Consider the following 144,179-nt stretch of genomic DNA (forward strand, 5'->3'; position numbering starts at 1 on the left):
ATAGGACCAGAAAAGTATATAAGTAGACAATGCTCTTGCTATCAAGATAACAGAAAATCGGGCAACCATTACTTTGCCTTTTTCCACATTTTGAAGTAAATTATTCTTTAGCACATAAACAAGAAGGAAATGCCATGAAGCTGCAGCTCGATTGCATTTGCAGAAGATTCCTTGGGACTTCCTTTTAGAGAGAATGAAAGCTCAGGAAGCTTTCAATCCAGTTTGTAGATCTCAGAAAGGATTCTAGAAATTTTGTATTTCAGTTGATGAATTGTAGAGTGAAATCTGGTTCTTAAATTTGTGGCTGCTTGTATATGCCAGGTTTGGAGAAAAGCTTGGAAAATATGAAGGTGAACTTCCTAAATCTATCATTTATAAGTAAGATCCATTCTGCTGCTGGGTCCACAGTTATAGAGAAGGGAACGGTCTCAATGGTTTTTATGGTCATTTTTTGAATGTGTATTATAAAAGTGATGTAAGGTCACTATAAAACAATTTAAAAGATCAAAATTGTGTAAAATAAAAATTATAAGAATCCTTTCAATCTTTAGGGCTTCCCTTGTGCCTCAGCTGTAAAGAATCTGCCTGCAATGCGGGAGACTTGGGTTCTATCCCTGGGTTGGGAAGATCCCTTGGAGAAGGGAAAGGCTACTCATTCTGGTATGCTGGCCTGGAGAATTCCATGGACTGTGGTCACTGTGGTCACAAAGTGTCAGAGATGACAGAGTGACTTTCACTTTCTTCTTTTCACTCTTTAATTTTATTCCCCACTATTAGCCTCCGCTAGTATTTTAGTATGCAACCTTCCATGCCTTACACCACACAAACACACACACACACACACACACACACACACACACACACTTTAAACAAAGATGAGATCACTCTTTTTGAGATGTTCTACTTCTTTCCTCACTTACCTGTGTCTCCTTGACATCTATCCATATTGCTGGATATAGACCTTTTCTGTTTAATGCTACATGGTATTAAACATTATATGAATATATCATAATTTAACCAGTGATGAACATGGAGTGATTTCTAGTTTTCCCTGAGAGAGAGCTAATGTAGTTCTTGAGAGCCCAGACTCTGGCAACAGACTGCATAGGCTCATAAACCCAGTTTCTCCACTTACTAACTTATGTAAATTATTCAACCTTCTTAATTCTCAGTTATTTCATTTGTAAATGGGTTAAGACTAGCATTTAATCTGGGAACTTGTTGTGAAGAATTAATAAATATGAAATGCTTAAATAGTGCCTTTCTCATAGTAAATACTGTATGAAGGTTCACTGTGATATTTTGTTACTAGGGACAATACTGCAATCCATTGTTTTCATATATATATCTATGTATATATATACATATATATATATCTGAATTTTAGCTCGAACAGATCATATACTTTTATTCATTTATTTACATTTTATTTTTGGCTGTACTGGGTCTTCATTGCTTTGCATGGGCTTTCTCTAGTTGTGGTGAGTGGGGGAGTACTCTCTAGTTGCAGCATGCAAGCTTTTCATTGCATAGCTTCTCTTGTTGCAGAGCACAGGCTCTAGGCTGGGGGACTCAGTAGTTGTGGTCCTTGGGCTTAGTTGCTCTGTGGCATGAGGAATCTTCACAGGCCAGCAATTGACCCTGCATGCCCTGTATTGGCATGTAGTTCTTGACAAGTTCAGATTCTTATCCATTGTGCCCACAGAAGTCTAATCATGTTTTTGAGGACACAGAATTAGACTGGTGGTGAAAACAGTCAATGGACTCTTAGTCTTCATTTTTCATTTAGCAGAAGTAGTATGGAGAGAAAAGGCAACGCACTGCTGTGATCATGCACTATCAGAGCTAGAGACTGTAAATAAAGACATTTATTTTCCAAATTTCTCCAGTTTATCCGTTTCCAATATCCTAGTTCAGTTTGTCATCTTCCCTTACCCAGGCTGTTAACATCTTCATCTGCCGCTTCTGAGTCCCCCATCCCTTCCAACCACCCTTTACCACTGCTTCCATAAGAATATTTGAATGTTCCTTGATTTTTCCGGATTAATGCTTAAACTCTTTAACCTCGATGGCAAGGCCCTTTGTGAGCTGGTCTGTGCCTATCCCACCAAACTCCCTTTAATAGCTCTGGCTTTCTGCCACACTCTAGCCACACTGGCTTTACTGACATACCTCTGGATGTACCACACTATTTTCTCCTCTGGAAATTGCACGCACAGTTCTCCTTCTCTGAATTTTGTTCCCTTTCATCAACCTTTTGAAGCCTTCTTTTCTTTTAAGACCGAGATCTTGTATGTCAATGTCTTTGAACTATAGCTTCTGAATGATTTCTGATGACCCTTACTTTATATTACCATTTTATACCCTAGTTAAGGTGCTTTTCATACTGCAATTATATGTTTATGAAAATGCCAAATATTCCAGGTCACAAATGTGAAGAAAAGAGCTCTGACTCTTTCATTTTTATTGGAGCCTAGCTGAATATAATGTCCAATACATTGTGTGAATATTTTCTGAATGAAGGAATGAACAATCTAAAACTGAAGTTCAGCTTATTTTATCACAAGGCTGTTTCCTTTGCTGTGGAAGTATGGTAAGACTGGGGAAATGTATATACTTTCAGGGATATGCTGACATCTCTCAATCCCCTTGGCACTTTAAAACAGTGTATAATTATCATGTTTTACAAGTGTTGAATAAACACCAAATCGGAATAGGAAAACTTGGGTTCTGGTCATGGTTTCACCACTCTCTGGTCATATGATCCTGAGACAGGTACTTATCTTGTGTTCATAAATTTAAAAATGAGGGAGCTGAAAGGAACGACAGCTAATGTATTTTAAAGGTTGTTTTCTAGCAACTTTAAAAACTGAATGTAGTGCCTAAGAGACAATTTGACCTGCTCAAGTTTATTATAGTTCATTTGTTTACAGAAAAAGGTGTTTTCAGATCATCAGTGGCACAATGAGCAATGATCCTAAGTGTCAAAATTCATTAAATGACTATTATAATAAAATAGGTGATCAAATTTGACATCTCTTTTGAAAAATGAATTTTTCAATATTACCTCATGTTCTAAAATAAATGTGTGAAATGTGCCTATCTACAAAACAGAAAAGGACTCTAGACATAGAGAATTGACTTACCCTTTTCAAAGGGGGAAGACAGGGAATGGACTGGGAGTTTGGGGGTTGGTAGATAGATGCAAGCTATACATTTAGAATGGATAAACAACAAGGTCCTAATGTATATTCAATATCCTGTGATAAACCCTAATGGAAAAGAATATTTAAAAAAGAATGCAAAATAAAATAAAATAAATCTGTGAAAGGGTATCCTCAGGGCTTCTAAACAGCACAATTTATTTATTTTATTTATTTTATTTTTTTTAGTCAACAAAAAATTTTTAATGGAAATCAGAGATTATGGTATTACAAAATTGACACTTTTTGCAAGGTTAAAATTTGATTAACCATTTTTTTAGACATTCTCTTTGGAGATACCCATTCATTTTATTTTTTTGGATGGGGAGGGAGGTGGGAGGGGGGTTCAGGATGGGGAACACATGTAAATCCATGGCTGATTCATATCAATGTATGGTAAAAACCACTACAATATTGTAAAGCAAATAGCCTCCAACTAATAAAAATAAATGAAAAAAAATAAAAATAAAAAATAAACAGCACAATTTAAATTGCATTCTATTTTACCAGCATTGTAACTTAATTAAGATTTATGCATAAGTGTAAATGATTACTGTTTACAAAGTCAGCTCTGTGACGTGCAGATTTCTGTTGGTAGTATAATTAAGGCATCCAGATATTTGTAAACATGTTTGATATCAAAATGCCAAGTTATCTCATTCTAACTTAATAAAAAATGTATCTAATATAATTGTCAAGAAAGACATTATCTTTCTTTACTCCAGTTCATAAATTATGGTTGGAAAAACTCTAAACTGAAAGATTTGGTACGTTTAAAATTTTTATTTTATCAAATATTATCAGTTTAATATGTATGTGACATGCTGTTGATTTGATTGAGCAGAAATCAGAGATTAAACTGTTTTACAATAAATTTTCTCTGTGCCTAAGAATGTTATGTTGAGAGGGCATCCTTCACACAGTGGATGAGAGACATGTTGAACATCTGCTATGTATCAGGCTGAGTACTTTACAAATACTATTTTATCATCATTGAGTTCTTAAAACAGCATTATAAGGACATACTATAATTATTGACAGTATGAATGAGAGCCTAAGTAACACCATGCCACCGTAACCAAACAATGTAGCTAAGAGAGCAGCATTTGGGGTGTGTATCTGGAGAGAACTGAAGTGAAGGGTGATATAAGCAGAGTACCATGGAAGTCACAAGGTGATGGAAATCGTGTCCTAGTGCAACACTTCTCAAATTTAAACAAGTAGACTAATAACTTGAAGATGTTGTTCATTGAAGAGTATCATTCAAGAGGTTTGGGTTGGGGCTGAGATCCTACTGTTGTAACAACTCCTCGGTGATGACAGTGTTGCCCAACCTCCAACCACACTTTGAGTAGCCAGGTGCTAATGCCCCTTGACTGTTTCAGTACCATGGACAGTGGACCCGGTGTGCCACCGGGCCACCTCTGCCACTTCCCTCAAATCTCTAATATCTTCTGTGGGTAGATTCTTGTAACAAAACGCACAGACAGACTATTAAAAAAAAAAACAAAAAAAACTGCTTCTTGGATTGTAGCAGCGATCGGGTGATCCTTCCCGTTATATAGGTATGTACAAATCTATCCAGAGGAAAAAACTGGGGCTTTAGAAAGGAGAGAGGGTGCCTCCTTCTGCAATTTAAAAATGGATGCTGCTACTGCTCCTCAGGTAGAAAGAATCTAATCAGGACAAATAGGGAATTCATAGAATATTTAAACAATAGTATTAGCTTCAATATTGTAAAGTATCTATTTGAGATATCTAACTTGCACATTTGATGAACAGAAGTTAGCAGCATCTTTCTGCCACTAAATCTACTCAACTATTAGCCAATACATAATGAGAGAGGAAAATTTAAAATACAGCAAAATGCTACTCAAAAGAAGAGTGAAATTGAAATGATTTTAAATGTTTACTTTTAAATATATTTCTGCTATCTTTTACTTTCTTCTGGATTCTTTCCACCTAATCCCATATTTTAAGGATAAATTCAAATAGACAATTTTCTTTGACTTTGTCCTTCTTTACCGCTTACTTTGCTGGCAACTCTGGGTGACAGCAAAGCTTCCTCAGGGGCTTTACCACTATCAATCTATTTCACAGCTGGAGCAGATTAATTCAGATAAGAATCTGGCAAACAATTCCATTTGTTTGCCATTAAAGATATTTTTATTTTCTGGTTGAGGGATTTTTTGGCTCAGATCTAGAGATGTTATGGGCTACAATTACAGCAAAAGCGAATGAGTACCATCCCACATAAACTTCACCAGTCTTCCCTTAGCCTTGTTACAAGATCTACTTAAGAATACTTGTTCTTTTCCATTCCAATGTGTGTTTTCAAAATCAATTCACTCAAAATGTGTTGCCATCCATCGGGCTTACATTTGTAGTGTACCAAGAACGAAAATGTTGATTCACATATTTCAACATTTTTCTCAAGCTAATTCTCAATTCCAGAGGAAGCATCTTACTCTATTAATAGCATTAAGACAAGCTTGGGGGGTGTGTGTGTGTGTGTGTGTGTGTGTGTGTGTAACCAAAACTGTGATGAGGATCTGTGTCATAGGTTAAAAGAGTCTTACATGTATTATTTCATTTAATTTGCAAAAAATTCTTTGGAAATAAAATACTTTGAAATATAAAATGCTTTGAAATAGTTTTTTTCCTACTTAAGGATTAGGAGAAATGCGGGGTCATTTCCCTCCATTAGTATTTAGTTGAATTTGAATTACAGTGAATGTTTTGCTCCCACTACGCACTCTTGTAAGATGGGCTTATTCTAGTGGAAATTGATGCATCTCAGAAGGACACTGCAAAAAATATTATGTGTGAAGTGCAGTGCAGCTTGATGGTGAGAGGTGTCATCCATTACCTCAAAGGAGGATATGGAGTTAAATTCAAAACCCATTACAGGCATGGTATTTTTACTGCTCTTTTTCCACATGCAGAGATACTGCCCTTTAGCGGAGATTAAATAATTTACCTGAGTTTGTCTTGAGCACTCAATGCCAAGGAAGAATTTATGAGAATGCCAAGCATTTATCTTGGAAGTTGCTTGGTATACTGAATTACAAATTAATTACTGTTTGTAATTGAATCCTTGTTTTTTCTGGTACTAATAGTAATTCTTTTAAATGGAAATATAAATAATTCTCCTTTGGTGATCTTATGTAGTTTATTTTAAGTTGAATCACTGAAATCTAAGTTCAAAAATGAATCATCAGTATTTATGACCAAAAGAATCTGCTTATGCCTCTTCCAAGGCCTTCATCTTTGAGGCAGGCTCAGTCTTTCAGAGTGTAAAATAGTTAGATGGCCATTTTAAATGTGCCACTGCTTGTCTTAGGATATCATGTTTGATGATCTTGATCACTTGTGCCCATTCTTCATTTCCTAGGAAGCCACTAGGAAACATAATTAGGAAATATCTCTCAGGAGTGCTACAGAAAAATGTGGTTTAAAGATACTTTGTTATGAAATGAAGAGGTTACAACTAAAAGGAAGGTCCCTTGGAATCACAGCCCTTTAATGGGATGCCTGCACAAATGTGTGAGCACACCTAAGCAAGTTGAGTAGGTGGCTGTGGAATAAAGAGTGTAGAGACAGGTGGGGCAAAAATAAAACTTACAGATGGTTTACAGGGGTGACTCATTTCTCTACCCCTTCCAACTTCCAACCCCTTTAGTGTTTAGTTTTGGTTTTAACATTTTGATTGTGAAATTTTTACTAAAAGTGTCAAATCTCCCAATTCTTCTAGTCAAGACAGGAAGAGTGTACCAAAGAAACCCATTTCTACAGCAGTCTCTTCTCATTGCCAAATTTGATATCCAAGATTCTTTTTTAATGTTAGAGTTTTGCGTGGAATTCTCTTCTCTTTCTCGTACATTTCCCACATCCAGAAACAAATCTTTGTTGAAAATGAAATCAGCAGACTGCACATTGAAAGACACAAATTCACTGCACTAGAATGCCATACTTGCCTTCCAGTCATCAGCTTAAATATATTCAGGAGACACACAGGTACACCCGACACTCAGCGCTGCGGGATTGTAAGCTCTGTACATGGCAGGGTCGTGGGTGGACTATCTGGTAATTCCGAGTTTTACATAAAACTTTATTTACTGAATTGACCTGCATATATACAATCACCAGTTCGGTCTCTGCCAAATAGGAGGTACCTAGCATAACCTTTAGCAGCTTCCCAGGTGGCAGAGTGGTAAAAAGAATCCTCCTGCCAATGCAGGCGACACGGAGACCGAGGTTTGATCCCTGGATCAGAAAGATCCTCTGGAGGAGGAAATGGCAACCCAAGTCAGTATTCTTGCCTGGAAAATTCCACCGAGGCTGGTGGGCTACAGTCCATGGGGGTCACAAAGAGTTGGACGACTGAGCGCGCGCGTACACACACACACACACACGTCAGATAACCTTCTTCTCTGTGAATAGGGGACAGTCCCCACTTACTGGATGTTTGAGGGTAACGAGGATTAACCCATACTCCTCCTTGGCTGTGACGTTTAGAGTTGAACCTAAGCACTGCTCACCGAAGCTCTCAAAGATCCGGTTCGCCCTCGTCCGCCCTGCCCATGACCATGATAGGGCTATTCGCGTGGACCTTTTTTGCCGAGCTAGATCGGGTGGGCGCTCCAGCGCCGCGTTGATAGTAGATCCCGGGTCTGGTTCCGCTCGCGCAGCGCCGGCGCAGCCCGCCAGGGGGACCCCGACCAGCCCCGGCAGCGTCAGATAAGAGAGAGTCCGAGGGGCGTGGAGCGAGAGTCCTCCAGCGTCGGCTCCAGGAAAACCCGGAATCAGCCAGGGCTTCCCCACTGGTCCAGGGGCTGGTGGGACCCTGGCTCCGAATCCTGGGGTTCCAGTGAGAGGCGCGCCCGGCTGGTGGGTGTGTCCTTTTCCACCGTCTGGGCTTCCAGCCGGGAGGAGAGCCCCAGAAAGCGGGTATTTTGTTCCCAACGATAGGTTTTTGTCTGCGATGATCCCTGCACTGCAAGTGCAACTTTGAGGCCGGGGTACGCCTCCTGGGGGCTGGGAGTCCGGGGGCGGGGGTTGGATTTTGTCTGCATCCTCAAGGAGGAGGCTGGCGGCGAGAGTGGGGGCGGCAGGGCCGGGGGAGTTCCTACCGGTCGTGGGCAGCGGGAGACTCGCGGGCACCCAGGTCGCGATCGCGTGGCCACGCTCCTGGAAGCCCGCCCGGCACCCTACGCGCCGCCCCCAGACGCCTCTTCCTGCGACTGGATCGTGAGGTTCGGCGGGGATCTCTTCAGTGGGGATCTGAGCACTGCTGAAAACTTTTCTCCTCTCAGCCTCCGTGAGTCTTTTGTCTTGTGCGGCTGCGAGTCCCTGTCCGCTGCCCGGCGCCCCGCGCCCGGTGACCACCGAGGGCAGGAGCGCTCGGACGCCGTGCGCCCTATGGCTGCGGCCGGCGGCCCGGCGACCCGCGGCGGGCACGGCCAGCGGCGCGCCCCCAGCCCCGAGGCCGCCGCCCCCACCCACTTCGGCCCTCCGGCAGCCCCCGCCGCCCGCCCCCTCGCCTGACTCATCCGCCCGCGGTGGCCGCGCCGAGTCCGCTGCCCGAGCCCCGCCGGGATGGGGAGGGAGACCGCGGCTGCCCAAGGCTGCGGAGGTTTCTGCTGACGCCCCCAACCCCGCTGCCTCCTGCGCTCCGCTCCGGAGGCGCCCGACGTCCCACCCGCTCCGGGAGTGAGAGCCGTGAGAGGCGACTGGACCCCCGAGGCCCCGCGCTCCGGACAGGTAAGGGGGGAAGAGAAGGATGCTGCCGGGGATGGGAAGGTGGGTGGGCAATCGGTGCAGTTGAAACGCGGCGCTGCTTCACCACCCTCTCCCTCCCCGCCCCTCCTCGGCTCCCAGAGTTAGGATAAACACTGTCTCCTGAAGTTTCGGGAATAAACCAAACCCGCGGTCAACTCTGGACTCCCCAGTCCCCGCAGCGCAAGAGGAGCGGTGGAGGGCAGCCTCCCAGGACCCCGGAGCCTTGGAGCGCCTGGCTGCGTTTCTCCAAGCTACAACCTCCTTTGTCTCCGTTCCAGAGTCGGCATTCTCTGTAAAGATGTCCACAGTCTTAATTTATAGTAGTCCTTGGCAAGAGCAAAGTGTGGTCAGGGTTTCCTAAAGCAGGATCTGTATGTGGTAGGATCTTCATAGACAAAATGGAGAGGCGAAGCAATTATTTGCCAAATTCAGCGCTATTCTTCTGCCTATATAATCTGTCCTTTAGAGAAAGGGCTGAGCGTTTGCAAGATTTGCTCCATTAATCATTCTTTTGCTTTAATTAATTGCCCAAGCCAGCATTTCACATTTTGTAGGTACAGGCTGTGGGTATTTATTGCCACTAGTTTTCCACTGAGAAGTATGTGTGTGTGTGTGAATGGTATATATAATAAAAACAATTCATTATTCAGTACCAGGCATAGGCAATGCCAAAAAGTCAGATGCTTCCCATATACGTAATTTTATTACATACGTAATCTCTCTGAAGTCAGATCAAGTACACCTTAGCCTGGTATTGGACTATGTGTGTGGACCGAAGTGTTTATTACCTTTTTTTTCCCCCTAAAGACCTTCAAAAGTACTTGTGGACAACAAGAAAGCATTTCAAGAATCGACAACTGTTCTTATTTGTCAGTAAGAATATTGAACTCTTTAGGTTTTGCTGTCAAACCAAGTTCTAAGGTATACTTTTTGTAGCTCTTTATGAAGAACTACAAAATTATGAACAAATATTAACAGTTCTGTGAAAGCTATTAACTTTGCTGGCTTGTCATGTCTTGGTTTACAGAAACATATAAAATGACCTTCAGTTTGTTATTTGGCCACCAATACTGGAATATATCACCATTTTGTGAAAAGTAGGCTGAACTTCAAACTTCTCAAACCTTACTTTATTTTTCCACTACTTTTCCCCTATACAGAAGCATCCACCTTAGTTTCATGCTTCTCAGACAGCTTAAGTGAAGGAGTTGTTCTTAACAGAAAATAATGTTTCTCTTAAGTAAATTAATGTTTGAGATTTTTTTTTTACTATTAAAATATATCTTCTGAAGTGCTAGGAATGTTTTTCTCTAATGAAGTCTTACTATAGAGCTCATTATTGTGAGGTGATTTAACTATAATTTGTAACCTTGGTTATAATTAGCTTTGTATCCTAGGCTGGGGAAGGTTTTAGTGAAAGAGAGTTGTGTGGGGAGCATCCGTATGCGGTCTGCAGGCAGCTGGCACAGAGAGATTTAACCTGTTGCTTCTGAGTCAGGTTCAGGGAAATACATGTAATATCCAAAGGCTTTCTGGAAGGGATTCTTCAGGAAAGGTCACTGTAAAGTGTGATGGCTGCACTTTTTATTCCAATTTAGAGGAATTACTAGTAAGCTTTCGAACATTCCAAGAGTTAGATTACTATACTTGAACTTTTGTAGCTTCAGCATTTTGACAACAGTTCTTTGGACCAAGATAGCTACTAGCATGTAGGGGGAGAGGATTCAAATCGTTTATTTAAATTCTCTTATTCCCATAATAAATCTCAGAGTAAAGGAACAGAAATTTAAGAAAATAGATAAGAACAAAGATAAGAACAGATGTCACTTTTTTATGTTTCTTCAACAACATCAGTAGACAATAAAATTAAGTCTTCATGTTAATACCTATTACTTATATAGAATGTAGAGTCTAAAAGAGGAGGCAATTTTAAAATAAATTTCATTTAGTGTTACTTTTGCTAAATGAGGGACAGCATGAGGAGTTCAGTCAAGCAAAGCACATTTGGGAAAAGAACTTGTGTAGAGATGAAAAAAATGTGTCTGCAGTAAGATGGACCCTTCATTTTATTAAGGGATATATGATTTGCAGTTTTGTCAAGGGTATTTGTTTCAGGATTTAAGATCTGCTTTGTCTGCTAAGATCTGATATGTGTCCAACCATTCAGAAAACATGCGTGAACCCTTGTCATGGTGCCAGGTTTGCTGATTGGTGGCAAACTAGCCTCTCCTCTGGGAGTTTGCAGGCTGGCAGGGAGGGGACTGGGAAATGTGTCAGATCACTGAGCATCTGCAATGGTCCTTGAGCATCAGGGGTCTGGTCCACACTGGATTTCCAAGGGCATTGGATGGGGAGCTGGAAAACCCAAGTTGTTATCCTGGCTGAGACACTGGTTATGTGGCCTTGGATACCTTTCTAGGCTTTTCAGAGTCTCTGCTCTGGTTGGCAGACCAAGGACTTTGGACTGTGATCTTTTCATCCTCTTTGTAGAAAGCTGCATGATGAAGAGAAATCAGGATGTGGTGGGGGTGGTGTGGTGAGCAGAGGTTGGGTTGGGGGAAGACAGGCTGGAGACTTCACTGGACACTGAGAAAGAGTAATGACCATGATAGTAGGAGGTCAAGGAGACTGGACATCTGGCCCATCACTGATTCGCCGAGTTCAAAATACATAACACAATAATGAGTTAGCAACATTCACTTAGTCCTTGATGGTTTTCGATGAATTTTCACAAATAATGGCAGTTGATTTTCTTTACAGCTCCAAGAGGTTATTCAAGTAGAAAGGTGATGAAACCAGGACTAATTTTGCAGAGCATGTTTGTGCCAGTATGCTCCGTTGCTTTTTTGCAGGATCTGTAGAGACAAGAGAAGCTAGAACACACTTTGGAAACCTGGTGTACATAGGAGACAGAGATAAGGGTGGCATCAGATTTTAGTGGAGTTTCGAATGTCTGAGGAAAAGTTTAGGTTATATTCTGGAAGATGTATGCGTGCTAAGTTGCTTCAGTTGTGTCTGACTCTTTGTGATCCCATGAACTGTAGCCCGCCAGGCTCCTCTGGCCATGGGATTCTCCAGGCAAGAATACTGGAGTAGTTTGCTCCAGGGGATTTGCCCCGCCTAGGGATTGAATCCACATCTCCTGCATCTCCTGCCCATATCTCCTGCATCTTCTGCATTGCAAGCAGATTCTTTACTGTTGAGCCACTGGGGAAGCCCATACTGGAAGCTAAGAATCTCCAATTGTGATATTAAGACCTGAAACATCTGAAATTCTGATTGTTAATCTTTAGTTTGATTAGTCCTGTTCTGGGCTTCCTCCTCATCTCACTCCCCTCCCCATCCCCAGCAGAAATTCTGGTGATTTGAGTATTACAGTCATGGATAAGACTCTTCCAAAAGCTTTGCGTGCAATTGGAAAAAGAAAATTCTCATATAAAGATGGGCATTCTTGGGCCATTGTACTATAAATCAACGGAATATGTTCCAGTAGCAAGTTATTCTTTGGAAATTTTGTCACCGAAGGTGAAACTGCACAAAATTCATGGGAGTGTGAACCAAGTGTGAAGATGTGGACGTGTAAGTTCCTTTCTGCACTGTCCCTATCACTCTGCTCCAGACATTAAGTCCACTGATGGGGTCGAGTCCCCTCCCCTTTACCCGGTGTTTCTGCAGAAGAGAGTTAGCAGGATTCATCTGGTTATGCACCTGAGGAACCTACATTTAACTGTGTTAAGCAAAAAAAAAAAAAAAAAGTATATTTATTGGCTCATGTGACTAGAAAGTCCAAAGGTGGACTTTGCTTTAGTCATGGCTGGAACACAGAGTCTCTTTCACCCTCTTTCTCTCTCCATTTCTCAGTTTCTCTTCCTTCTGAATCAGCTTCATTCTGAGGCCCCTTTCCATGTGTTTCATGTGCTGAGAAAGGTGAGCATTGGTAGTTCCAAACCTGCACTCCTGAGCTTTTGATCCATAAGAAGAGAAGACTTGTCTCTTCCAGGTCCCGTTTATGGAAGTCTTCCAAAAGGTCTCTGGCTGGCTGTGCTTGGTGGTCATTGACTCAGTCTCCGTGTCCAACCAAGAGTGCTGCTATAATAGTCTTGGACTGGATGGCGTGCCCAGCCCTGTTCGTATGTGGTGCTGGTGGTGGGTTGGGGCGAAGGGCTGGGAGGGGCACCACAATGGACAGCTCTGTCAAGGTCATATAGATCCCCCAGACTTATGAGGCTGCCAATCAAAAACAACATGTCTATTACTGGGGAGAATTGCTCCCTCTTGGGGGATAGCCTCCTGGACAGTGATGTGAAGTTTGTGTGTAGAGGCAACTCAGATGCCCAAGGCCATGCAAATTCCAGAAATGGGACCTTCCTCCCAGCCAACGCAAAGTCAGGAAATGAAATAATTCCCTCCATGTCTAGACTTTGGTAATAAGATCCAGAAGATTATGGAGTGAGGAAGCCACCATTTATCCATGTCCATGTGCTTTTAGGAAACACCCTTGTGCCCTATTTTCAGCCTAGGGATTTTATCTTCAAAAGCCGTGGTCATCCTGGGATCATGAGATTGGAGACCCCCTGTTCTGGGCATTACAGATCTAGTCACACAGTGACAGTTTGAACATGGAAGTAAAGTGATGAACATAGAATTATTGTTTAAACAGGTTTGTTGAGATTGTAGGAACTAGGCAGAGAGGAGGCAGTGGGCAGAGATTAGGGTTATCACTTAGGAGGCCTAAGATGATTGGTCCCAAGCTAAAATATTGGCTTGTGTGAGCAACTTTATGAAGGTCTGATGAGGACTAAGGAGCCTTTGTGTTGACAGAAGCATTGGAAGGGTAAAACAAATCAGGAGGGACAAGACCAGGGGGTCGACTGGCTCAGTGGGTGAGGTGGCTGTGTGTTGTACGTTTCTTCATAGCAAATGGGCTGTATTGAGAGGCATTCTGTAGCCACCATACATCCTGGGGGCAAAACCTCTCTATGTGTAGCACTGACATTTATCAAAGACTTACCTAGTGTGCCGGGTCCCATGTTACATACTTTACATCCGTTACTCATAAAAGCCCTCTAAGGTGAGAAAACAGAAAGTAAGGGAGGTAAAATGACTTGCTCAGGGTTATATGGTCATTAAGTGGATTCAAATCCTGGCAATCTGAAACAAAGCCTGTGCTTAAACTACGCAACACTATCTCTCAAAGTCAAGATAAGAATCCAGTACATCAGGCCAAACTGAAGGATGAGTGCCAAACTGGACCATCCAATGGGCAACCAGACTGCCGGGAATACAGGTCAGACAGAAGGGATGGAATGGAGGCTATTGGGGTGAAGAGGTTGAGCATCAGGGTTCAGTAGCAAACTTAGTACCTCAGTAAGAAAGGCACAAGCGTAGATTCTTAGCTTGGGGTTCGGGTGCAGCAAGGGACGTGGGTAGGAACAACGCAGGAAGTTGACCAGGTGGGCAGATCAATAGAACAATTAGAGCTTGATTGTTGAGCTGAGGCCAGAAACTCTGCCATCTGCCTCGTTTTAAATATCCTTCGTGATATAAGTCAATGCAAATACGGCATGGGCAGCTCCGTAGAGGGAGACGGAGTTCTATTGGTTGTCAGGCACTATTGGGGAAAAAAGAGCTAACATTTGTAGAGCATCTGCCATGTGCCTTCTATACATAATCTCACCAAATCTTCATTAGAGTCCTGGGAAATGTATTGTGGCTTTTTTTTTTTTTTTTGGTTGTTGAGCCAGGAAATGAAGGCTTAGGGAGGTTAAATTACTTGCCTGAGCTCCTGGAGCCAGACTGGAAGTTGGAGGAGCTGTCATGGAAACCGAAATCTATCTGAATCTCAGCCTCATCTTGGGTCTTCAGGGAGTCATCCTGGTTCCGGCAGGGCAAGGTCAATTTCAAGTCTGGGCCAAAGACTTGGGGAAGTCAGCAGAGGCATATGATTGGAGAGGGAGATTGTGAGTCGAACGTTTAGACGTTTGAATGGGAGCTGAGAGCAGGTCATCTGAACAGAGCTGTCCAGCAGGACTGTATCTGGCTTTGGCAGAAAACTCAATAACCTAGTCGATTTTCTCCTCAGTGCAGGATCTCTATCATTACGCACGATAGATACGTCAGCAAGTCAGATGTTTGGAGGGCTTAATTTTAGTCACTGATTTCAGTTGAAGAGAAGGAACCTCTGCCAGCTGCCATGGCCTGAATTTACCTTTATACATGCAGGTACTTTTCCCAGAAGTATGATAAATAAGAAATAGATACATAGAGGAAGAGCATTAGCACATACTCAGTGCAGCAAAAATGTAGAACACACTCCCCTGTAGACATCCATACTTGAAGATGCTCTAAATGATGAAGTATTTAGAGTTATTTACTGATGAAATATGAGTGATATATCATTTCCCAACAAATGCAAGGTCAAATTGGTCTCTGTGTAAATTTATGACTGGATGTAGGTGTTTGCTGTGTGCAGTGAACTGTGTATACATATGGTAAGAAGAAGGGGAATGAGAAGGTACATGAGAAGAAATATTTGGAGAGGTAAGACAATCATGTTTAAAATGTTAAAGCAGCGCAATAAAATAGTATGATTTTAGAGTTGATAGGATCTTTCAGACAGTGATCAAGATCACGGGGCTAGCCAGTACTATGAAATACAAACTTATTAGGAGCTGTTGAACATAAATGTCATGGAAACTGAAAAGAATGGAACTGTCTGTGCCTGGGAGACAGATCAGGGGAGGCTTCCTAGAAGAGGCAAGTTCTGATGAAGTATGTATGGGCAGAGAGAAGACAGAAGGGGTTTCTAGGCAGCATGCCGCCGCTGTTTAGTCGCTAAGTCGTATCTGACCCTTTTGTGACCCCCATGGACTGTAGCCCACCAGGTTCCTCTGTCTATTTGATTCCCCAGGCAAGAATACTGGAGCGGGTTGTCATTTCCTTCTCCAGAGGATCTTTCTGACCCAGGGATTGAACGCATGTCTCCTGTTTGGCAGGTGAATTCTTTACCACTGAGCCACCTGGGAAGCCCAAGCTAGCATGATCAGGAAGTTATCAATATCCTGCAGCCAGAGACCACCAGGAAATGACTTGTAGTTGAACAGGTTGCGTTTGCTACTTGTTACAGTGAGGGAAAATGTACACTGCAGGAAAACATGGAGCGCTGCAGTAAATGTTAGAAATGACTGATTATAGGATTTCGTCTTGTAAGTGATTTGGAAGAGGGTTTAAAGAAATAGGACTTTGCTCTGCACTAAAGCAGAAATAATCTTAACGTGTTTGTATCTTAATAAGTCTTATCTAGAAGGAACAAGACTAGAGAGGCTAACACTATAATTGGCGAAGACGCAGCAAACACTCATTAGCCAGACTAGGAGACTACTGGTCATTTAGGGATTGGATAGTATTTGTGTTTTTGTGTTCAGGTAGGATTACACAGTGGTCTTGTTTTTGTCCTGATCCATCACGGTCACAGAGTGGCCTTATCTCGTGTTGATGCTCTGTGAAATCATTTCCATCCAACAGGAGAGCCCCAGGGCCAGCTCCCAGAAGTCTGGGCTACTTTTGTGCTCTTTCATAAACTGGAAATTACGTTCCACAGTGTAACTGATTTTATGCACTGACCAAGATTCCCATTTACAATAGGAGCATGTTAGTGAATGCTTCTTTTGGGAGTTATTGAGGTGATTTTCTTCCTATTCTGTAAAATTGTATTTAATATTAACAGCGTTTATTAAGTCCTCACTGTTTACTAGGTACCCTGTAAGATTCCAGGGATGTCAAGATAACAAGGATCTCAAGAATCTCATAATCTAATGAGAAAACCACATGTGAATCAGTGATTACGATGCATTGAAATAAAGTTGGTAGAGATATGAGAATAGGTAAAGACTAACAGGGGCTTTGGGGATGAAAGTGATGCTGAGAAGAAGCAGGTTCTTCTGCAGACAGTGAGCTAATCACAGAGGTACTGAATAGATTGGCAACTGCTGGGGCATGTTGGCAATTTTGAGAATCAGCATCTTGGGCTGAAATGCAGCATGAATTCAGAGGTCCTCCATCCTCTCTCTAAGCTGATCTTGGCATAGAGGAGGCACGCGTTTTTGGCTCACTTGGCAAACCAAGTATCAGATCAGCTCAGTACAAGAATGAGAACATACGTGTGCAAGTATTTGTGATACAGTAGGGTTACTTAGCATTTCTGAGGGCTGTTATTATTTCTAATCATAAAAGTATACATGCTTCCAATGAAAACTTTGGAAAATACATTATGTATTTAAAACAACTCAGGGAGAACGTTTGCCTGTAATCCCATGACCCAAAAGTACCCATAACATTTTGGCATTTTTCTTCCTCTTTATTTTTAATGAAGTTTTTCCATAGTTAAATGTGCTCTGTTTGCTTAACCTTATGTCCTAAATATTTTCCGGCTTCTCGGAAAGCTGTATTCATGTTGTATAATATTTGATTGCATGATTTACCATAATTTATTAACTATTCCCTTAAAATTGGACCTTTAGGCTGTTTCCAAATATCTGGTATTATAACTGGCATTTTGATGAAATCTTTGTTCATAGTTCAAATTACTTCTTTAAGGAAGATTCATGGAAGGGTAATTCCGGGGTCAAAGAGTAAGAATACTTTAAGACCTTTGGTACTTACTGCCAAACCAATTTGCAGAGTAGGTGAACTTGTGGTTGCTAGTGCACAGAAATCCCCTCTCACCTGTTTGCATGAGGAGTTATTTGTTTTTTTACTTAAGTGAATAGCAGTTATGCCAACTGCTGATTTTGTTCCTTTGTTACCAAGACCTCCCTTTTAGAATGGTGATTGGTCAGATGTTGCGATGAATCACTCCATTAAAAAAAATTATTCACAGAGTGGTCCTGAATATCCAGATAGGGGCCCATGACAGATAGAACATTAGTTTGTGAATTTCTTAAAGCCAGTGACATGCAGGCACATCTTGTAAGGGCTCTCTTCAGACCTTCATGTTGAGTACCTCCTAGTGAAGGTGATGCTGGACAAAGGCCCCACTTTTTGGGCCAAAATCCTCTGGCAACTCTGTCTCTGTAGTTTGGCAGTTGGGTGCTTGGACTCCTGGAACATTTGGGATCATTGTGCTTGTGGTCCCTGCACTATTGGAAGGGGCTGTCACCCAGGGAGCATGGGTCTGTGTCTGTTTTGTTCATGCTGTTCTCTGAGCAGGCGACCCAGGAGCAGGTTGTGCTGGTGGGTACAATGTGAGGTCAGCTGTGCCCAAATGTAGGATGTGGACACCTGAGAGATACTCCCTCCCCAAAGCCTTCTGCCCTCTTAGTCACTGATCCCCTCCAAACAAGTCAAGCAAAGATCCTGAATTTTGAACCTTCTAGGTTTACTTCCTTTCCCAAAGACTAGCCAACCATAGCAAAGTGTCTCGTTTTCAGATTGATAAACCTTGCCTTATTCCACAAGAAGGAGGAACTTGGAGCTTACTCAAACCTCCATGGGGTATTTTGTTGCCCAAAACATTGCTTCAGACTACAAGGGAACTATTGAACTTACCACCGCAGTCAATTTGAGGTGGTTTTTGAGTTTCGATTTCAGTTTTTTCCACAACTGCTATTTTGCTGCAGAAATAATTTACAACTACAATAAAAATACTTCTGGTTTTCTCCTAAAAGTGGAGGAGAAAATTATTATAGTGTTATGATTCCATTTTCTTTTGTGGATCTCAGTCAATAATTTTGAGCAAAATTGTTTTCATTCATTTGTTTACCAAATCATTTAGTGAGATTCATTTCGTAGTTGCTGTTGAATCATATTTATGACCCATTTTGTCAAATGTGAGGTGCATCTTATACATGGTAATGTAGAAAAACAGGGAGGAAGTCGTGACCTAAACATTTATTGGTTGCTTTCTGATGAGACATATAAAAGTTCTCATAGCTTGCATAAGGTAGTAACCAAAGTACCCAAGCTCTGTAGGAAGTTCATTAATTAATAATTGACTCAATAAATGCTGCATGCTGGTAACTGGGGATATGATGGGCATCAAAGCACAGGTTGTGGTGGCATGTACATCTAAGTGGGAAAGACAGCTCTGCTTCAGAGAGGAGAAAGTGCTTGTGAGGAAAGTAAGGGATCTAATGAATAGAGCACCTGGGTTTTTGTAGATCGAAGGGTAGGAAAGACCTTGCTGTGTTTGAGACGTTTGAACTAAGACCAGTCTTGCATCCCGGGGAGGGTGTGTGCATGCATGCTAAGTCACTTCAGTCATGTTCAGTTGTGTCCAACTTATGGACTGCAGCCCACCGGGCTCCTCTGTCCACGGGATTCTCCAGGCAAGAATCCTGGAGTGGGCTGCCACGCCCTTCTCTAGGAGATCTTCCCAGCTCAGGGATTGAACCCACGTCTCTTGCAGCTCCTGCATTTCAGGCGGATTCTTTACCACTGAGCCACCGAGGAAGCCCATTGGGGAGGGGAAGTAGGCTTTATCCTCAGGGCACTGGGAAACCATTAGGAAGTTTTTCTTTTGGAGCATGATGTTTGAGGTTATTTATTAAAAATAGGGTTGAAGGAGTTTCCTGGCTCAGTGGTTAAGACTTTGTCTTTCAATGCAGGGGATGCATATTTGATCCCTCGTTGGGGGTCTAAGGTACCGCACACCACAGGGTGCAGCCAAAAATGAAAACCATAATCACAGGGGTTGAGATTAAGAATGTTAAGCAGTACCTCACTGTGACGATGGCATTGGAAGCGGCAACAAAAGTGGCGTTCGCACTTAGAAACTTCTTGGGTTGTTCTCTTCAAGGTGTGCCCTGTATCATTAAAGTGGCTGAAAACATTCCATAAACAGTATGCTTATGTGTGTGTGCATGCTAAGTCACTTGAGTAGAGTCTGACTGTGACCCTATGGACTATATATAGCCCGCCAGGCTCCTCTGTTCATGGGATTCTCCAGGCAAGAATATTGGGGTAGACTGCCGTGCCCTCCTCCAGGGGATCTTCCAGTCCCAGGGATTGAACCCATGTCTCTTATGTCCCCTCATTGGCAGGCGGGTTCTTTATCACTAGCACCACCTCCGTAAACACCTCCGTAAATCCACCTTTAACAGTATGTCACCCTCCATAAACAGTATATCCACCTTCAAAAAGTCTTTAATATAAATACAAATATTTATTTACCCATAGAATATAAATAACTTAATGAGTCTACCATGAAGTTCTTATGTAAAGCTTTTTTAAAAAAACTGTTCCTAGCATAATGGGGCTTCCCTGGTAGCTCAGCTGGTAAAGAAGTCACCTGCAAAAAAAAAAAAAAAAGAAAAAAGAAGTCACCTGCAATGCAGGAGACCCTGGTTCCATTCCTGGGTCAGGAAGATCCCCTGGAGAAGGGATAGGTTACCCACTCCAGTCTAGGGCTTCCCTCGTGGCTCAGATGGTAAAGAATCCACCTGCAATGAGGGGGACCTGGGTTCGATCCCTGGGTTGGGAAGATCCCCTGGAAGAGGGCATGGCAACCCACTCCAGTATTCTTGCCTGGAGAATCCCATGGACAGAGGAGCCTGGTGGGCTACAATCCATGGGGTCACAAAGAGTCGGACACGACTGAGCGACTAAGCCCAGCGTAGCATAGTGACTTGTGTACGCTATGCATTCAGTAAATGTTTGCTGAATCAGTCATATTGAACCTTCTTTACTGTCAGTAAAATATCGTTCTAGGATATAGAATGACACTGAAGTCACAGTATTTTTATGAAAAGACCAAACCATATCTTTGGGAAAAAATTAGATAAAATGCTAACTGTCCTATGAATATTAATGATTTTCAATTAGACTCAAAATTAACAGTTGAAATATTGAAAATAATTATCTAATACACAGCTATAATTATCTTCTTAAAATACTTCTCACCAGACAGTATAGGTGGAAATCTCTGCAAAGTCCACGCGTTAGATAAAGGTTTCGCTAGTATCAGTTGGTTTTTTCATACTCTATTTAGCACATGTGAAAATTCCTTATTTATTTTATGAATCTCCCAATTGTTGAACCAACCTCTGTTCAGAACTCTTCTGCCAACACCCACAGAGTAGAATATAGATGGTGATAGCATATAATTAGTGATGTTTGTTAATGAATGTTTAACTCAGTGTCTTCCAGGAGATTGAGTTCAAAATATACTCTGAGTCATCAGACATTCATGGAGAGCGTGCCAAGTGCCGTCCATTGTGTCTGTTCTGGGAGTTAACAGGCTTCTTACAAGGAGCTCACAGTCCAGAGGGCAGTCTGGTCAGCACTTAAGCAAAGAGGAGAGTTTTGAAAGATGATCTCTGGGCGGTGTCCCTGAGTCTAAGCTTGGGGAGAGGAGAGAGTAGTGAGTGAGGCTGTGCGTTATTTCACAGAAGCCTTCCATGTGGAATCGGGGTAAGTGTTTTTTTAAAGACAGATTACGAAAAGCAGACAAAGATGAAAAAGGCAGCATGTGCCTTCCATCTTTAGGTGACAAGGCCGCCTGTGTCCTGATTCTCATTTCTGTTGATATTACCCTGGGGATCCCCCGGCTGTCAGTGACTCAGTGATCCTTTGGCTCTGACTGGCAACATCCTCCTCGCTGCAACACCAGGCCCTGGAAACCCGCCCCCTCGGCTCACAAGCCTTGGGATCACCTCATGGCTTCCACTCCTCCTGCCCCTCACACACTCCTGCAGCTTTATTTTATTTTGGTTTTTTGACTGCACTGTGCAGCACATGGCATCTTAGTTCCCTGACCAGGGATTGAACCGTATCCCTGCCTTGGAAATACAGAGTCTTACGCACTGGACCACCAGGGAAAGTCCCCACATATTCCTGCAGCTTTAGATAGGCAGATTCTTGATTCTGCTGCCTTCTTGGTTGCTAGCAGAGCCATCCCTTATTCATTGCTTTATTCATTCATTCACTCATTCATTCTTTCAGTAACTATTTTTCTGAGTATCTACTCATTTAAACACTGGCTGTATAATGGAAAACAAAGCCAAGTTCCTGTCCTTTTGATCCCTACATTCCAGCTGGAGGAGACAGCCAATGTGTGTGTAGTTGTAATGACAAATATTAAGAAGAATGAAGCCCAGCTCAGGAACTGAAAGTGCTGGGATGGGGTGGGGGGTGGGGTGGGGGTAGTATAGCCTAGACACAGAAAGCCTCAGGGATCAGGTCTGAAATTTGAGCAAAGACCTGATTGAAAGGGAGGGAAGGAGTCATTAGAATGTCTGGGTGGGAGGAGAGCTCCAGGCTGAGGGCCGGAAGTGCAAAGGCCAGAGGAGGCAGCAGGAGAGGTGGGAGAGGTTTGGAATGTTTGCATAGCAAAGAGGCTGCTGTGATGAAAATGGAGCCAGGGCTTATAGAGGGCCTTGGGCCCTTGAGGGAACTTTGGACTTTACTCTGAGAAGCGTAGGAAGCACCTGCCAGGATCCTAACCTCCATTCGAGGCTTTGCTAGGCCCAGTCCTCATAGAATTAACTAGTATCAGAAAGGAATATGCAGTGAGTGGAGGTCTATTCATCTCCCGTCGTTGGCCCTCCTGATGGGCCTCAACTCCAACTCAGGATTCTCGAAAGTGATGTGATCAAATGAGAGTAACATTGACAAAGACTTTGAAGCAAGGATAATCCAGAAAATTTCAGAGGGGATGTTTTACTTTGGGTTTGAGCAAAATTTTGTTGTGGATAGAAAACAGTATGCATTCACAGATTCACAGCCCTGAGGATACTTTTCATACAGTAAGAAATCTGAAGGCTGGAGAACCCATCCACTTTTGCTAAAATAAAGTTCACTTACTAAGTATTAGATGCAGTTACAAGATTAAAATCCAGGCCTTTCTCCTCTTGATCTTGACTCTTGAGGAATGGGGTGACGCACGTGGGTTAAGGAAGAGAAACAATGTGAAATTTGCCCTGAGATTAGCTACCTAATAAGAACCAGAACTGTCAGGGTTAGTGACTTGGAGCATGCCCAGAAAGTTTCCTTAAACATCAGCATTCGTTTGGTTAACAGATGCCTGTGGAACAACTGTTGTGTTCTCGGTATGACTGTGTGTGATGCTGGGGGAACAGGGAGCTGTGTTCACAGGGTGAACAGGAAGCTTGTACTGTAGTAATGGAGGCAAATAATAATAATAAGTCATAAGTAGTAAGTGTGGTTCGTAACATGAAGATGCACAGGCTGCTAGGAGAGAGGGTCATGAGTCAGAGGGGAAATGAAGGTTCCCTGAGAAATGTCATGTTAAGATAGGACCAGAGACCAGAGGAGCTTGTCTGGAGAAGATCCTTGCCCGAGAGAAAAACCCAGGCAGGAAGGTTGAGAAAGGAAGGAGTTGGGTTGTTTTTGAGCAACAGGGAGCAAGTTGTGTTATTGGATCAAAGTGAGCCTAGGAGAGAGAGTGGAAGGAAAAATTGTAAGCTGGGCCAGTGCCATCATGTAGTGTCCTGAGGGAAATGGAAATCCAAAGAGCCAGCTCTGAGAAAAAGAGGGATGACGAGAATCGCATTTGGATATCATTCCAGGAGTTTCCTGGTGAAGGGGCTGGAGGAAGCAAGAATGCATAAAGGAGACCACGGGGCCTTGGGTTGGGTGGTGGCAGAGATGAGAGAAGTGGAGAGAGAAAAGGGAGGTTTTGAAGGCAAAACCAGTGGAGCTTGGTAACTGATAGCACATGGGAAATTGTGGTCCAGGATGCTCCAAGATTTTAGCAGGGGTGGTGGTAACATTCACATAGGTGAGGAAGACTTTTCCCAAGTTCTGTTCATGAGTTCAGTTTTGGACACATAACATTTGAGTTATAGGTGAGATATCTCAGAGGAAAGGGCAAGTAGGCGTTTGGACAGATGGGTGTGGAGCTTAGATGATAAATTTAGAAAGGGCACATAAATTTGAGAGTCTTTAGTCTGTAGTTGGTAATAAAGTCATGCAGAGAATAGAGACTGAACAAAGAAGGCGACTGAGGAGCTTGCTTCGGGATTTCTACCTTAAAGGGTGGTCAGAGAAACATACAGAGAAATATTAACAGCCGCCCTGGGAGTAGGAGAAAAGCCAGGGGTGTGATGTCATTGATGAGAGTCACATGCTGTTAGTGAAAAAGTTTGTTTGCACATGCTCCTTACTGAGCCCTTTCTGAAGATTTAGGTTCAGTCTCTTTCTCCAATTTAACCTATCAGTGCAACCATAATTTAGCCTGTAAGCTTTTGGGTAAGATGAAATTAGAAGTTACAGAAAATCTTTTCTTTTTTTTTTATTCCATGGGCATAGTTGTTGATACTAAATTAGAATAGAATAAATGCTCAAATCATACCTTCACAATAAAATGATGATAGAATAGCGTATCTGAAGGTCAGTTTCATCATTATCATGTTCATTACTCACCTATTTCTGCTATGAATTCCATGGCTGCCTTCCAATTTAGTAGGTCTTTGAACTTTGTAAAGTATTTGCATATACTTTTAACAAATTGAAATATAATTGATGTGTAGTACATTGGTTTTGGGTATACAACGCAGTGATTTAATATGTATGTATTGTGAGATGCTTACCCCAATAAGTCTTACTAAATTAACATCTATCACAACACACAGTTACAACTTTTTTTTCTTGAGATGAGAATTTTTAAGAACTACTTTCAGCAACTTTCAAATATGCAATACAATGTCATTAACTCTAAGTCACCATGCTGTACATTACATTCCCTAGGACATTTATTTTATAACTTTATTTTAAACCATTACTGCATCATATTTAATATATTATCTATGTGATAGGCATTTTTAAAACCACAAATAGAAGTTCAAGCTATTTTCTTTTCCAGGACAATATAAGGAAAATATATCATGTAAAAGCAAGTTGCTTAGATAACCTAGCAAAAGACTCAGAGGATTACCCTGGCTCTTATTATTAAAATGCATTTTAGCTCATTAAAACTGAAGAGAAAAGACACCTGTTAATTGAGGTTGCCTTTCGCCTCTCCCCTTGGGAGCTTAGCCCATCCTGTGTGTGACAGTGGACCCTGAGGGAGCATCATATCTTTGTTCCTCTATTTTCCTACGGGAAAAGACATCGTAGAAAGTCACTAGTAGGACGTGAAACTAATGTACAAAAATGTGTGTGCATTTTCAGATTAGAAGGGATTAACTGCATTTACATTTTCTCTAATCTTCTAATGTAGTCTTTTCATTTTTTAAATATGTTTCATCATATTTAAAGACTGTTTAAGATTCAGGAACAACCTTATTTATAAGAGGAGGTTATAAAAGCACTTAGTGTTTATTATGTCCGTTGTTAAGTCGTGTCCAACTCTTTTGCAACCCCATGAACTATAGCCCACCAGGCTCTTCTGTCCATGGGATTTCCAGGCAAGAATACTACCACGGGTTGCCAGTTCCTTCTCCAGGGGATCCTTTAGACCGAGGGGGATTGGACTCATGTCTCCTGCATTGGCAGGCGGATTCTTTACTACTGAGCTGCCAGGGAAGCCCATATTATGTCCATAGTACTTTCTTAAGCTATGATTGAAAAATATATAATAAAAAACTCCCCTGGACTTTGAGTGTTTGGGGAGTCTGCTCAGGATCCCCTGGATCAGTGAGAATCCTCCAGACCTCGTCAGGCACCTTTCTCTTCTTACCTGAATGCTTCGAAGGGGAGCCCACCAAGGGTTTTAGGTGTCTTGGCATAAATGTCTGTCACTTATATGAGACCTTCACAGCAGTGTGTCCTGAGAAGTAGTGCTAGGCACTTCCTGGCTACATTTGATGATCCATCTGCTTGCTTGCTCTTAACCAAAAAAAAAAAGACTTTCCCCCCAAATCTGTGCCTTTGGGTGAACCATTGCTGAAGATAATCTTTGAGGAGGGAAGTGGGGCTGCTTTCAGCTTCAGAGAGGACTTCTGTAAGTATTTGTGGAAATTGACTCCCCTTGGATAACTATGTCTGGTGCAGAAGTTGAGTGAAAAATAACTCTCAGCCCGTGGGTTACTGTGCTGGGGACTCCAGTAGCTTTCCTGCAAGTGCAGTGCTTTTAGAATGTCAGCCACTTTTTTCTGTATGACTGCAGTAAATTGAGTAACAGTCCCTAAGCTGTCTTGTGCTATGTTAGACACACATTACAGCATATTATTCCTGAAAAGTGGGAGACAGGCTTTTTTTTTTTCTGTTGAGGTACACATCTAAAAAGCAGTTTGTGGAAAGAGAGTGCCATTTAAAAATTTAAGCGTAAGTACAGAAAGGTTTATTTGGTTCTTATCTTTTACTTCCGGGCTTCCCAGATGGTACTAGTGGTAAAGAACCTGCCTCCCAATGCAGGAGACATAAGAGACTCGCGTTTGATCCCTGGGTGGGGAAGATCCCCTGGAGGAGGGCATGGCAACCCACTCCAGTATTCTTGCCTGGAGAGTCCCATGGGCCGAGGAGCCTGGTAGGCTATGGTCCATAGGTTCGCAAAGAGTCTGGCATAACTGAAGCAACTTAGCCCACACATATTCATCCTTTGCCAACAAAGGTCCGTCTAGTGAAAGCTATGGTTTTTCCAGTGGTCATGTATGGATGTGAGAGTTGGACTATAAAGAAAGCTGAGCACTGAATAATTGATGCTTTTGAACTGTGGTATTGGAGAAGACTCTTGAGAGTCCCTTGGACAGCAAGGAGATCCAACCAGTCCATCCTAAAGGAAATCAGTCTTGAATATTCACTGGAAGGACTGATGTTGAAGCTGAAACTCCAATACTTTGGCTACCTAATGTGAAGAACTGACTCTTTCGAAAAGACCCTGATGCTAGGAAAGACTGAGGGCAGGAGGAGAAGGGGATGACTGAGGATGAGGTGGTTAGATGGCATCACTGACTCAGTGGATATGAGTCTGAGTAAGCTCCTCGAGTTGGTGACGAACAGGGAAGCCTGGCGTGCTGCAGTCCATGAGGTCGCAGAGAGTCGGACACGACTGAGGGACTGAACTGAACTGAACTGAACACATCCTTTGTTTTTATAGCTTAGCCAATGAGATTTGAGGAATGGCTAATTAAAGGTTAACCTTTGATAGTCTGGTTCCCGGATCTGAGTGGGATCCCCTCTCTTATCTGCACTCTCTCTTCCATTCATTCCAGAGTCCCTACCAGCTGGCTATCTAGCTGAGGTGGCTCCCCTTCAAGTTCGGTTCAGTTCAAAGATATTTTTAAATATATATTCAACCTTTGATTATCTGGGCTGTTGATGTAAATGAGATTTTGTTTGAAAAAGAGTCCCATTGCCAGGGATAATTTGATAGTCACTGGAGAATTTGAACTTTGCCCCCAAGAGCCATGTGATTTTGTTCAGGTTACTTAACCTTGCTGAATCTTAGTTCACTCTGCTTCACATGGGACAGTGTGACCTCCTTATAAAGGTAGTTGGGTCATAAATGGTGATGTAGGTAAAGGGTCTGGCGCAGGGTGAAGCACGAAGTGGAAAAGGTATGAGGTAGCAACTCTGGGCATCCTAGCATTCCAGAATGAGTCCAGAGGGGGAGTGCTGTCTCATCAACTCATGCTCAGCTGTATCCGACCCTCTGTGACCTGATGGACTGTATCCCACCAGGCTCCTTTGTGCATCGGATTCTCCAGGGAAGAATACTAGAGTGGTTTACCATTTCCTACTCCAGGGGGTCTTCCCAACCCAGGGATCAAACCCATGTCCCTTGCATCTCCTGCATCGGCAGGCAGATTCTTCCCCACTGGGCCACCTGGGAAGCCCGTAAGAGGGGGAGTATTCAATGACAGTAGGTGATCCAGTCCTTCACTTGTCCTTTTTCCCCCACTGGCTCCCACCACCATGGCCTGGTTTTGCACATATGCTCTGTGTGAAACACCTACTTTCTCTGCCTGCTACTTAAGCTGAAATTCTTTCTTGGGGTGGGGTCAGCACTTTTCATTCTAGACCCACTTTGACTGCACCTCTTTTGTAGAGTCTTCCCCTGCCTTTCCAGGGGGAGTAGTTGTACTTTGCAGCACCTTTGAGATGCTTTGCTCACGCCAGCAGTTAAAACCGATACGCAAAGACTGACTTCTCTACTGTCCCTCATGCAGACCTAAGAGCATAAGTAGTAACAGTGGACCCAATATCTCCCTCCGGACAACAAATATAGTTGAATGGAAAGTGAAAGGGGAATTATTTTCTTCCACTGGTGGTATTATCACCAGCAATGTTACCGTAAAAAAAAAAAAAAAAAAAAAGGAACCACTTCAGCTCTAAGGATGCTGTTTTGAGCACTTGCATTTTGGAGACCAGTGGACAGTGTTCTCAAGAAGCGATGCAGCCCTGAAATAAGTCGGGGTATGTGATGAAAAGATACAAACGAACTACTGTGTATAACATAGAATAGCCACGAGGATATATCGTATAGCACAGGGAATTATAGCCATTATCTTGTAATAAATTACAATGGAGTATAATCTATAAAAATACTATTTTACTGTGTTGTACGCCTGAAATTCTGAAACTAAAGCAGCATTGTAAATCAGCTGTTGTGTTTAGTTGCTAAATTGTGTCTGACTCTTTGTGACCCAGTGGACTACGGCATGCCAAACTTCCCTGTCCTTCACTATTTCCTGGAATTTGCTCAAGTTCAATTGATGATGAATTGGTTGATTTGAGTTGCTCAAGTTGAATGGTGATGCTCTCCAACCATCTCATCCTCTGCCACCCTCTTCTCCTTTTGCCTTCAATCCCTCCCAGCATCAGGGTCTTTTTCAATGAGTTGGCTCTTCGCATTAGGTGGCCAAAGTACTGGAGCTTCAGCTTCAGCAGCAGTTCTTCCAATGAATATTCAGGGTTAAGTTCCTTTAGGAAAGTCAACTATACTTCAGAAAAAAAAAAAAAAGGCAGTAGAAGTACCTCCTTCCCATCCTCAAGAAGCTTCTCTCTCTCTCTTCTGGGGGCAGAGGCAAAGTAGATGCACTGGGTAGGGAAGTTTCTCTCCTTTTTGCTAAGGTCCTGCTATTAAGTTTCTCTTGTGGCCAGGCTCCCAGCACCTGCTCTGGCCCCGTACAGACTCCAGACTGGAAGTGCACCCTCTCACTTGATGAATGGTGTGAGCTCCTTAAGGCTAGGTGTGGTATTCTATCTATTGTGTTTAAGACTCCTCTCTAGTTTCTGGATGGTATAATTCAGTTGATTTAAGACAGAAGCTCTGAGGGGTTCAAAGGTGCCCGTAGCATCAGGCGGGATAATGTCACCTTGATTGATGGGCAGGTCTTATCAAGTCAAAGGTATTAACTAGTTCAGAGGAAGAGCTACCCTAGACTTAGAGGTCATCTTCTTCCTGATGCTGAGAAGTCAGCAGTGGCATCCTGAGTTGAATGAAACAGTATGAGGCAGCAAGTCTGGGCGTCCTGGCGTTCCAACTCATAGCCAGATGGAGAATATTAAATGATAATAGATAACCAGTCCTTTTCTTGGCCTTTTTCATTTTGATGTTTTAAAATATCCATGAAGCTATCTTAGTAAAATTGAAAGTTGAACACTTGAAATGCCTGGTGGTGACAGATAATCTGCTTCCCAAACATAGTTCATAACTCAGTTTTAATTTTTAGTGTTTCAGTAAATCACATTTTGTTGGCATAGAGATAAAAATGAATATCCAAAAGTGTGAATACTGTCTTCATTATAAGTACAAAGGATTATTAGTGTATTTAAAAATTTTTCTGAATAATTCTGACAAATATTAAAATTTTGAGGGCCAATGGACTCAAAGAATTTGATAGGAATAATTTATTCAAAATGTGAAAAAAGTAGAAATCATTTCTTAATTACTTTCTCAACATTATAAGTTGTTTTTATGAGTACATATATAAAATAAGTTTATTATTTATGAAAAATTTTAGTTTATTATAAATGTCTGTCTTGTTACTTAAGTTTTGATAAATATACCTTTCTAAAGACCACATGATGGTCTGTTACCAGCATTTCTAAATTGCAGTTTTTAATTAATTAAAAAGGAAATACTGATTCTTTTGATGTTTAAAATTTTGCTTTACAATTTCTTTGCAGTCTTGGGAAAGAAAAGCATGTTTTTCAGCTGTATCATTGGACACTTTGGTATATTTCAAATGAAGCTTAACCTTTAAAGTGATGATCAGATCGTGCTTGTTAACTTGTCAGAGGACAGACAAGTGTTCTGATGGAATTTTTTTCTCTTCTTAGAAGCTTCACCGTGTCAGACATCTTGACATTATTTTTGCTTTTCTTTTAATATTACAACAGTTAACATTTGAAGTACACTTATTATCTTTTTTGTAAAAGGATGTATCTTTCTTACCATCTCATCCAGTGGTAGAGAGAAACACACAAAGACTATCAGTCAGGTTTCATACAATCTTTTGAATATAAATATGGAAGAAAAATGTCTTTATCTAGAAATGGGATTTTCTTCGTTAACATTATGCTCCATGCATGCATTCTGAGAGAGACCACATGATAAAACTTTTAATTTCCATTAGCCTTAAGGCACTGCAAGGTTGGATGGGGACCAGGGTTCCCTGCTGGGACCATGTGCTTGGAGGTGAGTGAGCGACAGTGTGGGCTGTTGTCACCCTGAAGGTGGCTTTTTATGAATATTTTTATAACCTGTTTATTCTTCCAAGGATCTAAGAGAGTTCCTTTAAATTCCTAACAGTTTATTGTCAAGGATTTGGGAGGCCATTTCTTTTGTTAACCTTATTATATAAAACAGTTGTCTTATTTTGCCAAATCAAAGTTTCTCCAATAAATACTTTTAACACACAATAAAGATAGACCACTACTCTGGAAAAATGCTCACCCTATAAACGAGTTTACAGATTGTTTTGTTGAGGAGGCTTTTTTAGCAGGATTGCTCCTCATTCCTCCCAAAAAGAAAATGCCCTTAATTAGAAGCTCCCTGTTGAAAGGAAAAATTTAATTTCTTTGCACTTCCATAATTTTAAAATTGCATTATATTCTGCTTGAGATTAAAGGAGGTTTATAACCTTGCAACCACTGATCTTGCCTGTCCTTTTCCTTTTGAAAACCTTTTAAAAGTTTGAGCATCAACTAACTCATAACACTATGTAATCTCACATTATTATAAATAAACTGCAAGAAGAATTTTCAGATGAGTTTTTAAAGGTGACCTTTTGCCCTTTGGTCATGCTTTGAAATGCAAGATAAACAGTTGAGAAAATTATCCTTCAGTTGAGGAAGAAATTCCGCTTTTTCTGAAATCCTATTGCTATTCTAAGGAGAACTGTTAATATATTTGTGAGCAGAGGGCTTTTAAATTCACATTATCTAGAATTCTCCTATCTTTTTTTATTTTACTCGTGTTTGTATCTGGATTTATACAGTGACTGTATAGTCATTGGGGGAAAATATAAATTATGGAAAAGTATTTCAGTATCTGATGTATTAAAAGAGGTTTGGGGGCTTCTGAGGGGTTTGTTTCCCATCCCTGAAGTGATCTCTAATAAAGTAAAACAGGAGTTCCACCCTGTCTTGTTCACCAAAGCTCAGAGGAAACGTATGTGACATCCACGGTACTTGGGCATTTTGAAACCTTCTGTGCTGAAAGGGTAGTGGCTAAGTTTTGGCAGAGCTGAAAGTTGCACTTACCCAGATTCTGTGTGTCAGAGCAAGCGATGATGGCCCTAATAGTGTACATTTGCAGTCTGCTTTTTACTGCCACTGAAGGAAATCTTGTATTGTTCGCCATAAACCCTGGCATGTGGGAATCGATGATCTTTTCGGACCAGTAGAGAGAATCTGGGAAAGTGATTAGAAAAGCCTTCTAACCTCATCAAGCTTCCCTGGTAGCTCAGCTGGTAAAGAATTCACCTGCAATGTGGGAGATCTGGGTTTGATCCCTGGGATGGGAAGATCCCCTGGAGAAGGAAAGGGCTACCCACCCCAGTATTCTGGCCTGGAGAATTCCAGTTCTACTGCCCCCATGACAGATGTAACAGTGCCCAATCTTTGTCCCTTCTGAACACCAACATTTTAGGGCAGAAAGGAAACCACAGGTCTTTAAAAGCTACTCTAGGTCCTTGGCATTGAAATACTTTTTCACCGCCCCCTCCCCCATCCAAAAAAGAAAGAAAAAAGAAACTAGTAAAAATGTAATCTCAGCAGGTATGACCTTGGAACATATTATAATAAATTTGCTTTGCAAATTTTGCCTTGTTAATTTAAAACCATGCTCAAAAGTCAGCATTTCTATTTCTCCATCAGCAGCAGTTGAAAGCCAAGTCCTTTTATAGATTTCCCTGAAGGATTCCCAGGCACTCCCTTCTGGAGGACCTATTTCTAAACCGGAAACCTTTCCTTTCTGATAGAGGCAGTCACACAACACCGCTCATTCATCAATAATCCTTTAATGCTGTTAAAATGAGTGGGTAGAAGAGGGCCCTTTAATTATCGATTATAAGAAGATCTGACCTTTATGATCCTCTTCTATTATCTTGTGATAGTATATCTTCGGTGAAGTTGGTGGTGCAAGACTTTGAAATGTGTTATGCTAAATCTTGTCAGTCTTGTCCAACTCTTTGTGACCCAGTGGACTGTAACCCGCCAGGCTCCTCGTCCATGGGGATTCTCCAGGCATGAATACTGGAGTGGGTTGCTACTTCCTACTCCAGGGGATCTTCCCTACTCAGGGATCAAACCCACATCTCCTGCAATGGCAGGCAAGTTCTTTACTGCTAGTGCCATCTGGGAAGCCCTGGGAATATTCAGGTTTAAACTTTCTGACTAGAGCAGCTCAGAGCCCTGTCCAATTGCTGGGGGTTTTCTCTTTGGAAGTTTCAAAAATCCTGTTTGCCTTTGTGAAAGTGGGAAAGAGTACAGAGATGTGAGGAGTAGGTATGGCTGTGTCTTAGAGAACTGAAAATTTAGTTTCTGCTTCGCAGAACAGCTTTCTCTCACAGGTGGATGTTTTCACAGTGAGTAGTATGGGCGTGGAAGGGAGAAAGGCACGCTCTCCTCTGGAAAGAGGAGAGTGAAACTTTAAATGTCAGTAACTGCCTTCTACTGTACCCTCGTGGATGGCCCGCGGAGATTATTGTGTCCACTTCAGTGGTCTCCATATGAAGAGGGATGTGAGGGAAATCAAAGTTTAGGTGAACGATAAGGCCTGATTAAGATGTTGCAAAATGTAAAAGGAACTAGAGTTATTCTGGAGAAGAGAAGGTTTATATTAATAGCTTTCAAATATAAGGATCAGATATCTCCTCCTTAAGGAAAAAAAATTAAAAAGGAAATGCATTTAAATAATGGTATTAGGAAATTAGCTACCTGGATACTTCCTAAATTGATAATCCCCAGAATGCATTGTCAAGAGAGGTGTTATATTTGTACTCAGGGAAAATGGGACATGTCTTCAGAGTGTGACAACTCATTGCCTAGATAAGTTCAGAGTCTGCTGATGTGACGTGCATGTTTGATTATGTGTGTTTTCACGCCATGATTCAAGTTCATATAGTTTTTCTATTTTTCCTACTAATGAATTTTTTTGTGAGTGGCATGATTAGGTAATCATGCTTTCTCAATCTTGCTACCAGAAACAAAGACAATTAATTATTATGTTTGTAAACACATATTTGATTTTTAAAATAATTCCAGTACCTAAAAAACAGTTGCACCACTCAACTATAAACACTAAAATTACTGAGACTAAAAAAGGAAGCATTTCAGTTTCCTTACAGAAAGCATAGATTGCACATTCAGTTTGTGTGACTTACATCAGCTGTTAAAGGTATATATGCTTACAAAACCATATGACTCATGTCATTTGGCATATCACTGAATGGCAATAATTCTAATACTGATCACTATATTTAAGGAGAAGACAAAAATGCTTATTAGAAAAACTGCTCATCATTCATCTAATATTTTATATTGAATATAAAAATAAAATAAAACATGAAAATACTACTAGTTTTTACATATCAGAGAATGAAGAATTAGAATTAGGATCTGGTCATATAGCAAGATATTAGTGGAATATTAGTGAAAGCAGGAAGCGGATTGGGAAGTGGGGAAAGGGTATTTTGGTTCCCAGCCCAGGGCATGTTCTACTGAAGTGCACTGTCCAGAATGCTAAGTGTGGATTTTGAAAAGGGCAGTGAAGGCCTGCGCTGGGAATAAAGATGAGGGAAGTAGATATGTCAGTGTTTGTGTGAGCTCGCAGAACAGGATTAAGGAAAGCTAGGGGCAGGAACTGGGCTTCCCAGGTGGTGCTAGTGGTAAAGAACCTGCCTCCCAGTGCGGGAGACATAAGAAATGCGGGTTCGATTCCTGCGTTAGGAAGATCTCCTGGAAGAGGGTATGAAAACCCACTCCAGTATTCTTGCCTAGAGAATCCCATGGACAGAGGAGTCTGGTGGACTGTACAGCCCATAGGATCACAAAGAGTCGGACACAACTGAAGCGACTTAGGATGCACACTTGAAACAGGAACTGTATTTCACCAAGCCAGCTTCACTGTAATGACCCATGTGAAAGGTGGCCTTTCCAAATACAAAGGGCTGTATGAGGTAATTGTCCCTTTAGAACTTGAACTTCATCTTGCTTTGAAGGAAAATGTCTAACATTTGTTAGTATGTACTCTGTGTACCTTCATACCTTCTCCCTTGATTCTCACTGAACCATGTGAAGTAACAAATCTCCACCTAAGAATATTCTATTAAAGTGAAGGAACTTGTTCTTGGTTGTTCATCAAGTAATGCTATGAATGCTTTATCGGTTTCCAAAAAAGTGTAAAACATTAAATGTCCAACAGCCTTCAAACTATTTTTGACTATAATTTTCTTTGATTATAAGATTTCAGGCCTGATAGACATGATTATAAATAATATAATTTTATTTATATTATCTCAGTTGTTTGGATCTTGGAGAAATGAGATCTTATTATACCTCTCAGTTATCTAGTGTGTTCTTTTTTAAGATTATATTTTATTTTCATTAACGTATAGTTGATTTACATTAAAGTATAGTTGATTTAAGGGTTTCCCTGGTGGCTCAGCTGGTGAAGAATCTGCCTGCAATGTGGGAGACCTGGGTTTGATCCCTGAGTTGGGAAGATCCTCTGGAGAAGGGAAAGGCTACCCACTCCAGTATTCTGGCCTGGAGAATTCCATGGGGTTGAAAAGAATCAGACACAACTGAGTGACTTTCACTTTTGCTTTCTTTCAGAGTTGATTTACGATGTTGTTATAGTTTTAGGTGTACAGTAAAGTGATTCAATAACACATATATATATATATATATATATTTATTCTTTTTCAGATTCTTTTCATTATAGGTTATTACAAGGTGTTGAGTGTAATTCCCTGGGCCATACAGCAGGTCCTTGTTGTTTATCTATTTTATGTGTGAAAGTGAAAGTCGCTCAGTCATGTCTGACTCTTTGAGACCCCAAGGGGTATACAGTCCATGGAGTTCTCCAGGCCAGAATACTGGAGTGGGTAGCCTTTCCCTTCTCCAGGGGATCTTCCCAACCCAGGGATTGAACTCAGGTCTCCCACATTGCAGCTGGCTTCTTTACCAGCTGAGCCACAAGAGAAGCCCAGGAACACTGGAGTGGGTAGCCCTTCCCTTCTCCAGCAGATCTTCCCTGACCCAGGAATCAGACTGGGGTTTCCTGCATTGCAGGCAGATTCTTTACCAGCTGAGCTCCCAGGGAAGCCCATTTTATGTATAGTAGTATGTATTTGTTAATTCCAATCTCCTGACTTGGCCCTCCCCCTGCCCCCGCAGGCATCTGGCTTTAACCAGGAAGCACTCTGCAGTTCCTCACTGTGGCCATAGAGCAGGCTCTCTGTCCCATGTTGGTGGAATAACAGGTGTGTTCCGTCGCGTGAGGTGCGTGTGGCCCACACTCTGCAGGGAGCAGGAGGAGCCAGGGGAGCAGGAGGTGTCAGTGTCTGGAGTAGCACCAGCACTTTCTGTGTGGTCTGAAGTATGTCATTTAATCTCAGTGAGCCATTTCTGAATTTACAAAGTGCCGCAAGTACTACCTGCTTCACAGGAACTACTCTGAGATTTAAATAATGAGGGATGTGAAAAAGCTTCTTAAGAGTTAGTATTTTTTATACCCTTAAGGGTATGAACCCATCTTTCTTACGAACATTTCTCCTCCATATCATGGGGGGATTGCATTGCATATGTGTTAGTCTGTCAGTCGTTTCCCACTCTTTGCAACCCCATGGACTGTAGCTCACCAACCTCCTCTGTCCATGCATATAGTAAGTGCTTAATAAATGCTGATAATGGATTGGGACTGTAAAAAAAAAAATAGTGCTCAACGAGGAACGTGGGTGCACTAAGATCAGAGATCCACTCATTTCCTGGCAAATTTCTTCTCTTGGAATCTGCTCCAATGTTGAGGTTGCTCGATCCTCCAAGGCAGCCTTTAGCTTTCATCCCTCTGCCCTGGACTTTGTCTGCTCCCCCTCATTGCCGCAGGGTTTCTCAGCCTTCTCACTATTGATAGTTGAATCAGATAACCCTCTGTTGTGGCAGATTGTCCTGGCGTTGTAGGATGTTTAGTCACGTCTGCACTCTCCACTTCTCTTCTGTTCTGTGCTCAGTCATGCCTGACTCTTTGCAACCCCATGGACTGTAGCCCTCAAGGCTCCTCTTGTCCATAGGATTTTCCAGTCAAAAATACTGGAGTGGGTTACCATTTCCTTCCTCCAGGGGATCTTCCTGACCCAAAGATTGCACTCGCATCTTCTACATCTCCTTCTTAGCAGATGAGTCACCTCTTGCCAGTAACTTCAGCCTTAAGAGCAGACCAAGTTGAACAATAAAAAAATATCTCCAGACATTGCCTTTTGTCCTCTGAGGACAAAATTGCCCACAGTTGAAAATCACTGTATACAACAGTCATACAACAGCCCTGAACGTGTGAAAGTGAAAGTCACTCAGTCGTGTCTAACTCTTTGAAACCCCATGGACTATACAGTCCATGGAATTCTCCAGGCCCAAATACTGGAGTGGGTAGCCATTTCCTTCTCCAGGGGATCTTCCCAACCCAGGGATCGAAGCCAGATCTCCCGCATTGCAGGTGAATTCTTCATCAGCTGAACCACCAGGGAAGCCAGTGTGTATGTAATCATTATTAATAGCTTGCCTGTACCCTCTCCCCACCAGACTGCCAACCCCAAGGGGTCAGCACTGTGTCTTTCTCTGAACACAGGTCCCACGCCAGGCAGATGTACACTGAATGTGGAAAGAAAGGGAAAAGGCACTTAAAGGACTACTCAGTCATAGTAATTGTGTTGGTTCATTCTATGGATTTTTTGTTTTCTTCTGGACCAAAAGGACAAGGACTCACCAAAACCTCAAGTCTCGTTTCTGAAACCGTTAGTGCCACCCCCTGTTTCTCGAGCTTCCTTTTCCCACGCCCTGATTGCTGACAGAATTATTCAGTGTGTCCACTCAAAGTGGCATTGGAGACTTGAGACTTTAGGCTTCAAGGTCCAGGCAGAGATCAAAGGTGCCTCTTTCTCTCTTTCTCTCCATCTCTTTTTTAAAACTTCATAACACCTTCCACCCCCAGGTTCCAAATACCACCTATACCCTGAAGATTCCTAAATTCCTAGCTTAGAACCTCCCAGTGAATTCCAGAATCATGTATCCCAGCCCTACTAAGGTATCTTCTCTTACATATTTCACAAACTCCTGAAACAAAAACCCCGTGTGTGTACAGTTGAACTCATGATCTTACTTCCTTGTCCATTTTCAACTTCCTTCCGAATTCTTTATTCCGGGGACGGGAGCAGGGCTCTGGAGTCAGAGTCTTCCTTTGTCTCTTGCTAACTCAGTGACCTTGTACAGATGATTTCTCCTGTTGTTACACCATTGTCCTCATCTGTTAAATGGATACTTGTCTTACAGGGTTCTTGAGAAGATCACATTAGGTAATGCATGTAAATCACTTAGAAAATATTGCCTGAACTGCTTAATAAATGCTGTGTTGTTATTGTCCAAAAACATGCTTTCCATGTTTACTTATGTTTACAGTTCTCAACTGTAAGTGGTTATTAAATCCTATTATGTGCCAAGAGATGAGCTACTCAGTATAGAAACCAAAATGAATGAGAAATCAGAATGATTCTCATCTCTTACTCCTCCCCTCACCATTTCCCTGTTTCCACCCAGCAAATCCCTACAAATCCCTTTTGTTAATCCCACCTGTCATTTTATTCAGTATGCTCCATTCTTATCCATTTCAAGTGCAATGGCTTCCATGAAGGTTTTGATCCTTTCTTGCTTAGATTATTACAGGTGTCCTTAAAACCAGCCATTTTGCTTCCAGTTTCATATCCAGCTTGTCTGTTCACTGTCTTGCTTCCTAGTGTCTTTCATTGCCTTTATAATGAAGGTCAGCCCTCTCTAGCATGATGTAGATGGCCCTTGGCGACCTGCTTATCTTTTAGGCTCACCATGGGCAGTATCCCAACATGCTTTAGCACTCAAACTCCAACATGCCAGATTCACTCAGACTTTCACACCTTTCTGGCGACTGTTCCCTCCTTGTTTTCTCTTTTTCCTTTGTTAAGATAACATCTATTCATCTTTAAGTCAAAGCCCCATAACTCCCTAAATTGTGAATTTTTGACATTGTACTCACTTAGATTTCTCATTCATTTCGGTTTATATAGTGAATAGCTTTATCTCTTGACACACAGTAGGATGTAATAGCCATTTATAGTTTAGTAAAGCTATGATTCCATAAGACTGAGTCAGCCAGCACAGTCTTATAGAACTTCAGGAATAAAACTGAATCAGAATAAATTGACAGAATTAAGCAGCAAAATTAAGAGTGAAGAAAACATGTAGGTATCTCTAATGGATAGAATACAGTGGTCAGTAGATATCGAATCTTAAAGCTGAGATCAAGTTAGAAGTCCTGATGGAAAAAGCTCATCTGTAATAGATAACAGAGGGAGGAATACCTAGGGGCCTGGGGGTTAAGGCATGCTACCTCCTTTTACTGTCCCTGCTTTCAAGGAGTTTGGTCTCATGAGGGAGAAACACCAGAGAAAAAAGTGAATCATTTCTTACAATCGAGTACTATTTAAAAAGGTACACACCTAGTGTTATGGCAACAGAGATGAAGTAATTTTTCAACAAATGGGGTCATGCCATTGCCTGGGGGCCAGAAATGACCAGCTCAAACATCAAAGGCACATGTGCAGTGGACAGATGTTTTACATCATTTCCAAGCCTCCCGTGCCAGTAACAGCTTCATATAAAGAGCCTGATCAAAGATCTCGTTCAGCGGACCAGACGGCCTTGGGATCACATAGCCTGAGCCACAAAAGATGCCAGTGTTTCGTCATTTTCTACCTAAGTGTTTTTTTGACTAGTTTACTGCTAAAAGCATGTCCTTTTTTTCTTTTTTTTTCCTTTCTCTTTTTCAATCCTGTTATTTTAACTCAAACTGTTCTGCTAAAAGATTACTCTCAACTTATGTTACCTCCTAACAGTCTCTGCCCACAATGCGACCCAAGGCTCTCAAATCCTCGGGCTAGCCAGGCGGGTCGGGTCAGAGCATAGCACGTGCCCAGAAATGGCCACTCTGCGGGATACATGTGGTCCCTGAGTCCAGAGGGCGGCGTGGTGGAACCCTGAGAACACCCCCTGGACCGCAAGAGCACCTGTCCTGGGCTTCTGAGCCAACTCCATCTTTTGCTCAGAAGCAGCCCTGGTTCTTCGGAAACCCTCAGCCTCTCTACTTGAAATGCTGGCTGAGGACAGGACCAGGCAGTGTTTGCCCAGGAAGCTGGGAATTTAGGCAGAGCAAGGGAACAGTGCCTCCTTTGTGAGCCTCCGTGGCACCTCCCCGCAACCCTGCCGGCCCCCTCAAATCACCAGGTAGCCGGGGCTGAGCTAGAGTTCTGCCTCAGGCTCCAGAGGGAAGAAGGAAGGAAGCCCACGCAGTCTTCGGTGCAGCTGAAATATCCCTGATCTGACAGGGGCCCAGTGGCAGGGAGGAAGGGGACTCTTCTGATTTAATAATTACAACAGCATCAAATGTTCAGCACATCTTCTGTGTGCGTGTGCAAAAGTACGTCCTTTTTTCAGGAAGATTATTTTTCAGACCTGACATGTAAAGTGGGGAAGCATAGGATACAGCTTTCTCAACACTAAGGAGATGGCCAAAACATCATTTAGTATCACTAATCAGGAAGACCCTCGGAGAAACGGCAACTCACTCCAGTATTCTTGCCTGGGAAATCCCATGGACAGAGGAAACTGGAGGGCTACAATCCATGGGGTCACAAAAGTGTCGGACACGACCCAGCAACAATAAACCATTTTAATCCATGATTTCCTTGAGGGAACCATGTTGTTCTGGTTGGGTCAAGGAATGCATTTCTCTGTTGCTCAGATATGTGCCTTTATAAATTATATTGGGAAAATCTCTAATCATGTTTCATCTTTTGAATTGTCAGCTCATCTTCTCGGGAAGGATTTGTCTGACAGATTGAGTATCACATGCTGCCCTTCATTAGGGTAATGAAACAATTTCCACTCCTGCTATGTGTACACCACTTCATCGTTGAGGTGAAATAGCAGTGAATCACGTCTCTGGTTGTGTTTCGGGATTCAATAAACTGTATTTTCAAGCCAGTTGTTAGCGTTTGAAGTCAGCATTTGTCCATGTCTCAGAAACCTTTGACCAGCCCCAGAAGATTTGGCTCTTGACAGCTTTGTATGGAAGGAGCCACCATCCTTGCCCTCTACCCAGTCTAGAGTCTATAAAGCCTGGACCTGTTTCAAGGGAAATGCTGAGCTGATGTGCAAGAAAGACCCTTGATCAAGACTTGATCTGATTTTGCTGTTGCACAACTGTCACACTAAATTCCCTTCCGCTGCTACGGAAGGGAATACTTACTTCTGCCAGCAGCTTCCTGCCAGAAGTTGGAATGCTTCCCTGTAAATACTCGGAGTAGCGGGGGTGGAAGAGCTTTCTTCTCTCCCCACGCTGCTTCTGCTTCTGGCAAAGGTTTGGATATTGGCAGGGGCGCCCCGCCTCTGCACAGTCTGTTCCTGGAGGTGGGGGATTCCTCTTACTTCCAATTACCAGTTTCTTTACACGTGGGAGGACATTTTTTGGCACAGATTATCCTTTTCGCTTCATGTCTGGCTGACAGCGCCCTTGCTAATTTATTTTTTTGGCATTTTTTATGCATTTGTTAAGATGTCAAATGGTATGTGCAGAGCTTTGGAGTGATGGCTGAGTTTACATCCTGGAGCTTGCAGTAGGTATGGGATGTTGGAAGTTCTCTTCGGAGTAGAAGTTACAGTACTGGGTAGAGGGTGTTAAAAGTCGTTCAGTTGTATCTCTTTGTGATCCCATGGACTATAGCCCACCAGGCTCCTTTGTCCTTGGATACTGGAGTAAGTGGGTAGCCATTCCCTTCTCCAGATCTTCCCCACCCAGGGATCGAACCCAGGTTTCCCACATTGCAGGCAAATTCTTTTCCATCTGAACCACCAGGCAAGTCCAAATATAGGGTATCATGTGTGATTTACTTGTCTTCTTGCAAAGGTCTCATGACCCTTTAGTGAAGAGTGAATCACAGAATCCTAAACTTGTAAGTGGGTCAAGATTTGAAACTTCATGCTCCCCATTGCCTTCATTTCCCTGCTGAGGAAGTTAAAGCCCCAAAACACTTAATTGACTCACTCAAGGCCACCCAGCTGGCCAGTGCTAGAACCTATGCCAGAATACCAGTCTTCTCTCCTTGTCTTGCATTATTTTCATTATATTTCAATGTTTTGAAAGTACTGGTCACTTAGTACATTGTATTAGGTACAGCAAATTTATCTTCATAGTTCCTTCTGTGTAGGATGGGGAAAAAAAGACAAAAACCTCACCCCTCTCCCCACCAAAACAATTCTGACTAGCTGTATAGCCATTCTCGATGGATTGGCTATAATTCTTGCAACTAGATTGAGTTGCCTGGAAAAAGGGTCATGTCAGTAGTTTTCCCCTCTCCCAAGTGGTTGAAACCCTTTGTGGAAATGCCAGCCAGCTGAAACATGTCAAAATCAATCTGTAATTTTGGAGGCTGTGGAAAAGCAGCTCCCGTTGCCTGCCCTGGACAGTCTGTTCTATTATACTATCTGAAACATTAATAGTGCATTTGTGAAGACATACTCAGGAAGAACAGAGCTCACAAATTGTTTCTTCAGAGGGAGTGATTATAATAAACAACTAATTTGAGTGAACGTGGCTCAGAAAATATTTCAGATTCTGGCTGAGACTCCTATATGCTTAGTTAAGTAATTTTTACAAATCTCTTATGAAACCTGATATTAGGAAGTGATTTTTTTTTAAATAAAAGGTTAATGAACACGATATCTGTTCAGAACAATTGCTTTTAAATTCACTGGTCAGATGGGGAAGGTTTTGCTGGCAATGATGTTAGAAGAAACTCATCACACACTTCTTGACTGGATTGTGTTATATATTCCAGAACGTTACTAGCTGGATCAGAGTCTGATTGAATTTATTTTTTTTAAGCACTGATCTTCTGACTTGAATTTTAGTGCCCTTTATCTTACAGCCCATTATTTTATTTATTTGTTTTGACTGTGCTGCACAACATGTGGGATCTTAGTTTTCTGACCAGAGCTCAAATTCGAACCCCCTGCATTGGAAGCCTGGAGTATTAGCCACTGGACGCCCAGGGAAGTCCTGTGATTAAAGGAAATTTGAACCCCCTGCATTGGAAGCCTGGAGTATTAGCCACTGGACGCCTAGGGAAGTCCTGTGATTGAGTTTAAAGGAAATACTACACATAACGGTAGTTAAAATCCAGAGCCCATGACAACGTGGTCTTGTTTATGACGCGGTTATAAAAAGGGCAGGGACACCACACTTCTGATGGTGTCCTTAGTGGCTAAAACTTAACACTTTAACATTTAAGTGTGAAAATGGTGATAAAGGGCATATGGTGTTGGAGTCATTTTCAAATGAAAGTATCAGACATACGTTATGAACTTGTGTGCAAAATCAGTACAGTTTACATTTTGGGAGGGGCTTAAGAAAACAACTAAAGCTTTTAGAAATGTTCTCTACTCTCAGACTTTATTAGTATTTCTGACATTTATGGACATGGGACTGACAGTTTTGTACACACAGTGGGTGCTATGCAGATATTGGCGGGTCATAGTATAGAGGATTAAAAATTTTAAGGAAAATTTTTGTATCGACTTTTTATTTATGTATTTTAAAAACTTATTTTCTGAAGTATAGTTGCTTTACAATGCAGCATTAGTTTCAGTTGTGCAGCACAGTGATTCCGTTTTGCATTTACATATATATATTCTTTCTCATATTTTCCATTATGATTTATAATAGGATAATGAATTTAACTTCCTTGTGCTAAATAGTAGGACCTTGTTGTTTATCCAGTCTATATATAGTTATTTTCATCTGCTAATCCCATACCCCAACTCCATCATCCTCCTGTACCCCATTGGAAACCACAAATCTGTTTTCTAGGTCTATGAGTCTGTTTCTATTTTGTAAATAAGCTCATTTGTGTTGAAGTTTAGATTCCACATATAAGTGATATCACATGGTGTCTTTTTCTTTCTGACTTACTTCATTTAGTATGATAAGTCTCTAGGTCCATAAATGTTGCTGCAGATGTCATTTTCTTTTTATGTTTTATGGCTGAGTAGTTTTTTATTGTATATATGTACCACATCTTCTTTAACCATTCATCTCTTGATGGATATTTAAGTTGTTTCCATGTCTTAGCTGCATTATTTATATATTTTTGTTTGCTTAGAATTTTATTGGAATTTTGAGAAAATCCTCAGACATTTTGGATTTTTATCAGTTCTTTTAAATTAATAATATTCTAAATTGATGTGATAAAAGTAATAAAAATTCAAATTTCCCAAGAGGAAATGAGGGGGCTGTCTTTGTGGTTGTTGTTGGTGGTGGTTTTGTGAGAATAATACTCAACTTTTCTCTTTAAAAAATCATATAATTTAGGAAAGTTCAGTTCAGTTCTGTCACTCAGTCATGTCTGACTCTTTGCGACCCCACGAACTTCAGCATGCCAGGCTTCCCTGTCCTTCACCAACTCCTGGAGCCTACTTAACTCATGTCTGTCGCATCAGTGATGCCATCCAACCATCTCATCCTCTGTTGTCCCCTTCTCCTCCTGCCCTCAATCTTTCCCAGCATCAGGGTCTTTTCCAATGAGTCAGCTCTCCGCATCAGGTGGCCAAAGTATTGGAGTTTCAGCTTCAACATCAGTCCTTCCAATGAATATTCAGGACTGATTTCCTTTAGGATTGGCAGGATGGATCTCCTTGCAGTCCAAGGGACTTTCAAGAGTCTTCTCCAACACCACAGTTCAAAAGCACTCAGTTTTCTTTATAATCCCACTGTCACATCCATACATGACTACTGGAAAAACCATTCAATTCAGTTCAGTAGAGTCACTCAGTTGTGTCCAACTCTGCGATCCCATGAACTGCAGCACGCCAGGCCTCCCTGTCCATCACCAACTCCTGGAGTCCACCCAAACCCATGTCCATTGAGTCAGTGATGCCATCTAACCATCTCATCCTCTGTCATCCCCTTCTCTTCCTGCCCTCAATCTTTCCCAGCATCAGGGTCTTTTCCAATGAGTCAGCTCTTCACATCAGGTTGCCAAAGTACTAGAGTTTTAGCTTCAGCATCAGTCCTTCCAATGAACACCCAGGACTGATCTCCTTTAGGATGGACTGGTTGGATCTTCTTGCAGTCCAAAGGACTCTCAAGAGTCTTCTCCAGCACCACAGTTCAAAAGCATCAATTCTTCGGTGCTCTGCTTTCTTTATATTCCAACTCTCACATCCATACATGACCACTGGAAAAACCATAGCCTTGTTTTTGGATGTTTGTTGGCAAAGTAATGTCTCTGCTTTTTAATATGCTGTCTAGGTTGGTCATAGCTTTTCTTCCAAGGAGCAAGTGTCTTTTAATTTCATGGCTGCAGCCACCATCTGCAGTGATTTTGGAGCCCCCTAAAATAAAGTCTCTCACTGTTTCCATTGTCTCCCCATCTATTTGCCATAGAGTGATGGGACCAGATGCCATGATCTTAGTTTTCTGAATGTTGAGCTTTAAGCCAACTTTTTCACTCTCCTCTTGCACTTTCCTCAAGAGGCCCTTTAGTTCTTCTTCACTTTCCACCATAAGGGTGGTGTCATCTGCATGTCTGATGTTACTGATATTTCTCCCAGCAATGTTTTCTCTTTAAAAAATCGTATAATTTAGGAAAGTATAAAGAAATAAATACTCACCAGTGCACCCCTCATCTTCCAAATGTGCCATGGCTTAATTCCATATTATTTCGGCCACTGACAGCCTTGCCTGCATCTCTTTTTCTGTCTCTAGGTGCAGCTGCACCAGGTAAATCATTTGGGAAAAACTCATGGACGGGACCCCTGTCGACTTCCTCATGCTGATGATCCCTCCATGCTGAGAGGTATCTGACATGTGACTGAATTAGTGATCACTAATTACTTATTTGAATTCTGTTGATAAATGTAACAGAACATTCACAATGATTAGTTTTTGGTGATAGTAGATCACAGATTTCCTATCTCCTTGTTCAGACAGAATGTATGACCAAAAAAGGTATCACTTTCATACCAAGCAAGTTCTAGATTATGTTGAATAGTGGAATATTCTTCATTATTGTTATTATTTTGATAAATGGTCTCCAGACATAGTTCTCTCTCTCTTTTTTTAATTCGAAGACTTTTTTTTCCTGCTAATTTACACTGGTGATCACTTATATGATTAGTGTTATTGGAAGAAGCAAATGTATGTTTAATATTACAGACTTTTGAAGGAAAAATGTATAATCTTTGATAGCTCATATTTGAACTGCAAAAGCATGGATCATGTTATGGTTTTTCAGTGAATCATTCTTATAAAAGAAACTTTGAAGAATTGCTCTACTCACTTAAATCCACTATGGCAGCCATTTGTTTTGATTTCTTCATACCATTTACTTTCCATTAGCTGATTTTGTCTCATGGTAGAAGAGTCATTCTAAGGGGGAGAAAGGATGTGCACTCACATTCACGTGAACGGTCACTCACCTATGACAACTGGCTTGCTCAGGGCTGCTGGAGACAACACCGCCGCTTTGCAAATCACTGCCCTTACACAGTTGTGGTTTGCAGCCTGGAGCTTGCTTGCAGCACTGCCTGGAGGTCCTCTTGGGGGTCTCTTCTCCTGTCCATGTGCTGGCTCACACCATCCTCCTCAGGTGTCCTCGCCTCCTGTTTCCTGGTCCAGATGACAAAGCTGCAATGCTTACCACCTCACTGTACCACAGCCTTTCCACATATTGAACAGACATATGAAATTGTCAATGTTGGACTGGTTTTGACTTGCAAAATCAGCAGTCGCCTCTGTTTCAAGCCACCGCCTGCTTGTTTTCATGTTTTCATACTTCTACCATTCCCTGACTTCTGGGAATAGTTGACCCTCCCCTGAAAGGTTCATTCGTCCATCTCAGGAACTCATAAACTATTTCTCTTCTGGGATCCACGTCCACCTCCATCGGTTATCCTTTTCTTTTCATAGCTTCCATTTCTAACATTCACCTTGGCTCCTTTCATTAACATATAACTTAACCAAGTAATTTCTGTCTTTATATTTGATTTTTAAAACTATAGACAACATTCCACATGTATAAACAAGAAATATAAAATGTGTGTGCAGTGTAAAGAATAGTTGTATAACAAACACAATTACTTTAGCTTAAAACTAGATCCTTTCTGATACTTCTGAAGTTAGGTTCTCTGATCACTCTTCCTTTTCTCCTCCAAACAATATCCTGAATTTTATTTTCCCCTTTTTCTTTATAGTTTAATCACATATGTATGTCTCTTTAAAAATCTTTTGTAATAATCTCACATGCTATTTAATATAAATGCTACTGGAGAAGGAAATGGCAACCCACTCCAGTATTCTTGCATGGGAAATCCCCGTGGACAGAGGAGCCTAGTGGGCTACATTCCATGGGGTTGCAAAAGAGTCAGACATGACTTAGAGACTAAACAACAAGAAGTATATTCTACAAGAAATCCTTAAATAAAATATAGAGTCTTTAAAAAATATAAATGCAATGATAATATTTCTGAAGCCAGGCTTTTCACTCACATTTGTGAGATTAATCTACATTAACACGTAGTTTTCTCTCATCTGATTTCCATTTTCCAGGTGCTCTGTTAGAGACTCATACCTGATCATTGTTGTTCAGTCACCAGGTTGTGTCTGACTCTTCATGACCCCATGGACTGCAGCATGCCAGGCTTCCCTGTCCCTCACCATCCTCCAGAGTTTGCCCAAGTTCATGTCCTTTGAATCGACGATGCCATCTAACCATTTCATCCTCTGTCACCCTCTCCTTCTGCCTTCAGTCTTTCCCAGCATCAGGGTCTTTTTCAGTGAGTCAACTGTTCATATCAGGTGGCCAAAATATTAGAGCTTCAGCTTTAGCATCAATCCTTCCAAAGAGTATCAGGGTTGATTTCCTTTAGGATTCACTGGTTTCATCTCCTTGCTTTCAAAGGGACCCTTAAGAGTCTTCTCCAGCAACACAGTTCAAAAGCATCAATTCTGCAGCCCTCTGCCTTCATTATTGTCCAACTCTCACATCCGTACATGACCACCAATAGAGCTATACCTGATGGGTGTCCTGAATTCCAAACAAAGTAACTTCTCACTTTTTATTCCCTGACTTTAGCTTATTTTGTTTCACTTTGTCAGTTTTGTTGCCAGAAAGAAAACTCTTCTGTCTTAAACAGAAAGGCAATACCCTCTGCTTAATTGTGTCTTTATTTCTCACTGCTGTCCTTTCTCTTTTCCTTCAAGACTAAAATCTTAGAATAGTTCACACTTATTGTCTCTATATCTTGGCATCCCAGCCAGGCTTCATTTGACCTCTTGATAGTTGGCTTCTCCACACTTATTTTTCTTTAATCTTTGTGACAAAGCTCATGACAGCCTCTCTTTTTTTCTCCCTTTTTCTACTTTATGTTAAATGTAAACCTCCAAGAGTATATAATCAGATTTTCTTGGTTTGAGCACACTGTACCTGATTTTAATAATCATTCCTTTTATTTTCATATTGATGGCCTAAAGACTCCCTTACATAATGTAAAAGGCTCCTGGAATTATAATTATTCTCTTAAAGTCTCATATTAAGACAGTGTGGGTGAGGTGGTAAGAGGAAGAGAAACAACTTTGCATCAGAAAGTGCTTAAACATATTTTAAGTACCTTCTGAATAATAGTGATAGAAGTAAAATTGGAAAAAATTCTAATGGAATATTTTCTTTTATCCAGGAATTCAGTTCACTTTGGAATGTGACAGTTATCAAGACTGAAATATCACAGGTGTTTGGCAGCAGGATTAATAGCTTCTTCTCATTTAGACCAGGAGATTACTAGTAGGATTATTGTGCTTAAGACATATATTTTGTCTGCATTTGCAAAGTTTAGCAAAGATTATTAAAATAATGATCTAGGTAAATCAAAACCAAGAACTTTGTTGCCTAAATTACTGATATCTCTATTCAAATAATTATCTCAATAATTTAACATTGATTATACCTTTATACCTATGTACATGAAGATACTCAATTTGATCAATATCATGGGGCTGCATGGAGAAGGAAATGGCAACCCACTCCAGTATTCTTGCTGGGGAAATCCCATGGACAGAGGAGCCTGGCATGCTACAGTCCATGGGGCTGTAGAAGTCAGACAAGATTTAGCAACTGAACCACCAACCACCATGAGGCTGCAAGCAAGTGATGAATAGTAGAGATAGCCCTCAAGTTGCTGCCAATCTAGAGGAGAAAAAAAAAATCAAAGTAGAGAAATAATTTATATTGCAGATCAGCCTACAAATGGCATTTACAAAACAGAAAAGGTATATAAAGATTCATGTGAAAAGGGAACTTGACTCTCACAAACTGTATGACAATTTTCTTTTGGAGCAGATTTAAGAGACTATATCTCAAACCTGATTTATGAAACTCCTTTTATTTTTATATAGCAACTGTATTGATGGGTTATTTGCATATCATCTGTATTCTAACACATGATAAATTTATTTCATTCATCAAACTTGTGTTGTTACTAAACTATCTTCCACTACAAAAAGCAGGCACACAAAGCTTGATAAGATGTAGTTGAGAAGTTTAGGGTATAGTAAGGAGGTAGATATGGACCATGGGGTGAGGGAAGGAAGCATTAGAAATTTGAGATTAACAGATGCAAAATATTATATGTAGGATGAATGAGCAACAAGGTCCTACTGTGTAGCACAGGGAGCTATATTCAGTATTCTGTGATAAGCCGTAACAATGGGCTTCCTTGGAAGCTCAGCTGGTAAAGAATTCACCTGCAATGTGGGAGACCTGGATTTGATCCTTGGGTTGGGAAGATCCCCTGGAGGAGGACATGGCAACCCATTCCAGTATTCTTGCCTGGAGAATCCCCACGGACAGAGGAGCCTGGTGGGCTACAGTTCACGAGGTAGCAAAACATCACACGTGGTTGAAGCAGCTTAGCACAGCATAGCATAAAGCATAATAAAAGAGAATATGGAGAAGAATTTATATATATATATGTGTATAACTGAGTCACTTTTGTGTGCAGCAGAAATGAAATACAACCTTGCAGATCAGCTATGATTCAATAAAATTAAAAAAAAAAAAAAGAAAGAAACAGTATTCTCAGTACAATATAACAAGCGCTCCAATGTGTACAGTACTGTAGTGGTCTGATGGAGAGAGGCAGTCAGGAGCTCTGACTGATTAGAGCTCTGATTAGACAGGAGCTCTGTCTGCACAGGCTTCCAGACCCAGTGGGACTCTTGGAGGATGAGTAGAAATTTAGCAGAGGGACACAGAAAAATGTGTGTTCCAGGCTTTCTGCCCAGGTGGATATTTTTCAAGCATTTTTCTCCAGCTATGCATGGGACTGCAAAAGTCTATGACAGACCTCTTCTGAGACCCTGTGATTCATTCTAGCATTGCCTCTGTCTCCATCCTCCATCCTCTGATCCCAGCCTCCTATTTTTTTTTTTTTTTTGTCTACTTTCCCTGAATTCTGACTCTAGGCTCTGAACGGTCCAGTATGCATTTGTCAGGTGTTGCAGTTTGGATAAGGCTAGGGAACCAGACACAACAGGAAAGAGAGGAGCCTGAGAAGAGTCAGAGAAGCAAAATGGGCACATGGCGCGTGGGGCGCAGGAGTGAATGTCTGACCAGGGCATAGGTGGGACGCTTATGGAGAAGAGGTGGGAATGGAGTTGGCCAGAGAAAGCAGGGTCCAGAACCCAAAGCAACATATGTGCTTTGCCGAGGAGTTTGGACATGATCATGTTCAAAATGAGAAAACCCTGAAAGGCTTTTTCCAAGTAGCAGAATGACATGAAAGGCTTGTGTAGTAAGTAGATGTGTACTGTTTAGCTAGTTTTACTGTTTCTGCGTTGAAGCCGTTGATGAGGTTCCTGTTCTGACCTGCTTTCAGGAGGGAACTGCCTTGGGAGGATTAATAGTTGGCCAGCAGCCTGCAGGTGCCATATCTTCTGGTTTGCCACTGCATGCCCACAGGGCTTCGGGGTGATAACTGAGTGTGGCAAGGGGCTGGGGCCAGGCCGATTCTGCCCAGAGGGGACTCATTCTAGTGAGCAGTACGCTTGAGGCGAAGATGAGCCGAACACATGAGTCTCCTCCTGTTCAATCCTTCTTTCTTTTCACGGGTGCCAAGGGTTTATGGTGGTCTATGGGTTCCTCTCTCTTCCTGAACCATCCAGCTTTATCTGTCACAGGTATTTCTCCCAATAATCTCTTTTAGTTCTAATTCTGTCTTCACATTGGCCTTTCATAGAGTATGAACTGACATATGATGCCTCAAAGCCTATTTTTAAATTTTAGTATGTACCTTTAAGTGGTTGTTTACATTTTCACCCTCTGAACTAGCATGCTTTCTTTATATGAAATATGCTGTTTTATGAAGTCAGAGGTAATCTTAAATAAATTATCTCAGGACAGTTTGGACCCCTGGGCATGCCAAGCTTCTCTGCACAAGTTTATCATTACAACTACTTGGGATCTGACAGGCTTCTGGGGGACCAGGGCAGAACTGCCAGCCTTACTTAGTTCTACTTAATAATGTATTTCCCACATCCCATCATGGCAGGATTGGCTCAAGTTCAATGAGTTGATGGACAGGAAATGCTTCAGACAGAGGGAATTTTTTTTTTCTTGACTGTCATAAAGTATTTTGATATCTCATGACTAGCAGGTGGTTAGATAAAGGAGGAAGATAATTCAGCATCTTAAAAGCCTGTGACCTAGCATTTGGGAAGACAGGATTAATTACAGCAAATCACCGTGTGATTTTTGCGGCAGTGTTTCTCTCTGGAATATTGTGCCTTATGGATGAAGAACAATTCCTCTTTGTTTCTTTAATAAAAAATCACTTTAAGTAAAAACAGTGAATCATGTTCTTGAAGTAGATTGTGATCTTCAAACATGAGAAAAGCATGTAAGTTAACTTTTTTTTTTTTAAGAAGGTCTGTCATATTGCAGTTTATATAATATGACTAATGGCAAAACTGTGCACATATTTATTTAAAATAAAATGCTAGGCTGAGTATCAAGATTTTTGAAACTAAAATGAATTTGTTTAAGCTGTAGAATTGAGTGTTATTTAATCTCCTGGGCAGACTTTCAGGTGGCCTGTGATCAGAGTTCTCCTGTGAATTCTCTGTGAATGGAGGGTCCCTGTGGGGTCCAGGATTCAGGGAGGGACGGACGACCAACCTCACGGTTCTGGGTATGCTGCTTTGCCCTCATGTTATACATTAGGATCTCTTCAGTAAGTAACAACTAAAAGGCTGAGAGAGATTCAAATGGATTCAGAATCTGTGAAATGATAAAATGTTAAATATCTTTAGCATTAACTTTTACATTAAAGATATATATCTGTCAAGTCCTAATGATATAACTGTAATTGTGGGCATTTTCTAGTAAGTTTTCATTTAAAGAGAATAGATAGTAGTTGCTGAAATGTGAAAAGAACCATGTGACAAAAGATCTCCTATTTCTTTGAATTTGTTTAATAGTACTAGGAAGTCTATTTGGTAGAAGGATTTCATTTGATGTAATTTTATAATATTAAGACCCATGCGCAATTGAGATATTGCTCCTGTTCGTGTGACACATTCCTTGTTTAAACAAAGCTAAATTATTATCAACGAACATGACAAGAGTGATTATTTTAAAAACCCAAGTGAAATACTAATGAACTCATGTCTTAGTTCTGATAAGATTGAATTGGGGTGGGTGTGACCTTCTTATTCAATTAGTAATAGGTTATCAGTGTTGTCGTTGCTCTATAGAATCCATAGTGGATTGTAGACTTGGCTACTGTTGGTAGGCTGCATTTGTCAAGTGGAAGTTTTAGAAGAGTCAAAATGGCACCTCTCATTGACACTCTTAGAGATTTGTTTTAAACTAGTAATTGACCATGTTGGGATAAGTGGATAAGGCAATAAGGCAAATCAGTGCCATTTTGGGAAGTGTTTATTTATTTATTTTTTTAATCTTATGCTTACAGAATTTTTGCAAGTATAGTACAAAGAACATTTTTTCCTAAATCACTTGAAAATATTCAATAACTTGTTGGCATGATACCCTCACCTTCAAGGACTCTAATGTGCATTTTTTACAAAGACATTTTCTACATAACTTACACTAGAACCACTGAATTCAAAATTTTCACATCGGTACATTACCACCATCTAATTTTCAGGCTTTACTCAAGTGTTGCCAGTTATCTCAGTAAAGTAAAGGATCCGGTCCAGAATCATGTGTTGGATTCAGTGGTCATGTCTCTTTGGTCTCCTTCAATCTGGAATGCTTCTTTAGTCTTTCCCAGACTTTCATGATCTTGAAAGGCCAGTTATTGTAGGATGTCTTTTAGTGTGGGTTTGTCTGATGCTTCTTTGTTAGATTCAGGTTTGGTGGAAATATCAAAGAAGCAGTTTTGGGGGTGGAAAATAACTTCTTTACCATCTTTAGTTCAGTGTTTGGAGGCCTTTGAAATAAATTGACAAAAGACAGATTAGAAGAGGAAAGAAAAACGAATTTAATGCACATATGCACAGGAGTTCAGAAAGAAATATGGCTCAAAGAAGCAGTTAGGATTTGGGGCTTTTATACCATCTTAATAGGGAATGGGGAGGGCCAGAGGGACACTTCTGGGAGAACAAATAACTTCCTAGAAGGGGAGTAGAAAGAAAGAGCACTTAAGGAAAAATGACTTTTTGAAAGATAAGTGGACCTTAGGAGAATATATGAGATATATAATAGTTTTGTGACTGTTTGGTTGTAATACCAACTTCTTCTGAAAGAGAAGATTGGAGTTGTTCCCAGGGATGGGATTTATGACAATTGAAATTTTTTAGTTCTTTTGAGAGACTCTGCTTTTAGGCAGATAAGGAATTTCAGGAACTCAAATGGCCTTCACTTAAAATCATTTTTACTCCACAGTGGCTTATTCTGGGTACCTTCCTGGCACTGTATTCTCATTGTGTCATTTAGTTTACAATTTCCCTTCATCTCATAATGATGCTCACTTTGATCCCTTGATAAAGGGGTATCTGCCATTGTAAAGTTTCACATTGTTTTTTCATTTTTAGTTAATAAGTAGCTTGTGAGGGGTGCTTTGAATTTATGCAAATGTCTTCAAATTTACAAATATGTGACTTTCTGTTATTATGGTCACCTGGTTTAATAGGTTATAATCTGCTGTGCTGTGCTTAGTTGTGTCTGACTCTTTGTGACCCCATGGACTATATGTAGCCCACCAGGCTCCTCTGTGCATGGGGATTCTCCAGGCAGGAATAGTGGAGTGGGTTGTCATGCCCTCCTCCAAGGGATCTTTCCAACCCAGGGACTGAACCCAGATCTCCCTCATTGCGAGCAGATTCTTTACCATCTGAGAGCCACCAGGGAAGCCCAAGAATACTGGGGTGGGTAGCCTATCTCTCTTTCAGGGCATCTTCCCAACCCAGGAATCGAACCAGAGTCTCCTGTATTGCAGGCGGATTCTTTACCTGCTGAGCTACCAGGGAAGGCCTATGATCTCTACTGTCGTTTATTTATTCCCATATTTGGCTAGTGGTAGCTTATTCAAACTGACTTTTCTGTTGACACAGCCCCATTATTCTTTGAGCATTTCCTTGCTGTTTTTGGAAAGCACATGTTGTTTTGAGATCATCTTATACTTTCCTTGCCTTAGTTCTGAAATTAGCCGTTTTCCCAGAAGCCCTGATTCTTAGAAACCAAGATCTGGATGACAGGTGTGCTCATTGCTATCAGGGTGTTGGCTGCTGCTCACAAACCCTCTTAGTATGTATATAATCTCTCATCACTGCTGCTCCCGCTCTATCTCTTGGGGACACCTCTTCATTATCAGTGCTCTGATTCTCTTCATTGGGCTACTGTGCAATAGCACTCCTTCTTCATGTTGCCCAGATCTCAACACCCACATCAGACCATCTTGCCCCCTCCCACAGAGAGTCCTACATCATGTTGCTCGGGCTCTGATACCATGCTGGGTCATAGCCCCAGGTAGAAATACTCTTTGCTTCACTTGGGCTCTGAAACTCTGTAACTGGACATTTGCCCCTCCTGCCTCTCATGGGATGCCTTCTTTCCTCCACTCAGAGTTTGACACCTTGGCTGGAGCTGCCACCCCTCTGAATGTACATCGTCCGCATCCTAACCAGGATCCAGCACTCCACTCCCGGTCATCATGGTTTCTCTACTTCTGTGCGGATTTCTGCCTTGCTCAGCTCCACCAAATGACTTCAGAAATGAATTGTTCATGAAAGGGAATGGAGCTCAATTACATTTTAAAGTGTGAATTTAGAAGTTACCTAATAATTTACCAAACTTGGAAGATCTGCAGTCGTATTTTTTAACCAAGATTCTGGAACATATAATTGAAAAGAAATTATTGCATGAGTCTCCGTGTGTCAATTTTTTAAAGATTTATTTTTAATGTAAAGGTACATATTTTAATAAGGCAAAGCCCTGATGTTTAATCGAGTCTGCAATCAATGAGAAACAGACACATTTACAGCTTATCTTCTCCAAAATATTCATGTGCGTTAATTACTTAAGAATCAGTTGTTTTTAGAGAATTTTGTGTCCAAAACCGATGATGAAAATTTCAGAATCCCAAGTAGTGGCGAGTTCCTCATTTACATTCCATCAGATTTGTGGTCTTTTAAATCAGACAAAAGGGTCTAAGTTATTTTCTGTTTTACACATGGAATGTATACTTAGGGCATGGAATTTATATTTCCAGCCCAGATCTTGACCCTGGAACTACCTTCAAACTCCCTCTGTTTTCGACTGCCCTTTACCCTGTGACATAAAATGCAGATGTCAAGTAGGCATCCCCTGTGCTTCATGCTCCTATAGCCAGTGCCTACGTGACGTCTCCCTTTTGAAGTGTCATGGGCCTCTCATGGGCTTCCTGGTGACTCCGAGATAAAGAAGCTGCCTGCAGTGCAGGAGACTCAGGTTCAATCCCTGGGTCGGGAAGATCCTTTGGAGAAGGGAATGGCTAACTCAGCATGCCCACATCTGAACTTTTGATTCTTGATACTGCCCTCTGAGCACAAATCTTCTTTCCAATCTCAGTGAATGGCAGAGCCACCCCCACCCAACCCTGGCCAGAGCTCTGGAAATGTTCTTGGTTCTTCTTTTCTTTTATGGAGAATAGATCAGTGTATTCTGTGGTCTGTTCTGCTTTTTCCAGCACTTCGTGTCTCAGGCCGAGTCCAGCCCACCAGCATCTCTCACCTGGTATGCTTCTTACCCCGTTCTTGCCACCTTGTGATTCATTATCCTCACAGCTGTCAAAGTGATGTCTGTATGTTGCATCATCTTTCCAACCTACTTAAACACACTTAACAAATTCCACAATTCTTATACACACCTGCGTGACCAGGCCCTGCTCATCTCTCTGGCTTCATCTTGTGTTCTTCATTCCCAAGCACTTGGCCTTCTTTCTGTTCCTGGAACATATCAAATATTTTGCTACCTTAGGACTTTTGTGTATCATCTCCCTAAAATATCATTAATGTCTTTCTTCCAAATAGAACCTTTGTATCTTTATACTAGAGCCAAATGCTTACTGATGACTATGATTTGGGGACCAATTTCTGTTCTCTTGCATATTACTTATTTTGTACTCAAAGGAGAATTTCAGTGACAGTATGAGATAATTGTTAAACTTAATTTACTATTAAGAAAATAACATTAAAGTTGCTTCCAACTGCTTCCAAAATAAAAATCTTAATAAAAGTCCATGTAATTATGACATTTAAAATGTAAAAAAGAAAAAAAGGGACCATGTCTATAAAATATTCAGTATGTGAAACACTTTCAAACCTTAGAAGGAAAGAGAATTCAATGTATTATTGTTGCCAAATTATTACTAGTTTAATTTTCACAAGACTCATTTCAGTAACGATGGTGAATTTTTATTAATGGTGTTCATAAATACCATAAAATAATTCCTTATGTGTACATTGCACAATCCAGCATATGCATGCATTATTTTTCTTGAATTCTGACTCATGAGTACAGAGAAGTGACTTGTAGCATCACTTGGCCAAGTCCAGTTCTTTAGACTTCATCTTCATCCAAGAAATATTATCTGGAAGTATATTGTGCTACTTTGCCTACAAAGGTCCATATAGTCAAAGCTATAGTTTTTGCAGTAGCTATGTATGGATATGAGAGCTGGACAATAAAAAAGACTGAGCACCAAAAAATTTATACCTACAAACTGTGGTGCTGGAGAAGACTTTTGGGAGTCTCTTAGACAGCAAGGAGATCCAACCAGTCCATCCTAAAGGAGATCAGTCCTGAATGTTCATTGGAAGGACTGATGCTGAAGCTGAAGCTCCAATACTTTGGCCACCTGATGCAAAGAACTGACTCACTGGAAAAAGCTGTGATGCTGGGAAAGACTGAAGCAGGAGGAGAAGGGGACGACAGAGGATGAGATGGCTGGATGGCATCACTGACTCAATGGACATGAGTTTGAGCAAACTCCAGGAGATGATGAAGGACAGAGAAGCCTGGTGTGCTGCAGTCCATGGGGTTGCAAAGAGGAGGAAGTGGCAACCCACTCCAATATTCTCACTCCAGTATCCTTGCCTGAAAAATCCCATAGACAGAGGAGCCTGGTGGGCCACAGTTCATGGGGTCGCAAACAGTCAAACACAACTGGGCATGCATGATCCTAGTCTGTCTCGGCATGAAGCCCATTCACTCTGTCTCCTAAGGTAAAGTTCAAAGCTGAGTGACTGAACAGCAAATATTGCGCACCCTGTAGAGAGGACAGGATAACACTGGAAGCTGAAGGGGTGAACCATTTAGTATGTGCTTCGCTATTCTGTGTGCTTGACTTACCAACAGCAAGCTTCATTATTAATGAATTGCACCATTACTTGCTGAAGAAGTCAGCTGTTTATAATTTAAAGAAAACTACACACAAGTAGTTAGCAAAAAAGAGAACCAAAGTCGCCATAATAGATCCTTAACTTTTGAAAGGACATTCGTACTCCTTGGAAGCCCGTTTTTGTAGTTTACTAAATAGTTATAATAAATGTGCCTCCCTTTCCTGCTCATGAGATCTATTTTTCTCTACTTAGGTGTCATTAGATGTCTCCTTTCCACTGCCCACAAGACAGTTCTTGGAGGGTGTCTGAGATTGTGCCCTTAAAAAGGACAGCTGCAATCTGATGTGTCAATGAGTTACTATACTGTGTGTGTGTAAGGAAATGAAAATTTATCATCTTTATTGAAACAAATCATTTGAAAATTAACTGGAAATAATTTGGCTAACAATAATACACTGAATTCCCTTTTCTTCCAAGGCTTCAAAGTATTTCATATACTGAATATTTTCTAGACATTGCAGCCTTTTTTCTTTTTGCATTTTAAATGTCATAATTACAATGATTTTTATTAAGACATTTATTTTGGAATCAAGCTTTTTTGGGTTGTTTTCTTAATAGTAAATTAAGCTTAACAATTATTACATACTAATTGCTACTGAGATTCTCTTTCAAGTTATGAAGTAAATAATTCTGTAAGAGAACAGAAACTAGTTCCAAAATCACATTCATCATTTAGTATTTGACTAGTGTAAAAACGCCAAGATTCTATTTCACTAAGGAAAACAACATTATTATGATTCATAGTCATTAAGCCTCATGCTTATTTTATTAATTGAATTTTAAGCTTTTGATTATCATGTGTATATGTCTGTGTGTATATGCATTGTCAGTTAGCAATAAGTCTTTAGGAATGTAAGATCCAATAACATGTTCAAAACTTAAATTTACTGTCCAACAGCTTCATTTCATTTGTCCCTTATTTCTCTAAAAGTTGCCATCATACACATCTAATTGCTCAAGCCAGCCACTGGGCATTGTCTTGACAGTTTTGTCTCCTTTACCTTCCGTATCTACTCTAGTGCCAAGATCTGTTTATTCTACCTTCTAAACTGCCTTTTTCCACTTGTTGATCTCATAGCTGCCACCTTGTTTCAAGTTATGATCATCTCTTACCCGGATTGCTGTCGGGCTTCTTAACTGTTCTTCTTAGACTGTTTTTGCCTCCTTTCCATCTAGCAGCAGGAATCTTATAATAATGCAGATCTGATCCTAGTCTAGGCTTCCCAGGTGGCTCAGTGGTAAAGAATCCACCTACCAGTGCAGAAGATGTAGGAAACTCAGGTTTGATCCCTAGGTTGGGAAGATCCCCCAGAGGAGGAAGTGGCAACCCACTCCAGTATTCTCACTCCAGTATCCTTGCCTGAAAAATCCCATAGACAGAGGAGCCTGGTGGGCCACAGTTCATGGGGTCGCAAACAGTCAAACACAACTGAGCATGCATGATCCTAGTCTGTCTCGGCATGAAGTCCATTCGCTCTGTCTCCTAAGGTAAAGTTCAAAGCTTTATGATCTGTGGAACTTCATGTTATCTTGCCCCTACTGCCTTTTCACTCATCCCTTTGCCAGGGTGCCACTGCTTCTGTTGATTTCTTTGAGAACCGGGTACTTGACCCTTTCAGCATCTTAGAACATGCTGTTTTTCCCTCTCTTCTGTACACTGTCTCAATATGAAGTCAGATCCTTATACTTCTCAGACTAAGATAGGCCACCTTGACATTCACTTCCATGCCATCCTACATTTTCCCTTCTTAACTCATGTAATACATAATTACTTATTCAAAGTCTAGCTTTTCCATTCCACAGATAAATCTCAGGAGGTGAAGATAAAGTCTGAGTTGTTCATCATTTTCTTCCTTACCCCAGCTGAGGGCTTGACACATGGTGAATGCACAGTAAGCATTTGTTGAGTGAATAAAAATGAATGAATGGATGACACATATGAATGTCACTCAGATATTTACTTTTGATGTCGAATTGTGACAATTGAAGTTCAAAAAAATCAAATAATGAACATTTGAGCCCAGGTGAGTGGTGCTTTTTAAAAGTTTCTTTGAAAGTATCATCACCAGTCGTGTCTACTAGGGTTCTTGGCAATGTATGGGTACATATAGAAAGAATCTTTCAGGTGAAGAAACTTAAATTTATTGGTAAGCCCTGAACAAGTGAAAAGGATTCCTTTTGAGAATACACATGGAATGTAAAATCTAGAAGAGATTTGTTCTCCCATAGGCATTTTCTTATAGCTGTTTAGTCATCTAAACAACTCTCAAACATATGAAGGATGATCATATAATAACTTTAGACTCACTGGAAATTTGCAGATGTATCAATAAAGCAGCAAAAGAAGAAATAGGCACACTCCCCAAAAGCAAAAAAGCAAGTCCAGTAGATGTCAAAAAGCCCAAAGCATGTGTGTCCTCAAAGTCTTATTCCAGCTTTGACTGTTCTTATTTTGCACATAGTATCAACACACCTACTGCTTGGCTTTTTCATTTCGGAAACCAAAGCCCCAAACAGAAACTGGAGAGGGAAAGCAATTGTAGGAATCCACTGTTCTCAATGGCAGGGTTAGCAGACAGCAGAGTCATCTCGCCCTCCTCCAGACTTCTGTGGAAATTGACTGCATGGCAGCACTAACCATATTCACCTAGTGGCATGATTATGCTTTTAAAAAGTCATTTTCCATTCTTGATCATAAGCTTGTAAGGAAAAACCTTGACTTTTTACAAGGCTTTCAGAGTATCACACAAAACCATGTCACAGTTGATATTCATAATCAAAACAAAGCAAAACAACTCTGATTCATCAAGAGAAAATTAAATTATGTTCAATATTGTTTGAGGAGCCTGGAAAGAAATACTATATTTTAGAAATGTTTTCTTCTCTAATAATGGAAATAAAAAGCTTTTCTTCTAAAAGAGCTGAATATAAAGTTATTGCTTCCATTTTTCAGAGCCATTCATAAACCATGGAGTGTCTCAGAGCTGAAGTTTTATTATTTACTACTTCTAATTCTACTGATGTTTAGTTCACAAACCCTTTAAACAACCTAGCTGCTAGCAACCTATGAAGAAGAAAGGTAAGTGTTCTTACAAGTAAAAACCTGAAGCTGTAACTTAAATTATTATCTCAAGATCACAGCTGTTAAAGACCAGAAACGTTTGGTCTTTCTGGATACACTTAGCCATAAAAACCATGTAGCATTGTGATAAAATCACAAGCTTTAGTCAGAAACATCCTGGTTTGTATCTTTCCTTTGGTCAATACCAACTGAGCCACAGTGGGCAATGTGCTTCAGCTCTTTAGATGAGAGAAAATGGAGCAACTGTTTGTTGTTGTTATTTAGGTGCTAAGTCATGTCCCACTCTTTGCAACTCAGTCATTCACTATCTCCTGGAGTTTGCTGAAACTCATGTCCATTGAGTCATGAGTTGTGGTGATGCCATCCAGCCATCTCATCTTCTGTCATCCCCTTCTCCGCCTGCCCTCAATCCCTTTCAGCATCGGGTCTTTTCCAATGAGTCAGCTCTCTGCATCAGGTGGCCTGAGTATTGGAGTTTCAGTTTCAACATCAGTCTCTTCAATGAACACCCAGGACTGATCTCCTTTAGGATGGGCTGGTTGGATCTCCTTGCAGTCCAAGGGACTCTCAAGAGTCTTCTCTAACACCACAGCTCAAAAGCATCAATTCTTCAGCACTCAGCTTTCTTTATAGTCCAACTCTCACATCCATACATGACTACTGGAAAAACCATAGCCTTGATTGATGGACCTTTGTTGGCAAAGTAATGTCTCTGCTTTTTATATGCTATCTAGGTTGGTCATAACTTTCCTTCCAATCAGCAAGCGTCTTTTAATTTCATGGCTGCAACCACCATCTGCAGTGATTTTGGAGCCCCAAAAAATAAAGTCAGCCACTGTTTTCCCAACTATTTGCCCTGAAGTGATGGGACTAGATGCCATGATCTTAGTTTTCTGAATGTTGAGCTTTAAGCCAACTTTTCCACTGTCCTCTTTCACTTTCATCAAGAGGCTCTTTAGTTCTTCTTCACTTTCTGCCATAAGTGGTGGTGGTGTCATCTGCATATCTGAGGTTATTGATTGATATTTATCCCAGCAATCTTGATTCCAGCTTGTGCTTCATCCAGCCCAGCATTTCTCATGATGTACTCTGCGTATAAGTTAAATAAGCAGGGTGACAATATACAGCCTTGACGTACTCCTTTTCCTATTTGGAACCAGTCTGTTGTTCCATGTCCAGTTCTAACTGTTGCTTCCTGACCTGTACACAGGTTTCTCAAGAGGCCAGTCAGGTGGTCTAGTATTCCCATCTCTTTCAGAATTTTCCACAGTTTATTGTGATCCACACAGTCAAAGGCTTTGGCATAGTCAATAAAGCAGAAATATATGTTTTTCTGGAACTCTCTTGCTTTTTTGATGATCCAGCAGATGTTGGCAATTTGATCTCTGGTTCCTCTGCCTTTTCTAAAACCAGCTTGAACATGTGGAAGTTCACGGTTCACACATTGCTGAAGCCTGGCTTGGAGAATTTTGAGCATTACTTTACTAGCGTGTGAGATGAGTGCAATAGTGCAGTAGTTTGAGCATTCTTTGGCATTGCCTTTCTTTGGGATTGGAATGAAAACTGACCTTTTCCAGTCCCGTGGCCACTGCTGAGTTTTCCAAATTTGCTGACATATTGAGTACAGCACTTCACAGCATCACCTTTTAGGATTTGAAATAGCTCAACTGGAATTCCATTGCCTCCACTAGCTTTGTTTGTAGTGATGCTCCCTAAGGCCCACCTGACTTCACATTCCAGGATGTCCAGCTCTAGGTGAGTGTGAGTGATCACACCTTCCTGATTATCTGGGTTGTGAAGATCTTTTTTGTACAGTTCTTCTGTGTATTCTTGCCATGTCTTCTTAATATCTTCTGCTTCTGTTAGGTCCTTACCATTTCTGTCCTTTATTGAGCCCATCTTTGCATGAAATGTTCCCTTGGTATCTCTAATTTTCTTGAATTGACCATTAGGGAAACAAAAAAGAGGTCTCTTGATCCTCCAGCACTGCTGGACACTGTTGCCTCAAGTCATATTTCTCTAATAACGACATTCTCTTCCCCTTCCTTCCACCCCTGAAAAAGCATCTGTTTTAGAAGAAATAGTCAGCAGTCCTCTGCCACTCTTTGATCAGTGTGAAGACAGGGTCTGTTATGAAAATCCCTTCATCTCAGTGGCTCTCAAACTTCAGTAGCATCCGCATCACCTAGAGGGCTTATGAAAACAGATTGCTGGGCCCATCCCCAGGGTTCCTGGTGCAGTAGGTAGCAGTAGGCCCATTAATCTGCATTTCTAACAAGCTCCTGAGTTATATGCTGCCCTACTTTGAGTGCACTACTCCATCTGAACTCCTCCAGGGCTCCTTCCCCATCCCGCCCCCAAATTTCCCAGTGCTAGCTTTTCTCCAGGTACTGGTTTTGCTGCTTCATATTGCTTTTGAACTATTGGAATGTTCCTAATTATTTCTCTTTCTGATATCTTATGTGTCTACCCAAATGTTGTTTTGATTGTTATGGATTGTGAATTCTTACTCTTGTGAACTCTCTTGTCCCAGAAGACTTTCTAGAGGGAGAAATCTGAGGAAGCTGCCTGCCCAGCTCACATGCAGGCTGTATTTGGTCAATAAAGGGATGGTTTCCTTATAGCAAACATTTGGGCCCTTTAACCAATTATTTAAGAAATGTATCATTGTTGTTGTTGTTGTTATACTCCTGGTATCTAGCTTATTCCTGGTCGGCCTTTTAGAAATCATTAAAAAAGAATTCCTTCAGTATATTGGTGAAAGATAAAATCAACATGTCTGCAGTTTTGCACAAGGAGCTTTGTCATTTATTTGACTGCTTCAAGCTTTAAATTCATGGTTGTAGCTCTTACGTTGATCTTGACATAACAACAGAGTAATCTGACTTTGAAGAATAAAGACACATGTGAGGTTAGAGAAATGAAAGTCCAGGGCCTTCCCTGGAGGCTCAGTGGTAAAGAATCCACCTGCCAATGCAGGAGACACGGGTCTGATCCCTGATCCAGGAAGAGTCCAGGTGATGCGGAGCAACTGAGCCCGTGTGCCTCGACTATTGAGCCCAGGAGCCACGACTGCTGACCCCACGTGCTGCAGCTGCTGACGCTTGTACACCCTTGAGCCCTGCAACAAGAGAAGCCACTGCAATGAGAAGCCCTCACACTGCCGCGGGAGAGCAGCCCTGCCCGCCTCGACTAGAGAACCACCTGCGCAGCGGTGAAGACCCAGCAAGTCAAAAATAAACACACAGATAAAATTCTCAAAAAGAGGAAAGTCTAGATCTTGAGTGATCTTCTGTTTGAAATGTTTGTTAATACATGAGTAAACTAGAACTTACATTTAATTAGGCCATAAAATCAGCTTTTCCCAGATGGCTTGTCTGGGTATTTTCTTTACGTATATCTTTTCTCTGTGTAGATCTCTACTTACAAGTGGGGCATTTGTGTGCCTCAATCGGTACATTATGAACAGCTGTGTACATTTTGGTGTTCATTCTCCAGCAGTGTGTGTGTGTAGTATATAAAATATATTTTTTGAATAAATGGGAGCTTACTGCATTTTTCTTTTTATATTAATTAGCATATTTATTGAAGATTTCTTTCTGTCATTAAATGATTTTCTACATTTTTAAAACTGACTACATAATATCCCTTTATGTGAATGTATCCTCATTAGTAGATCAAATCATTGTGCTAATATAATCAAAAGAAAAAAGAAAACCATGTTGCCAAATTACCCTCTAGAAAGAGAAAAAAACTTTTGTATAAACATTACTAGCAAAAACTTTTTGCTGATATTTCCTTAGTTTATACTTTTTATCTGATACTTTAGGTAAAAAGCAAAATCTTTATATTGATTGGGTGTTAAAGTATTATCTATGAGTTTAGGGTAAATAGGAGTCAATTTTTTTTTATTTTTTTCAGTTTGGGAAATAGGTAGTGCAATCTGTAGCAATGAAAAGATGAAATACCAAAAGTTATGCCCCGAAGTAATGAGATACATAAGAAACTAAATAGATTGAGTGTTACCATCTGTTACTTTCTTTGGGGAATATTTGATCTTTATTTTATCTATGCATTGGGTGATATGGTATTTGTGTTTATTTTGAGGAACTTGATTACTTCTCACATACCATCTTGATAATTTTTATGTAACTAGTTCTTATAAAGGTTAGAAGCTGAACTCATTTTGTCATCACAACACTTGGAAGTTATTGAGGGCATGCCACTGTGCCATTCAATTCAGAGCTGCATGTAAGAAAGAACAAAGTTTATCATTTAAAGAAAGAATACGTTAACTTTGTTCTTTCTCTAAATAACGTATTTTTCCTCACTACATTCTAAATTCATGATCATAATCTCTTCTTTCTCTTAAAACTCTCTCTTCTTTTTCTCATAAAACTCTTGTTTCCTCTAAGCCTTTCCAATTAGACCTGCTTCCCCCTTTCTGTTAACAAGCGGTACATTTGAAGGAGGAATCACACGATTTCAAGCTAAACAGCTCTGGACTTGAAATCTTGCTTTTCTACTTCTTCACTGTGTGCTTTTGAGCAAATTTTACCCTCTCTGAGCCTCAGTGAAATGGTACAGTTTTTCCTCCCTCACAGACTTTTTCTGAAGATTAAATGTGATGATATGTATTAAGTTCCTAAAAAAACTCAGTAAACACTAATACCTTTCTCATCTTAAATTTTTTATTCTTTCTTCTCAAGTTGTATCCTTTCCCCCAGAGTCTCCAGATGACTCATTTGAACTTCTTGGCAGTTCACTTGGAAAAGATTCATGATAAACCGTTTCCCCTTCTTTCTGGGATTCATCAGTATTAAAAAGTCACCATTTAACTAACATTTACTTTGATCTCAGTAAGTCCATAGAGTTTAGTTTAGTCAACTTTATTCCATTTAAGTCTGAATGAATCCTAAAATGACTTTTTAAGCAGGACATAGTCCTCAAGTCTTTTATAAGAAGGAATTACTATCTGAGATCATGGGTCAAGCAGGGAGCTATGATGGTGACTAGTGTCTCCATCAAGCAAGGCTTAAGTATGTTACCACTGAATTCTGTGTTCTGCTTGGGAATTGCTGACAGAAAGTGATACTCCTTGGGTCTAAACTTCCAGCCAGTCTGAATTCATGCGAATCCACTTTGGCTTATCTTCCTACTGTTTCCTCTGCTGGGAATTCCTCTGCCTCTCTGCTTTTGCTCCTCCCTTCTTTTTTTTGTTTTGCTCCTCCCTTCTTTTAAGACAGCTTGAGGGTCATCTTCTTTATGAAATCTCTCCTACTCATTCCTTCTCCTCCCCCACCCCAAGGTCATTATCTCCTTTTGACCTTCCCCATACCCCATGAATACTTGCATCATCGTGCCAAGAACATTTTTCAGTACTTGCTTGTCCTCCTGCTCTAGGCGCTCAGCCCGATAAGAGCACAGAGGATGTCAGATTTACTTTGAAGCTCTGGTCAGAGTCTGTTCAGTTGGAAGAATTAGGAATGTTATTTGATTTATTTAATTTCTTGATTTCATTATCTTACACAGATTTTAAGAAGAAGGAAGAGTCCTCTTCATCATTCAAAAAGTAATAAAAAAAATAATCCAGACACTCTATAAATAAATGGTTTAAAGCAAAAGATACTGAATCCTGAATAAGCTGGGTGATCTGTTCTCTACACTGTTTTTGTTTTAAAGATACAACCAGTTCTTCAGGAAGTGATGTCATGGCTTCAGAAGTTGTATAGTCAGAACTGAAGTTGGAGATCCTACAAAATAGTTGTTTAGTTGCTAAATTGTGTCCAATTCTTTGTGACCCCATGGACGCTAGCTTCCAGGCTCCTCTGTCCATATTTCCCAAGCAAGAATACTGGAATGGATTGCTGTTTCCATTTTCCCAACCCAGGGATCAAAACTTACATATAAATTACATGTGTTCTTGGATTCTTTCTTCATTGGTATAATGGGGATGTTGATAACAGCTTTTCACAGTTATTGAGAATTTAATGAGGCAATACAAGAATAAGCCAACCTATGTTTGGTTAAACTCCAGGAGGCTATAAATAAAATCTGTGGTATAAGCATATAACTACAGAAAAAAAAAATATATATATATATATATATATATAAAATCAGTACACAAATGAAAATTTACCACTATAACCCTACTAGTATTTGATTTTGATGAAAAAAATCAAGATTGAAAGCATTTTATTCATTTATCTGGAGGAAAATTCCTTTACAATGTTATGTTGGCTTCTGTGAACAACAAGGCGAATCAGTCATAATTATATATATAGGTGCCCTCCCTCTGGAGCCTCCCTCCCTTGAAGGCATTTTAAAACTCAGATTGAAGTCAAGTGAACTGATTAGAAAGCCCAACCTTGGCGTAAACTCATCTTAAATAAGCCCCAGGGAGGTTAATGCCTTGAAGAATAGTTAAATGTAAATATTAATAAACTAGTTACTCAGTCCTGTCTGAATTTTTGAGACCCTGTAAACTGTAGCCCACCAGTCTCCTCCATTCGTGGGATTCTCCAGGCAAGAATACTAGAGTGGGTAGCCATTCCCTTCTCCCAGGGTTCTTCCCAATCCAGGGATGGAACTCGGGTCTCTTGCACTGCAGGCAGATTCTTTACCGTCTGAGACATTAGATTACGCATGGGAAAGGCACGTATGAGGTAACCCTTGAGTGCATGGATGGTTTCCATGCAGCTTCTGCCATAAGGACCTGCCAAGTCAGACCCACATACCGGGGTAACTCATGGGTCTCTGTAGACATTAGCTGTGCTGCACATGAAGGATGAAACAGGGTAAATGGAGGGGGCAGAAGAGAGAGTTCATTGAAGAGTTTGAAAGTTAAATAAAGTTTAGTCTTGCTCCATCATCTTTAGGAGAAGACGCATGTAACTCAGGTTAAGTGGAAGACCCTTTTCCGGAGCCCCAGCCCAGTTTCCCTCTCATAATGAAGCTAAAGATCTCCATCCAGCCTTGGTGGCTGCATGCTTTATGAGAATAATAATTTTGAAGTTTCAGAGTACTTCTCCGTAAGAAGCTTATTTGCATAACTGAATCAAAACTAGAGGTCAGAGTAACTGAAGGCTGTGAGCAAGGACTGAGCTTTGGGCAAAGGAAGCAAACCACACCGCCTCCAAAAGCCAGAAGGGAGTTGTGTGAATAAGTTAGGATGACCCAGGCACAGAGATAGCTGATCAATCCTGATAAAAGATTTGCTTTACAATACACAGCATTATCCTTGAGAATATTCTAGATTATAAATTTCTTCAAGACAGATACCAGTACTTAATTCATCCTTTATATTGCCTTGTATCCAGTAAATGCAGGTGTTGCCAGAAAAGGTAGAATTGTTTTCTGTGTTTCAAGATTGTGATGTACTGTAAGTAAACCTTCCATTCCTGAATTTCTGGTTTAGTCGGTTTAGTGATTTTAGCCATTTTCTACTTTTACAAGCTCTGCATTCTTGCCTCAAAAGTTATATTACACCTGTTTTTAAATTAGCAAGTCCACTGAATTACGCAAAGATCTAGCAGATCTTTTACTCTATTTTCCAAATTTCAGGATCTTTTTCGTTGTTGTTGGTCTATATTTAATTAGAGTCCCACAATGGAAATGAAATAAAAGTAATGCATGCTTCATGCAGAGGTGAATAACTAGATATGCAGAAAGTGAGTGTTCTGTTTCAGATTCTCCACAACCCCACTCTTCAGGCTTAAGCCGTGTTAACGGTGACGCTGCTTCTCACATCACTTCGGTGCATATTCAAACACATGTCTGCACATTTGCTGTAAATAGGACCTTACTCTTACAGTTGTTATAAAATCTCAAAAATATGATGTGAATGTTTTTCCTTATTGGTCCATATTAATCATTTTGAATATCTGAATAATATTCTATTATACAGATGCAGCACACAATCTTCTGTTGATGAGCCTTGAGTTGTTTCCAAGCATTTTCTATCATTGTAGCACTGAATGCATGATTTTCTATGTACTTCTGCAAGTCTTTCTAAAGGATGTCTTCTTAGAAGTGAAAGGGGGGGCATCACAAAGAAAATGAACATTTAAACTTTGGAAAGTCATTCCCATATTAACCTCAAAAAAATACCAATGTGTCTGCTCATGCCAGCTTGTTAGAGTTTGTTTTCTTGCACCTCACCAGTAAGGGGCATAATTAATCCCTCTTTTCTTTTTTTTTTCCATGTTTATCAATTAGCTACTTTACTTCTGAAGTAGCTTTTGTTTGCATTTCTTTGCTTACTGCTGAGTTGCCCCCCTTTTTTATTGGAGTATAATTGCTTTAGTGTTAGGTTAGTTTCTGCTGTACAACTGAGTGAATCAGTGTAACATACATATATCTGCTCCCTCTGAGCCTCCCTCCCATCCCCACCATCCCATCCCTCTAGGTCATCACAGAGCACTGGCTGAGCTCCCTGCGCTATACAGCCGCTTTCTGCTTGCTGTCTATTTGACACGTGGTAGTGTAATATACTTTCTTCAGTTTAAGTCTGAATTTGGCAAGAAGGAGTTCATGATCTGAGCCACAGTAAGCTCCCGGTCTTGTTTTTGCTGACTGTATAGAGCTTCTCCATCTTTGGCTGCAAAGAATATAATCAATCTGATTTCGGTGTTGACCATCTGGTGATGTCCATGTGTAGAGTCTTCTCTTGTGTTGTTGGAAGAGGGTGTTTCCTATGACCAGTGCGTTCTCTTGGCAAAACTCTATTAGCCTTTGCCCTGCTTCATTCCGTACTCCAAAGCCAAATTTGCCTGTTACTCCAGGTGTTTCTTGACTTCCTACTTTTGCATTCCAATCCCCTATAATTAAAAGGACATCTTTTTTGGGTGTTAGTTCTAAAAGGTCTTGTAGGTCTTCATAGAACTGTTCAACTTCAGTTTCTTCAGTGTTACTGGTTGGGGCATAGGCTTGGATTACCGTGATATTGAATGGTTTGCCTTGGAAACGAACAGAGATCATTCTGTCGTTTTTGAGATTGCATCCAAGTACTGCATTTTGGACTCTTTTGTTGACCATGATGGCTACTCCATTTCTTCTAAGGGATTCCTGCCCACAGTAGTAGATATAATTGTCATCTGAGTTAAATTCACCCATTCCAGTCCATTTTAGTTTGCTGATTCCTAGAATGTTGACATTCACTCTTGCCATCTCCTGTTTGACCACTTCCAACTTGCCCTGATTCATGGACCTAACATTCCAGGTTCCTAAGCAATATTGCTCTTTACAGCATCGGACCTTGGTTCTATCACCAGTCCCATCCACACTGGGTATTGTTTTTGCTTTGGCTCCTTCTCTTCATTCTTTCTGGAGTTACTTCTCCGCTGCTATCCAGTAGCATATTGGGCACCTACTGACCTCTCTTTCAGTATCGTATCATTTTGCCTTTTCATACTGTTCATGGGGTTCTCAAGGCAAGAATACTGAAGTGGTTTGCCATTTCCTTCTCCAGTGGACCACATTCTGTCATGGGGAATATTTCCCATGTCACCTCATGGGAAATAGATGGGGAGACAGTGGAAACAGTGTCAGACTTTATTTCTTTGGGCTCCAAAATCACTGCGATGGTGACTGCAGCCGTGAAATTAAAAGACGCTTACTCCTTGGAAGGAAAGTTATGACCAACCTAGACAGCATATTAAAAAGCAGAGACATTACTTTGCCAACAAAGGTCCATCTGATCAAGGCTATGGTTTTTCCAGTGGTCATGTATGGATGTGAGAGTTGGACTGTGAAGAAAGCTAAGTGCCAAAGAATTGATGCCTTTGAACTGTGGTGTTGGAGAAGACTCTTGAGAGTCCCTTGGACTGCAAGGACATCCAACCAGTCCATCCTAAAGGAGATCAGTCCTGGGTGTTCATTGGAAGGACTGATGCTGAAGCTGAAACTCCAATACTTTGGCCACCTGATGTGAAGAGCTGACTCATTGGAAAAGACCCTGATGCTGGGAGGGATTGGGGGCAGGAGGAGAAGGGGACGACAGAGGATGAGATGGTTGGATGGCATCACCAACTCGATGGGCGTGAGTTTGAGTAAACTCCGGGAGTTGGTGATGGACAGGGAGGCCTGGCGTGCTGCAATTCATGGGGTTGCAAAGAGTCGGACACGACTGAGCGACTGGACTGAACTGAACTGAACTGAGTGTGACATACACCTCAATCCTACTCTCTCAGTTCCTCCGTCCCACTGCCCTTTTCAGTTGTTAACTGGACATTTGAATTTTTTCTTCTGTGAATTGACTGTGAGTGTCTTCTGTCCATTTTCCTCTTGGATTGCTATCTCTCACAGGAAACTACCAATGAAGCAAACCATTCAAAAGTATAACAGATAGTTGAAGCTAAAAATATTTCAGGCATGATCCCAAAATGCCCTGCCCCTGTAGAAAAGCATAATGCTTATGTATAATGTTTTTAGAAACACGGTGTTATGCCTCGTTGATTTTAGGTTAGGTCTCTCTTGAATCATTTTTACTGCTAAGCATTCTTTCCAGTCTTTTTCATATTCCTGACATTTCATTTAGTCTATCATTCTTCTCAGTTTTTCCCTTTTTAGCTAATCTGTTTAGAGCCAGGATTTGTGGACGATTCAGTCATCCCAGCAACCCTTGGAGGACAAGTCCAGTCCTTATATGAATGTTTTTTTTTTAAAGAGATGAAAAGAAGTAAGGACTTTAAGGAAATATACGGGAGTTGTTTATGCCTTCATGTAGTTAATGTTTGCAATACTAATCCACAGTTTTCTCCCCCAGTACATTTCTCCTCTGCCACTTTCCCACCTTTCCCTCTTCCTTCTTTTCTGCCTTTTGCCCATTTTCTCTGTCTCTCTTCTCTAGCAGCAGCTCCAAATCCATTAATTTTGTCTCCTGGAATTCTAGGTAGAAACTCTCAGTAAAATAAGTATCTATTGGTGATTCTTCAATGGTGAAAACAGGGGTTGTTCCCATTCAGTAGACCAGAGAGAGGCAAGGATGTCCACTTATCCTGTTGTGTACTTGTTTGCCTTTGCTCTCTGGGTGGTAGGGGATATAGGTAGGAAGTGAAGTTGCTTAGTCGTGTCTGACTCTTTGCAACCCCGTGGACTGTAGCCCACCAGGCTCCTCCGTCCATGGGATTCTCCAGGCGAGAATGCTGGAGTGGGTTGCCAGTTCCTTCTCCAGGGGATCTTCCTGACCCAGGGATCGAACCCAGGTCTCCAGCATTGCAGGCAGACGCTTTAACCTCTGAGCCACCAGGGAAGCCCATGATAGCAATTTTAAATTTAAACTTGGGCTTCTCTGGTGGTTCAGATGGTAAAGAGCCCACCTGCAGTGCAGGAGACCTGGGTTTGATCCCTGGGTTGGGAAGACCCTTGGAGAAGGGAATGGTTATGCCCTCCAGTATTCTTTCCTAGAGAATTCTATGGACAGAGGAGCCTGGTGGGCTATAGTCCATGGGGTTGCATAGAGTCAGACATGACTGAGTGAAGATTTAAACTTGGGGAAAGGGAAGCTAAAATATATCTGGATGATATAATTATATTTCTAGAACACCTGAGAGAATGAACTGGAAAGTTTTTTCTTTTTTATTAATAAGTGAGCAAGTTCAGTAGAAGTAGCTTAGTTCAAAATTAATGTACAAAAATCAGTAGGCTTCCTACATCCAAACAGCTACCTGAAAATAGAAATGATACTGACAGAAAACATAGCAATTTGCAACAGAAATCCAGTGACAAAATTTCCAAGAAATAAAAAGGAATGAAAGATAAGAAAGATCAATGTTTATAAAAGCTATGACATAAAACTTTTTAGATAAAATGCTGCAGTGATATAATAATGCCAAGTTTCCTCTGGCATGATCCCATAAAAATACTAACCAGATTTTTAAAAATCAAATTCATAAGTTCATAGGCAACATAAAATATGTAATAATAGACAAGAAACTTTTGGCTAAGCAGAATGAGAATGGGCTAATCTTATCAAATATTCAAATATACACTTTAATACAAATGCTAATTAAATCATTTTGGTTCTGGCAAATTAATAGACCAATTAATGGGACAAAATGGTAAGTCTTAATATTGACCCATATGCACATGAGATTTGGTATATAATACAAATATATGAAATTAATATGTGATGGAAGTAACATTTTAAACTAAGGAAGGAGAGATTGGTTACTTGTTCAACAAAGTAGATCTTTATCTCAGTTCTTACACAAAAAGAAATTCCAGATACATTAGAAAATTAAAATGGAAGAAAATTGGAACACAGAATTATTGAAAGAAAATATGGGAAATTTTTAAAATATAATCTAATCTTGAAGATCTTTCTAATAATTATATGAGGCTGATCGCAGGTGGCCTTGACCTGCCATGGCTTGAAGTGGAGCTTAGCTTTCCAGGCAGAGATTGAGACTGGGTTGTGTTGGAGACAGCACCAGATCCTAGCCACTAGACCAGTGGTCAGTGACAAGGGCCCTGGTCCTTCAGAAAAGAATTTCCACAAGGGAGGAAAGTAGTGAAGCAAGAATTTATTAGGAGGAAAAGAGAGGATAGTGCATGTGGATAGACACACAGGACACGGGTGGACTCACACACAGAGGGAGAGACGTGCCCTCATGGAAGTTTAAATCACTTATATGGGGCGTTTCTTCTGACTTTTCTTTGGCCAGTCATTTTGGTTTGCCTGGTTCACAGCCCATATCTGGGCTTCCTTGGTGGCTCAGTCGATAAAGAATCCACCTGCAATGCGGGAGACCTGGGTTCCATCCCTGGGTTGGGAAGATCCCCTGGAGGAGGGCATGGCAACCCACTCCAGTGTTCTTGCTGGAGAGTCCCCCTGGGCAGAGGAGCCTGGCGGGCTGCCATCCACGGGGTCACGGAGTCAGAGACGACTGAGTGCCTGAGCATAGCACGGCTCTGTCCATATTTGGTATATCTCAGCATCCTCCTGTGTGTGCATGCGTCTCTTGACATCACGCCCCTTTGACCAACAAGGAGCCTTTCTGCATGTGTGGTCAGGGGGCTCTTCTGACTTGAGAATGAGAGATATGTGGTCTGGGCAAGGCCCAGCCGCCTCCCTTAACTGTCCTGCTATGGCTCAGACGGTAAAGCGTCTGCCTGCAGTGTGGGAGATCTGGGTTCAATCCTTGGGTCGGGAAGATCTCCTGGAGAAGGAAATGGTAACCCACTCCAGTACTCTTGCCTGGAAAATCCCACGGATGGAGAAGCCTGGTCGGCTACAGTCCATGGGGTCGCAAAGAATCGGACACGACTGAGTGACTTCACTTCCACTTTCATCCTTACCCTGGAGCTTCCTCCACAGGGAATGAATCTCCAACTGCTTTACCCTGGGGTGGGGGTGGGGGGGCATCTACCTCCTGCCTCAAGGCCATGAATCAACATACCGATAAGGTTGTGTGTGTGTGTGTGTGTTGTGTGTGTTAGTCGCTCAGTCATGTCCGATAAGATTAGCCACTACAACTGAAATTTTTTATTTGCTTAAAGATATAATCCAAAAAAGTAAAATATATAAATTAACTATGGTTGCCACCGTATCACTACTAGAGAGCTGATTTCTTTGGTATATGAACAGCTTGTCTAAATCAATTCTAAAAAACCAAATGAGAAAAAATTCTCCCCCTTCTATGGAAGGTGGTGTGAGAAATCCAACACTGGGCTTACCTCTGGGAAGGGGAACTAGAGAAACCAGGAGTGGGAGAGATTTCCTCTTTACTTTGTACTGTGGGGTTTTTATAATACCTTGAGCACAAGTAGTTCCCAAATAAAGAAGATGAGAGAAAGACAGATTGGGCACCGAGTACTTTTTGAAGCTGGAAGCTTCAAAATCTGTTTTCCCCAATTCCCCTTGCTGCCTGCCACCAACCTGTACAAGTAGGAGAAGAGGGGGAAGAAAACGAAAATAGAAATAGTTACATGCATCCCCACTGCCTTCTGGTTTTTTTCTCCTTTTCTTTAAATACATTTACCATTAGCAGAGGCTTCCCTGGTGGCTCAGATGGTACAGAATCTGCCCACAGTGTGGGAGACGTGGGTTTGATCCCAGGGTTGGGAAGATCCCCTGGAGAAGGGAATGGCAACCCACTCCAGTATTCTTGCCTGGAGAATCCCATGGACAGAAGAACCTGGCCGGCTGCAGTCCATGGGGTCGCGAAGAGTCAGACATGACTGAGCGTCTGACACACACACCTTTAGCAGTGTTTCTCTAAAGGACCCGTGGAAAATGTCTTGCTCTGCTCACCGCAGGATAGGCCAATAAATCTGTGACAATGTTTTGAGACCAAGGGACTTTATTTGGGAGCCGGCTGACAGAGAAGATGGCAGGCTAGAGCCTCAAAATAACCCTCTTTTCAGGGCCTGGATGGTTCTTTCATGCATCAGAGAGGGGTGGGAGGTGAGGAAACAAACAAAAAAACACATTTAATTCTTGCAGATAACTCCTAGAGCAGCAAACCTCAGGCAGGGGGATATGTTAGTTTCACTTCCAAACAATCCTTCACGGGTGGGCAGGGTCAGGCTGTCTCCCTGAGGCAAGCCATGATGTAAGTCTACAGTAACAAAAGTGGCTAGATTAGGGATCAAATCACAGAAGCAGATTCAGTGTGAATTCAAAATTAACCCTTCCTGGTTAGATATCCTCTAAATGCTGAAGGACTTTTGTATTTCCAGGCATAATAGATTGCTTTGTGTGTGTGTGTGAGTCAAGAGGAGTGTGATCTTGCCATCCCTCACAAGGCCTCTCTTCATACCACTTTCTATCTTGCCTGAAAAGCATTCCTGCTCCGATTTTACTAATGGGAAAAATAAGTAAGTTCTCTAGAGGGAGTGATGGACTTTGAGCTATTCCTTAGTGTTTTTCTAGGGTTTTAAAAATGCTACGTAGCTTAGAGCTACTGAAATTTGATGTACTATCTTGTTATTGAGGATTAAAAAGATGACATGTGTGTCCGACTCTTTGTGACCCCATACATTGCAGCCTGCCAGGCTTCTCTGTCCATGGGATTCTCCAGGCAAGAATACTGGAGTGGGTTGCCATGCCCTCCTCCAGGGGATCTTCCCGACCCAGGGATGGAACCTGCGTCTCTTTTGTCTCCTGCGTTGGCAGGTGAATTCTTTACCACTAGCGCCACCTGGGAAGCCCGAAGGATGACATGGCTCACCTCTAATTTAAATGGTGTTTTTGCTCTGGTGAGAGATGTTCCTTCTTTACAGTAGAGAAGAAGGTAAAACCTTTTGCCTTGTTAATGGTATTGGCACACCTTTGTCACACACAAAGCTGATAGATGTACACAAGATACTGGCTTCAAAGTGGAGCAACTGGAATTGAAACTTCCTAGTGCACTGTAACTTTCCCCCTCATCCCATAGGAATATCAAGCCGTGTTTGGATTTTCCAGGCATTTAAAATCACTGGAAAGGACATTACTACTACTTAGAGTCTCACTTTCCAAAACTGTCTTCAAAAGCATGGTCACGCTACCTGTAAGTGAAGTTACCAGGTATGCTCTCCTGCAGAGGAGGGATCCATATAACAGGTCCAGTTTGTGATTTAGATACTTAAGCACTTTTTCCAGTCATATCTCAGCTAATTTTCTGCACCTTAGTTACGTTTGTGACTTCTTTAGTGATAGCTTCTTTACACCAATTCCAGGTTCACACCTGCCAGGAAGTGCGGTGAACATGGGTCATTACAATCCTTGTAAAACATGTTCAGATTTGAAGAACTGGGGTCCAGGGTGAGAAGTATATTTCTACTTTGGGGAAAATAGTTTCTGATATCTTCTGTTCCTGCAGAAAATGTCTCCCACTGGCTCTCCGCAGGGTTTTACCTAACAGCTCATTATGGGGCTATTATTTGGCCTCCTCAAGATTCTTGTGTTCTGTGGGCTTCCTGGCTTGTAGTGCTTGGAGAGAATTGTCCCATGTCATTGTTACACAGCTCATAATTGGGTTAGGTCCATAGTTTATAGTTTGTCAGGCCAGCAGGTTATGGAAGCATCAGTAACAAAGAATACATATAGATTTCCAAGTGCATTCTACATTCTTAGCATTTTCTGTATGTTTAGAAGGTACTTGACCATAAAGTGACATTTTATCTTTAATAGCTGGGTATTTTGTTGATAATTATTAAAAAAAATTCTGTATATGCCCTTAGTTCCAGCATTCATGTGGAAGTTGAACTATACTAAGTATAAAGAAACCAGGGCAGACCAGCAAAGGTCTTCAGAATGTACATAAAATCACAGCTTAAACTTCTTGTCACAAAATTCACATTTCTTACATTTTCACTTTCTAGCAATATCTTCCCTGGTTCTCATATTCCCACCCCATATTCTTCATTTTCAATCTGTTTTATGTTCAGGTGTCCCAGTGGGAACAGAATGGTGCTTGCAGAATTGATCAGATTACTCAGGCATTTGATTTAATTGCATCATTAAATAAGTAAAAATATCAGATGAACTGGTTTGGGTTTGTCTACTTTGTTTTTATCCTTGCTAATATTATTTTTTGACACAGACGTATCTCTAAATCTCAACAAATAGAATGAATTGAAAAAGGAAATCATGCTTTATTCTTCTGGTTGTATATTTCCCACCTGTTTCTCTCATATATACTCAACTCTTCTTGCAACTACCAAATTATTAATGCTTCTGCCACTAAAATACACAGACTCCACTCAGATAGTTTTTGACTGTAAATCCCAGAACAAACTTGCAGTCATAATTTCCTTCCCATGTACAGTGACCGATCACTAATTATTTAACTCAATATATTAAAATATGTTTTTAGTTTGCCTACCTGAGCAATGAAAGGATTAATAATATTGAACAAAGAGTCAATAATAATAGCTACTGTTTATTGAGAAGTTACTTTAAATAACACTATAGTGGACAGTTATATATATATATATATATATATATATATATATATACACATATGCTGTGTTTAGTCTCTTAGCCATGTCCAACTCTGCAACCCTATGAACTGTAGCCCGCCAGGCTCCTTTGTCCGTGGGGATTCTCCAGGCAAGAATACTGGAATGGGTTGTCATGCCTTCTTCCAGGGGATCTTCCCAACCCAGGGATTGAACCCAGGTCTCCCACATTGCAGACAGATTTTTTACCATCTGAGCCACCAGGGAAGCCTATGCATGTGTAAGTGTGTCTGTGTGTGTGTGTGTATACACACACACACACATATATATATATATATATATATATATAAACTTAGCTTTATCCCTAAGAAGATCTTAAAGTCAGACACAGATGCTGTCACTGATGTAGACCTTAGCTCCCAGACACTGAGCTGTATTATTTCCTCTGCCTATTAACAACCCTATCAGTATTAGCCTCATTTTACAGGCAAGGAAACTGAGGCCCCAAGAAGATGAACCAGTTTTTCAAGGATAGTCGCTCAGCCATGTCCGACTCTTTGCAACCTTATGAACCTGCCAGACTCCTCTGTCCATGGGGGTTCTCCAGGCAAGAATACTGGAGTAGGTTGCCATGCCCTCCTCCAGGGGATCTTCCCACCCCAAGGGTCGAACCCAGGTCTCCCTCATTACAGACAGATTAAGCGATATGTAGGGATTCAAGTTCCCTCAGGTCTTCTGCCACCAGTGTACTGTATCCTCTGTATTCAGGATAGATTTTGTCATTTTACACATGGAGGAACCAATGTAGGAAAAGTTTAAAACAACATGCCCAAAGTTGCATGGCTATCAAGTGATGAAGCAAGAATGTGAACTCTTGTCTTTCTGATTTCAAGGCCCATGTGCAAAACCATTATGCTACACATTAAAAAATGATTTCTATTCTATCCTTATTTTTTAAACTTTAATATGATTGAGCTATCAGTCACCCATAGGCATTTTCTCTTTCAGCTCTAGGAAGTATGTAGATTAGAAATACTCTTCTAAAAAAGTTTCAAATGTCTCTACAGGGAAGAAAGTCCTAAAACTGTTCTAGCTTGAACAGAAAATATTTCCATCTGTCACATTTGTGGATACCACATGGGGTTTTTATATAATGCTTTTGTTTGGTCCTGAAGGCATAGATTAATTTTTACTTCCCTTTGGCAGATAGCCTCACCGTCTGGCAACTTGTTAAGCCTTGAGATAAGAATAAAAATTCAAACAAAAAAGTAAGGCGATATCAAGTATACTTAAAATAATAGGCAGACTTCAGCTGAGAAGATGAAGAAATACCATGGAGCAAGGACCCTTGTGAAACAGTGAGAAATAATGATGACTTTGAATCTGTGCGGCAAACTCCTACTGATGCAGCAGGTGTCCATGACCTGCTGCTGCTTCTTGGAAGCCTCCCTGATTCCTCCAGATAGTATGGAGGAGCATTCTGTTATAACTCCATCAGAACTGTTCATTCATTCATTCAATTTTAAATGTATACTTTGCGTTCCCACTGGACTCCATACTCTGTGAAATCAGGGACTGAGTGTTATTATCTTTGTGTCCCTAGTACCCAGCATATTTCAGTTGTATTTAAGCTTTCATCAAGGCAGTTTACAGTTGACAGATAAACTTGCTGAGCACTTATTACATTCTAGATACTGTGTGAGGCATTGGAAGATAGCATGAAAAATAATAGAAGAAAGGGCACCTAACCAAGAATGAACATTGGACTTGGAGTCGGAAAACTTGAATTACAGTCTTATTTTCTGCTATTTCATTGTTGGATCTTAGACAACATTCTTGGTTCTTAGTTGGCTAGAAGGAAAGTCCGGATTCAGAGTCTTCTAAAGCTTTTAACTCTCCAAATCTAGTTACTTACCATTACCTCAGATATAAGCATGTGAATGTATCTAGAGTCACGTCTGGTCGATAGTAGGCTCATGTGTGGTCAAAATAGTAGGTCAGTATGGTCAGCAGAAGACTTAAGTGTACAAGAATAAAATTCTATGACGGCGTAAATATTAAAAACAGGATTTAGGGCTGTGAAAAGCAAATGCTAGGATGTGCTTAAACTTGTAAAAAAAACAAAAAGAGTAAAGGACAACAAAAATAAGGTTTTTAAAATTACAATCAGAGCAAGAATAGGAAAGGATAAATCTGATGGTTAGATGAGATGGTGTAGTGTTGATATGTAACACACAGGCAGAAATTTTCTTTGTCAAGGAGAAAGAGCTTTTGACTGAGATGTGTAGAATAAAAATGGTCTGGAGAGGATATGAGCTCAAGGTGATGAGTAGACGGTAATGGAGTCCCTGAAACAATGCAAGAGTCTGCGTCTCTAGTGAGAAAGGTAGCCAATAAAATTGAATTCCTACTGATGATTTCTGAGATCTCCAATGAATGGGTATGATCGCAAAGGCCTGGAGATGGCCCAGTAGCATCCTGGTTTGCACAGTGAAAAAGCAAGCATGTTGTGTGAAGTTGAAGCTGCTGACCCTGATAGCTAGCAGTTTTGCTAGCAAAATTGTAACTGATTTATGAACACTGAGAATGAAAAATAGGATAATTTATATATAGCTAAAAGTTAACCCAAACTAATTTTTTTGTTGTTGTTTTGGGTTATTTACACAAGAATATCTGTCAGCTTGTCATTTCACAAAATCACATCTCTTGGGAGAATATGGAAGCACTGAGTGTAGCTGACTTTCTTGTTGGACTCATTTAAAATAACTAGTTGAATTACTGCCTAAAAAATATCTGCTAATCATTATATTCTTCAGGCCAGGATGCATATTTTGAGTCCTATATCTACTATAGTACCAGATACCAGTTTTTACTAGTTACTTGAATGAATATCTATATAAATATAAAATGCCCACCTAGGAGGAGGTCTCCAGTGGAATATCACAGGGGGTAATCCAGGTTTCAGAAGTTTGGGTGAAGCCTTGGATCCAGAGGCATGGATAAAAAAAACTCTGTGCCCAGGTTAACAAAGTGAAATTCATTGTAGGAAACTTCTTCACTTGGATCTTTGAGAAAAGTCCCAGCCCTACTCTATCCAGGATTGTAGAGAAAGGAGGAGAGTTGGGGTGGTAATTGGTTTGTTCTGAGTCTGCTCCTTCATAGGCAGAAAGGGATCTAGACAGATGTGAGAGGTCAATGCTCACCCAAGGATACACCTTCACTCTCATTTATTCCCGATAAAAATGGAAATGGAAGTCAGTTGGTTCATAGTCACTGTTCTAAAGGGGGCTTCCTAGGTGGCATAGTGGTAAAGAATCCTGCCAATGCAGGAGATACAGTTCCATCCATGGGTTGGGAAGATCCCCTGGAGAGGGCTATGGCAACCCATTCCAGTATTCTTGCCTGGAAAATTCCATGGACAGAGGAGCCTTGGTGGGCCGTCCATGGGCTTGCAAAGAGAAGGACACAACTGAGGAGCTGAGTGTGCAATCACTGTTCTAAAGGTACAAAGCATTCTTTAGGGCCTGGTGTTCTGATAGAAACAGGAATCAAAATAAGGAAAATGGGCAGGTAAAGAAGACCTCAAGTGACAGCAAATGTGGAGGGCCATGTCATCTCAAATTCTGTAACAGCACAGGCTTCGTGGACACCTCTGAGCTGTGCGACCTTAGGCAACTTACCTAGGCTCTCTGAGTCTTAGTTTTCTCATCTGCAAAATAGAGACCATAATCATTGTCTCCACTTCCAGAACTGCTGTGATAATAAATATGTTCTTGTACCAAAACATTTAGAATGGTGCCTGACTGTGACCAGTGTGTTAACTATTATTACTATTATTATTATTAAAACCTAGAAGGATGCTATGACTTGTTATGGTAAGAAGACTGTAGTTTACAGGATCCCTATTCTCCCATCCCTTCACCTCCAGCCAAAAAAAAGTGGTAAAATGCAGAATGGAGGAGATGTGGCTTTGCAGAATAAATAAACAAGGAGACTTAGACTATTGTGTGTATGCTGAATACTTTGGATCAAGTTGACAGTGCAGTTTGAAGCTGCTGAAGCCTGTGTATTCACTGCTTCTAGATTTTACAGTTTCACTAGGTTTCTATGGTTTGTCCAGTGGTCATGTATGGATGTGAGTGTTGGACTATGAGGAAAGCTGAGCCCCGAAGAATTGATGCTTTTGAACTGTGGTTTTGGAGAAGACTCTTGAGAGTCCCTTGGACTGCAAGGAGATCCAACCAGTCCATCCTAAAGGAGATCAGTCCTGGGTGTTCATTGGAAGGACTGATGCTGAAGCTGAAACTCCAATACTTTGGCCACCTGATGTGAAGAGCTGACTCATTGGAAAAGACCCTGATGCTGGGAGGGATTGAGGGCAGGAGGAGAAGGGAACGACAGAGGATGAGATGGCTGGATGGCATCACCAACTCAATGGACATGAGTTTGAGTAAACTCCAGCAGTTGGTGATGGACAGGGAGGCCTGGCATGTTGCAGTCCATGGGGGTCACAAAGAGTTGGACACGACTGAGTGACTGAACTGAACTGAACTATGGTTTTCCAATATCAATCCCTCATGTACAAGTTGAGATTAATTTTCCTAAGACGACAACAAATGTACCTTGCATCTTCCTCTAACTCCACTGAGCACGAGTCTAGCATTCCAGCATTTGGGAATGACTACTGCTACCTTTGAAGACCTGGCCCTCCGTCTCTCTAGCCCAGCCTGGGTCCCTCCCGGGGTGCTGTGCTCCCCGGGTGCTGAGGCTGGCCAGAGCTCTGTCCCCAGCCTTTCTTTCTTGACCTTATCTGAAATGCCTTTCGCTTGCTTTTTTCACTCTGATGAATGTTAGAATGCTCTCATCTGCATGAACCCTGCTGTAAAAATCCTACCTGATTGAAACTTTTATTCTAGGGGTTACCACATTCTGTTCTATGTAGATATACCAGCCCCTTCATTAGCTTTCAAGCTCTTTGAAGCAGTGACTGAGTATGCCCACTTTTGCTTTTCCTTTAGGGTCAGTTTGGGGCTGAGTCCTGAAAGAAGCTCATTTAGTGTTGAATTGTTTTGATTGGAATTGAGGGAGGACATTGACATCCAACCTGAACTTGCTGATCCTTGGGTGTCTTGGTACCTCTGTCTGGCTGGTCAGGGTGGTCTGTGAGCTTTTATTTTCCCCTCATTCTGGACTTAATTTCTGTACTCCTTCAGGTGTCTTTCCTCCTCTCAGTCACACTGTTATCCAGCCTGTGCTTTTTCTTCTTGTCCTAACAAGCTTTGCTGCTTCCTCAAAGAACCCAGTCCCTCACTGCTCTTTTCCACCTTCCTCTCTTCATCTGTATTTCTCAAAATATTTTTTTTTCTCTTCCAGCCCCTTTTCCTCTATCAACTTCAGGAACAGAAAATGGCATCATAAGGAGACAATGTTTGAACAAGTTGGGGAGGATTAGGAATGTAATATGGAGTGGGAAGTCACCGTAGTTGCTTTTAAACCAGTTGCAAACCTTTTGCCCTTGTTTTCATTCTATTCAGAAAGATTTCAGACTAAATCCTTATCCTCCTAAATGGAAATAACTGAGTTAGAAGGCTGCTATCTAATCTAAGCATTTTTTTCAAACACCCAAACTAGTATTTGGTTCAAGAAAACATAGATGGACAAGCCTTCTTTTACCCAAGGTTTAGTGGATATCCTCAGTTGTAGTGTGCATACTTTGATAAACTCCATAGGCTAGAGCTGTGGGTTAGATTATGGTTTGTTCTTCCAACATTCAACTATTTTAATCCAAGCTGTAATTCCAATGAAGGCTGGATTTATTCACCAGCTTGTTCAGCTAACTAAAACTGTAGGTACCATCCACCACCACATTATTTAAACACAATTCAGAAATCATAAATAGAAATCCAAAAGGAGAGCTTGATTTCACAAGACAGAATTTGATACCATGAAGAAACTCTTGTAGAAATTTGCCAGAGACCTTGCGGGTCTTAAAATATTCTCTGTTTTCTACTACCAGATTTGGCAGCTTGAGAAGTATTCATTACAAGTAATGACAAATATTTTACCAACTCACAAAATGTTGCTTTTTGTTTTGGCATTACATTTGTTCAAATTTTAAACTAAGAAAGTTAATATAGTAATCCTGTGGTTATACAGAAATCTCAGGAGAAATATTATTCCCATACTGAGCATTTTAGCAAATATTTCTTGACACTAACTATGTGTACGGTATTATATCAAATATTTCTGGTAACAAAAATGAGAGTTAAACTTGATGTTTGACCACAAGTAGTGGAAGAACTAAGACACTGTAATATGGTGAGTGCCATAGGAAATTTACTAAAATGCTTTGAGGCATGAACTCATGTGGGATTTGCTTAGCCAGAGAAGGCTTTATAAAGACATGGAATATTAGCTTTATAGATTAGCCAGAGGATAATATGTGAAATATGCGAAACAGGTAAAGGAGGATCTAGACAGATGAAGCATTATTAACGAAGTCTCAGAAACACTGTATGGAGTATAGGCAGTATGGTTGGGTATTAGTTCTATGTAACTGGAAGAGAGTGGTTGGAGATGAAGCTAAATTCCATGGGTCTGAAAACCCAGATTAAAACTTTGGTGAGTAGTGAGAAATATTTTATCTATTCTTCCACTCTTTAAACAACTTCAGAACCATATTTTTAGATAATTAGTCTAAGCTTGATTGCGGAGGAAGAGAAATGGAGTTTGGAAGACCAGTTGGGAGGTTATTATAATAGTCTGGTAAGTGTTACTAAGAGCAGCACTAAGCAGGGAAGAGCAGGATGGGAATGAAGGAGTAGAATTGAGAGACATTCTATAGTGAAAATTTTTAGGATTTAGAACCTGATTAGAAGATAAGAGGCAGAAGAAAAGGAGGACTTAAAGAAAACTATGAAGAGTCAAGCACAAGAACTGAGGCCATTGAAAGAGTCAGACAAGTCAAGTGGTAGGGTAGAAGGTGAGTCCACCCCTGTGTGGTATGGGATTGAGGGGGACCTCAACTTTGCTGGAGAAGCAAGACTGTATGTAAACATGTTCCCCAGTGGGGAGCTGGAAATGTGAAACTAAAACTCAGGCTACAGTTCATAATACAGACTTGGGACTCATTAGCATTAAGGAAATAGTGGAAGGTGTAGGAAGGAATATGAATGTGAAGGGACAGCATAAAGAGAAGATGGCCACGGACAGGACACTTGGGGGAAGCTTGTCTACTTTTAGGTGAGGAAAAATAAGCCAAAATCGAAATAGTGAGGTCAGGAAAGAGTCATGAAGACACAGTATCATCAAAAAGCTGGACAAGAGCGAGTTTCAAGAAAGGAGGGATCAGGAAATATCATGGAAACAGAGCAATCAGGAAGATGAGAATTGAGCAGGAGAAATTAAATTTGATAGTTGAGAGTTCATGGGTGACTTTTGTAAGAGTAATCTTAGAACTGTGAGCTGATGGAATGTATTCTATTTGTAAACCTAAGGTTTGTTTGGGGCCTATTAGGTGTTTTGGATATTTTCATTTCTTTAAAATAATAGATAATGAAGGATGGGGTGTGTGTTTGTGCGTGTGTGTGTGTGTGTGTGTGAGAGAGAGAGAGAAACAAAAGAGAATATGTGTATCTTGTGACCAGTAAACCGTTTTATAATTTTAGGCAATAAAATATAATTTTAACTGATAAAGTTACTTAAGGAAAATGTACCTTGAGCTCACATTTCCTTAATAATAGAAACACTAATTTAGCCAAAAAAGGAAATCTCTAGAATTTTATATTAGTCAGTAAAACTTCTACCCAAATTATGTTGATTAAAAATACATTCTTCTGCCCTATCGCATTACATGAAACAGCAACAACAAAAATATAGAAACACTTGCTGAAATGATGAGCGTACCTCAGAACATAGATTTATCATCTTTTTCTCTTCTTTCCAGAATAAAAGACCGAGCTATGATAGCAACTGGTGGAGTGATAACTGGCCTGGCCGCCTTGAAAAGGCAAGACTCTGCCAGATCACAGCATCATGTCAACCTTAGCCCGTCGCCTGCTGCCCAGGAGAAGAAACCAGTCAGGCGTCGACCTCGGGCCGATGTTGTGGTTGTTCGAGGCAAAATCCGGCTTTATTCCCCATCTGGTTTTTTCCTCATTTTAGGAGTCCTTATCTCCATTGTAGGAATTGCAATGGCAGTCCTTGGATATTGGCCTCAAAAAGAACATTTTATCAATGCTGAGACAACATTGTCAACAAACGAAACTCAGGTCATCCGGAACCAAGGCGGTGTGGTGGTTCGCTTCTTTGAGCAACATTTGCATTCTGATAAAATGAAAATGCTTGGCCCTTTCACAATGGGGATTGGCATTTTCATTTTCATCTGTGCTAATGCCATTCTTCACGAGAACCGTGACAAAGAAACCAAAATCATACACATGAGGGACATCTATTCCACAGTCATCGACATCCACACTCTGAGAATCAAGGAGCAAAAACACATGAATGGCATCTACACTGGTTTAATGGGAGAAACAGAAGTAAAGCAGAATGGGAACTCCTGTGCTTCGAGACTGGCAGCAAATACCATTGCTTCTTTCTCAGGTTTCAGGAGCAGTTTTCGGATGGACAGCTCTGTCGAGGAGGATGAGCTTGTGGTGAATGAAAGTAAGAGTTTGGGGCATCTTGTGCCACCTTTGCTCTCTGACAGCTCTGCCTCTGTTTGTGGCCTCTATCCACCTCCTTCCAAGACAACTGATGATAAAACCAGTGGCCCTAAGAAATGTGAAACCAAGTCAATTGTGTCATCGTCCATCAGCGCTTTTACATTACCTGTGATCAAACTTAATAACTGTGTGATTGATGAGCCCAGTATAGATAACATCACTGAGGATGGTGATAACCTCAAAAGTAGGTCAAGGAATTTGTCAATGGACTCCCTTATGGTCCCTTTGCCCAATCCCAGCCAGCCCTTCCAGCCAGTTGGTCTGATGCTCCCAAGGAATAATTCTGTTGGGGAGTCGTTGTCAAGTCAGTACAAGTCCTCTGTGGCCCTTGGACCTGGAGCTGGACAGCTCTTGTCTCCTGGGGCTGCTAGAAGACAGTTTGGTTCCAACACATCCTTACATTTGCTCTCATCACACTCAAAATCCTTAGACTTAGAGCGGGGTCACTCCACGTTAACCGTTCAGGCAGAACAACGAAAACATCCAAGCTGGCCTCGGTTGGATCGAAGCAACAGCAAAGGATATATGAAACTAGAGAACAAAGAGGACCCAATGGAGAGGCTGCTTGTGCCCCAAGCTGCAATCAAGAAAGACTTTACTAATAAAGAGAAGCTTCTTATGATCTCAAGATCTCACAATAATTTGAGTTTTGAACATGATGAGTTTTTGAGTAACAACTTGAAGCGGGGAACTTCTGAAACAAGGTTTTAATGTGGAAAACATATGTTATCTTACAAGGATATATATTTTAAACCTATTTTCACTGGTGTTTCTTTGTTAAAATTTTGGTTACAAGCCTTTTTAAATCAAATGGTTTGTAGTATATTAGACCTGGATGCTTAACTGTGTAATGGAGATGGTTATATGTTTGGATTACTTATGATTGCAGTACTCTGTATACTACATATAATTTTATTTTTTCTGAAAGCATGGTCTCTTTTATTAATATGAATACAAAATACTTCCATCCAAATTAAAGTTCCTTTTCTTTACTTTAAAATTCTTTCATCGATGATCACACATAGAGCAAAGTGTCTAGTTTAGAAAAGCCAGGGTACCAAAGTGTGGACTGGAAGTATAAATTCAATGCAAATCTTAGGTGTCATTTTCTGAAAAGTTGCTTTAGGATTGGTTGAATTATTTAAAAGGCAAAATATCTGGCTTCTGTTCAAGCTAAATAATTGAATTGGTTAAATTTGTTTAGTTCTGTGTGAGTAACTGATATGAATTGGTAAAGTTGGTTGTGACTAGTACCCTGAGCTCTCGGTAGGTTATACTTTTTCAACATCAGTTCTATTTTAGTGATATTTTATTAAGAAACCATGTATTCAAGAGCTATGGCTGAGAATGCCAGATATTCTTAGGGGTAAGTATCAAAATGCTCTTAGCTTTAACTTTAGATATTCTGGATTGAAATTTCTTTGCAACTGACTTGAAAAATGAATGAACCAATTTAGTGTTTAGAAGTGCTATCTTGAAATAATTATATACGAAGAAAATGTTGACTAATGAATGAAAATATATGCTAGTAAATGCTAACTAGTCTCAGTACCTTTCCCTAGCCATCTCTCTCCTCATCTAATATCCACTCATTCCTACATCCTTGTTTTCCCCTAATATTTCTTAGTTCCTGCTATTTGGAAGAAAATCAGCTAACCTTGACATTTCTTTTATCTTTGCATATCACTAAGTTGGTGGTTGAAGAAAATTTAGTCCTTGGTACGTTGCCTTGAAATTTATCTTGTTCTAGAAAGCCTTATGATAATTCCAAAGACTTTCTTATGGTATAATAAATATTTAGGATTATGGTTCTCAGTTATTGAAGATAATAAATATTAAAATAGATTTTCCACCAGGAAATTTTCATGTTTCCCATTAGGGTAACCTAATTTTAAAAAATTGTTTAATGGAACACTCAGGAAATTTTACAAGTTTTTCTCAATGTGTAAACATTTCTGAACATCAGTATTGCAGTTGTAGAAGAGGAAAAGGAAGATATCTCTGTATTCGTAATTCCCCACAATTCCACCTTGTATTGGCATCACGAACTTCCCTGGATTGAGGCACAGTGTTACTTGTTAGAACATCAAGCCTGTGTATTGTAATAGTGTGGGCTTAATATTTTATGATAAAGCATTTAATAAACCTCCAGTCTTAATATTAAGTGTGTGTTCTTGCTATTATTTTTTGAATGAAATACATTTCTGCTTAAAGTACTGTTTTTCAAACTTTCAGATACATTCTATTGAAGGCACTTGATACCCTAACATCTGCACTGGGTGCTGTGGCTTCTTTATTTTCATTTTTAAAATTTTTATTTTATTTAGATTAATGAGCTAGGTCCATCCACCTATTGAATTAAGCTATCTTGATACTTTGTTATTTGGATGTGATGCTTAATTTTATGTGTCAAGTTAGCTAGGCTAAAGGATGTTCAGATTTCTAGTTGTGTCTATTAAGTTGTCTCCCAGACTACCGTTTCAATTGGTAGACTAAGTAAATTTCCCTTATCGATGCAGATGGATATAATCTAATCCACTGAAGGCCTGAATAGGACAAAAAGGCAGAGGAAGGATGAATTTGCTCTCTCTTCTTGAGCTGGGGCATCATTTTCTCCTGCCCTAAGAAATCCGTGCTCCTGGGAACTCAGACTGGGACTTACACCATTGGCTTAAACCAAAGGCTCCTTGGTTTTTAGGCCTTTGGGTTGGGCTAGAACTACCACCCGCTTTCCTGGGCCTCTCTAGCTTGCAGGCGGCTGGCAGATAGTGGGACTTCTTGGCTCCAGAGGTAATCCTTCATAATAAAAAATATATGTATATATATATATATATCTAAAAATACATATCTGTTAAAATCTATCTAATCTCCTATTGGTTTGGTTTCTCTGCAGAACCCTGACTAATACACTGAGGATCATTTTCACTTAAAATTTCTCTGACTTTCAGGAAAATAACCAGATACTTAGCATCTAGCAAATGTCAGTGATACTCCTAGATTTGAAAACAATGGCTCACGACACCCCTGATGTGACAAATGACTAAAGCAATATAATTTGCTCAGCTCACCCCTGAAAGGGCTCTAGCAATTTGAAGAGGATTAAACAGCATGGGCCTTGGAAGACTTAAAAAAAGGAATTGGGAGCTCAAGCAGTGATTTCCATTCAACCTCCTCTCCATCAAAAAGCCTGAGTTTTTACTTCCAAACAAATCGATTTATTAAACAACAAATAATTTTCTTATTTTAAATTAATCAAAAAATGCATATTGCCAAGTAAAGCTTTCGATAAATGTGAAGTAGCTGATGTTGCCATATTGACTTGATGTCATTCCACCCCAAAGCAATGAAACTGGAATTTTAGTTAGACTATATTTTGAACATTTCCCTTAGTCTTTTACAAATACTGCAGATTACTCATAAACTCCATGTCTTCTTCTAGTAAATCTGGACCATGAACTAGCTAACTCCAGCCTAAAAATGCTCTAAGGCCTGTGGCCTATCTGGGTTATATTAGTTTGCTCAGGCTGCCATACAAAATACCACAGATTGAGTGGCTTAAAAAATAGAACTTTATTTTCTCACAAGTCTGAGGTCTAAGATCAAGGTGTTTGGCCTGTCTCCTTGGCTCACAGAAGGCCACCCTCTCACTGTGCGAATCTGGTGTGTCTTTGTCTTATGACCATACCAGTCATGTTGGATTCAGGCCCTACCCTCAAGACCATATTTCACCTTAATTACCTTTTAAAACGCCCTGTCTCCAAATAGGGTTACATTCTGATGTATAAGGGGTTAGGACTAAACATAAGAATTTGGGGGGTGTGCCCATCAACTGAGGTGTGCCCTTAAGAAGCAGGAAAGCTGAGTGTTCTTAGCCTGGAGTACGTAGCAAGAATACAGTATGCCCCCAATGGTTTTGTCACCCCTAATGTGTAGCTTTGAAAAGTCACTTAATCTCTCCATCTTGATAAATACAATTTCAACTAATTTCTTAGTTTCAAGCCTTCATTCCTCAAATGGGTAGTGGAGATGAGCAAGAATATAAACTATAAAGTACTTTCTAACTCTAAACGTCCAGGGTTTTTGGTGCCATGGGATAAAGATCCATTGCTACATGTTAAATGGTTCAATGCTCATAGAGAATCCAGGATGGTGCTTGAATGGGCCCGTAGGGAACATTCAACATATATAAACCATTACTGCCTGAAAGTATCGCCTAAGAGCTTTTCAACCTTTATGCCGCCCCCACCCTATGCCCCTGTGGTAGGGTGAATAAAGGGCCTCTAAACATGTCCATGTTCCATACAGCAAAATGGACTTACAACTCTAAATTAGGGATCTTAAAGCAGGGGAGATTATCTTGGATTATTCAGGTGTGACCAGTGTAATGAAAAGGTCTTTATAAGGAGGAGGAAGAGGAGAAGTTGAGGTGACCAAAGCAGCCAGAGCACAGAAGATGCTAAGATTGGGTTTTAAAGGTGGAGGGAGGAGCCAGGAGCCAAAAAATGCAAGGAAAGAAACTCTAGAAGCTGCTAAATGCAAGGAAATGGATTCTGCCCTCAGCACCTCTCTAGGAAGCAGCCCTGCTGGTTGGCCTTGTCTTTAGCCCAGTGAAAATGACTTTGGACTTCTGGCCTCAGGAATTGTAAGAGAGTACATACATGTTCTTTTAACCCACTGATTTTGTGTGGACTAGCTAATTAGCAGATGAGCCAGTAGCCAGCAGACCCGTGTGTGTGTGCTCAGTCACTAAGTTCTGTCTGATTCTTTGCAACCTTATAGACTGTAGCCTGCATGTCCTCTGTCCATAGGATTTCCCAGGCAAGGATGCTGGAGCGCACTGCAATTTCCTTCTTCCAGCAGACTCATAAGCAGGGTCATAAGCACACTCATACCAGGTGATGGCAGGTGGCTCAAAGCATATGTGATCAATGTAAGATCAATTTTAGGTTTACATCAAAATGATAATGTAAGTGTAATCATTTAAACAAAAGTGGTAAAGCTTTTTTGAAGCAGGAATTACTGATTTTGATACATAACAAAAAATAGAATAGTTGCTTAGGAGCAACCATCAATTATAAAAGCTTTCAGGCTCAAATTAGTGTTTCCATCTACATCATTTTAGAAGAAACAGTGGTAGTCAGTAGAAACCAGTGAAAAGAAAAACATTTTTACTGAAACTTTGTTTCAGAATGGATATTATGCCAGAATTTAACAATTTGCTAGATGAAGATGAGCTTTTAGCTACTTGTTTTAGCAGTACAAATGTAATCTTTTTAATCCTTATGGGAACACACCATGAAAAACTACAAAGAAAGTAAAATAGATTCTTAAAAAGATTCACCAGTTTGCCAAAATTTTATAGTGTTTTAAATATTAAAACATAGACCTGCCCAGTGGAATATATTCAACCTCTATGGTATTTAGCTTGTTCAAAGGTCTTAATCACTAGTTCTTTAAGTAGGAACCATAAAAGCCATACATAGATTACTCTGTCTCATACTTTTGATGAATTGCCCTATTCCCCTTCACCCACCTTACATGTAATTCTGTTTAAGACATTATATCAATTATAAGGCACATAAACTTGATATTAGATCCCCACTTGATGATTTTAGTCCTTTGTGATCTGAATTCAAACTGAAATTAATTCAGTTGGTTTCTCTCTATATGCTGTTTCTCCCAGGATGATGGCACAGGCATAAAGGCCCACTTATTTGAAGTGTCTTTTATCAAATAGTTGATATCATCTTGATATAGTAATTTGAAAATCAAAGAATGAAATACTGCCATTACGGCAACATGGATGAATCTAGAGAATATCATACTAAATGAAGTAAGTCAAAGAAAGACAAATGTTATGTGATATCACTTATTTGTGAAATCTATTTAATGAATTTATTTACAAAAGAGAAACAGACTCACAGACATAGAAAGCAAACTTAAGTTTACCAAAGGTGAAGAGGGGATAGACTAGGAGTTTAGGATTAAAAGATACACACTACTATATATAAAATAAGCAACAAGGACCTACTGTATAACACTGGGAACTATCTTTAGTATCTTATAATAACCTATACTGGAAAAGAATCTGAAATATATATATATACACACATACATATATTTGAGTCACTTTGCTATATAGCTGAAACTAACACAATATTGTAAATGAACTGTTCAATTCAGTTCAGTCACTCAGTTGTGTCCAACTCTTTGTGACCCCATGAACTGCAGCTCGCCAGGCCTCCCTGTCCATCACCAACTCCTGGAGTTTACTCAAACTCATGTCCATCGAGTCGGTGATGCCATCCAACCATCTCATCCTCTGTCATCCCCTTCTCCTCCAGCCCCCAATCTTTCCGAGCATCAGGCTCTTTTACAATGAGTCAGCTGTTCGCATCAGGTAGCCAAGTATTGGAGTTTCAGCTTCAGCATCAGTCCTTCCAATGAACACCCAGGACTGATCTCCTTTAGGATGGACTGCTTGGATCACCTTGCAGTCCAAGGGACTCTCAAGAGTCTTCTCCAACACCACAGTTCAAAAGCATCAATTTTTTGGCGCTCAGCTTTCTTCACAGTCCAACTCTCACATCCATACATGACTATGGGAAAAACCATAACTTTGATCTTTGTTGGTAAAGTAATGTCTCCACTTTTTAATATGCTGTCTAGGTTGGTCATAACTTTTCTTCCAAGGAGCAAGTGTCTTTTAATTTCATAGCTGCAGTCACCATCTGCAGTGATTTTGGAGCCCCCAAAATAAAGTCTGTCACTGTTTCCATTGTTTCCCCATCTATTTGCCCTGAAGTGATGGGGCCAGATGCCATGATCTTAGTTTCTGAATGTTGAGTCTTAAGCCAGCTTTTTCAATGAACTATATTTCAATTAAAACTTTCTTTTTTTAGTAATAAAAGTCAAACCTGCCCAAGAATAGGGCTCATTAACATGACAGAATTTGGTCACTCAACCTTCATGTGTTAATAGGTCAATTCATATTCTTGAAACACAAGTTTAGTAAACCTGTATGTAAAAAAAAAAAAAAAATATATATATATATATATATATATATGAAAAAATAAGCTATAGAGAAGATACAGGAAACCTCTGTACATAGTATCTTGTCATTCTCACCTCAGGTTGGCTTTTTCCATAATCTTAAAATTCATTTATTCTCTTTTTTTTGTTTCCCTCTACTACTGGTTGACTCAGCAATTGTTTTATACTACAAGTGCTTGAGAAAATTACTTTTATTTTTGTCTCTTCCCCTATTAATTAACTATTTAGTAGTTTGAGATTTTGTATTAATTTTCTATTTCTTTCTCATTACCAAGTAATATAGATTCTCCAAGGGCTCCCCTGATAGCTCAGTTGGTAAAGAATCAGCCTGCAATGCAGGAGACCCCGGTTCAATTCCTGGGTCAGGAAGATCCACTGAAGAAGGGATAGGCTACTCACTCCAGTATTCTTGGGCTTCCCCTGTGGCTCAGCCGGTAAAGAATCCACCTGCAATGCAGGAGACCTTGGTTCGATCCCTGGGTTGGGAAGATCCCCTGGAGAAGGGAAAGGCTACCCACTCCAGTATTCTGGCCTAGAGAGTTTCATGGACTCTACAGTCCTTGGGTTCTCAAAGAGTCAGACATGACTGAGTGACTTTTACTTCACTATAGACTCTCCAGGAGCATGTATTCTCTACAAATTAAATGTAGAGATTTTGTTAGCAGTGTAATGGTTTATAATCTAGACAAGGTCACAGTATTTGTGGCACAAAAGATAAAATACTTGCTAATAGAAACATACAAATCTAAAATCAAGAAGCAATAAGAACATAAGAGTTAACACACAGTGGAACACACAAGTTCATGGCAGCATCAAGACTTGAATCCAGGACTTGAATTTCCAGTATCAACGTCAATTAAAATCAAATCCAGTTTTTTTAAAAAATTAGTTGAACTGAGGTAGGCAAACCTAGAGTCTGTTACATGGAATGAAGTAAGTCAGAAAGAGAAAACCAAATATCATATATTGATGAGTATATTAGTGAACATATATAGGGCTTCCCTGGTGGTTCAGTTGGTAAAGAATCTGCCTGTAGTGCAGGAGACCCAGGTTCAATCCCTGGGGTGGGAAGATCCCCTGGAGAATGGAATGGCAACCCATTCTAGTAGTGTTGCCTAGAGAATTCCATGGACAGAGGAGCCCGGGGAGCTACAGTCCATGGGTTTACAGAGTCAGACACAACTTAGGAACTAACACACACACACACACACACACACACACGCACGCACAAACCTAGAGCCTGTCATACAGAGTAAAGTAAGTCAGAAAGAGAAAAAACAAATATCATATATTAATGCACATATATGGAATCTAGAAAAAGGGTACTGGTGAACCTGTGTGCAGGGCATGAATAAAGATGCAAATGTAGGGAATGGACTTGTAGGCACAGCAGGAGAAGGAGAGTGGGATGAATTGAGAGAGTAGCTTTGAAATATACGCATTACCAGGTGTAAAATAGATAGCTAGTGGAAGTTGCTGTATAACATCGGGAGCTCAGCCTGGTGCTTTGTGATGCCCTAGAGGGGCGGGATGGTGGGGTGGAAAAGAGGCTGAAGAGGGTGGGGATATATATATATACTTTTGGCTGATTCACATTTTTGTACGACAGCAACCAATACAAAACTGTAAAGTGATTATCCTCCAATTAAAAATAAAGATTTTTTTTTAAAAAAAAAAACATACATTCAAAATCTGATGAATAGATTTTGGATTTATTAGGACTGGTTAGAATTTCAGCCAGAATCTATAGTTCGAACTTTTCATTACATATTAGAAGTGTGTGTGGGGTTGTTGGGGGTGTGGTGATGTACTAGAGACTAACATTAGAGAAAGCACAGTGTTTGGAATGAGAATTTTCAATACCTATTTTATAGTTTGACTTCCTGTGGTTGATTTATTAACTCTGTAAGTCTGCCATGAAAATTATGCCATTAAGCCCTTCTGAGCCATTATATTATCTTTGAACAAGATCTATGGAACTAAAATGAGTCATTTGCATCCATATTCAATAAACCACATGTACTAGAGGAAACACAGGAAGATAAGGAGGAGGGCAGGAAGAAGTATGGGACTTGGGGGAGAGGAGAAAATGCCATATGTTTTTTCTGCTTATTAAAAACCCATGCTCAGCAAAAGGCATTCCATTTATATTTTATTTTGGAATACAAACAAGCTTATAATTTTTAATCACTGAAGCAATGAGGAAATATTCTTAGTTGATTTTAAATACATTTTAGTACACATTAATAGTGTTTGTTATACAGCTCATTTGAATCAGTTACCCTCAGGGTTTGTGAATTAATCATTAATTTGAGGTTGTCAACTAATGAGTCATCAATAACTAGAAGATGTTCAGAGATTATTATTCTAAAAATGAAATCACTTTTTTCTGCACTCAGATATTTTCTGTATTCATTAAGTATATATTTTTCCTTAAAGCATTTCCAAACTCCAAATGTGTTACCTTCTGTTATCAGTTATAATGTTAATATCCTGAGACGTCATATTGACTTTTCAGCTAGTTAGTTGAAGAGTTAGGGGAATATCTTTCAAAGGCTCTTACCTTTCATGAGTTCACTATCATAGTTTCTTACTGTTTCAGGGCATTAAGAGTGTCAAATAAAATATATATGAGCAAAAAATATGGAGAACATTTAGAACCTGGATCATATTCAATATAGTCTATAAATAATTATCCTGTACACTGTAGCATGCTCATTATCATTTGACAGATAGGAAAAAAATTACGAACTAATCTAAGTGAAAATATATTCACTTTGGCATGTGAATACTACCTTGTATTTTATATTGGCTAACAAAATATGCAACAGTTTCCAAAACAAATTTCATATAAACCATTCTTTTCTTCCTCTAGAAGTCTGGCAATGATATGCACTAAGAAATTCTGACACAAAATTATTATGTGTTTATAAACCAAAAGGGCCTAGTCCTACAAGTATAGCCTCAGTCAGTCATTCAGTTGCTGTCGTGTCTGACTCTTTGCAACCCCATGGACTGCAGCATGCCAGCTTCCCTGTCCGTCACCAACTCCCAGAGCTTGCTCAGACTCATGTCCATCGAGTCAGTGATGCCATCAACAAGCATAGCCTACTCTCAAGTATTTATTTAGTGTTTAATCTGTGGATTATTCATATTCCTCTCTTTCAACTTTTAAGATATATCTGTATATTTTGTTATTTACCTTTGTTAACATATGTTCTCTTTGGACTACAGGTTAAAAAGAGGTAACGTTGAATACTGACCATTCTGCAGCAGAGTAGTAACACTGCCATGGGTTCACAGTAGAAGCAAAGAGAGAATATCTGAAAAATGGGGGTATCTCAAAGTATGCATTTTATATTTGTTATTTTTGTTCTTTCACGCTTGTTGCCACAGTCTACCAAGAGTTGACTCTTGGTCAGAATAGAAGTTATTGTCAATTCAGGTATGTCATTGAATTATTTATATATGGGAAAGTTTGGGAAATTCTGGAACTGATTTTTAACATATTCTTTGTAGACTCTTTTCTCAATATTTCTCTTTTTCTAGACTTCAGACTTTATTCATCAAGATGCCTCAGAGTCTTGCACAGTGTTGGTACTTTTTAGACTCCCAGTGGACACTGATAGAATTAAAAATGTTTTTTCATGGGTGAAAAATAAAGGTTATATTTCAATGTCCTACACTTAAGAGTCAGTTCCCAAAGGACCCTATGATAAGAAAGGGAGAACATACGTGGGTGATTATAAAATGTTAACTTTTAATTTAACTTTAAATTAAATTTTGTTTCAATATTTACTGGAAAATAAAGCATGAACTGGCCTTTAAACCAGTTGCTAGAAGTGAAGAAGGAATTAGTCCAGTGGAACTCTTGGTCCTTTAATCCTAGAATGAATAAGGAAAGTAATTTCAAAAGCTAGGTTATCTTTCCAAAAACAAAGAACATAGAAAAGCTATTTTAGAAATGCAAAAGCAATTCAGTACCTGCAGAGCTGGTCAATGGCCTTTTTAAAAATTAACTTTGTATTATCTGTCTGCCATATACTTGCTTTTTAATTGTAATGCCCAAGCTCTATTTTAAATAAAGCAGATATTTCCACTTGATCAATGGAGCAGTTCCCCAGTGTACATAATAATTCAGTTTCAAGAATTTATATGTCAAAATGATCATTTGCAGTTAGTGTTTCTAGAGAGCCACAGGTTATAATCCATTTACCAAGGTCTTGTGATTGGTATGGCACATCTTCTACATTCCCCAGTCTCCCAGGAATTCCAGCATTACCTCCACATGCAAATTTCCTTCATTTCATAGCTATAAACCTGAAATAGAAACTTGCTGTTAATGAGATTTTATACCTGTGAGCTAACAGCAAATACCAGAAGTGTGGGAAAATCTAGATTTAAGATGCAAATATCCCTCTTACAAGTTATGTGAGAAGAAATCCAGATGTTACTCATTTTATTAAAAAGGTAAAGAAATTGACTTTTTAAAAGAACTCAAGTATTTCATGGATTTCCCAGGTGGCGCTAGTGGTAAAGAACCCGCCTGCCAATGCAGGAAATGTAGAGACATGGGTTTGATCCCTGGGTTGGGAAGATCCTCCAGAGGAGGGCATGGCAAATCACTCCAGTTTTCTTGCCTGGAGAATTCCCTGGAGCCTGGTGGGCTACAGTCCATAGTTTTGCAAACAGTTGGACACTACTGAAGTGACTTAGCATGCATGCATGTAAGTATTTTATATAGCTTTCTTGGGATGCTGTTGATGGCTTTGGGAATGAATTATGAGAACTGCACTATCCTTAACACCCTGAAAGAATATCAAAGAGAAGGTAATGCTCTCTGCAAGAAACAGCTTGAGGTAGACTTTGAAGGATTTGTATAAAACAAGGAACTATCTCAAGAAAAATCATTTAGAGGAAAATAGCAGCCACAGTTAAGACTTAGAACCAGGAAGAAGTAAAGCCTGCAAGACACATGGCCTGTCTGAAGTACTGAGTTTGAACCAAAGAGAACAGAAGAGAAGCTGCAAAGGAAGAGTGTTCACATTCACAGTAACTTCAAAAGCCAGGCCAAGGAGCTGGTTTCTAGGCTCATGATAAGACCTCCTAAGAATAAGAGAAATACACTGAGGAAGGTTTCCTAGGAATATGTGCTTAGTGGTGATATGCAGAGAGGCTTGGGAAATATTGGAAGCAAGGAGAGAAAGACCTTGGGACCTAGGTCAAGGTAATAGGAAGGAAAATGGGGAAGTATCTATTCTCAGTCATCGTATTATTAATTTACCAGCTTTATTTGTTTGTTTTTCTCTCCCTCATCTTTGGTTCCTCGGACACCATATTTTGATTTTTTTTTTTTTCCTGCTTCATTAGCTCCTTCTGAATCTCCATGGCTGGTCTTTCCCTTTCCTCACTAACACTGGAGTGCCTTAGGGCTCAGCCCCTGGTTCTCTCTTTCTGGATCTACCCTCACTTACTTAGTGATCAGATAGCTTTTTAAACCATCTCACGTCCATGACTCCTAAACTCTCCCTTTTCCACTTGGATACCTACTAGACAAATTACATTTAGCATATCAGAACTGAACTCCTGTGTTTCTCTCTAAACCTGACCTAGCGTGGTCTCCCCTCTCGGTTGTTGGTGACGCCATCATTCCAATTGCTTGGACTCACAACCTTACCACCTTCACTGACCCCACATCCAATGTTTCAGCAGATGCTGTTGGCAATGCCTTCAAAATACACCTATAATCCTGACATTTCATACCCACCTCTACTGTTTCAATTCATCATACTATCTCACCTGGAAATCTGAAATACTCACATAACTAGTCTTCCTACTTCCATCCTTCAGGGTAGTCTACTTTCAACGTGGCAGCTGGATGAATCTTGTCACCTGTCTCCTCATGCCCTGCAGTGGCTTCTCAACCCTGGCAGGATCTACATTTAACCTTTGTTAAATGCCTCCTATCTTCGTCTATTACTACCTGCCTTGCTCAGCTCCACCCACTCATTTTCCTTCCTGATCATTGAACACAACAGACATTCGCCTGTTTCAAGGTTTTCCCCAGTGTGTACCTTTTTTCCTAGAATGCTGTTCCTTCAGATACCTGTCCCTGCCCAACATCAAATGGCATGCCTGGGGAACTGTTGAGCCTCTTCTTCATTTCAGAGCCTGAGATAAGTATTTATGGTTTACTCTTTACTCATGCTCTCTTCCTTTCCTGCTCCGCAAGGCATAGCTTGAATTTACCTCTGGGTCCTGACCCATTTGGACAATGGATGCTGATTCCAAACAGACCTCTGTCTTCCACATCTCCCTCTCTCACTCTTCCTGCCACTTATTAGTTTCTGTCTATTTAATCTCTCAACAGTGTCTAGGGTTTTACCCTTAGCTTTGAGCATCCCAAGCTACTGGTTCACCTTTGCTTTCAAGACTTTCTTCAACTATTATTCATATACCTAAAATTATTTGCATGACATTACTGGTTTGGAAATAATCTGCAGTCATTATTGCAAAAAAACACACATATCCTAAAAAGAAGAAACTGTATAACTTAGACAGTGAAATATCTCCCATGATCCTATCCTCAGATAGCCACAGCAGCAATCACTTTTAGAGAGCCCACTGGGCACCAGGCATTGTGATAAGTACTATGGAAACAAAGCAGAATAAGACATGGCCTGACCTTCAAGGAGTTTACAAGCTCGAATAACCAAGTACCTCTTTGCTGCACTGGAATAGCCACTGCACTATGACCTTTAGCTCATACTTGCTCTGGTCACTGACCATCCACCCTGGATGCCTGCTCTGGGCCTGCAGATGCACAGAACCCCCTGCGGACAGCGTGAAGGCTGAGGAGGTGGAAACAGCGGGCCCAGAGTGAAGAGGCTGGATGAGACCAGGAAGGCCAAAGGCAAACAGTTTTGAAAAGACTGTTTCTGAGATGATCCAGAAACTGAAAAATTATTGTCATGTCACCTATGCTTGAATGGATTTGAGTATACTCTGTTTCTTTCTTTCTCAGTGACAGATCTTCTCAGAACTTTTAAACTTTTTTTTTTTTTTTAAGTCCCTTAGTCTAAAGCAAAATATTCTCAAAAGTTGAGAAGCAGAGGAATGCATTGTCTTAACTACCCTTGAAAAAGAAGCCAGGCAAGGAAGGGTACTTGACCCAACCTAAGAGGGTCCTAGGAAATTTGTAGTATATGTCTGTTTGCAATTCAGCCTTTGTGACTCTACTTTTCCTATCTCTACACATGGCTCTTTGGAACAACTTCCTCCAGCCTCTGAGCTTCTAAGAAGAGAAGATCTAAAATGACAATTCATGCTATTTAACTATTAATAACTGATGACACTTTTTAACTCTAACTGTAGGATGAATGTCTTTGTTCTACAGTTGAATTATCCCAGTCTTTGCAAGAAGTTGGGGCAGGGGAAAATAATACTTCTGCAGGCTCTATTCTTCTTCTGGAAACTTCTTTCTCAAGAAGGAAAAGCCAGGCTGGCTAGCCACCAGAGAACTTTTCCAGGAATTCCTGGGAATGAAAGAGCTGAAGTCCCAGAATACATGCTATTTCTCGGAGCTAAAACAGCCTCTGCATTCCCTCTAGGACATAGAACTGACCCTCCCCCAACTCCTCCTCCTCTCTTCTTGAGTTTGAACTCTATTCTGTCTTCTCATCCTTTCGCCTTATTTTCTCCTCCAACTTCCAAACTCTCTATCCCAAGTCTCCTGAGCGTTAGCTTGATGGTTTTCATTATTGCTCCATAGCTGATCTCAGCCAGTATGGGCAGAAATAACCATGAAGTTCTCACCAACAGCTACAGATCAGAGTAACTAGTCTCTTTCTTGCTACCAGGTTATAATGAAGGCATGTCTCTTACTGAGTTGTGTGACAAGATAGACATTAATTAGCAAATAAGAGGAAAAACTGTTCTGTAAGTTGGATAAAGTTCAAATTTTTTCCAAAATGTGTACGCTCCTATTACACCATAGCAGAGAAAAAGTGTCCCTCCACCTTCTGAGAGTCCTTAGTTGGGTCTGAAATTAAACTGACAAAACCAGACAAGCAGGAGGAAAGCACAGACATTTTAATACATCTTTGTATATGATGGGAACCTTCACTGGAAAATGAAGACACCCGAAGAACTGATCAGAGCAGGAAGCTTTCAGAGCCTATTTGACAAAGAAACAATCCATGTGTGAAAAATCGACAGGACAAAGGGGTTGGGACTGGGGTAGTAAGTGGTAAAGTAACAAGTTTGTTTATTGTGCTTTCTCAGCTCAGTATTCCCTATCCTTCCCCCTTCCTCCAGAAACAAGGAGGATGTGTTTCATACGGGACATTTATCTCTTGCTTTCAGGGAAAATAATATGAGTGGGGAATATCACAGTGACCTTCTTGTTTCTGCCATTTTCTCAAATTTCTCCATCTTAAGATATCCAAAACACCAAGGTGCCATATTTTGGGGTAGCATATCCTGAACCCCTCAATATCCTCCATGGCAATTTCACTCAAGGCAGACATGGTCATCTAAAGAAGGGGTTCCCAAACTTTTGGGGTTCAAGAATCCTTTACATTCTTAAAATTTATTGAAGACTCCAAAGAGATTTTGTTTATGTGTCTTATATCTGTGGTTAAATGTTGCACTGGAAGATAAAACTGAGAACTTAAATAAATATAAAGACATCTCCTCTAGTTGTCAGAGCAATGATGCTTTCACATATGGAGTCTCTGGAAAACTCCACTGTGTACTCATCAGAGAATGGAAATGAGAAAAGCAAACAGAACCTTATCATCAGGGAAATAATTTTGACCTCATGGACCTCTTTCCAGTCTCTAGAGCCCCCAGAAGTCCCCAAACTGTACTTCTTTTCCCCTAAAAAAAGATTTATGTATTTATCATTTATGTGTTTTTAGTTTTTGGCTGTGGTGAGTCTTCACAGTTGCAGTGAGAAGAGGCTACTCATCATTGTCACATGCGCAGGCTTCTCGTTACAGTGGCTTCCCTTATTGCAGAGCACAGGCTCTACGCGGCTCCGGCTTCAGCAGTTGCAATGCAAGGGCTCAGAGGTTGTGGCTCACAGGCTTATTTGCTGCATGGCATGTGGGATCTTTCCAGACCAGGGATCGAACACGTGTGTCCCCTGCATTGCCAGGAGAACTCTTAACTACTGGAACATCAGGGAGGCCCATGAACTATACTTTCAGAATCACTCATCTGCGGTTACAATTCAGTAAAAGAACAGATGCAGCTAGAATCTTCTGAATCAATATCTTGGATGTTTAAAAATAAAATTCTCAGGCACCATCCCTATGAGTAAAAGATGGAGAATGAGATAAAAGGTATCTCAAGTCTTTAGGACCTGTTCATAAAAGTGTGGGAGAAACTCCAAAATGTTTCAGCCAATCTCCTCGTCTTGAATATCACAGATTTCGTAAACAGGAGCTCATCTCTCACAGCCATTTTGCTTTTATTTTTTATTTATTTTTTCTCATTTATTTTTAATAGATGGAGGCTAATTACTTTACAATCTTATAGTGGTTTCTGCCATACATTGACATGAATCAGCCATGGATTTACATGTGTTCCCCATCCCGATCCCCCCTCCCTCCTCCCTCTCCATCCCATCCCTCTGGGTCTTCCCAGTGCACCAGCCCTGAGCACATGTCTCATGCATCCAACCTGGGCTGGTGACCTGTTTTACCCTTGACAGTACACTGTTGGCGGGAATGCAAACTAGTACAGCCATTTTGCTTTTAGAAAGCCACTGATTTTAACAACGGAAGCTCCTTTCTAATATCATAATACTAGTTAACAAAGTCTCTGCTGTTGCTAGAGATTGAAAAAACAAAAAGGCAAAGGTCTCACCGCAACTACCCCTACCTCTAAATTACCTTGGAGCAGATCCCAGATACACCAATTCTTCTGTAAACATTTCAGCATTTATCCCTAAAGGAGTCTTCTCCCATCTTAATCTGATAACATCATTATCATACCCAAAAGTGTAACAGGAATGTCTTAATATTATCAAATGCTCACTTGGTATTCAAATTTCTTCAGTTGTTCCATAGTTATTTTTTTTTTCCTATCAATTTCCTCATATCAGGATCCAAACAAGATCCACACCTTAAAAGTGAATAGTGTCTTTTAAGTCTCCTTTAACCTTCAGATGTCTCCTTTTTTCCCCTCTTGCAATTTCTTTGTTGAAGGAAATAAACCAGTTGTCCCATATTGTTTTCCACATTCTGGATTTAGCTGACTACATCCCTCTGGCATTATTTGACAAGTTTCTCTGCCCCATATGTCCTGAGTATGGGTTGTCAGGAGTGAGGTTTTTTTTTGGATCCCCTTAAGGAGGCACATGAAGTGCATGGACTCTTTTTTTGTGAATTGCCATAACAAGAAATATATGTAATAATTTCTACTCCCAGTTTCTGGCAGCAAGCTCCTGAAACCCTTGTCATTTCCTAAGTGATAAGAGCACTTGGAGCATCTCTTAGTCTAATATTTGACTTCGACTTGACCTCATTCCTGACACAGGGCTCCTTAAAGTGTTATGATTTCCTAAGTGATAAGAACACTAGGAACATCTTTTGTTCTAATGATGCAACTCTCGGTGGATTCCTGGATGACTCCTGGGTGGGGACTGGTCACCAGAAAGACCAAGTCATGATTAGAAGCTTGGAATTTTCAACCCCAAGCCTCATTTTCCAGAGAGGAAAGAAGGAGGTGAAAATGGAGGTAATAATTGATCAGGGCTGCATAAGGAAGCCTCTATAAAATTCCCATAGTAGGGCATTCAGAGCTTCCAGGTTGGTTGAACACACCCTGACTCCAGGAAGACAAAAATTCCTGCACTCAGGACCCTCCCAGACCTCTTCCTATGTATCACTTCATCTGGCTGTACATCTGTGTCTTTTATCATTTCTTTACAAAAACTGGTAAGCTTAAGTGTCTCCCTGAGTTCTGCGAGCTTCTCTAGCAAATTAGTCGAGCCCCAGGGGGGCTCTTTGGAACCTCTGATCTTCAGCTGGTTGGTCAGAAACACAGGCATCCAAAGTGTGTATGGGGGAAGTGAGGGAGGTCTTGTAAGACTGAGACATTACCTGTGGTATCTGACACCATCTCCAGGTCAATAGGCTCAGAATTATATTAAACTGTAGTATACTTGGCTGTTGTTGCAGAGAATTATCAGTGCAGGGAAAACCTCCACATATTTCGTGATCAGGAGTAGTGTTTTGTTAAGTCACAAAGGTTAACTCACAGGGGAGAGAAACACTGTTGGGAAGAAATCACTTTTCCGTACATCGACAGGGAAAAATCTGAGTTTTACCCAGAATAGTGACGTTAAGATGAAGTGACTGTTAAAATTGGATTGTGTAGGGATTGAGAAAAAATCTTCATTGAATTAAACCCTGTGATTTATCAGATTATCTGCTACAGAAGCCATGTTACTTACCACTATTAATATACCAATAGTAATATCACTTTGTCCAGGAGAAAGTACTATAAAGTAAATTACAGGCATCTCAATAATCATCTTTGACACTATCAATTTTAATAATATTTTCCTAATGTAGCCTTCTTTACCTGAAAAACACAACTATTTCTGTTATTATTTGTCCTTCTGATATTTAAATTTGTGAGAGGAACATGTGACTAAAACTGTATTGATAATGATTTTATTGTCTTCTGAAGTTAGGACATTCTAATCTTCAACCAATGATGCCCAGTGACAAAGATTTTTTTATTGTCTCAAAATCATGTTAAGAATTTTTTTATCTCAGTTCAGTTCAGTTCAGTTGCTCAGTCGTGTCCGACTCTTTGTGACCCCATGGACCGCAGCAAGCCAGGCCTCCCTGTCCATCACCATCTCCAGGAGCTTACTCAAACTCATGTCCATTGAGTCGGTGATGCCATCCAACCATCTCATGCTCTGTCATCCCCTTCTCTTCCCGCCTTCAATCTTTCCCAGCATCAGGGTCTTTTTCAATGAGTCAGTTCTTCCAATCAGGTGGACAAAGTATTGGAGCTTCAGCTGCAACATCAGTCCTTTCAGTGAACACCCAGGACTGATCTCCTTTAGGAAGGACTGGTTGGATCTCCTTGCAGTCCAAGGGACTCTCAAGAGTCTTCTCCAAACCACAGTTCACTCAGCTTTCTTTATATTCCAACTCTCACATTCATACATGACCACTGGAAAAACCATAGCTTTGAGTAGATGGACCTTTGTTGACAAAGTAATGTCTCTGCTTTATAATATGCTATCTAGGTTGGTCATAACTTTCCTTCCAAGGAGTAAGCATCTTTTAATTTCATGGCTGTAATCATCATCTGCAGTGATTTTGGAGCCCAGAAAAATAAAATCAGCCACTGTTTCCACTGTTTCCCCATCTATTTGCCATGAAGTGATGGGACCAGATGCCATGATCTCAGTTTTCTGAATGTTGAGCTTTAAGCCAACTTTTTCACTCTCCTCTCACTTTCATCAAGAGGCTCTTTAGTTTTTCTTTGCTTTCTGCCATAAGGGTGGTATCATCTGCATATTTGAGGTTATTGATATTTCTCTCGGCAATCTTGATTCCAGCTTGTGCTTCTTCCAGCCCAGCATGTCTCATGATGTACTCTGCATATTGTTAAATAAGCAGGGTGACAATATACAGCCTTGACCTACTCCTTTCCCGATTTGGAACCAGTCTGTTTGTTGTTCCATGTCCAGTTCTAACTGTTGCTTCCTGACCTGCATACAGGTTTCTCAAGAGGCAGGTTAGGTGGTCTGGTATTCCCATCTCTTTCAGAATTTTCCACAGTTTATTGTGATCCACACAGTCAAAGGCTTTGGCATAGTCAATAAAGCAGAAATAAATGTTTTTCTGGAACTCTCTTACCTTTTCAATGATCCAGCGGATGTTGGCAGTTTGATCTCTGGTTCTTCTGCCTTTTCTAAATCCAGCTTTAACATGTAGAAGTTCACAGTTCACATATTGTTGAAGCCTGGCTTGGAGAATTTTGAGCATTACTATTACACAATAATAATTTCAATAATAAACTTTCTTGATGACATCATCATGTATTTGATGGTTCTGGTAAAGTTCTCTCAAGCAGGGCAACCTCTGGAAAAGTCAGAAAATTTAAAAACCTCAAGGATCATAATAATTTAAATTCTCCTGATTCTCAAAAGATGAGGTTTCATTACACACGGAAAACAATAATAGGAAAAATAAGCTTGAGAGTTTTCCTTTATGAGGTGGTCTTCCTTTTAAGTACCATTCAATACCCCCTACATTTGAACTAGAAAAAAGTTGTTCAGTCAATGGAAATATAACTGTTTACCAGGAGACTTCTTTACTTACAAAGAACAAAACTTGACAATGTAACCAAAAGTGGGGTCTGGCTGCTTGCCACTTAAGGTTGGTGGAAAGGGAAGTTTGCTTTATTTTGGATGCAGGCAACTGAGGGTGGGGGAGATAGGACAGACGCCTGTCAAAAGATCAACCCTCAATGTCACCCCAGAAATCAGGGGGCAAGAGCTTTTATAGGCAATTGGTTGGGGCGGGGGAGGGACTGTGTCTAGAAACAGCACAGTTAACTCTGACAGTCATCTTGAAGTTGTCCTTCGGCAGCCTGATCAGCATCATCCTGATTGTTTTAAGTATAGTTACTCTTCAGTTCTAGGGTCAGTTTGTTCCCATATTCTTGAGGTCCAATCTCGGAATTGTGGCAGCTTATGTCATAGCTACAGCTTGGTCATCGTGCAGTTAACTTCTACCAGATAGAGGCTTCAGTATGTATAACACGGCTCACAGGATTAGCTCAGAATATTATCTAAAGCCCTTGAGAAGGAACTAAAGGTCCTTGACTATGCTTAATGATTGAATGGTTATTATTTAGTCTGTTGGACTGTTTTCCTTTGTTTCTGCATTTTCTCACTTCTCTGATTAAACCTATTCTTTGGCCAAAGTTTTTCCACAGACAAAAGGCAAGCAGAGGACACAGGGGACAAGGACCATAGGGTCTTGTTCCATTTCAATAATACTTAAGTGGTCTGGAAAAGAGGATTTGGGCTTATGTGCCTTTATAAAAGTGTTTGTTGCTCTTTGTTTGATCATGATTAATTTGGCCAGAAATGATGTGATTGCAGCCTCCACTGTTAGCCCTATGGGTATTAATCATCTCCTAGGTGATCTCGGTTTCCATGGCAACTGTAATATTTATGTTTTCACTGTAGCATTGGCTGGGCTCCAGTGGTTGGAAGGGCAGGGTAATCCTGAAACATTAAGTCTCAGTCATAAATTTCTCATTGCTGCTATTGGAAAACCAGTTCACCACTTCCAAGTATTATTACTGATCTGTATTCAGATAGGTGAATTACAAACAAGTGTTCTGAGACAACTCTGTCCTTTCTTTCCGTGTTACCAGGCTTTTCAGTCCAAAGGGTTTTTGCTGACTAAAGAAGTTCCTGGCATTTGCATCCATATTTTCATGAACTTTAAACATACATAATATATCATTCTTGCATTTATATGGAAATAGATTGAGTAGGTCTAGTATAACTCCCTAAAGGGAAAAGAAAATAAATATTAAGTATAACCTTTTATGTTCTTTAAAACAGAGATATCAATTAAGCCCAACAGACAGTGAATTAAAATTTCTGAATTTTGTTAAAATCAGAAAGAATCAAGAGTGAATTGTCCTTGAGAAAAAGTCTCTGGTCTTTCCTGCCTTCATCAGAAGTCATAAATATTGTATCAGTTATCAAGATTTTCCTAGAAAGAGTTTCCAGAACAATGAAATCAAGCAGACTGTCTTACACCTAGGGGAGTTCAAAGGTGGAAGAAAGTCTTTTCTGAAAGATGGCCTGGAGCAAAATTATAGAGTCTTGGTCCCTTGAATTAATGGTGTCAGTATCCCTGCCACCTTTCTTCAAGTTCTTTTCATCCTGCATGTCTTCTAAAATATACGATGAACCGTTAGATAGTCCTCTTAGGCTTTAAAACAAATCGTGCCATGGAAGCATCTTCCATCCTGATCATGCACAAAATTGGCCCCATCTTTTTCTTTGGCCAAAGGATGTCAATGGTACCAGAGAATGATGCACTGTCCTCCTAGAAACCTGTTTGTGTCGTCTCTGGGATAGGAGGCAGGGAAAGCTGCGGGGGGTGGGGGGCAGAGTGGGGAGAGGATGAGGCCAGACAGAGAACAATTAACAGAGTCACTTTGTGGGGTCTCACTGCTGTGTGCACCAGGACTCCTAGATGCTCCTCTAACGGGCAGCACCTCCAGTGAGTTCAGAAGTGTCCAGACGTCATGGCTGGTGGCTGAGGAGACAAAGGTTAGTGAAGTCCAGCACTCAGAAGAGAGTCTTCACACACCAGGTGCCGAGAGGACACTCTGCCACAAAATCGAAGGAAAACTTTAGTCCAGCCGAAGGGCACACTTCTAACCTGAGAGCTCTTAAATTGGAAGATCGGGATTGACATACACAGTACTATATATGCACTAGAGAACTAATAAGGACCTACTGTATAGCACAGGGAACTCTGCTTGGCACGCTGCAATGGATTAATGGAGAAAGACCTAGAAAGAAGGGGATATATGTGTACATCTAACTGATTATCTCCACGGCACACCTGAAACTAACAACACTGTAAATCAACGACCATAAAAATTTTTAAAAAAGAAAAGTGATCCCAAAGAACTAGCTAAAACATAGCAGCAACATCAACAATAAAAAAACTGGAAACAAAACAAAGAGCACTCTCCTAGGTGGCATGTATTCAAACTTTTAGATTTTCCTCCTGTATTCCATAATTCAGATACAGTGGATATCTCCAAATATGAAAATAGGGCTATACAAAATGAATTCCATACGGAGTTCCTGCTCCTTCCTTCAAAACTGGAAACTCAACAATGAAGAGATTCTATTTCTCTTTAGTGCTTCCAACATAAGGGGGCGTGGGGAGGACAATCAAACACTCCTGGCACTGGGATACAGTAATTAGGTCTGCTTCTCTGTGATGGTTTTGTGCTCACATTATGGAAAATCCCCATAGAATCTCAAACTGATTTCAAAGTCTTCTGTCATCATGATAAAAGAAATCATTTGAATCAGACAGGCATGCAATTAGCTCATTCTCTTAGAGGGAGCACTTTATCGTTGAAGTGGCTATTCAGAGTGGACACTCCCTGAGCAAAGCCTTTGCAATAAACAAGATTGATATGATTCTTTAAAAGCATGTTGTTTTATGAACGCAAGCTCCAGCGTCTGAGTTCCTGGTAGCGGCTGCTCTCTCCTGGATGAATGGAAACTAAGGTTTCCACTTTCATTGGTGTGTGTGTATATGCGTGTGTGTGTGTGTGCATGCACAGAACACAAGTCACTTCCTGTGTGGAAGCCAGGCTCTGCCTCCTACATTTCTCTCCAACTTTGAGCACTTTCCCCCTTGTGTAATGGGCATGTCTGCATCCCCAACACGGAAGCACAAATACACTTGACATGTTGGAGTGAAGAGCTCACGCAACACAGAAGCAAGAGGCTTGGAATGAAAGCTCACCCTTCCTACCGACTGGCACTTTGCAAAGGAAAACAGGTACTAGTGGTTTATTTTGAGTTAAACCCTCCCCAAAAATAAACATAAGTGCTGCAGCCTGAATTGTCAAGAGACCCTGAAGGATGTGCTAGAAAAGCCTTCAATTGCAGCATTTTGGAGTTTGCAGCGGGCTTACAGGATGAAGAAAGAACAGGAGACTTCGGGGAGCCCTCTTCCTCGGCAGGTCTGTCTGTGGCCTCTGGCCAGTACTGGTCCTCTCTGGGCTGTGTCCTACTTCTGTCTCGTTGTTTAGTCACTGAGTCCCGTCTGCCTCCTTAGCGATCCCAGGACTATAGCCCTGTCCATGGGATTGCCCAGGTGAGAATATTGGAGTGGGCTGTCATTTCCTCCGCTAGGGGATCTTCCTGACCCGAGAATCAAATCCACATCTCCTGCATCACCTGCACTGGCAGACAGATTCTTTACCACTGAGCCACCCAGAAAGCCCCATTTCCTACTTTAGGGGCGCCATGTGTTCTGAAGACAGATATATCTCAGTTTTAGGTTCTGACTGACATTCACTACACGACTTGAGGAGATGGGACTTGGGGGACTGCAAGCAGGATAACCAGGTAACACTGTGCTGGTAACCGGAAAAGTCCCATCGTCAAGGTCTTAGGTTCCTGCCTCTGGAGGTACCAGTTTTCCAGACCAGTTTCTCAGACCAGGTGAGAAGGGAGAGCAAACACAAAAAAGACACAAAAGATAACCAAATCAGGGAGGCACCGAGGATACCAACGCAAACATTCTAAGGTTAATCCACTTGATGGAGTTTAAGATTCTGGGGTCTGATAAGAACATCCCATGTTCTCTCTCTGGCTCCCGTTTTAAATACAGCTGAGCCTGTGGACACTTCTGTTCAGACACCCGGCTCTGACAGCTGCCTCCCTTTCAGCCCTCACCTCTCTCTCCCCAGTGGTGACTGGCAGCTCACAGACTCCTCTGGGGTCTCCACAGAACCAGACACAGCTTTCCCTGTGGGGACACAGAGCTAGAAAAATCAGTTGGAATCATCCTCCTCATCTTTTCATTTTTAAGTGAGTGAATTCAAATGAAAGAGGGTGTCTTAGAGGGGAAAAGAAGGCACAAAATGAAGGCTCCAGCAGAAAGGCAGAGCGTAGAAAAAGCAATCAGAGGCCTCTGAATTGTGTCAAGGGCTCCAGCCCATGATTGTAGCCTCCAGGAGAATTGCCTCCTGCTCCACAGGCCCTGGGGTGCCTGCCTTGCTGACCATCCCTGAGGGATGGTCCAGCTGATCCCATCCGCAGTCCTCTAGTCCCCACCTCAGCCCTGGGACCACTCTGCTCTTTCATCCCACCACCCACGGCAATCTTGGCAGGCAGATATGATGCAGATACAATAGAAGCCCAATTTGTGAACCAAATCAGAAGCCATGCTCATTTACTAGAGTGACTGCTGGATCCACGAAAGCCTGTGAACCTCTCTTCCTTCCAGGGTGTTTTCCAGGTTGAATTCTTTGTGTCTAGGCCGTCCATCCTGACATAGTGAGAGGACCAATTTGATAAGAGGGGTCTGCATCCAGGTCATGGTTGCACCTCTAAATTGGAGTTTTCCCATCTGCCATAGGGAATAAGAAGAGTGCCTGCCCCCTAGGGCTGTTGAGAAGATTAAATGAGATGATACCCATTAAACACATAGTAAACACATCACAAATGTTGTTATTGGTTATTGGCAGAGTCAGCCTTAAGCAAAAAAGGAAGGCAGGCTCTGTTAACTTTTAGAGTCTTTTTATTCTACTTTCAGTTCTCCCACACCTTAGTGGGCAGCTTTCAACCTCCAATGCCCAGAAGAATGTCTGTATACTACATTCCCAGTAACCACCACCTCCAAGCCTCATAACATAAGCTTTTTCCCCGAGTTAATCAGGCACACAGCACCCGGCCTCCATGAATCAAAGAATGTTCAGACTGAAGTGGTCTCCACAGAAGTATCTTCAGAGATTGTCTAGTCTCCAAAGTTTAAGTTTTATTCAAAACTCAGAAAAACATCTCATCTAGATTTAAAGATCTGTTTTTATATCCCTCCATGCACTAGGCTAACACTAACCTTAAAACTAAGTGGTACTAAGTTTTACAGAGTTTCTTTCATAATAACAGGGAGTTTCCTTGCCCAAACTTACATACATGCATCTAGTGGTAGGGGATTTGCAGGCTATGATGGCCAACTAGAGTAGGAGAGATGTTGACTAGTGCAGTAAGGAAAGTTAGAGCCAGGTAGACAACTGCATTTTAGTTTGGAAAATATGTTAAGGGACTGTGCAAGGATTAGTTAGGATATCAACCAGCCCTGACCTTGAGACATGGAAATGTCTCCTTAACCAAAATCCTGTATTTAAAGGAAATTCATTAAGATAGTTTTACTTACAGGCCATATATTATTGAATTATCAAAACAAATCCCTATTTCAAATATTAGTGAAAACCATACAAATTTCATGTGTATAAGAATTTCTTAGAACACTCATCAAATGTACAAATGCTACCTACCGTCCCAGTGATTCTGGAATGGTCTGTGGGATTCTGTATTCTAATGAGCATACCAGGTGTTTCTGAGACAAATAGGTTAGAAAAATGTTTTGAGAAAAACTGCTGTAGACACATTCTATACTCAGCTGTTCTCAATTGGAGATGAATTTTCCCTCAGGGAACATTGACAATGTCTAGAGCTATTTTGGGCTTCCCAGGTGGGGCTAGTGGTAAAGAACCTGCCCACCAATGCAGGAGACATAAGAGATATGGGTTCCATCCCTGGGTCGGGAAGATCCCTTGGAGGAGGTCATGGGAACCCAGTTCAGTATTCTTGCTTGGAGAATCCCATGGATAGAGGAGCCTGGCAGGCTACAGTCCATAGGGACGCAAAGAGTCAGACCCGACTAAAGCAACTTAGCATGCACACATGCAGAGGTATTTTTGATTGTCACAACTTGGTGAGGTGGGGGTGGGGAGCAGCACTCCTGGCATCTAGTAGGTGCAAGTCAAAGATGCTGCCACACACGCTACAAGGCACAGACCTGTTCCCACAACAAAGAGTCACGGTTCACAATGATACTGGTGCTGCTCTATGACCACACTGACCTTGGCAGACGTGGGGCCCAAACTCAACATTCTGCTTTTAGTTTGCAGTTTCCCTACAAGTCAAGTTGGTGTTGGCGGTTGCTCATCACTCACCCTGCTCTCCTCGGTGTCCACTTAGTCCTAGAGGTTTACTACAGAGCATTCTGACAACCTGGGTACAAAGATACAGGGTAAAGAATGCTGACTCATCTCTGACCCTTTGGAGGCAATTATCTTCAGAGGCTTGAAGGATGATGGGCCCTCTCGGCAGCCACTCCTGAGTCATCTCTGCCGTTGGCAGACACAGGGATGCTGGAAAGATTTCTCTGTGGATTTCAACTCCACTTGCAGTTCGGAAATAGTGTGGAGTCAAAGTAGATGATCGAAAAGCATGGTTAAACAAGAAAGCTGTGGAGGCTTTGCTGACCAATTAAGTCTGTTTCATTTCAGCTCAACAATTCAACAAAGGGTTCTGTGCCAGGCAAAGTGTAAGACACAGGGAAGGATTGAAAATTGCATAATATTGTTCCTTCCTCAAGGAGTCACAGCCTCAGCTCCCTCTGCTTTTTCTTCTCTCTGTGGTATACCTTCCCCCTCAAACACCTGAAAAGCCCTTCCTTATGACTGACTTCTATTTATTGGCTGCTTAAGACCTGAGAAGCTAAAAAAGACCCAAAGAGACTAATCTAGAAGTCCCAGAAAGGGCAACAGGACAATATCCCTCTTTATAGGAAAGTTCTGGTAATTTATCATTAACAAAGAAATAGCCTTCAGTGGGGCTCTTAAATACTGAGTTTCTATATACAAGAACTATTTCAGCAAATGCCTCTAATTTCTAGACAGTTCCTATTTGCAAATGAGGTTACCCTGCTTGTTTAGGTAGAATAACCATAGGACTTGAGTTTTGCTGAGGAAAAAATGCAAAAGACTTTTAAGTGTAACATATTGGAGTCAGAGTGAGAAGAATAACCCCTGCCAGCCTACCCAGTGGGCTATGGTCAGAATATACAAAAACTCCACGACAATCTTTGAGAAAGAAGCGTTCAGTGAAACCCCACCCATTCCCCTTTCAGTCACATCATTTACTCTCCTTTGCAGTTTTTGAAATGTTCATATTTCTGGGCTCTAGGTTCAGGATATAAGCTTCTTTTTCAGGTCAAGAAAGAGGAGGGTACCCACGGAGCTTCAACTGTGGGCAATATTCTTTTTTTTTTTAAGCTGGGTGGTGGGTATTTGATGTAATATAGTGCATCATTTTTTTTTTTTGTTGTTGTTGGCAAAGTAATGTCTCTGCTTTATTTATTTATTTATTTATTTATTTTATTATTATTTTTTTTATTTTTTTTTATTATTATTTTTTTTTTCCAGTGGGTGCATCATTTTTAAAAAATATTTGCGACTCGTATTCCTTGGGATGTATAAACTATTTCATTGTAATGAAAATCAGCAGTTCCCACGGTAAATCTTACAACCAGCCGGATGTACATTCAGCGTTGTTTCTCCAACGTTCATCGTTCTTCTCTGCTTCTTCCTGTTCCTCTATCTCCCATTCCCTGCTCCTGAGCTTCCTCTCCGTCGTCCTCAATCCTGTATCCCCACCTGCCACTTCCTCCCACGGCCTCCTCTCCCCGTCTGGCTCTGTGTCCCATTTCTGCAGAACCTCCCACTCCTTCCTCCCACAGCCTGGGCATCTGTGAGGAGGGAGGGAGGGGCTGGTGTGAGCAGGCAGTCAGGTTAATTCGAGACCGAAAGCTTCACTTTGAGATTGTCCACATGGTCCCCAAATCCTCAGATGTTTTCACAGCCATACTTCTTTAAAGTGTTCATTACCTAACTTTCTGCACCAAGGATTTGAGATTAATTATAAAAACATGTAGACTATAGCAAGATTGAATAAATAGTTGAGAGAATCAGAACAAAGATCCCGTCACTTTGTTGGGCTGGGTTTGTATTAAATCATTCTGTTATCAGCTTAATTAAACTGCAGCTGTGTTTCCTAGAACTCCCATTGTTTGATGGTTCCAGGTTAGAATTGGCTGAAAGAGAACTGGGTATAAAATATGGGGGGTAGGATTTAGCAGCACCCTCCCTCTCCGGATGATTTGTGATCAGTGGTGGCAGCAGGTTCCAGTTTCAACCCACTCTTTTCTGCTGCTTCTCCAACTATCCTTCCTGACTTTTCACTCTGTTGACCAGCTTTCCACCCTGCGGCCCAAGTGTATCTTCAGACGCTTGCTGTGGCCCCTCACTGCTCCCGCAGACTCCTCCAGGAGCTCCCCCTCTGCTGGCTTCTTCTGTGCCTGCCTGTGTTTGCCTTCTCAGATAAACAGGCCAGGCTCTCTGCTGTCTCTCGCCTCCCTTTGAGACCGTCACTTACCCAGCGCCCTCTCCCTCTCCACCGTTACAAAAGGTCTGTGCTCAGTCATTGGGTCGTGTCTGATTCCTTGCAACCCCATGGACTGTATGCTGCCAGACTCCTCTGTCCGTGGGATTTTATAGGCAAGAATACTGGAATGGGTTGTCATTTCCTTCTCCAGGGGGATCTTCCCGACCCAGGGATCCAACCTGCATCTCTCACGTCTCCTGCATTAGCAGGTGGATTCTTTACCACTAGTGCCACCTGGGGATTCCCGTGAAAGGTCTAATTCCTGTAATAAATCTACTGTCCCTTAATTCTTAAGAGGTTCAGCTTCTGGGATTGACACCGTGAGCACAGTGTTCAAGATCAAAAGATGACACAAGTCAGACACTCTCTTTGAAACACTGATTGTGGGCACAGTTGAGTCAACCCATTAGCTGGTCTCATTTACTGATGAAATACTGAAATCCCGTGATATGAAGTTACAACCATCATCCATCGAGGTCCCAGCTACACTGGCAGACATGGGACCAGAACCCAGATTACTGCTTTATACAGTTTCAATTCTTTTTCTTAACAGTGTCTATAGCCATATTTTAAATGAATGACTATTCAATCAGTTTGCTTAAAAAAAAAGAAAAAAAGGATGTGTCAAAGCAGAAATTAGTACTTGACACTGCTTGGATCATTCTTTTAGAAAACAGAACTGTTATGATTATTCTGTTTAATAACTGACAGGAAGCTAGATAGCATATCATACAGGTGCTGAATCTAATTTAAAAAAACAATAATAAAAGTTATTAGAGTGAAAAAAATTTTGAGCATATGAGAACATCTAAGTTGATCCTGAATCTAAAGTAACTATGGAAACATTACTTAGAAAAATTATATGTATTAATTTTGTGGTTCACTGAAGACATTAGCATCTTCAATATTTAAAAATAAACAGTCTCAAGATGTTCCTATTTATATTTTTAGCAAGTAGATATGTAGTCTATGGAGTATATTTTAGCTGTCATTAAAAGAGTCACTAACACTGGAATTTCCTCACTTCTAGCTTTGAAACTTCCCCCCTTAAAACAAAATTTGCATTGATGGAAATATAAATAGGTTATGTCTTGATTGAAATGGCGGTAGATGCATGAAATTATTTTCTGGGTATGAGAGAAAAGAAAGACAGAGTTCACGCAACACGCTGTTTGTACAACTCCCAGGTAAGATGTGGGGCCCAGCCACCCTCCACACCGGTGTGTGGGGCTTATCCTCAGGTGACTCATGACTAGAAGGGGCTCCAGCTACCCGCTCCGGGGTGACCCTGGGAAAATCACATCCCCCCCTCCAAATTCTAATCTGTTTCCCCATCTGCAGAAGAAGAGAGCACATCTGGATGATCTCTGAAACACCTTTCTCTCCTTAAATCTCATTTTTGTGTTGTTCCAACACATAGCACAATGGTATAAATGGATTTTTAAAGCTTATAGTTTACACTGTTGTGTTAGTTCCAGGCGTGCAGCTCCGTTGATTCAGTCTCCTCTCTCTCTCTCTCTCTCTCTCTCTCTCTTTCTCTCTCTCTCTCTCTCTCTCTCTCTCTCTCTCTCTCTCTCTCTCTCTCTCTCTATATATATATATATATATATATATATATATATATATATATACACACACACATATATACACATCCATATACATCAGATTCTTTTTCCTTATCTGGTTGTTAGTCACTAAGTTGTGTCCAACTCTTTGCAGCCCCATGGACTGCAGTCTGCCAGGCTCCTCTGTCCACGGGATTTTCTAGGCAAGAGTACTGTTGTGGGTTGCCATTTCTTCCTCCAGGGGATCTTCCTTGACCCAGGGGTTGAACCCACATGTCCTGCGTTGCAGGCTGTTTCTTTACTGCTGAGCCATTAGAGAAGGCCTTTTTTCTTACATGTTATTACAAAATATTAGCAAGGTTCCCTGTGCTATCCAGCAGGCCTTTTGTTGGTTATCTACTTTATATTTCGTAGTGTGTATGTTAATCCTAACCTCCTACTTATCCCTCCCCTACCATTGTCCTTTGGAAACCATAAGTTTGTTTTTTATGTCTATGAACTTCTTTCTATTTTTTTTTTCTTTCTATTTTTTAAATAAGTTTATTTGTATTGTTTTTAAAGATTCAACATACAAGTGATGTCATATGATATTTGTCTTTCTCTCTGTCTTATTTCACTCAGTATGATAATATCTAGGTCCATCCATATTAGTGCAAATGGCATTATTTCATTCTGAAAATTTATTATTACTATTTTTATTATTATAATTTTATTTTATTATTAAGGCTATTGTACTGGTATGGATATACTCCTCTAACTTATATAATTATAATTCTGACAAATTTCTAGATACTTTGGCAATCATTATCAAAAATCAAATTTTTTCTAGGCATCTATGATGGAGGCAGGATGACTATCAGCAGCCTTTGGTCTAATATAAATTTAGCTCCATTTCAGAAAACGTTCTGGAGCATGCCGATGCAGATGCTGTGATTTGGCTACCCACAGCCATTCACAGCCCACTGCTCTTTCCTTTTTACCCTCTATCATGAGAATCCAGGAGACCCGGGGTTGATTCCTGGGTCAGCAAGATCCCAGGAGAAGGAAATGGCACCCCACTCCAGTACTCTTGCCTGGAAAATCCCATGGACAGAGGAGCCTGGTGGGCTGTGGTCCATGAGATCACTAAGAGTTGGACACGACTGAGCGACTTCACTTTCATGCATTGGAAAAGGAAATGGCAACCCACTCCAGTATTCTTGCCTGGAGAATCCCATGGACAGAGGAGCCTGGCGGGCTACAGTCCACGGGGTCACAAGAGTTGGACAGGACTTAGTAACTAACCACCACACGAGAATCCAGAAAGCCGAACACCCACCTACCCAGGCTTTCTTCTACCCAAACTGACGACATGATCCAGTTCTGGCCAGTGAAAATCAGGCAGAAACCACTGAGAAGAGCTTTGGGAACGCATCACAGAAGAGACAGGCAAGCTGGTTCTTTCTTCTGTCCTTGGCTCATGTCCCTCCCACCCGAGACCTGGACTCAGAAGCTGAGAAGTGCAGTAGTCCTCCAGCCGCCACAAGGCTAAGGCCACATGCTGAGGAAGGAGGAGCAGCCAAAGGGAATCTGGGCCAGATGGTATCTCTGAGCTATTATCCAAATTAATTTACCCCAGATTCCTTGCTGGGGGTAATAAAACCCTGATTGGTTGAAGCTTTCAGGGTCCTATTGCTTGTAGCCAAACACAGTCTCACTGGTACACATGGACTCTGTGGACAGTGTTAAAACAGGGCTCTAACTTGTATGGCTTAAAGTGGAGAAAAGGGACAAATAAATTTGGACCACTATACACCAGTGCCATTATCCAAAACCACAGATTTTTAGGTATACATGGTGAGAGCGAGAACAGTCACACACAGAACTGCAGAGAAGGCCAGTGCTTTTTAGAGAAGATGAGGAGCAAAGCCACAAAGGCACAAGAGAAGTGAAGGGAAACAGTGATGAGGTGCCTCCTGAGAGAAGTGAGGAAAATGGTCTTGCTCTTCCTTCCCTTCCATGGGGACTGCACCTAAAATGGCAGAACAGGCAGAGGAATGTGTTTTTAAATTGTTGGTTGAAAGAGAATACAAGTTTTTAAAACTTTGATCATAGTATTTTCTCTCTATTTGTCACTACTTATGGGTTGTGTAGGATAATTCTCTTTATCTCCACATTCTCAACAACACAGATGATTTCCAATTGTGTGGTTTTTTTTTTTCCAACAAGCACCTTAGATTTTTACTCACTGTGATAGGCCTCAAAGATGTTCACATTCTAACCCGTAGAACCTAGTAAATGTTCCCTAGTAAAATGAACTTTACAGATATGACCAAGTTCAGGATCTTGGAAGAAGGAACTTAAGATGGGTTACTTCCTACCTAGGTGAATCTGCATAATCTCAGTGTAATCACAAGAGTCCTTATAAGAGAGAGACAAAAGGTTCAGAGTCATAAAAAGTCCGTGTTATGACATAAGAGAGCGGGTGATGCTATGTTGCTGGTTTTGAAGATGAAGGATGGGGCCATGAGCCAAGGAATGCAGGCATCCTTACTTACCAAGCTAGAACAGGCAAACTGATGGAAGAGGAAACAGAGCCCTGCCGGCACCTTGATTTTAGTACTTGCGACCTCCAGAACTATAAGATGGTAAATCTGTATTGTTTCAAGCTGTTAAATTTGTAGGCATTTGTTACAGTAGTAGTGAGAAACTAATACACAGGACTTTTGCACCTCAGAAGAGTCTACCTGACTATAGCAAGCTGGCAGTAAGTGATGTCCATGGTAAAGCTCAGACAGGTTTTTTTGAGGGGGGGGATTGAGAAGTACTTGAGATAAAATTTGCATTTTTGTTTTATCTTCCCACTTTTGAGATATTATTGACATACAACATACATAAGTTTAAGATGTATATTGTGATTATTGGATATATGCATATATTACAAAATGATTATCACAATAAAGTTGGTTGACATCACAATCTTCTCACATAATTACAACTTGGGTGATAACACTGAAGATCTATTCTCTTAACAACTCTCAAGAATATAATACAATATTGTTGATTAGAATCACCATACTATGCATTGGATCCTCAGATTCTATTTATCTTATAGCTGGGAGTTTGAACTATTTGGCCAACATCACCCCATTTCTCCCATCCCACCAGCCCCTGCAACCATCTTCTCTATTTATTCAACTTTTATTAGATTGTAGACAGATGTGAGAAAATATGGTGTTTGTCTTTCTCTGTCTGACATATTTCAATTAGCATAATGCCTCAAGACTCATCCATGTTGTCTCAGAAGACAGAATTTCCTTCTTTTTGGTTGAAAAATATTCCACTGTATGAAAATGGTTGAATAAAGAAAATGATGGACACTTAGATTGTTTCCACATTGTGGCTGTTGTGAATAATCAGGAAGTTTTAAAGCGCAAGGCAGGTGGGCTTGTTACAAGTCTTCCTTTACCGACATCCTACCCTTTCTCCCCACAGGTACCCCAGGTGTTCCTGGCCTTTCTCTCCTACTCTCTGTGTCTCAGGTTTCTCCTTCTTCCCTCTTAACATGTGTTCTCTGCCCCATTTCCTCAGAAAAGTTAGCTTCTGAGGTCATAAATGAATTCTCTAATATAAGGTAAGGTGAGGAATCCCAGCTTGGAAACTGGACTGCTAAAATTTCAATGTAGTAGTTTTATTCATGTATGAAACAGTTACAAGAACAAATACCTTACAGGGATAGGGTGGAGGTTTGAAGATTTGTCAAGTGTTTAGGGCACATAGTAACTCTCAGTGAACATTAGCAATGAATGTTGATGACTTGGGGTTATTTCACTCAAAGTCATTTGGAGTTGAAAAAGGGCTTTTTCAAGAATATCACCTTAACACGAATCATTTCATTTTTTGTTACAAAATTTCCCTTGTTACGACACATTAGTTTTGGTGATGTTGGGGCCCAGGAAGGTGTTCTGTGGCCCATCGCATCAACTGGACAATCTATAACTATGCATTAGGCATCTTCAATGTGCTTACTGATGTAGTAAGCCCTGTGTGTGTGTGTGTGTGTGTGTGTGTGGTGAGGAAGCACAGATGAATAGGAACATCTCTCTGGGAGCTCACTGTGTCACAGGCCATCCAGGCTTCTTCCACCAGGGTCGTCCTGTCTGCTAGATCATCTAGTGCCCTGGGTAGGGGGGGTGAGGGAAGATGATCATTCAGGCTGCAGTGAGGCGGTTGGGAAGCAACCTACTACATTTGGGAACTCGACGGCAGGAACAGAACTGGCTCTGTTTTGTGCAAATCAGTTTTATCATCTACCTACCATGGGACCGGGGCACCCCTGGTGGCTCAGATGGTAAAGTGTCTGCCTGCAATGTGGGAGACCTGGGTTCGATTCCTGGGTTGGGAAGATCCCCTGGAGAAGGAAATGGCAACCCACTCCAGTACTCTTGCCTAGAAAATCCCAAGGATGGAGGAGCCTGGTAGGCTGCAGTTCATGGGGTTGCAAAGAGTCAGACATGACTGAGTGACTTCCCTTCACTTCACCATGGGACCACAAAGGACACCACAGATGCTCCCACAAAAGGAGATGGTGTTCTGAAGTCCACAGCATACTTACCTTTGTTCTTAGCCTCCAGTGGCCTCTCTCCACTGTTAGGGTGATTTTTCACATTTTCTAAGTTTTAGTCCAACCAATTTAACTGGTCATAGGGGGTAGGTTGGAGATGGCATGAGAGACTATGAATCAAAAGTAAGACCATTCCCACTGAAATCAAATAAGGGTGACAAACAGGTAATTAAGGCTAGCATGTTTCTAATTAAAACTCTAACTGCGTCAAGCTCTTCTAATCTAAATAGCTAAGGGATGATTCCTACTGCTTAATGAAAGCAAAATTCTTACCAATCGATGCTTTAGCCTAATGCTCATTCATTTATATAAAGGTCAATTGCCACATAATATCCACTGCTGATTGCCACCCACAGAAAAAGTAGTGGGAGGGAAAAAATCCATGTGATGTTGGTTACTCCTGCCTAGTTTTCAAGCTTTTAAAAATACCTGTGTCTGTGTGATGACAACACCAGGAGGCCTTGATTACAGCCTGTTTTTCTATAACAGAAGGAACTGTGCTTTTTAGCTGTTATAATATTGGCTTGTACCTACAGGACAGTGAGTCCTTTTGTTTGTTGTCATTATCATGGTTAGTCATAGAAAGAGAGTATGTAAGAGCATCCAGCTCAATTTTCTTAAAATGCCTCCACTGCTCATTGGAAAGGTATTGTCAGACACGATTCATCTTCCCACCTGTCAAATTTCAATTCTGCTTTTAAACACTTACGGAGCAAGGTAACATAGCATAACCAAAATCAGAAAAAAGATCTCAAGGGAGCTGGCAGCCAAATCATGAAGCAAAATGCTTCCCTCCAGAGGCTTACCTAAGTTTTATGCTAGAAATTGTACCTGCTCTGCCAATTAGCTGATGCTTGATGGCAAAGCAGTATCTCACAACTCAACAGAGGCTGGGAAAATCTTACAGAGTATAATGTACAGAACAACTGGTTTTTTTTAAGTCAGAAAAAAAAGTTATTGGTGAGTTAAGTCTACTAGTGAGAAGGCGTACTTATGTTTCGGAGGCAAATTGCAAACATCAAAGAAAATTTACTGGCAAGTGTTCTTCTGAAAAGCAGAAGGGAAGCCATACAAGTGGGCTTATTTGTCCTGCAAACAAAGACAAAGTAATGTGTTAGAAGGGAGTGAGATAATTCTGAGGCTTCTCTAAGAAACTGAAATCAATCTCATGGGGGCATGCCATCCTGTGATTCAGTTAACAGATGCATGCCCCACTTTTTACCTGGTTCTTGAAGACTCTTGTTTCCTCTCCTCTCTGGAGTCCATTGTCAGGGGACTCAAATCTCACTTCACATACCTGCAGGCTCTCATTTCCTATTAAACCTATTTATGGTTTCACACTATGGAACATCTTGGACCTTTCTTTACCCAAAACTTATCTCTTTTGTTCATTTTTTTTTTTCCTTGACAAATGTTCTTATTCTTCTAACCTCAATGAACCTATTCTGCCTAAAGTGTTCATGGTCCTCCATGGTCTTACTATGTGGTTACACCGTGTTGTCCCCTACCCTCTGCAACCACCAGGTACTAGACTTGCAGTTAGAAAGGAGCTTTCTCAAACTAATATGTCAATGTTATCATATCTTAAAATAGGACCTGGGAATATCAATTGTCCTGTGAGGAAGAACTGTCCTGCCTCCTCTCCTCTGGGAGCTCCACACTAGCCTCAGGTGGGGCTGCTGGAGCGACTGCAAATATCCCTCCAATGCAAGCGAGAATTCTGTAGCTGGTCATGGCCAATCATGGCCAACATCTTTTAGGTCCAGGAGGACTGAGGTAAGGGGAAAGGGGCTTAAGCCCTAATAGCTGTGGGCTGACAAATCGGGGAGGCGGACTATTGCCTGCCCATCCTTACTGGGAGGCAGCCTCTTGTGGGGCAAATTTGCATATATATACATATGTATATATGTATATAAGCTAGTTTTTCTTCCATGCTCCTTTGCATTTTGTAAAGAACCTTTAAACTGGTTTTGTTGCTCTTTGTTAAAGGCTGAAAAATTTTTTTTCTTTTTTTAAATACAGATTTGACAATGTCGCTATGTGTCTTAAAAGTTTTCAAAGTCTTCCTGGTCTCTCCTAATTAGAGACCACAATTTTTATTTTGGCCTAAGAACCTCTGCCTGATCTGGCCTGTCTGCCTCCCCCAACTTCTTCCCTCTGCTTCTTCCTACTCTTAAAAATGATTCAAGAAGATAATTTAGATGATATAAGCAAACTGTACTTAATACTTCACAAAGCAGGGAGTCTCTGTCACCAAGCGTTCAGAGAACTGGAAAATTGGGCAGAAGGCAAAGGCTTTTACAGGATAAAGAGTGAGAAAGAAGAAAGAGAAAAATAGAAAATGACTCAGGAACAAGCAAATACATTTAGAGCCCAGAGCTGGCTTGGAGTTTGGGGATTGGCTGAACAGACTGCGTTTCTGGTCAAGCAGAATATTTACAGGGACACAGAAGTTACCGAAAGTTTGATTTGCTGACATAGCACCCTGGGCAGGAATGGCTCCATCTTGGGCTTAAAAATTTATTTCAACACCCCCCTCACTCATCTTTCCCCAACTCCTTGCTCTTCCTCCTATTAAAAAAAAAAAAAAGAAAATCTAACACTTGTTAAAATGGTAAGGAAGACTTTATTCAGGACTATTGCAATTGGTGTTAAGATGATCATGATAGGGAGAGAGAGCCAACTCAACTCTGAATACAAGAAATTTGGGTTCAATGCAAGAATTTTTAGACAAGGAGCAGAGTAAGGAGATGCATGAATGGAAAATTACTAAGAGGGGGTATCAGGGTAGGGGGATTCTTGCTAAACTCATTTAGCAGGATTCTTTTTAAAACTGGGTGAGGCAGGACAAAGATAAGACTGGAGAGGGTGGGACCAGGAGCAAAGTCAAGGCCTTTTCAAGAAAAGGGCTCAGTGGAGACAGGCTAAAGCTTTGTCAAGGAGAGGGTCATTGTCACTCCCCAGCCTCTCCAACAAGGCTTCCCTGGTAGTCAGATGGTGAAGAGTTTGCCTGCAATGTAGGAGACCCAGGTTTGTTCCCTGGGTCAGGAAGATCCCCTGGAGAGGGAAAGGGCAACCCACTCCAGTATCCCTGCCTGGAAAATCATATGGACCGAGCCTGGCGGGCAATACCCCATAGGGTTGCAAAGAGTCAGACACAGACACGACTGAGTGACTAACACACACAGCCTCTCAAACAGCCTGCCTTCAGGTCCTCCTGCTTCTAGTTCCCCTGATGATAAGAAGTATTCTTCACTGCCTTCCCTCCCCCAGCACCTCCACATCACTGAGGCATCAGCTCATGGGTCCGCTCCCCTTGGAAGCCTTCCTTGATCTTGCAGATCTCAGGCTAGGTCTTTCTAACTAAAGATCATGTGATCTAAAGACCTAAAGATCACTTTAGAGTGTCTCCTCCATTAGCAGAGCATAGGATGGGGACTCTTTATTTCAACCTCAGCCTGTTGTCATAAAGACATCACCCACCACCTGTAGTTATATGGGCCAAGCATAAATACAGATGACACTGGTAAATGCCTGGGAAACTGCTTGGAAATTAGTTTAAAAGTCTTAAGTTAATGAAAAATATGTTACAATTTAAAGATAAGAGAGTGAAAAATTATGTCAAGGCCTCATTCTTTTTTTTTTTTTTTTGGTAAGATTCAAAACCAAGTTAATGTGTTGCAATGAACTCCTAGTTCTTTATCCAGTGCTATAACCATATCAATACATGCATTAATTTAAAAAATATTCATGGATGGGCTGCCTCATTTTTTATAGAATGCAGTTTGTTTTTGTTAAAAACAGACAGTAAGATTAATTTTAAGGAACAGTGCAATGTTTTCTGCACTGTTTGATGGTATTTTCATCAGTCTTTAATGACATTATATGATGTGACAACGCTTTTCTTGGTTGTATCCTTCTAAGGCATCTGACAAGGAAATGCTTGCAATGTTTTCTAAACATAGGTGATTGAATTTAGTCTTCAACTTTATCTTCGGATGTTGACTCAATTTCTGAGCCTCATTTTCTAATAATTATAACTGAAAAACTTCAGAAAAGTCTCATTTTTGGTGATTCGAGGTTCATAAATATTTTACCATAGATGATTTTTCACTAATTTAAAGTGGGTGTTTGACATCATTAGTTAGTCATCTTGTTACATAACTCCCATTTAATGTCACTGAGTTAGAAACATTGAAGTCTTTTCTCTTGTGTGAACTCAACAAGTCATTTGAATCATATGACATGTTTCCTATAAGATGACACATCAGGGATTACAGTTGAACAATTTAAAGTTCTGAAGTGGTTATTCATCTGATTTGCTGAACTATTGATCAAAGTATCTTGTGTGTCTCTTTCAATGTGAAAACAATCCAATCCTGAATTCGCAGTGATGCCCTGAAAGGTGCAGTCAACTTACCACTTACTCATTCAGCGCTAACATACATCGTCTTCTCTGGGCCACCATTTCATTTATTCTTCAAGCCCATAAGTTGTGTCACCGAAAATGTGGAGTGATTGTTACTGTTATCATTACTGAGAAGACATAATTTTAAATTTGTTGTGAAGTAAAAATTGTATTATTTAAAGGACCAAGTGGTTATGAATATCACAAGAGTTGACAGTCCTGCTCACAAGGAGCTAATCATAAGACAGCTAACCTTTATTGTACACCTATCATGTGACAGGTACTATGCTTAGCTTTTACATATATTTCCAGCATAATCCACTAGGGCTATTATTATCAACTAGTCGAGAGATTCTGTCAGGGCTATTAGAATTTTATTAAGCATAATCAATACTATAATTACTTTTATTTTTTTTATTAATCACGATAATTTGTTTTTGTTTAAAAATAAGGTTTATTGATATAATTTAATTCTCAGCTTTAGGAAAAAGGCATCTATGTAAATTTCTGCTGTTTGTAAGTTCACACAATATCCCATGCTTGGATTACGAGACACTCCCTCACTTATTTGTTTTGTAAATGTGTATTTCAGTCATGATAACTCATACCTTGTGAAATCCCCCAAACATTAATTTGGGGGGATTTTTTTCCCCTAGGGTAGCATGGAACAAACTGGGACAGATTGTTCTGAAGGAACAAATGAAATACATTTAATATATAATACAAAACAGAATGTATAGAATACAAAAAATACAGAATGTATAAAATACAAAAAATACAAAACAGAATGTATAAAGTAAAACAGAATGTATAAAATACAAAAAATATAATACAAAACAGAATGAAATAAATGTCATGAAGAATGCACGAACAGAAGATCTCTTCCAGCTCAAGAAGGGGAAGGTAGTGGTCAGGAAAAAAATCTTAATGAAAGAGGTCTCTGTTGAAAGAGATTTTGCATGGCCGGTGACATTTTTTTTTTTCTTTTTTCACAAAAATGGCATAAAATTGTCACAAATTAAAAAGGGAAAACAATTCATGTGGAAGAAACGGAGTTGCAGAGGCAAGAAAGGAATGGGGGCTGTTCAGTGAATGGGAAGAAGATCGAGTCTGGTGGATATTTGGAGGAGTTCAGTGAGGAGTGAGAGAGGATTCCAGGAGAGGCAGGTACTTAGATGGGGTCTGGGGTTAATCTGGTGAGGAGTGGGGCTACTGAGCAGAGAGGTGACGTGTCAGCACAGTGGTGACGTGGTCGGCACAGTGCTTCAGGAAAGTGAATCTTTGAAGGCTCAGGTCCAGGAAGAGAAGACTGCAGGAAACCAGTTAAGGGCTCTTCCTGCGGCCTCGGTGAGAGGTGATGAGGACCTGGGCCAGAGTGGTGGCAGCAATTATGAGGAGCTGGGGGAGGATGAGCCTGCCTGTGGCTGAAGGCCCTGCTCCCTGCCCATCATCAGCCCTTCCATGAATGAGTAAATGACATGGAATGTTCTCACACGCTGTGAAAACACCTCATGATTTCATGTTTAATTCAGCAGATCACTTCCTGTGTTCAGTCCTGGGTGAAGCTCTTCCTGGTTTCTTACTTTTAATAGAAGTCACTGAGATTTTTCTGAGTCATAAAACAATAAGAATTATTAGGAAAAAATACAAAATTTTCAGTTGACTTCTCTGATGATTAAGAGACTGAGTCATGGGACAAGTCCAAGTCTAAGTGATGCTGGGGGCCCAAAAGACTTTTATATGGTCCATGTGTGTGACTGTGTGGGCTATAGATCACAGAGAATTATGCTGTATTTAACTTCCAAAATATATAGTTAAGAGGAGACAATTGTTACCAGAGTGTCCCTTTGTTGAAATAGCACAATTGATTTTGAGTTTTAAGTTATCAAAATGCACAAGAAAGAAAATTAAAGTTTCTGAGCATGTCTGTAACCACAGAAAAGTCTAGTACCTGCAATACGATTAATTCATATTGCAATTCCGTTTTTAATTAACTTACTCTCACTTTCTATTTTAATTCCTAAAAATGTATTAAATATGTCATGCTTTATAGACTCAATTATCAATGTTGATAGCCTCTGGTTTGGAAAAGGTTGAATTTGACCATTGCTATTAAATTCTGACTTTGGAGGAGACCTCTGATGGGTAATGGCAGCAGGATTTTACAGCTGCTATTTAATTTTTTAATTCTCCCCCCAGTGGTTCATGCTGTGCAGTTTGTCTCTAAATCTCCCTGCAAAGTTTCTGTTTTTCTTTACATGTAACAGGCTGGATGTCAGAAAAGAAAAAAAAAAAGTCTGGAAATTGAGGCGAATGTAAGTGGCTCTCTTTATTTGTGCGTGCGTGCTCAGTCATGTCTGACTCTGTGACCCCATGGACTATAATCCACCAGTCTCCTCAGTCCATGGGATTCTCCAGGCAAGAATACTGGAGTGGGTTGCCAATTCCTACTCCAGGGGAATCTTCCCAACCCAGGGATCAAACAGTCATCTCATGCATCTCCTGCATTGGCAGGCAGATTCTTTACCACTGCACCACCTGGGAAGACCCTTTCTCTATTTACTATTTTTTTCTCCCCTTTAACTTCCATTACTATATATCTTGCTATTAACCAGTGATTTATTTACCTAACCAGGTAGGTGGCTGTTTCAAATTTCAGAAATTTGAGGAACCACTGCTGTGTGGTCAGGTGGAAGGATTCCTTACTTGGAAACTAAAATGCCTAAAATCACCAGAATCATAAGTTGTGAGTATAGAAAGCAAACATTTCACTAGTCTATCTCTTGTGAGACGAGCTACCCTATTGCTAGCCTCTTGATTCTAGATCTGCAAGTCTTTGCTCTGGGAGAAACAGCACTACTTACTGGTTGCTAATTTAGGGGATGTACCACATCCTGGAGGATGTGACTCCAAGTCTTGTGTTGCCATCCATAACCTAGTCTTCAAAAACCATTCTACCATTTCTATCAGGCCAGCTGTTTCAGGTGGTAAAGAATATAATCATACCAGTACCTACTATGAGCTTGAATTCATTGCTATACTTCATAGCTATTAATACTAGGAATAGGTCATTGAAAATGCAAGTCATTCAGTCATGTCTGACTCTTTGAGATCCCTTGGACTATGCAGTCTATGGAATTCTACAGGCCAGAATATTGTAGTGGGTAGCTTTTCCCTTCTGCAGGGGATCTTCCCAATCCAGGGATTGAACCCAGGTCTCCCACATTGCAGGAAGATTCTTTACCAGCTGAGCTATAAGGGAAGCCCAAGAATACTGGATTGGATAGCCTATCCCTTCTTCAGCAGATCTTCCCAACCTAGGAATTGAACCAGGATCTCCTGCATTGCAGGAGAATTCTTTACCAAATGAGCTATCAGCGCTGAGTATAGTGGTGAGCATAGCTGCCTTCCAAATGAGCTATCAGGGAAGTCCCAATGACTTCAAATCAAATCAAATCAGAGAATCAATCCCGGATAATGCAAAAGCAATTCAGAGAAACTATCCATAAGGTTCCATTCCTATGGAAGCACTTCTAGTACCAACATCTATATTAGTCAAGGTTCAATCAGAGAAACAGCATTGGAATTTACTAAAACCATTTAACCTTACCTATTTCTGGGACCTTGTTAAATAGTTATGTAAGGTCATTATCTTAACATCTAGTACTAGAGTTTGAGGCCAGTGAGAAGGGAAAATGACTGTGAAGAGGAAGAAAGAGAAGAAAATACGGACCCCATAACGTTAGAAACCGTGATGGCCTTTGACTGGCTGTAAGCCTTCAACTTAAGTGACATGGGCATACCGTGGGAGCTAAACATGCACTTCGCTCAGAAGTCAGAGAGGCTGAAGGAGGATCTTGCAGGAGTTGGAGTAGCTACATGCCCCAAACCTACTGGGGGAGCCAGTAGGTAAGTTATTATATGCAAGAGCTCGGTCCTACAAATCTCCCAGCATGAAAGAATATAGCTGCTCCTCCATATCCACCTCGCAAATAGCAATCAAAGTATTTCTTATGGCCTATGCTCACATGGAACCATTCAAGGCAGGAGATTTGGGAGATACAGCTCCATTTCTGGAATAATACAGATTCATCAGAATATGTAATCATTCTAGGTATCACTGTGACCTGAAACTGACCCCAGTAACCAATACAACAGTCTTTCTGAACTTTGAGATAGCAGGGGTATGCCGGTTTCACTCTTTTCTGTCCTGTTTTAAGCACTTCTTCTATCCTACAAATAGTCATTGAGGTACACTGATCATCCTGATTATTTTTAAAACTGTTGTTAGGAGCAGTCAAGATATTTTAAATAACCAATGTCTGTGGCTTGTGGTATATTTTGTGGAACAGAGTATGCTGAGTTTTGTACAGAACATGGAAATGCAATTGGACTGTGACCAGCTGGCTTTCCATCTAAATACAGTCCTATGCTGATAGGATCTATTTCTTGGTAAAGGCTTTTACATCTAGTTCTCTAAATAGATTTTTTTTCTCTCTTGTTTTATTTTCAAAGGGAAAGTGATTATAAACTTACCTTCCCCAATTTACTCTTCCTTTGGGAAGATTTAGCATCAGTAAAAAGATATGAGTGGTGAATATTTGAAGACAGGGTTGATCCCATGTTAAAGATATTGCTGGAAGTTGAGCGAATAGTGGAGCCATGAAGAAACACCCCTCTTCCTTTCCAAATTGCAATCAGAGAATAAGTTCACAAGCTGTCAGCTCCATTAGTGGCTGGGTGCTGTGCTTAGTCATTCAGTCATATCCGACTCTTTGCTACCCCATGGACTGTAGCCCTAGACTTTATGGCTTCTGTAGACTGTGGTGGTATGTGTAGCTTAGACTAATAATACCTTCCTCCCCATATTTAGACTGGCTGTGAGGGCAGCTGAACTTGCAGGGACGATATCAAGTACACTTGTGTACTCTTACCTGCTACAGAAAAATTAGCAGGGTGGCTCCATTGTACCTGGTCACTGGTAGAACAGGGAGAGAATAACAAATAACAAGCCTGTACATGTGGAGGGGTAGAGATGCTTAAGGTAACAGGGTAACAGGAAATTAAGAGGAGGGCTAGAATAAATGAGCATGAATCTCCTCCAATTCCCTGGAGAGGCCTAGAAGTCAGGAACTGTGTCCTCTACTCACTGAAAACCTGCGTCATTCTGCTTCCTACAAGGAGAAAGAATAGGGGCTCAAAGAGGTCCCCCTGATACTCACCCCTTGTAGGTTGGGACAGAAGTCCTTGGTTAGGCAAATGTAAGGCAGATGGATAAGAACTGACCCCAAGAGTAGATTTGTATAGCACCATAGTTTCGAACTGTTTTCAAATAAACATTCCAGTCAACCCTTGCAATCATTTGGTGAAGGAAGCTGTTTTTCACAGAATCAAGTTCATTTTATCCCCATTTACTAAAAAGAAAACCATCATTTGAGGAGGTTAAATGGCTAACCCAAGGTCACACAGATATCATGGTTAAAACCAGGACAGAAAACTAGGTCCTCTGATTGCGAGTCCACTCTTCGCATCCCTGCGTGTGATCTTCATATTGTTAAGGAATTTTAGAGGTCATCCCACACAGCATCCAGAAAGGAAACCTCAGACAATGGTGCATGTGTAAGGTTTCATCACAGGGAAGCAAGAAGGGAGTGAAAGGAAAGTTAGAAAGAAGAGTGACGAGAATTATTGAATATGTTACTGAGTAAACCACCGCTGTGTAGCAACCTGACATTTATTGCAAACATCTTCTTTGCCAGGCACTAAGGATTTTTAGGAGTAATAACTCTCTTCACCCTTGCAAAAATCCCATGAGATAGGTGTTACTATTATTCTCATGCAATACACTAATATGCAATACACGCTAATATACAATACACAATGCCCCCCACCCCAACTTGTATGTTGAAACCTAATCCCCAGTGGGATGGTATTTGGAGGTGAGGACTGGAAGGTGATTAGGTCATGAGTGTGATAAGCATCCTAAATCAGAGGGCAAGAGAGCTCTTCCAAGAGAGCTTCCTCCAAATGAGGACGCAAGAAGAAGACGGCTCTCTATGAGCCAGGAAACAGGCTCTCACCAAGTACAGAATCTGTTGGCACCTTGATCTTAAGACTTCCTAGCTTCCAGAACTGTGAGAAATAAAAGTCTCTGTTATTGAAGCTATCCAATCTATAGTTTCCTTTCATAGCAGCCTGAATGGATGAAGACCCCTTATTTTATATAAGCAAGGCAACTGAGGCATAGAGGGGTTAAGTAACTCACTGGTGATCATCCAGCTAGTAACTACCCTGTTAGTCACTCAGTCATGTTTGACTCTGTGTGACCCCATGGACTGTAGCTTGTCAGGCTCCTCTATCCCTGGAATTCTCCAGGCAAGAATATGGGAGTGGGTAGCCATTCCCTTCTCCAGGGGATCTTCCTGACCCTGGGATCGAACACAGGTCTTCTGTATTGAAGATGGATTCTTTACTGTCTGAGGCACTTGGGAAGCCCCGTAACTGCCATGCTGGGGTATAAAACCTTCAGGCTGCCTGAAGATGCCACACACTCAACCTCTGTGCTCTTTTGTCATAACAGAGCTTTCGCATAGGTAGTTAATGAGAGAGGAAGGATGTAACCCATTCTCCAGGACAAGACTGAGGCATCAATGCACACCATGCAGCCTTGAGTGAAAACTGCTTCAAGGTGAAAGCTGTTCGATTTACACCTGTGCATGAAATCTACCTAATCACTAGAAGAAGCAAAGACTTTCTATTATATTACAGATTGATTTTGTAGATTTTACTTTGGCAGGGGTTAGGGAGCAGAGAAAAAACGCTGTTTTCATACTTAGAATAAATTCTTTTACAAGTAGCATTTGAATCAAAATTCTTGTATAATCATAAGAGTTTCCATTTTTAGCCATCACTTATTTCTCCTGGTATTTTATGTAACTCAGTCCTGGAATAAAAAGAAAATAAGACAGAATCAAGGGCATGGAGTCCTCTTAGTGATGAGGATAATAATGCCATATGAAATCCCCAGATCACCTGGTGTGAATTTATAGAAGCATTTTCGTTGATATTAATCACTGTAGAGACAGTGTCTCTGAAAGGTCTAAGCATTAAAGGTAGTTGAGAACCAAGCTAGCGATCTCCCAGGAATAGATAGCACACAAAGTGGATGACATTTGGTACATGAGTACAATAAATGCGACTGCGCCTCTGGCTTACAAGGCTTCTTCAGAGATTTAGTAACGCTTCAAAAATTCAGTGGCCAATGAGTAAAGAAGAGCTATAGAAACACTTGTGAATGTTACAAGATAAAAACTGCCTGAGAACTACTTTAATACTCCTTCCATCAAAGGCAAGGATTTTAACTCTTTTTACTTCTATACTATTGAATTTGGAGTGCCTAAACCAGTCCCTTCCGGTTGCATCACTTCATGGCAAATAGATGGGGAAACAGTGGAAACAGCGGCAGACTTTATTTTTTTGGGCTCCAAAATCACTGCAGATGGTGATTGCAGCCATGAAATCAAAAGACGCTTACTCCTTGGAAGGAAAGTTATGACCAACCTAGATAGCATATTAAAAAGCAAAGACATTACTTTGTCAACAAAGGTCTATCTAATCAAAGCTATGGTTTTTCCAGTGGTCATGTATGGATGTGAGAGTTGGATTATAAAGAAAGCTGAGCACCGAAGAATTGATGCTTTTGAACTGTGGTGTTGGAGAAGACTCTTGAGAGTCCCTTGGACTGCAAAGAGATCCAACCAGTCCATCCTAAGGGAAATCAGTCCTGGGTGTTCATTGGAAGGACTGATGCTGAAGCTGAAACTCCAATACTTTGGCCACCTCATGCGAAGAGTTGACTCATTGGGAAAGACCCTGATGCTGGGAAAGATTGAGGGCAGGAGGAGAAGGGGATGACAGAGGATGAGATGGTTGGATGGCATCACCAACTCAATGGACATGAGCTTGGGTAAACTCTGGGAGTTGGTGATGGACAGGGAGGCCTGGTGTGCTGCGATTCATGGGGTCGCAGAGTCAGACACGACTGAGCGACTGAACTGAAAACAGTCCAACCATTAGAGATACACAACATATATTGAATGAATGTAAAAGATTTTGAAACAAACATTTTCATGTGGATGTGTATAGTGTGTAATACGGCAGTGGTAGCCTGTTCTCAGCACTGTCCATTGGATAGTGACTAATGACCAAGGGACTAAACTAGCAAGGAGGACTCTTTCCATCTTCCTTAACAGAGGCATTTTATACTAAAGATGAACATTATAGTCCTTTATTTCTGACTTATACTGACCCAGCAATATTTTGAATTCAATATTGCTTTGCAGCAAATATAAATTTGCTTTCAATTCCATGAGAGAATGCACTGAATTTTTGACTCAAGCACTCTAGTCTTTCTTGCCAGTTTTATATCTCATTGTATGTTTATCAATTAGAACTCTTTCAGTAAATCAGTCTCCCATGAATTTTATTAGTATGAATCTGTCCTTAAAGCTTTAATCAATTTTTGATGTACTCAGAAAAAAATTGTCCCTAACCTTGCAAAGTTGTAGAAGGAACACCATTGTTGGAAAAAGACCCAAGTTAAATTCTTAACTCTGATAACTAAGTCTGTGAGCTATACAGTGACAGTTTTTCTGAGCTTCAGTTCCATCATTTCTGATTATGAAAACATGAGCAATAAGTAGGGATAAGATAAAACGTAAGCAAAGTGCCTACAGATGACCTGTGCGCTGTGCTGTGGTCTGTTCCATCGTGTCTGACTCAATGTGTTGTGAGCTGAATATGACCTAGGGATCAAACCCATGTCTCCTGTGTCTCCTGCATTGCAGGCAGATTCTTTATCACTGGGACACTAGGGAAGCCCAGATGGCCTACAGTGAATACAATATATGTTCTTTTTCTTTCTTTTCTTTCAGCTGAGAAAAACCAGACAGATTAGCACTTGCTGACTTCAAAATGATGCTACCTGCACATACGTCACTAGAAAAACCTGCAAGTATTCCAGATGATGTTGCCATTCTATGTTTTTCAAATTGTCCTCAATGACACAGCAGAATTTGCATGACTTCAGATGTCAGCCCCTGCTTAATCTCATTCAGGTAGAATGAGATCTACATCACTGAAAGAGCCCCTCTTCACCTACCATCAGCCTTTTCTGGCTTCTTTCTACCAGTTCCATTCCTAACAGTAGATGGATCTGGAAATAATCTCTTTGCCTTAAGCCTGTGGTGGATCTTAAGATCCCGCATGCCTGTGTTAGTCGGGATTCTCCATTGCCTTCTAGATTGTTAATTAGAACCCACATTTTCGAAAAATCTTAAATATGTTATAGTGTTAAAGAGAAATTCAGCCAAGACAGGAAAATTTGAAAAGACTCAAGCTGAGATCAATTATTTAAAATTGACTAGACATAAATTCTTCAAAACGAGACTAGTTTTAGTTCAAATATGATGCACTGAAAGCTGTTTGATGCTGAGCACATATTTTTTGTCCTGTCTGTATTTTCTCCAGAAACCTAAATAAGTTTCTAGGTTTATGAGCTTTAGCATTGTGACCATTTTTCCTGAGGGCATCACTTTCATTTCTTTAAGGAGTTCAATTGTCCAAGAAGGGGTGATTGTTCTGCATAGATGTTTTATTCTTAGTCACGCCAACTTCTGAAAATTTGTAACTTGGTCCACTATTTTTATTTGGATATATAGGCTTTTCATTTCAGAAGCTCTAAATACATGATTTCTTCTTTAGTTTCCCTTGTGTTACAACTCTTCTCTATCCCCTAAAGGATAGGCATCTTGGGGTACTTATTTTTCAGGCTGGAAGGCAGTAAACATGACAACTAAAATTAAAAGATCTATGTCACCATTTCTGAACAATTCATTTGATACCTAAACTATCTGGAACATCTCTGCCAACTCTCTCTCAGTTGTTAGTTTGTTCCAAATTAAAATATTTGTTTATATAATTGAAAGAAGAGCATGGCATTTTATTTCTCTTCTGTTCTATCCTTTATGCTTTTATTTTTTTACTTAAAATTCCCATGCTAAAAATAATATCCAAACCTCCTAGTGATTAGCACTAAAAGTGTTAAGCTACTTCTCTTTATTCAAGACATTTGTTGCTATTCAAACTCTCTTATCCATACAGGCATGGATGACAGATTAACTTAATAGACATTTTTTATCCATAGTTTCTATTATCAGTACAGGCCAAGCAAAGGACACAGTTCCATTCATCAATTGATTCACCTTCTTACTCACTCAGCAAGATTGTACCAAATCCGTTATCATAGTATGCAATGATGAATTAAACAAATATAGTCTCTGCCCTCATAGATCTTATGGTACCAAGTCAGAGCTGAATAGATAACATATCAACACGAAGTGAGTAGTTACAAAATGTGGCAAGTTATGAAAGAAACAAAAGCCTGTGTGATAGAGATGAACAGGAGCCGGGTGATAGAGTTGTCAGCAAGGACTCAAGAGGTGACGTGGAAGCTGAGACATAAAGAATTAGAAGCCAGCTATGTAGAGATGGACGAACTTCCCAGGCAAAGGAAACTACATATATTAAGACTAGAAAAACTTCTCATTTCAAGTTGCTGAAAGCAGGCACATAAACAGACTACAGTAGGCAAGTGAGAAATTAATTGGAAAAGTATGCAGCTACCAGGCTATTTAGGACTTTTTGATGATGGTAAAATGACTGGATCTTATTATCCATGCAATAGAAAGCCTCAGAAAGAGTTCAGCCAAGAAGTGATATGAGATAATTTATGTATTTAAAAATACAACCTACAGTATGGAAACTGGATTGGGAGGAAAGGAAAGTCAAAGAGTGAAGCAGAGAGGCAGTTATCATAACAGTCCATAAGAGAGGTGACAGTGCAGATAAAGAAGGAATTATAGCTGCGTGTATAAATATGCACACCGCCATTTGTGGGGGTGAGAGATGGGGAATGAAGGCATAGGGAAAGGAAGGAGGAAAAGGAAAGAAACAGGTATCACTTCCATGTTTTTAGATTGAACAAGAAGGTGGAAAGAGGGCCATCTGCTGAAATGGAGGAAAAATACGAAGTGTGAATTGTTCATATTTCAAATTTTCAGATTCATTCAAAGCAGAATTAATATGATCAACTGAGGTACAAAATCATCCTTGTTTCCCTACTTTATTTATAGCTACCAATATGGCTTGGATATTTCCTGGTGGCTCAGATGGTATAAAGAGTCTGCCTGCTATGCGGGAGACCTGGGTTTGATCCCTGGGTTGGGAAGATCACCTGCAGAAGGAAATGGCAGCCCACTCCAGTACTCTTACCTGGAAAATCCCATGGACAGAGAAGCCTGGTATGCTACAGTCCATGGGGTCTCAAAGAGTCGGACACGACTGAGCAACTTCACTTTCATTTTCATTGCAAAGAGAAAACCAACAAATGCAACAAATGTTCTTAATTCTACCTGAAATTCTAATCTTCATATTACCGAAGCTATAGTTATTTTTCACATTACATGACCTATACCCAAGTAGTTCATAATTCTCCAAAGTGTATCTGAATAGGTTAAAACTAACTCTCAAAATATCGTAAAGGTCCTAGACATTTTCTTGCTGTTGCTAAAGTCCTTCATATTTTCCTTTGTTATTATTAAGCTTTGGAATGAGAAAAGGCATCCTGAGTAACAAAGGTTTAAGCCACCTGAGAAAGTTTGGAAAGAGCCTCCTTAAAGAGTTTTCCACCTGTGCGATGATTGGGTCCCTTCTACCATTGACAGAGAAGAGACAGTGGGTTTTCTCCTCCCAGATATATGGAATACACTACCATTTTTATATGATAATGATCTATACTAGCTGTACCTGACTTGTGTAGAAGTTTTAACACATTATTATTATTTTAAAAAATTTATTTACTTTTTAATTGAAGGATAATTGCTTTACAGAATTTTGTTGGTTTCTGCCAGACATTAACATGAATTAGCCATAGGTATACATATGTCCCCTCCCTCTTGGAACTCCTTCCCATCTCCCTCCCCATCCCACCCCTCCAGGTTGGGGCAGAGCCCCTGTTTCAGTCCCCTGAGTCATGCAACAAATTTCCATTGGCTGTCTATTTTGCATATGGTAATATAAATTTCCATATTTTCTCTCCATACATCTCACTCTCTCCTTCTTCCCCCTACCACCTTAACACCTTATTGACTGGGGGGTTTTTTGCAGACAATAATACCTATGGATGGCGAGTTATTATGTAAGTGAATATTGAAACATCTCTAGTCAATAATGTTCACGTAACAAAAGATGTATTAATACACCTCTGGTCAATGAGCTGTTAGCATAAGTGATATACACATTTAACTTATTAATTGAATGCATCTATTTATCTCTTGCCATCATAGACTCACCTCTCTACTTCCTGGATACTTATATCAGAGACAATTCCACATGTTTCAGGTCTTACCTCAGGCATCACTTTCTTTAGGAATTTTCTTTGATATTGTCCCTTCTCAACACATGTCTGGACTAGATGTCTTTTTTCTATGCTTCAGTAGCATTGTTTTTATACTCCTCGCTGAGTACAGGCTGTACTGTAATTACTGGTTAATAAGATTACACACTTCTTTGTGGTCAAGGAGTATTTTTATAAATTGAGGCTCAGTTCAGTTCAGTCACTCAGTTGTGTCTGACTCTTTGTAACCCCATGGACTGCAGCACGCCAGGCTTCCCTGTCCATCACCAACTTCCAGATCTTGCTCAAACTCATGTCTATTGAGTCAGGGATGACATCCAACCATCTCATCCTCTGTCGTCCCCTTCTCCTCCTGCATTCAATCTTTCCCAGCATCAGGGTCTTTTCTAATGAGTCACTTCTTCGCATCAGGTGGCCAAAGTACTAGAGCATCAGCCTCAGCATCAGTCCTTCCAATGAATATTCAGGACTGATTTCCTTTAGGATTGACTGGTTGGATCTCCTTGCAGTCCAAGGGACTCTCAAGAGTCTTCTCCAACACCACAGTTCAAAAGCATCAATTCTTCTGTGCTCAGCTTTCTTTATAGCCCAACTCTCACATCTATACATGACTACTGGAAAAACCATAGCTTTAACTAGACAGACCCTTATCGGCAAAGTAATATCTCTGTTTTTTTATATGCTGTCTAGATTTTTCATAGCTTTTCTTCCAAGGAGCAAGGGTCTTCTGATTTCATGGCTGCAGTCATACCTGCAGTCATTTTAGAACCCAAGAAAATAAAATCTGTCACTGTTTCCACTGTTTCTTCATCTATTTGCCATGAACTGATGGGACAGGATGCCATGATCTTTGTTTTCTGAATGTTGAGCTTTAAGCCAACTTTTTCACTCTCCTCTTTCACTTTCATCAAGAGGCTCTTTAGTTCCTCTTCGCTTTCTGCTTATGGCAGGGTGGTGTTATCTGTATATCCGAGGTTATTGATATTTCTCCCAGCAATCTTTTCTTTTTTTCTTTCTTTTTTTTATTTTTTATTTTATCTTTTCCATTTATTTTTATTAGTTGGAGGCTAATTACTTTACAATATTGTAGTGGTTTTTCCCATACATTGACATGAATCAGCCATGGAGTTACATGTATGCCCCATCCCGATCCCCCCCCTCCTACCTCCCTCTCCACCTGATCCCTCTGGGTCTTCCCAGTTCACCAGGCCCGAGCACTTGTCTCATGCATCCAACCTGGGCTGGTGATCTGTTTCACCATAGATAATATACATGTTTCGATGCTGTTCTCTCGAAACATCCCACCCTCGCCTTCTCCCACAGAGTCCAGAAGTCTGTTCTGCACATCTATGTCTCTTTTTCTGTTTTGCTTGTAGAGTTATCGTTACCATCTTTCTAAATTCCATATATATATGTTAGTATACTGTATTGGTCTTTATCTTTCTGGCTTACTTCACTCTGTATGATGGGCTCCAGTTTCATCCATCTCATTAGAACTGGTTCAAATGAATTCTTTTTAATGGCTGAGTAATATTCCATCATGTATACGTACCACAGCTTCCTTGTGCATTTGTCTGCTGATGGGCATCTAGGTTGCTTCCACGTCCTGGCTATTATAAACAGTGCTGCGATGAACATTGGGGTACACGTGTCTCTTTCAGATCTGGTTTCCTTGGTGTGTATGCCCAGAAGTGGGATTGTCCCAGCAATCTTGATTCCAGCTTGTGCTTCCTTCAGCCTGGCATTTCACATGATGTTCTCTGCATATAAGTTAAATAAGCAGGGTGACAATATACAGCCTTAACGTACTCCTTTCCCAATTTGGAACCAGTCCATTTTTCCAGGTCCGGCCTAACTGGTGTTTCTTGACCTGCACACAGATTTCTCAGGAGGCGGGTAAGATGGTCTGGTATTCCCGTCTCTTTAAGAATTTTCCACAGTTTGTTGTGATCCACACAGTCAAAGTCTTTAGCATAGTCATTGAAGCAGAAGTATATGTTTTTCTGAAATTCTCTTGCCTTTTCTATGATCCAAATTGAAGATACTGGCACAAAACAAATGTATGTGATATGAATAAATGAGTGAATAATCTAATAGTAGAGGGTTTTGTCCTTGCACTATAATTTTATTCATTGTTTATAAAGATGACATATGTAAGAACATAGATAAAGGCAACAGCAGCATAATTATATTCTTATTGAATCAAAACTTCCCATCCTAGGCTAGAATAGAGTAGAGCAATATGGTGGGAGTGTGTGATGATGGGTGAAGCTAGATAGAAGTGGGTCAGAATATTCTTATAACAAGTTTTAGCAGGTGGATTAAGCCCATACTTAATATACTATCGTCTCTGAAAATATATGCAAGCTGATTCTTTACCAAAGCATTTATCTGATATCTTGTTGACATGAATTCAGATAGAATTTTATCGTTTCAAGTTTCATTTAGCTATTTAGGTTTGCAAAATCAGTTCTGACAGATTTACTAATCACTAGGGGTTACATTAATCCGATAAGGAAATGTGCTCTTAGAATTTATCTGTGGGATTTTCTTCATTCTGAAAGTAATAATTGCAACCAAGTTTATCTCCTTCTTTTCTTTTCCAATGTTAAAGCAAAAATAAGCCAAATAAGTTATTATCTGAGTCAGATTAATATTATAACTAACTTTCTCCAAATTCTGTTTTTAATAATAATTTTAAATTAAATTTTATCAAGCTGACAAATATCTTTGTAATATCTTTTTGATTTGGAAATATTTCCTCTAATCACTAGTAGGTTGGAGTATCTCTACAATTGCTTTGTAGCTGTTTGATTTGCTTCTTTGAAATTCACCTATTGTGTAATTTGTCAGATGTCTGTTTTTCTAGTTAGGCCCTAGACTTAGTTTTGTTGATTTGTTGAAGTTCCTTTATGGTCTAGATCAGGAGTCATCCCACTTTTCTTTAAAAGGGCCAAATAGTATATATTTTAGGCATTGTGAGCCTTATAGGATCTCTATTGCAATTACTCAACCTGTGCCAGGAGGTGACAAAGCAGACCCAGACACTGTATAATCTTTGTTAGTGAAATGTAAGAGAGTGCTAAGTCATACATCGATAACTGACTTGGATTCTGTGATGTTTGATAAATGTTTATGATATATATTTGAGTCATTATCCTCACTAAATTGGAAAATTTTTCTTCTGTTCTTAGTTTGATAAGATGTCATCCTACTTAGATGGGCTTCCTTGGTGGCTCAGTGGTAAAGAACCTGCCTGTCAATACAGGAGATGCAAGAGACGTGAGAGATGCAGGTTCAATCCCTGGGTTGGGAAGATCCCCTGGAGGAGGGCATGGCAACCCACACCAGTATTCTTGCCTGGAGAATCCCATGGACAGAGGAGCCTGATGGGCTAGTCCGTGGGGTTGCTAAAGAGTTGGACACAAATTAGTGACTAAACAGCAACAACAATCAGAGTTAGGTGTTGAACTATTTGTCTCATAATTTGGCCACTTTTAGTAAGAAAACCAGTTAAATTTCCTCTAGTCTATTAATGAGAATTACATTCATTTCTTTTCTGATATTTCACCATTCTTCCATTTCTGTGATAAAACCCGTTGCTTGTGCCATGGGATTTTTTAAAATATGCTATTTGTTTCAGTAAGCTGATGTTTTACTTAGAAATTTTTCATCCCTGTTTATCAGTGAAATAAGTCTGTGGTTTCTTCTCTTGTGCTGCCCATCTCTGGTTTTGAAATCAAGTTACATCATGCTCGTGAAATAAGCTAGGAAGTGTCCTTTTTCTTTTTACTAGAAAATTTTATATATAAGTCACCATTTAACTCTTCCTTTAAATTGGTAGAATCCCCTAAATAAAACTGTATTGGCTTGTGGTTTTTGGGGATGAATTTTTAAAAAATCAAAGTTTCTTTTTCTTTAATACTCATTTGTCTATTCAACTTTTATATTTCTTTTACTGTTCATTACTGGTATCTTATTTTTCTTCAGAAATGTGTGTTTTATGATGAATTTCAGTTTTATTAGCATACAGTTATATACTTTAAAAAACATTTAAAAACTTTTAAATCTGTGGTTGTCTCAATTTATTTATTCTATAATGTGTGTATTTTAAGCTTTTTCTTTTTTTATTTATTTTTTTCCATTTATTTTTATTAGTTGGAGGCTAATTACTTTACAATATTGTAGTGGTTTTTGCCATACATTGACATGAATCAGCCATGGGTGTACATGTGTTCCCCATCCTGATCCCCCCTCCCGCCTCCCTCTCCATCCCATCCCTCTGGGTCTTCCCAGTGCACCAGCCCTGAGCACCTGTCTCATGCATCCAACCTGGGCTGGTGATCTGTTTCACCCTTGATAGTATACTTGTTTCAATGCTATTCTCTCAGATCATCCCACCCTTGCCTTCTCCCACAGAGTCTAAAAGTCTGTTCTGTACATCTGTGTCTCTTTTTCTGTTTTGCTTATAGGGTTATCATTACCATCTTTTTAAACCCCAAGGAAACCAGATCTGAAAGAGACACGTGCACCCCAATGTTCATCACAGCACTGTTTATAATAGCCAGGACATGGAAGCAACCTAGATGCCCATCAGCAGACGAATGGATAAGAAAGCTGTGGTACATATACACCATGGAAATACTCAGCCATTAAAAAGAATTCATTTGAACCAGTTCTAATGAGATGGAAGAAACTGGAGCCCATTATACAGAGTGAAGTAAACCAGAAAGATAAACACCAATACAGTATACTAACACATATATATGGAATTTTTAAAATAAGCTTTTTCTTAAAGTCTTGCCTGGGTTTATGTATTTAATCAACCTTTTCAAAGAACTATTTTTGTCATTCTACATGATTTTTTATTTCACTTATTTCTGTCCTTTACTTCTTCTTTCTTGTGCCTTTGACTTTGCTCTATTGCTTTTTCTGATTGAATTAATTGAATGCTTAGCTCATTTTAAAAATAGCTTTTGTTTCCTGATAAATATGCATAAAGTAATAAGTTTATATTGTTTCACCTGTGCCACATGATCCATGATAAACGTGTTTTCATTCTCATCCAGTTCTGAGTATTTTGCAATAGCCTTTATGAATGCCTTTTACAATAGACCTATAGAGTAGTATACTTTATAAGTGCTATAATTGAGGGTTTTCTAAACAATCCACTTACTTCCTAATTTTATTCAAATTATTGCCCGAGAATATAGTCTGTATTATTTTTGGAATTTATTGTTGTTTCCTCTGTTCTGTAGTACATGGAGAGATTCTACAAATTTTCTGTGTGTTCACAAAGAGTTTGTTATTCTATTTGTCTATTTGTTGGATATAATACCTTAGCATATTTCTAGGATTCTATTATATAGCTGGTTTCAGCTTGTTAAGAATTGAATTATTTATATATTCAGATCTCTGTCTCTTTTTGATGGGGGGTGGGAATACATAAAATAATTCCAAATAAAATTGGTGATGACTCTATTTCTCCTTGCTATTTGGTCAGTTATTACTTTTCTATATGTCTGGTTATATTATTATGTGCATGTGGATTCATAATAATAAAACCTCCTTGCACAATTATTATTCTTTTTCATTTTTAGCAGTATAAAACTGTACATTGTACTCATAATATTTTTTTTGTCTCAAATCCTGTTACATCAGACCACACATCTACCACAGTTTCTTTTTGTCTGGTATCTCATCCTCTATTCTTTAATTTTCAAACTTTATTATGCATT

At 40.5% G+C, this 144,179-nt stretch overlaps 2 protein-coding genes across 7 annotated transcripts; one reads left to right on the forward strand and one right to left on the reverse strand.

The window, feature by feature from the left end:
- Positions 1 to 830: 830 nt before the first annotated feature.
- LOC122684109 (translation initiation factor IF-2-like) lies at positions 831 to 8,755 on the reverse strand. The gene is made up of 3 exons (XM_043887968.1): positions 8,418 to 8,755; positions 7,609 to 8,331; positions 831 to 863 (listed from the first exon to the last, which is right to left on the reverse strand). Exons 1-2 carry the CDS (start codon positions 8,753 to 8,755, stop codon positions 7,620 to 7,622), a joined length of 1,050 nt encoding a protein of 349 aa, XP_043743903.1. The 3' UTR covers positions 831 to 863; positions 7,609 to 7,619.
- Positions 8,756 to 8,840: 85 nt separating this feature from the next.
- TMEM200A (transmembrane protein 200A) lies at positions 8,841 to 88,447 on the forward strand. Of its 6 annotated transcripts, none has more exons than XR_006338010.1 (4): positions 8,844 to 8,966; positions 45,400 to 45,490; positions 60,542 to 60,667; positions 63,650 to 64,206. XR_006338010.1 is itself a non-coding variant. In XM_043888427.1 (4 exons), exon 4 carries the CDS (start codon positions 85,519 to 85,521, stop codon positions 86,992 to 86,994), a length of 1,476 nt encoding a protein of 491 aa, XP_043744362.1. In that variant the 5' UTR covers positions 8,844 to 8,966; positions 45,400 to 45,490; positions 60,542 to 60,667; positions 85,503 to 85,518; the 3' UTR covers positions 86,995 to 88,447. The 6 variants fall into 6 exon arrangements, 3 of the variants coding, with proteins under 3 accessions (XP_043744363.1, XP_043744362.1, XP_043744360.1); XM_043888427.1 differs by lacking the exon at positions 63,650 to 64,206 and adding an exon at positions 85,503 to 88,447; XR_006338011.1 differs by lacking the exons at positions 60,542 to 60,667; positions 63,650 to 64,206 and adding an exon at positions 54,773 to 56,861.
- Positions 88,448 to 144,179: the final 55,732 nt, after the last annotated feature.

The sequence above is a fragment of the Cervus elaphus genome, chromosome 26 (assembly GCF_910594005.1).
Source record: "Cervus elaphus chromosome 26, mCerEla1.1, whole genome shotgun sequence".
In the NCBI taxonomy this organism is placed as follows: domain Eukaryota; kingdom Metazoa; phylum Chordata; class Mammalia; order Artiodactyla; family Cervidae; genus Cervus; species Cervus elaphus.

Excerpts from the sequence above, each read along its gene's own strand:
- LOC122684109 (XM_043887968.1), bottom strand. The coding sequence starts at position 8,755 with ATGAGTCAGGCGAGGGGGCGGGCGGCGGGGGCTGCCGGAGGGCCGAAG. Across the intron at positions 8,332-8,417 it reads GAGGCGTCTGGGGGCGGCGC|GAACTCCCCCGGCCCTGCCG; the intron begins GTAGGGTGCCGG and ends CACGACCGGTAG.
- TMEM200A (XM_043888428.1), top strand. The coding sequence starts at position 85,519 with ATGATAGCAACTGGTGGAGTGATAACTGGCCTGGCCGCCTTGAAAAGG.